Below are 117,395 nucleotides of genomic sequence, written 5' to 3'. Positions count from 1 at the left end.
ATATGCAATGTGCCAAAGATTTTTTTTTTAATTGCTACTATGTGATTGATAGGTAAACATAAAAAAATTTAGTAGTTTTGTAAACTCTTTTTTTTTTGTCAAGCCTGCATAGCATAATTTAGACATAGTCACAGCTGGGTTTTTTTTTTGCAGCAGCGGCATTGTCAACATTGAAATCTAAACAGAGGTTAAAGATTTTTAAATGTCACCAAAACTTTGAAAGTGTAAAGACTGTTTTATGAAACTTTGACATACAAGTCAGTGTTGTTGATCATTTATAGCATGAGTTGTTAACTTGTTATGTCATCTTTACAAATTTAATTGCGGAGCTCAAATTTGCCTAGGAAAGATAGCATCATCAAAACTCTGAGGTAGTTAGTACTGAAAAATGTGAAGAATGCTGGTAGTTTCATACAAAAAAAATGATTTCTAAAGTTTCAGCTTAATGTGTTGTCCTATGGTATTTCTTTGAAAATACGGTTTTCCTCACCAAATACTGATTTACAGCTTTTAAAATACTGAAATGTTCTTGTTCTGGTGGGCAGTCTGGAAGTGTGTTTATGATGAGCTTTTCAAAGCACTCATTCTGCCTTGGCTGAGGAAGCATGAAGGTACCCTAAACTTATCCAAAGGAAGATTCATTCAAAATGTCAGAGTGGCTTGATTTTTTATTTATTGGGTTATTAAGAAATGGAAACTTAAAGTGAGATTGTGCTGCTCCTTGTGGCAATTTGGGCCAGGTCTGTCTTTGATTATAAATATTGCATCCTCTCCGTATTGAAAACAAATTATTGAAAAAAAGACAGAAAGAAAGAAGAGCTCTTAAAAAAGTGTTATGTGTAATTCTTAATGTGTTGTATATGTGTACTTTTCTGAAAGGAAATTATGTGGATGAGCTAAAAGAATCATGTTTTCAATCCCCTTTGAAGTCTGTAATTCAATTTACCTATAAAAATAATGTTGATCATTCACAAATGGTAAAAAAAATCTCTTTATTTGCAGACGTGCATATATGGTTGACTAATTTGTTTTTTATTAAACTAATTGATATGTGTCCTTTATGATTCTGATATTGCCTTTTTGGAATTCAGTTGTAAAGACTAAAATATGTGATGAAATCACTGTAAGTGATTTATTGTAACAGTTTAGACCAAAGTCAAGGTGATTTTAATTTCTAAAAATTCATTCTGCGCAAGATGTTACCAGCCTTTTTCATTGCTCTATTTTATGTTCAAATGTTAAATCAATAGTTGTTTAACAATATCTGTCAACTGGCTGAATTTCTTTGAAATCCAATTGTTTATTTATCTAATAATTTCAATGTTTATTTGTCATCCTTATATTTTAAGTGCCTATTTTCATTATTAATTCATACATCTCTGCCTTTTCTGGTTCCCCCACTCTAGCCTTTTTTGTAAAGACTAAACAATGGTTAGGTTTGTAAAGCCAATTATTGATTACTGACATGTGATGTCATAAAATGGTGATTTTTTTATATTAATATGGTTTTGAACACATTCTAAGTTAATATACATTATTCTTTTGTTTAATATTTATTGAAAATATCCCAGCTTGCATTAGAAGCATTAAAGTGTCAAACCCATCGAACCATATTTACTCTCCATGTGTGATATGAATGAATAAATTACTTTATCCTTGATTTAATCAATAGAGGTCTGTATTTTGCAAAGCCTCAAGAAGTAGACAAAATATTTATAGAACGTATAATTATGGGCATTTTTTTTCAACGACTCGTCTTGTGATGAAGTTTGATAGACATGCTGACAATTTATTCTTTTTTATTTATTTATGTTCAAAAGATCATTGTCTTGATCTGTTTACAAATATTGCCATTTTAAATGGTTCATGTGATCATACTTCCATGTACTGATCCACTTCATTCTAAAGTATTGTCATTGTACAGAAATTTTAGACTTTTATCACCTTTCCATTTACCCTTTAGACTCATCTTCTAAATACCTTCTTTTCACCCTCTTACCCATTTAGTGTTCTCATTATTTTGTCTTTCCTAGTTATCTTTCCGTCATAATTTGCTATGTTTGTTGAAATCAAAAATCAAAAATCATCAATCCTGCAGCTAATTTGGTCATCATTATGAGAGATTGATTGCTTTTGTATGATTTTTTTTCTAAAGAGAATATAATCTCCAACCTTCCATTTGATTGTGATATTTAGAGGTCTTACATGTAAACAGTTTCAGTGACTATCTATTCAAGTGTGATTTTTTAATCTTCAGGATCTTTTTTCAGTGCATTACTATGTTTACGTTTCTTTAGGTGAATCAGTGCAACATTGTTTGTACTTACAAGTACATGTAGTTAAGTTTACTATTGACAAAGGTGTACATACACTGTAAATGGTGTACAGGCAAAATATATATAATAAAATCTACCATTAAAAATATATCTAGTTGTGTGTTGAAAGAGTTGCTTTTAAGAAGTTTTTATATGAGAAGTATGGAATGGTTAATGATTCACACATTTTGGCCAGTATTTTGCAGTCAGGTTTGACATATGTACCATGGTTTAACTCTGTGCTAAAATTATGGGGAGCCAAAAATTCTGTTACAATTGTATAGTTCTTATGTTTAATATTTTGCTTTCATAATGAAGAAAATACTTCATAATATCATTCCCAGAGAGTTATGAACAAATTGGGTGTCATATGAGTTAATAGATTGGATGTGAACTGTTCGGGATTTGTGCCCCAATAGGCTCTCCATAGTTAAACCACAACTTTAAACCAGGGTTTCAGTTAAACCCGAGTTCAGAATACGGGCCTTGGTGTTGTATAGAGAGATCGGGGTTCATAGACAAACAGGTTACTATCCCCTTCATGACTGGTGTGTAGGCCCACAAAATATGTCGGGGGAAACTTTCGCATTTTGGCAGCAAGATCTGAAATCAGTGTGTGATTAGCATCTTTCTTTTCATTGTTATTATAAGTAGTAGTAGTAGGAGTAGTAGAGTAGAAGTAGTAGTAGTAGTAGTAGTAGTAGTAGAAGGTAGTAGTAGTAGTAGTAGTAGTAGTAGTAGGAGTAGTAGTAGTAGTAGTAGTAGTAGTAGTAGGAGTAGTAGTAGTAGTAGTAGTAGTAGTAGTAGTAGTAGTAGTAGTAGTAGTAGTAGTAGTAGTAGTAGTAGTAGTAGAGAGTAGTAGTAGTAGTAGTAGTAGTAAGTAGTAGTAGGAGTAGTAGTAGTAGTAGTAGTAGTAGTAGTAGTAGTAGTAGTAGTAAGAACACAAAAAAGAAAAAGGAGGAAGGCTGAAAAGAGATGGTTGAGAACAAAATCCTCTCTTGATTACGAGAATTTCAAAATCGCTCGTAATAAGACCTTATTTGTTATGAATAGTGCTCGACGTACATATTACTCTGAAATGATATTGGAAAACAGTTCTAATCAAAGAAGTCTCTTTAATGTTACTAAATCTTTGCTGAATATGACCAAGCTTCATCCAGTGATACCTCCTCATATTGATAAGAGAACATTTGTTAATGATTTAGGGAATTTCTTCTGCGATAAGATCGTAAAAATTCATTCTCAAATAGAGTTAACTGTAAATAATGGAACTTTTACTCCTGATGACATATCTTTGGATAGTACAAATTTGAGATTTCACACTCTCAGTCTCAAATCTTCTCTCATTTTGAAATATTATCTGAAAGGGATATGGAGAAACTGGTCACAAATCTTAGCAAGAAATCATGTTCTTTGGATCCAATCCCAACTAATCTTCTATTGCATTGTAATGAATCGCTACTCCCAGTCTTTACGAAAATTATTAACTTGTCACTCTTAAATGGCCTTTTCCCTTCCGAATGGAAGGTTGCATTGGTGAAGCCACTTCTTAAGAAGCATGGTATGGAGCCTAGTTTTGATAATCTTAGACCAGTTAGTAATTTACAGTATATATCAAATCTTGTTGAAGGAGCTGCTACTCAGCAAATTCTAAAACATATTTCTCATAATGCATTGTTTCCATGTATGCAGTCAGCATACAGACAGTTTCATAGTACCGAAACAGCCTTAGTCAAAATAAAAAATGATCTTCTATTGGCAATGGACAATCAAAAGGTAACACTTTTGGTATTGTTGGATCTGAGTGCCGCTTTCGACACTATTGATCATAGGATAATGTTGAACATACTACATACATCTTTTGGTTTGAGCGACTGTGTCCTCACATGGATTGAATCTTGCCTTTCTAACAGACAACAAAAAATAATAGTAGATGATGTTATATCTGAGAATTTTGATGTTCCATACGGAGTGCCTCAAGGGTCACGCCTCGGCCCCCTTCTTTTTACTCTTTATACAAGTAACTTGATTACTATCATTCAAAGGCGCTTCCCTAATGTCTCTTGTCATTGCTATGCTGACGATACACAGTTATACATTTCTTTCAGCCCTGATAAGGAAAACCATAATGACAATATTTCAAACTTGGAATCATGTATAAGTTATATTCGTTTTTGGATGTCCCAACATAAGCTAATGCTTAATGATGGAAAAACAGAGTTTCTCATAGTCGGGACAGGCAGGCGAGTAGCAAAACTGAGTGTTAGCAACATAACAGTTGGAGACTCAGAAGTTAAACCATCAAACTTTGTGAAAAATCTGGGTGTATGGCTTGATTCTCGCTTAAACATGGAGAAACACATATCCAACATTAGTAGATCATCTTTTTATATGTTATACAACTTACGCCATATTCGTAGATACTTGGACCAGAAAAGCGCAGAAACCCTTATCCATGCATTTATTAGCAGTAGGCTTGATTATTGTAATGGATTATTGTTTGGTTTACTAGACTCACAAATCAACAAGCTGCAGCATGTTCAGAATGCATGTGCAAGACTTGTATCCAGTTCCTCAAAGTTTTCCCATATTACACCTGTTCTGATTCAATTACATTGGTTGCCAATAAGGCAGAGAATTGCATTTAAGATACTTTTGCTTGTTTACAAAGCACTGAATGGTCAAGCTCCGAATTACTTGTCTGAATTAATATCATTTAGGTCACATTCATATGCACATAACTTACGAAGTACACAGGATAAGCTGCTTCTAAAGCTACCTCACTTGAGAACTAAAGTATACTCTTGGGGATCGTGCTTTCAGTTGTGCTGCTCCAAAGCTTTGGAACAAATTACCCCTGGAAATGCGAAAAGCACCAACTGTTACCATCTTCAAACATTCATTGAAGACCCATCTTTTTTCAGAAGTTTTTGGTTAATTGTATTATATGCATAATTGTTTAATTTGTTTGAGCAGTAGCATTGTTGGGAGCTCTGTTACACTACAGCGCAGTAGAGTATATTTACATAGTGACTGCGCTATATAAATGGTCTAATTATTAATTATTAGTAGGAGGAGTAGGAGTAGGAAATAGTAGTAGTAGTAGTAGTAGTAGTAGTAGTAGTAGTAGTAGTAGTAGTAGTAGTAGTAGTAGTAGTAGTAGTAGTAGTAGTAGTAGTAGTAGTAGTAGTAGTAGTAGTAGTAGTAGTAGTAGTAGTAGTAGTAGTAGTAGTAGTAGAAGAAGAAGAATCAGAAGCAGCAGTAGTATTATTAGGGAGAGGTGGGCGCAAGATAAAAGCAAGAAGAGACAAGGAGATCAATCAGTTAGTAGCATAATAAATATTTGCTGCCCTCTCGGATCGTACAAGCGCTCTAAGTAAGTTCAGGGATTAGAAATAAATCTAGAGCGGCTTTTAATTACTGACCAGTCGAAAAATAGGTGTTCATAACAACTTTGTAAATTTAGATCAAGGTCTAAAAGATTTGATTTTACATCATTTGAGATATTTGTAAATCGTAAGGATTCAAAGTAAATCAAAATGGCCAGTGTTCACAACTACTCTGGACTTTAAAATCCGTGACATATTGAATACACCCATCACCTTTCTTTCTATTTTTCTATCTATCTATCTATCCATCCATCCATCCATCTATATATCTATCTCCCGCTCTCTTTCTTTCCCACTCTCTCCTTACCTGGTTCAAATTCTCTTCTTTGATTGTCTTGTTTGAAAAATTATAAACAAAACGTAGAGTAGAGTCATTTTATTCTTACCTTCCAGAAGGAACCGACGTTTTGAAAGTGACTTACCATCGACATGGATCCTATTTTATCCAATAAACGTTTTTTTTTTAATTTCCATTTCTAAGATCCGTAAACCATGCCATAAAGGCTGACAATGTCTCTAGGAGCTTTTCATGAAATTGACCTATGGGATGTTTATCAGACAGGTCTGTTCTACCCGACAGTCATGGTAACCAGAAACGGGGGGGTGGCTTTACAACCCCCCCCCCCTCAATTAAAAACGAGGGGAGAAGAAGGAGATAAAAATATGTTAGAAAATTACAGTTATATTTTTTTTCGCCGAGGACGAATTCATTATCTTAAGCGGCTTTCGTAACATGAATGAGTCTGTTGGGGTGTTGCAAGAAACGGCAAGATCAACAGCAAGTCTATCTTTCGTCCCTAAATCAATCACTTGTCTTGTAGTTTACTGCAAATTGATGATTGATTTCTAATCTGCTCCTTGAAACAAAAAGTTTAATCTGATTTGCTACAGCTAACGTTAATCTATCAGTTGTAAAATTGCAACAGAATATTTTCAAAACGGATCGCAAATATTTCTTGCAACACACCATATAAGTAATAACCATGACATCATACGTTTTGTGATAGAACTTTTTATCAAAATAAATATCATAGATAAATTAAGCTATGACAATGATGACGATTTTTTTTAGCCACATTATTCCCACTTTAGTATAGCTCATAACAGTATTAAAAACGTGACAAGGCGGATATCTGCACCCCTCTTTTTTCAACTGTGCTCTTTGCGCCCCCTAATCCTGGACCCACCACTGTTGTCATGGATGTGTGGAACACCGTGAAACATGTACTAGAATCTGGAAGTTCAATGACAGGATCCACCCAATTTCTCGAGGGTTCAATGAAACTAGGGTGACGAACGTTGCAGTCGACAGGGAAGACTATTTTCGTCAAATGTCTGAAATTAATAGAGTGATGTATTTTCTTAATGATACTTTTATTCCATCTCCAGCGTAAAATGATACTTTTATTGATAATGATATATTCTATACCCATACACAGATATACAAATGTGAGGGGCTTAAACCCACACCCTTAAAATGACTAAAACAGTGTTTATATTAAAGGGGTAGTCGAGACTAAAAATAATATGTTTGGAACAGATAAGATGAAATAAGACAAAACAAACACCGAAAATCTCATCAAAATCGAACCAGGTTTGACAAAGTTATTGCCTTATTTCAGTGTGATAGACTTCATGAATATGCATATAGTGAGCTGAAGATATCTTCTCCCTACTTATTCTTTGTATTTGTATTTTATTTTATGAAATTACAATTATCCAGTGTAGACTGCAATTATTTGCTGTTTATGCTGTATGAATGTAGAAATATTGGGCTGATTTTTAATTTGATAAGTAATCAAGATTATTAATGCTGTAATTTATTTTGTTTAAGAGGTATGTATTTATACTTACGCAAACATGTATGAATATGAAATAATTAATTAGTTATTACTTATTTTTAAAATATCACCCGCCCACCTATTGCACAATTAATGACAGCATGCCGCATAATTTGTTTTCACAAAACATGCCTAATCTTAGCAATAGATTAGTTGTTTTTTTAATCAGATTTCGACAAATTATCAGCATTTTGTCAATTAGGTTTTATCTGTTTTACTATATATACATGCATGTTATTATCGTCGGCCTGAAAACCCTTTTGTTTTAGTGCCATCATGATTTTTGAATTGAGATTTCCGTGAATATGTGAACGATTTGACTTTGTTCACTGATTTCATTTGTTTTATCACCCTTCTTTATAATTGTGAATAAATGTCTTAAAAGTATACCGAGCGAGCGCAGCGAGCGAGCACAGATTTTGACATTTTAAAAATAAAATTCAAAGTTTGTGGTAGATTTAGGAAATGACATCATAAATCTGACCTTCCTTTCTTTTCTCTTTCCTTTTCTTCTTTCTCTTTCCATTCACTTTGTCGAAGTTTTTAGCATAAGCCCCACCCCCTTCCATCTGTACGCCAGTTTGTATTTATTTATTTATCTATTTATTTATTATTTTTCTTTTAAACAACAGGAACAGATTCATTATGGTGAACTTCCGAGCATCATGCTAGCATCAAGTATGGCCACAACACATGCACATGACAGCTAACTGAAGACTTTCGCTAAGCTCGAACATCCGGGGAAAAGTGTTATGGTTTGAGCTTCGGGTGTGAGTCACACCTTGTCCCAAATCCTTTGCTTGCCTCTGTAAATCAGTCGAAGGCCTATCATCGCCTTGGTATTGGACTACCTTTCGAGGTGATCATCATAGATTAAACGTGACCGATTTGCAGAATGATTCCATTCTACAGCGTTGATTAATGCTTTATAATTTACATCTAAAACACATGCGACATAGTGCTGTTAATATCTTTCTGTGATCTTGTTTCCGATGACGAATTACTTTTCAGAGAGTGGAGTCCTCATGAAGTTTGCTTATTGAAGAGACCTAAGTGTGATGCACTTGAACTTGTCGATGTACTGCCCCTTCAGGATTCTATGTACTGCAGAAAAACTGTTGGAATAAATACTAAAACAACATTAATACTACAAGCGATAATACGCATTATTCAACATCTTAAAGTTTGGAATGTTTTGGCAGATTCAAACTTGGATTCTTTGAGCTCGTGACGAGTCCGCTGTATATTTTCATCATTCTAAGGTATGCATTTGGAGATCGTCATTCTAAGTTTTCTTGGATATTAACATTATTTCAGTTTTGTTCAGTTTGAATATTTCCTTGGAATTCCTGCTGAAACTTCATCTCGGATTTAACAAAGAAAACACATTTATCAATTTATGGATAAGTATTTGAAACGATGTCTATAAATAATGAAATAAATGTATTATGAATCAGAGGTGTCCCGGAAAAAAAATCCCCGATATATTACGGAAACGATTAACTTCAGTCCATTCTTAATTGATTGATTATTTTTCGTAAAGGAAATTATTACCAAGATGACGACATATAACCGATCACAATCACAGCCTGGATATCGATCATCATGGGTTGCTAGTCGACCAATTCGAGAATCACCCCTCTCGTCATCACACAGGCATTCAGCAGGTATTATTACATTTTCAATATTATATTATTATTTATATATGAATAAGTACTTTTTACCCGATTGTTTATTGCTAAAGACCGTGCAAACGGTATATACTCTCCGTGTTCGATCTGTATTCAAACATGAGACGTATTATTAATTTTGTTTGTTTGATTTTTTACCATGCATAACAAGAAATAAATTGACAGAATATAGTGTTACATTGATAAATGACAATAATGACAATACAAAAATAGGAACTTAGCGATTATGAGAGCTTCGAGGAGGCGCCAAGGCCTTTTGGGTAGAGGGGGTGGTATAGACAAGCTTATAGGTGACATAAATGTGACGCCATATTTCTAAATATTGAATAACGGGTAATAAAGAGTAACAAGTGACCTATAAACCTCTTTTTTGTATCATTCTTCCTCCATCTTTTTTGTCTTGTTCTCCCTTTTCCACTAAACATCATTGGCCGCATACCCTGCCCCTCGAACGCCGAGGACTCCGCCCGTGTATGATTCTTACACTTTCCCGCTGAAATACTGGTTATACTGCATGGACTTTGATAATTACCAATATAGATTTGACACATGAAAGTCAAATCATTTTAGGAGTGAATTGGACGACGAAATTCTGACCGGAGCTACTCAATTTAGATCTTTTTTTTTTTTTTGGGGGGGTTAACAAATTGATTTTTTATTTTTTTTTTTTTTTTTTAGTATTGAATGATTGGTGTACCATCCACATTATCAGATTGTATTAGCGATTATACAATATTTCTGGGCAATTCTCCTCCTAAAATCAGGCCTAGCGTATTTCATCTTTAAAAAAATATATCACGCAAAAAATTATTTTCTCCGGTGTTCTGCCGATGCTCGTATATGCAATACTATGGGTATGTCGTGCAACGAAAGGTAATGACCTTTTCCATCATTTTAATTGGCGGAAACATGATGACAATGTATGCATACTCCAGAACGTGACTATAATGTACTTTCTTCGATTCTTTCAATAACCTTTGACAAATATAAATGATAAATATGACTTACACATTGTTAGGAAGTTTACCGTACAATCTTTATTAAAATACCAAGTTGCAATGTCTATTGATGTCTATTGAGTTATATTGATATCAAACACAACTCTCCTAATGTTTTTATTCATATTTTTTCATCAACTTTCCCTTTTGAACTCATCATCAAATCCAATATTGTCTGCATGTATGCAATAGTTAACTTAAGAATGATTCAGGGATGTTTATAGATAGGCCTAAATTTGATTGAGCGTGAAGAAGGTGTTTCAAATTAATTAATTAAAGACATTCATTTAGTACTAATACTTTCGTTTAAAATTAATGTTTAGCATGGGTTATCAAAGAGATTATGTTGTGTAAGGAGTGAAGGAGCCTATATTGGTTACCGTTATAATGTACGATAGGAAGAGTTTATTGGATTTGCTGACGCATGACGCTCAAAATATCCCAAAATATCCCATGGAGTTTCGACGTAAAGCCTGTCTGTTAGTCATGACCACCTTCACAGCTGACGTGATAACCTTAGCTCATATCACTTCTCCCTGTCCTCCTGAGGTCACGATAAGCTATTGCTTTGGACAACATTATCCACGGGCACACTACCTTTCTATCTTTTTATGTTTTTTTTCTTTTATTTCGTCGCTTTTAGATTTTCTCTGATTTAATTGTCATGATCGTGTGCGATATTTTTCTTTATAATATACATTATCGCAGTGTCAAAATAAAATCCATTTCTTTTAGTATTAGATATTCATAGTCGTTGCCTCGGTGATCACACTAAGTTGAGCAAAAATATGTGAACTGTTTCACCGGAATAATTCAATTCTTTAAAATTCAATAACTTCGTTTATATTTTGTTATCCGATTTTGATCAAATTGTCAGCATGTTGCTTTGTGAATTTTACTCTGTTTATTGATAATGATATAAATATCTCCAGGCTGGACCATCCCTTTAAAGTGTGAAATAGAGGATAAAACAAAGAACATGAACCCTATTTTTCATCGAAACTTAATTATACCGGTCACTGTAATTACTCGCTCCAGGAGCTCCAAAAGGCCAGGGAACTTGAGGGTAAGAAGATGGCCGTTATTAGCTTCAAGTTTAGCAGGGTAATGAAAAAAGCCATCTTGATACCAGATGGTCAAGTACTGAATTTTCACTTTCTAGCAGATTTTTTCTTTACGTTCCACCCCCTTAACATGCTTAATTGCGAGCTTATGATATAATCATGTAATAGGTCAATGATATAATGTAAGCATGGTGACTGAATCAATACAAGCTCCGTTTAGTTGACCTCTCCATTCTCCACATCATGTCGGAAATTCTAAATAAATCTTAACTCGAATCCTATTTTCGTCTTATATATATTATGCTCTTACTTTTCTAGAAAACAAAATAAGTGCCTATGAATTAGAATAAAATATAACTGCTTACCAAGTAGGCCCTTTTGTCATATTGAAAGAAAAAAATATTTCTTTTTCATGTTAATATATAGCTGTAATCAATATTCCTACATTTTTATCGATGTGTATAAATATGGCATATCATTAGGCAGTCCCTTTAAAACTTCATTTTGGAGGAGTTTTGGGGGGAAATTATGGCTAGATTTTGATGCTGTTAAGCTCGTTATAAAAACCCCGATCGGCACTCCGGTAACCAGTAGCCCATGCACAGATGATAATTAAAACACACATAAGCAGTATGAAAGAAAATGAACACGTCTGGTTTTGGAGTTTCGGGCGCCATTTTATGAATCCAATATTACGTTTAGTGGTCCTTTATGGCGCCATTTTAGCTGAAGGTCGGTTGTATCAACGACAGAATCGAGATTTTTAAGGATTTTCCTTCTTTCGGAAGAAAAAGTTATCCAATTTCTACGTGCTTTTGCATTGGATTTCGTGAAAAGCAAAGTTTGTTAGAGACATTTGGATTTTTCAAAAGGCCTTGATGATTTTCTGTTCGTAAAGTGAACATCTCAGTAATGTCGTTTAGATTAAGTAATGACCAATCAAATGAAGGTAAGTTTTTATCATGACCCTTAAATAGGCCTTATTTGTTCATTTCTTTGTTATTAGTTTAACGTCCAATACTGACTTTTAACTATCTTGAAATACCCTTAGCCTCCCCCTTTTCTCGTAACCCTCCCCTTATAATATCCAGCTTTATCATGTTGTCTTATTGGAATATAATTTTATCATTTCACCATCATGTTTCCCTTTCTTTCAGGTTCTCTTGGTGAAAGATTAGAAGCCAGAGATCGACATGGTAGTTTAGTAAGTATATTTCTGCAAATTTACGTTTGCCCCCCCCCCCCACAAGGTGCAATCCTACTTCTTCTACATCAACCAGTTCATCTCATAACTTTTTGGTCCACTTGCCATGTTTATAACCATTTTGTCTAAATTTCATGATTTTCAATTAGGCTTTACGTATTTCCTCTAACATTTACATGTTCTGAAAATTCGTAGTCTTTTTTTTAGACATGTTAGATGAGCTGTCTAAACACTCAATTTCCATTATGGCAAAGTGCAAAATAGTATACGTAGACGCAGTAAACATGCATGAAACCATCTTAACATTATATAGACAGAATTAATGAACGGATACCAAGTGTAGACGATAGACCAAACGATACTTAGACGAAATTGATGCAAAAGAATTTAATACCCGCCATACATTTTTTAAAACAAGGATTCGAATCCTGATTACAATATAAGGAATGTAAGGATTCGAATCATGTTTACAATATAAGGATTCGAATTATGTTTACAATATAAAGGATTCGAATCTTGATTATGAATATATTGAAATAAAAAAATTGTTTCACCCCCCCAAAAAAAAAATCATAACCAAAGATACCGCAGTACAAAATGATGTTTGATTGTGATTTTAATGCACAGTCTCAAATCACACAAAGTCATTTTAATCGCAAAGACCCTTGCACAAACCCATACAGTACATCATGTACAGGCCTATCTACTGTGACCAGGTGCAGAGAAAAAAAGCAATTTATGACGATCATGGAGATCATTTTGATAGTCGATATCGTTTTCGCGCCACAGGGCGTCATTGGTTTATATCAATGATTGCATTTTGATACATGGGTTCGAGGTATATTATTAGCCCTCTTCATTATGATTTAATCCATAAAGACTAACCATACACACCCGCCATCAATGTTCTGTAGCATTATCTGTATTAGTTAGGAGTGCTGTCCTGACGAAGTCGATTTGATGTGCATTTTGCTCTGTGAATTTTACTCTATTTATTTAGACATACTAATATTTTCAGCCCGGACCATCCCTTTAAACATTATAAAGAGAGTGAATGGGAATGAGCAAACAGACGGACAGGGTGCAATGACTGACAAACATTAATGTTCAAGGCAGTATTTAGAGGTCCATGTTATCCTCATGAGCCTTAACCCCTCCAAGAACCCCTCAACTAAACATAGCAGAATTAAAAGATTTTTTATTTCAAGATTGACCCTGCTTTATGAAGGTTGACATGAAATACGTGTTTTTTAAAAAATGTCCGATTAAGAAAGCATCATAATCTCATTAAAATATCATCAACAGAAACAGCAATAACAACAAAACAGCAGCTGACACAAATTATACCCTGGCAGTGTAACATTAATGTTTTAATCTATTTTTAAATAACATGATCTGCATGATCAAGGCTAGGTCAATACTGCGTGGTGATAGAGATCCAGAACGCCCTCAGTCGGTTGAGTGAAGGTTTCGACAACTCTTTCTGTGATTTGATTTATGAATAATAATACAACCACAAAACTATTTCAAAATAATTGAATCAAGCTTTGTATGCTCATAGGTTATTAGGGGTCTTCAAAATGTACTCCAGGAGTCGCTGAATTGAAATGTCAATGATTCAGGCTATCTCAAAATAAAGTTATCGGACTATTCTATCATTATCGTTCCCGTTGCCGTTCAGGGAACAACATTGGGCTTCTAATTTTTGTTTTAGAATAGGGTCAATTTTCAAGTCAAATTATCAAAACATGTAATGACTAACAAAGAAAACGAAACGGCTTTGAATTCAATATTTAGTTCTATGACGTTACTCCCGGCCGGCGATACCCCGTGAACAACTCTCTCTCTCTTCCTTTCCTTCTCTTTCTCTGCATGTCTTTCCTTGTAATAGTAATATTTCTCTCTCACCCTCTCTTTCTTTTTCTCCTCTCCATTTAGACCCTTTTCTCGTGACAACCCTCACTTCTCTCACTCCCCTCTATCTCTCTCTCTCTCCTTTTCTCTTATTCATTCCTTCTCCCTCATTTCTTCCTCCACACCCTCCCTCACTCCCTCTTCGTTTTTCTTCAAAATGTTTCATACCCCTCTTTTCCTCCATAACACCACATCACGATCTCCGCCTTCTTCGTATTCTTTGCTCAAGTTTGAACCTAGCAGTATTCACTCACAACGACACCTATCAAACAACAATAACAAATTGGGTGGTTTTCTGCGGTATTTCTGTGGGTTGTATAGAACGCCCTTTCTTTTCGTTCCAATCATTTGTCGATATTATATTTTTCACCCATTTCTGTTGTTGTTTCCTTCATATTGCGGTGAGACATGTCAGTGTGATCCAAAGGTCAGTGGTCTTTTTTCTTCAATCATATACAATACTTCGACGAAATAATAACATGTGTCATTCATTACAAGCGATCCCTATAAACAATATTACCTGGTAGGAATGTGATATAAATTTTATATGAAATAAAAGGTGTTAGATAGACGCTGTAAATTAAAAGGGGTAGTATACTTAGAGCAGAGATACACCAACAAACTTTTATAAAAAAAAATTCTATGACTACTAAATTTAATGTCATTCATTCATAGGCAATATAGATGGAAAACCAAGTGTACGATCTTTATTCTATTTGTATATGCAATTAAAATGAGGTTGAAAATTAACTACTCGTCGTAATTTCGATTTATGTGTTAATTCATTTTTGTATAATTTGCAATTTGTACATTTCTATGATTTCTATATTTAATACAGATATAAAAAATATCAACATTCTAAAGCAGGGTCATACATAATCATATGTCTATATTTGAATAAAAATACAATATAATTTAAAGTTATATGACTTGATGAGGATTGGACAGTATTAGGCTTGATAGCTCAGTCGGTAGAGCGGGGGATTAGTATTCCGGTGACCCAGGTTCGATTCCCACTTGGTGCGCTAGTGCCCTTTGGTAAGGCATTAATCCTCAGTACCAGGTTCTTCGGAGGGGACCTTAATCCATCGGTCCTCTGGTTGCTTGTTTACAAGCATTCATGTTTTCTTAGCAATCAGGTAAAAAAAATCACCAATCAATCAATCAATATATTTCTACAGGTTTCGATTTCAAAAATATAAACAAAAAACTGCAAACAAAATAGGGAAGTAAAGAATTAAAGTGAGCATCCAGCATCGTATCATTATTGTCATTGTAAATACCATCTGAACCAGCTGCTTTTCATGCATGCCTTCCTGTACCCGATTTATAAAACGAATATTAGTCGTGTGGGTTACGACGTCATTGACCGAAAACGTATTAATGTTGTTTGCTTGGTAAACATGGCAAATTTTGCGTGAAATGAACAAGAATGTGGACGAAAAATAATATTTGATTGAATTACGAAAAGAGTAGGAAGAGAGATTATATAAAGAAATAAAGATGACGGTCTATACCATAGTAAAAAGAAAGAGAGAGAGAGGGGTGGATAGGGGATCGGAGGGGTGTGTCGGAGAAAGGGAAATGAAAAAGGATGGTATGAAGGGAGAGAGGAGAAGAGAAAAGCATGAAAAGAGATAGATAAAACGAGAAGAGAAAGAAAAAGACAGACATACAGACTGACACACCATTATGTACAGAGGGTCACTTACCGGGGCCATCTTCACACGAACAACACAAAAGCACAAGACAATAATTATTTGGACTTCGCATGACTCGTCTCTATGCAGTGTTTACTTGAAAATACCCTGTTTTGCCTTAAGTGAGTACTTAAGGGAGGGGGAAATAGCTTGTTTCGACGTTAAGTAACAATCTATTAAACTTCTCATGCACACATGCATTGAATAAAAGCATAGACCCGGGGCATAGACCGTGTTGTGCGAGTTCGACAGACATTCAATGCGAGTCAACTTGAATTTATTCACTCAGTGGACTTTACATTGGAGTAGTTGGAATATCAATGCTCTTGCACATCAACACGAAAACAGACGATAGAATCGTCCCTTCCAATCGCTGTCGCATTCAAATGTGGTTTCTTCAACTGAAAAATGAATTTTGCGGTTGCGTAGCTATTTTTCGCTCGCATGTATACATTTTGTGCCAAGTTTATGTCAATTCACACAGTTGAAAATCGGAGGACGCCAAAACTTTGCGGATGATATCGTCTCATACACTGCCTGTACTTCTGATCGGCTGTCCGAGGGGGTTCCTGCTATATTCAATTTCCGTTTGTGGGATGCATCTATTGGCAGTTTATTGAACATCTGATGTCTTTATTGAGTTTCACGTCCTGTTAGCCGTCCACTTAAGGAGGATATTGAAACTCACGCATATATTGGAATATAAATCGCTTTCTGGATATTGGCCTCGGTGTTATTCTGAGTTTTCTTCGAATATATTAAACCATGGATGTGAGTATGCATTGAACAGTGTAATAAAGTTTTATTGATAAGGGAATACCAAATAATGGTATTAGCCTATATGTCTTCTAAGGCCTCTACTAATTAGAATGTTAAAACATATTAAAAAAAATTGTCTCGGAAAAAAGAACCATGGTTTGTTGTGTATCTAGGTGGGAGGGGCAGTCCCGCCTACAAGACACATAGACGACCCTTTAATTATATCAATAAAGTATGTACCTGTGTTTAGGCTACATTGCTACATTGAATATGCTGAACCGGTGCCGCGATGTTCAAAGATATCTACCTCTGGTCAAGGGTGATGGGTTGATTATTATCAATATAATGGTCAATCGATCTCTTTCGATGACTGGTGATCTCTTCATCGAGCCTTTAATGATCACAACAAAACAAAGTTTAAACCTTGATAAAGTACAATAGAACGAGTATCTCTCATATCTCCTTAGTATGCTCTTTCTTTGGGTGTTTTGTCCGTTAAATTGGTAATTGCTTATAATTATCATTTTAACAGATAGTATGTAATAACATTTGAATATATTGTTTTAAGAGTGTTTTCACTCTTTTCCCCAGTCATATGCATCATGGATAAGCCATATGAAGAAACTGTTTTAAATCAATTCAGTTCACATGCCAAATATGTATTGTCATTGATTCTTACAATGCTTCGGATAGTGGATCTGTCTTTAGATGCCAATTCCAATTCTTAGCCCCCGAAAATAGAATCACAGCTAGACATCTTACTAGCTGAGTTGGCTCAAGACAGTTGGCTATATGCCCTTCAGAGCGGGATACTAGCCATGTCATGAATCACAAATACATTTATGGATATACCTCCTCGTGTGTCGATATTTCAAAAGCAGAAGCATTCCATTCACCATTAATTCTTCTGACCGGTCCGAGTCATAGACATTTCAAACAAACTGCGATCGATAGCAGGAGCAATCGATTTCATTAAGTGATTTAACTCCCTAGATTTCAGCTATCCATTTAGACCAACGAGATTCCAAATAATATACATGTATACACACACTCGGCAATACATTATGAACCTAGTGTTAGATCCACGGAATGACTAGACCTTATGTATAACCCAATTTATCTTAGATTAATTTCAATCTACGAAGATTAAAATGTAGTAGATTTTCTCTTTTTTATCGGTAGAACCTAGATTTAGATTTTAAATCGTACTACCTCATTCGGTCATTAACCTTTATACTTTATTCAGACATGTAGTATGATAATGTTGGACGTGATTGCTCATGTCATAGTTATATTATCAAACTTCATCATGCATGCATAGATTTTCGACTTGGTTACATTTCATTCATCGAAATAAAAGGGCCCTTCGAGCTGAGATAACCATTCTCAACAATATTCTTCTCTTCATGTGAGCATGACTGCTATTATGATGAATACATTATTCACGGGAATCGGAAAGAGCGATTATTCTGCTCGTTTCTTTCAATAATTCGGTAAAAAAAAGTGGGGGCACTGTTAACATAAGAGTTTCTTGCTCTGCATCAATGAGAATAATACATCAACAATGCGTTGTATGAGTGTCTAGTATATTTACTGACAGGGCGCTGTTTACTTAGTATTGTATTCCGTGACTATTCAACATCGTGGGATAGTTTGTATTGGAGAACAATATTACAGTATAGTAGAATAAATTGACTAAAGTTAGGTTATACAGGAAATAGAATATTGACGTTCATAGGACAAAATATAATCGGCCAATATTATCACCATTTTCATTGGCAAGTTAGATAAGCAACAATCAACATGAATGTATGTATGGTTTATGCATGCAGTATCTAAATGACATAAAATTCCATGTTTCCTAAGATTCCTAATCAATTTTCAGTATTTTAATTACTCTCGCTTCCCCGTATGATTATGATATTATCATATTTACAGAAATCTATACCTTACGGATTAGGAAGAAATTTTTCAGACAAAAAAAACACGACCACCAAATTAGTAGATTTACAATGAAATCTATTCATGCTTCAAATAATCATTGTACAAATTTTAATAACCACAACTTAGACATGTTAGAGTAGCGCATTCAGGATTTTGAAAGAGAGGGGGTGCAAACGAAAATTTTCTTAGATTTGGCTGATGTAGGTTTAGTGGGCTATTCTCAAAATATAGAGGGCTGTGCGCCCCTTACACCCCGTCTGAATCTGCCACTGACTAGTTCATGGCACATAAATGGGCTTTCTTTCAAACTTTTTTTTTCTCATCGTAATATGATAGATATTGGCATAAGACAATACATTTTAGTGACACTGTCAAAATTTCATATTTATTGTGGCAGTCCGAATCAATGCAACTTGACAGACTCATTTACATTCTCTAAAACAAGGAAAATGAATGAATAATTCACTCCTCGAAGAGAGTGAATGAAATTTCACTCAATTAAAAGTGACGTTGTTTATGGAGTGAAATTCATTTTTTTAAACTGAAATTTGTGTGAAACTTGTGTATGTTCACTTAAAATTCCCTCCAAATTGAGTGATCAGCAAGTGAAAATAACCCCCATTTTTAGAGTGAAAGGGAGGGAGAGAGTGAAATATTAAAAGAAAAATAGACGAAGGAGGTCTGACAGATTAGACAGTGATCATTGGCTTTTTGCATGCTAGAACTGTCAGAAAATGAACATTTCCTGCCTGGTTATTTTTATTTCAGGACTGCTGCATATATACTCCTCATTTTACTTTTTTTCTCAAAGTAGTGACTCATTAATGTTGTTTTCATTCAATACGACCCTATATGTCAGAAATAAGAGATCGTCCATGTTAGTATTTTGTGTTTGTACTCAGTTATTCAAGTACGGTTTCTTTCTTGTGCTATTATTAAGATTTAATTGTTTTGTCTTATAGTATAGTCAAAGAAAGTATCACATTCCACACATGTCCATGACACATGTGCCATTTGCGGGATGTATTACATGAAACACAATAGCGAATAAATTACACACATAAAATAGAAAATGTAACTTATTGAGACTTAAATTTGAATGAAGGAGAAGTATGTACTATTCAAAAGACGGGAAAAATATTTCTATGTTGTGATAAGTTATGATATGAACTGTCTTTAAGACGATAAAATAACTGTGTGCATTGAATGAAATGACATTGAATATTGTAAATGTAGAAACTGTGGCCGATTTTTAAGGATCATAGATTTTGAATATTATTTTGTCGATAGAAGTGATTGTGAATTAGACAAGAAAATTAAGGTCAAGTTTAATTTAATTCAGAAAAGAGAAGTAAAAGAATGGAGATCTCTCCTCTCGATTGCAAACATAATAGGCCGAGAATTTTTTATTCTGCTGGTAACTAACTCCTTGGTTTTATGTATCTCGGTGCATGTACACCAGTCTGTAATTGATTATTGTAGGAACGAGCATGACTGTTTTTGATTTGCTGATGCAATAAATTTTGACAAAATTTCAATAATTAAGATTCAGAAGTCATAAGTTCATTAAGGCATAATTAATCTTGTCGTAAATCACCTATGATTTTGTTTGAAATGTAAACTTTCGCAATTCGGCTTTGGCCGCAAAGAAAGGGGTTTTAATAAACATGATAAACCATTTTGAATTGAATCCCAGGTGAACTTTTTTTTCTTAACATGATACGATTAAAATGATGAATTACCTCTTGTTACAGTGCTTGGCGTTATTATTTCGCGCTATACCCAACAAGCTTTCATGTCGTCAAGAACTACCTTGAAGAAGAAGAATATTCCATATTAGTTCAATATAATATGAGCGAACTTACAGGTCTTTGGGCGACTTTACGCATGATAGCCTGCTAGCGATGGGTAAACCATAGAGCTAATATGGGTAAACGAAAGTCACCTGCATAGTACATGTTGTACTGTTAACAAAGGCCAATGACACAACTGTTTATCCAAGCTTCTTAATTGGAAAGAACTTTCAAAGTAGCTTAAAGATACTTAGTTCCCCTATTTTCCCCATTACACTTTAATTTTGTCTTGTGAAGAGGCTTATATAGAGGCCTTACTAAGTCTCCTTACCCTAAAATAACCCTTCGCTTGAATTCCTGCAGAATAAACTTAATGAAGACGAATTACTTTTGGAAGGAGAGTAGTAACGTCGCGACGTGATTTGCGTAGGTAGTCAAATGTCGTATTTGAGGCACTGCGATCTTACGCGAAAATTCAGGCGCGGATCCATGCATTTTATAAATTGCGGGGGGGGGGGATGGGGTCAGAAATAATTGATCGATTTTGGTTTCGAGGATTTTCTTGACAAGCAGAAAGCAGTTTACATGCACACACCCTCCCATCAAATGGGGGTCCTTAATGAAAGGACAATACTTAACTCCCCAAATCTCCTCAAATAGGGTTGCGGCATTATCAAAATGGGACTATACGCGTAATAGTGAAGTCACGATGTAGATTTTTTTAACCGAAAACGGGCACAAGCATTTCCCTTAGAACATGTTTGACCCCCCCCCCCCTTCTTGGATCTGCGTGAACTCATGCCTTTAGATTAAAGGATGCACGAGAGAATAGATACACAAATCCCTATAAAGACAGCTCATAAACCACAAAAGTACAGGAATAATACGAAGCCACTGATCATCGAATATAACGGCTCGTTTTGAAGTGCATACACCTGTACTAACATCAGAAAAGCATTGTAAAAATTGTTTTCGCTTGTTCATATTTGTCGGAAAACACCTGGATTTTCTTTGGTTTGAGGTACTTCTAGGTATTTTCAATGACACTGGAGGATGTATGCTTCCTAATTTCCGCTGGTGTATATATAGATGGGGTCTGAAGGGGGGGGGGCTCCAGAGTCAGTGGGGGCACTGCCCTCCACAAAGTTCAACGAACAAGTAAATCAGGGAGAAAGGGAAATAAAATAAAAGGGGAAATGGTGAAATACTGGTATGATATCATTTGTTTATAAATTTCCATATTGTGCCATTCAAAGTTTCGGGCTCAATACAATACTGCTAATTTCTCCACATCATCAAACTATTGATACTACTACTACTACTACTAATAATAATAATAATAATAATGATAATTATTATTTTTATTATCATCATCATCATCATTATTATTATCACCATTATTATTATTGGTATTACCATTATTATCATTATTGTCATCATTATTATTATTACTACTACTACTATCATTATTGTTATTTCTATCGTTTTTATTATTATCATTATTATCATTTTTATTATTGGCATCATTATTGTTGTTATTACTATTGTTTTATTATCATTATTATTATTGACCAACATGCAATGAAAACCATTACGGTTTTTATCGCTGGAGTTCACGAAGGCGATGACCAGACGAAATTATCACTTTGATACAAAGATTATGTTAGACAATGTGTGTTGTGAAAGAGGAAGAATGCAGTCAAATTAAATCGATGTTGCATGCCCTCTGCAAAGATTGATAAGAATTCAATCTGATTGCTATATAAATATTTGCCAAACGCCATGAGGGTTTTAAAGAATTGGTCGATCTATTCTGAGATGCAGATGATTTTACAAGAATTATGGAAGAAGTATTAGCCTTTTTTTAATTCTTTGTAATAATCTCATTTAAATACTCTTTTTGTTAAATCAGAAGCAATTATTCATATGTTGTCATAGTTTGGAATAGGGGGTAAGACGTTTAAGATGACTTGTTCTCATACACTCACGCCGACAAATACCATCCCAGACCGATGATCGCTAATACGTTAAAGGGATGTTCTTGGCTAAATATATTTATATCTCAATAAATAGAGTAAAATTCACAGAGCAAAATGCTGATAATTTGATCAAGATCGGATGACAAAATAACGAAGCTATTGAATTTCAAAGAATTGCAATATTCCGGTGTCTTCATGAATATTCATTAGGTTTGCTGATGATGTCATCCCCACTTGTTCTTTTGTATTTTTTGATATGAAATTAGGTTTATTAGAAATTGTTCTACCAAAAACTAAAACGATATGATTGGAACTGATTAAGTGCATTAGTTATTTATTACCGCAACTTATTTCATCATATATTCCGTTTTCACAAAATATTGATTAACTTTAAAATTCAATAACTTTGTTATTTATTATCCGATTTTGAGCATTTTGCTCTGTGAATCATGTTACTCTATTTATTTAGATGTAAATATTTTCAGCCTGGACCATCCCTTTAATGACCAAAGACATACAATCGGTCGGTATAGAATCGGTTTCGTGTTTGTGTGACTTGGTGCAACTGTATACATTATCAGTCCGATTAACATTAAATTGTTTTCTTGTTATAAGTTGCATCGTCTCCAAATTGGATATCATATATTCTAGCTGAGCTATTTACTTGCTCCAGCAAAGATTAATCACAATTTTGTATGATTTTCGACCTCGGAAATTATAGGATTTTGATTATTAATCAATTTGTAGGGAAAATATATGTATAAAAAAATACTGAATAATCTGCCATCATGAATCCTATTTAGCCTTATCTACCGGATCTACCAGCATTATTTAAATGTGACGTTGGAAAAAAAGTGGTTACTAATACTAGTACAACACCCGGAACGAAGAGTTTATTCTAAAAAAAAAAACAACGTGTTCGTGAACATCAAGATCACCTATCTTGTCTATTCTCACTTGGTCTAGCATAAAGTTACGTGATGTTGTTGTTGTCTTCGAGGTTTGTATTATTATTATTAAAGTTTGGCTAAGTAAATTTGAAATTCGACTTCCTTGTATTTGCAACATGTAATATCTCATAGAGATTTGTCATCTTTTTTTGATAATTATGTGGACTTTTAACTCGATATAACTCGACTGTAAAATGACAAATGGTAAATATTTACATTACGTTGTGTGTACATTAATTTCCGCAAAGTTTGCTGAAAATATTTATAATACAGCAATATATCTCTACATAATCGATTTAAAATAGTCATGGTCGTTCACAGCCGGGGGGGGGGGGCAGTTGCCCCCACCGCACCCGATATTCTGAAAAATTGCATTATTTTACTACAAATTTTCACAAAATTTACCTAAAGTGTGCACGAAAAAAAAATCCACTGCCGTGTAGGAAATGCATAAGTACCCTCCATGACAAACTCGGTCGCTTCGCTCTCTTGATATCTTTTGGTAATGTGTGTGACATTTTTTTTTATAAAGGTAGATTAGCAATCTCCTTGTAAGTAAAAGAAAAAAAGTGAATGTGAATAAGCAATGAATTTAAATTTGAAGACATATTCAAATGATAAGCGAGTATATATATGATTATAAGGTATTTGACAGAAACAAATGTTGTTGTTCTTCGTCTGTTAATTTTAACCACTTCATTGGAGGTTTCAATCAGTGTAAAATCCTCTCGTATTAACGTAACCGACCCCAAGCCAACCAACCTGAATTGTTCGGTTTGGAGCCATTTGCAAAAAAAAATGTGATAGTTATGATCGGTCTGGACCCCGTTGCATAAAAGTTCCCATTATGGTATCTGTGTCATCCAATGGTAACTACCATGGAAACGATGATCAACCGCCAATCAAAATCAAGGATTCCATGATAGTTACCATTGGATGGCAAAGTTACCATAATGGCAACTTATATGCAACTGGATCCTGGACTCGGTTTCATTGGTCGGACTGCGACAACACCGAAGGATATACACTGACAAGAACATGTGGGGGTAGTTGCATAAAATTTATTATTATATGAACTTTTCCGTTCGATGGTAACTTCCAAGAAATCCTTGATTTTGATTGGCTGTTGAGCACTCTTACCATGGTAGTTACCATTATATGGCAAAGTTACCATAATAGTAACTTTCAAGCGACTTGGCCCATGTCTGACAATTTATCACGCCGATGATGACACGTCACGAAAGAATAGTCGTCTATTCCTTTAAACATGATTCCTATAAAAAGTTCTCTTATTTGATTAATTTCTTAGTTCATTCACAGTATTTTTACTGTCTGTATATGATGTACTTATTAATTTTCATGAATCAAATAACTTGATCGAATTTATTTTGCTGATGGCGTTCTTGTTAAAAAAATCAATATAGGCTCGTTTGGGGTAATCAGTATTGTGCCCATTCTCTAGAATTGAGTCGCGTTGGTTATGTTGGTTCAAGGATGTTTTCCCAAAGGCATACTTCGCTAATATTCACGTCATAGTTTTATTGTCCCTGATCTATTTCACGACTGTAAAGTCCGGATGAGATCTAACCTTTCAATATTTGAGATATCCAGACCTATAGTAAAGTTCATTACCCTACGTGTTCATATATTTGTGACAAGTGACTCGTCTGACATCCCAGACATGACTGTGTGCTGCCAATATGTGAGAAGTTGTTGCTCAACTTGGGAAAGCACAGGCAACGCCCACTTTTGACTATCATGTTTTGTTAAAAACATATGATATTCAACTCGTTCATCGTGTCACTATTTCCAGGGGATCGTTTCGTAAAAGTTGTCAACACTGACTAGTTGGCATTGTCAGACCGTTGCCATAGTAACAGTCAGACACTCGTGCTTCTCAACCAATTAAAACCATGGAAAGTTGTCAGATCTTACAACCTATTTGCCCAGAATTATTGATGAACGCATCCCTGGCTATATAATAATCCAATTATTTGGGAAGTGGTTAGCGTTACACCATAAAAGGGCAACTCGAGGAAGGGGGGGGGGCTACACAGCTACCCTCAGTCATTTTGATCACGCATATACATTTAAAAACACATTAACAAAAAAACACTCGGGAACTATATCAGCGTCTTTCGAACTAAATCAACGTTCAGGAAATTTTTAATAACAAATGACTTATTTTGATCCATATGTTTATCCATAAGATTAACTATTTTTTTTAAAGATTCTCAGTCAATGTTTGGATGTATTTTCGTTTGATGGCCAGGTTTTTATTAAACAATTATAGTACTGATGACGAAATAATTGTTTAAAAAATCGAAATAAAGAGAAAAACTACAGAAAACATGCAGTACATGCAGAGGGTAAGGTATTTTGAAAGCATCAGACCGGTCAAAATATATTTAAGTACCATGAATTTGTGTATTCATAAATTTAGAAGAAAAAAACCGCTGTATCACTCCTCTTTGACCCGTTTGATTCTTCCGCTGTCCATCTTATGTCATATGAACTTCGTGCCCAGCTAATGAAGAAATCTCTATTCTGGCATGGGTGTACCTTGGGGTATTAATGCCAAATTTTGAGGTATCAACTTCAAAAGGGGGCTCATACACCCGGGTCATACATTCATACCCCTGTTGCCCCTCGTGATTTTTACTTTATTACTGTATTTTGGCATACTCTGCTGTATACAGTATATGCATAGAGCTCTATGTTATATGGACAGTCTTTTCAATCTCGCCATCCAGCTTTGCTAACGACACAACTAACGAAGTTCAGAATATCACGGTCTATTGGCTCCTGACGTGTCAGCTCCTCAAAGGGAATTGCGTTCCAATTGTCATCATCACACTTCCAAAACATGTCAACCTGAAAGGAGAGAGAAAGGAAGAGATTGGGAGTAAGAGGGAAAGAGGGGTGGCGACAAACATTCATGATATAGGGAAAGGAAAAAGTGGATGGAGGGACTAACAAAATTTAAATGGGATAGAGAGAGAAAATATAATCGGTACTGTATGCTGGCATTGTCACCTCCCTCGACGAATTCTTATCCTTTAGGCCTACACTCTAAAAATAGTTGGGCAAACAAAATGCCCAACTTTTAACCAACATTGGGCAACATACTGTCCACACAACTATTGGTTAAAATCTGCCCAAATCGCTCAATAAAAACTATTAATTGAGCAATAAATTTGCTAAATTGGATAATAATTACCCAGAATATAAATATATAGTTTTTTTACCAAAATACATTACCCGACACAGTGGACAGAATGTTGTTCAACATTTTAAGTGTGTACAATATTGCTACGATGATGAAAATAAACCAAAATATATTGAATTATTTACCATAAGTATTTACCATAAGTAAATGTCATAGAGAACGAAGAATATAGAACAATGATTGCCTGGATAGAAACGGAACACTTACATTACACTTATTCGTTTTCCTTTCAACTTCAAAATCACATGCTTTATAAATCCTTAATTTGTCTGCTATTTCAAAGTTGTTTTTTTTTCAATTTGTTTCCCCTCCACAGGGATTTTATTATTATTCAAACATAACAAGATATCTTTTCGATGACAAATCAAATTAATAACAACGAAATACAGTACAACAGTAATTGCAACAAATATAGAAATTGAACTGTCAGGTTCACACAATAGTAAAATATTTAAGGAACAAGCAAGGAGTAAATGAATAATAATCATGTGTATCATTGTACATGGAAAGGGAACTGAACAGATCACTTCATGTAAACATGGCACGTAATTGAAACCATTTCTTTGTAAACTTTACCATTTTACTTCAAATTTTATTTCAAAGTTGCCTCTGCATTGACGGTGTTTTGGGGGATTTTATAGACTGATGAGCCTTGCATTCTGAAATCGTTAGACACTTTATTCAACATACACAAAAGAAACCAGAAGAAAGCTAATGTATTAATTTGGGTATTTTGGTTTTACAGTTCGGCCAAACGAGTTGAAACCAACTAAATGCACAATGTTATAATCTCATGAGAAGGTTAAGCGATCGGTCTTTTAAACATTTGTCCTCATGAGCTACTGATTTTGGTTGGAAACCTATTAGCAGGCTATTAGCCTCTATTTTCCGAAATCCAGTTTAACAAACTCCATCGAAAAAATGTATTTAACCTTGGCCAGTGGCGTACCGTGGGTCACGGCATGGGGGGGGGGGCACCAGCAAAATTTGTTAGTCACTTACTGGCCGCGCGAAGCGCGCTCAATTGCCAGGTATACTGACCTTATAGAAGCATGTTAAGGACTGTGTCATTAAACAAATATGTATCTCACTGATTAAATAATGCGAGCACGAAGAGCGAGCTGAGAATGTTTGACATTCAGACCTAAAAAAGGGATGTAAGCAATTTTTTGTAATCATGATACGTACCTGTCTCACTAAGCAAACAATGCGAGCGCGAAGCGCGAGCTGAAATTTGTGTATATATTAACCCCAAACAGGGACAAAACCCGGACTAGTTTTTAGGAATTAATGAAGAGAATACATATCTCACCAGACACCAGTGATCTAATGCGTGGGTCAAGCTCTTGCTGATTTTGTAAGAATTACACCTAAACACAAGAAGCACTTTTTGTGCTCATTGTAATCATGAACATGATATATATCTCACTAATCAAATACTGCGAGCGCGAAGCGCGAGCTGAAATTTTTGAAATTTAGAACTGAAGAGGGGCATTCTTAGGCTTGTATGTAAAAGTTCACTATGACCATACGTATTTCACTTACTAAATGATGCGAGCGCGAAGCGCGAGCTGAAAATTTCTGATAAAGTTTTCATACCAGTAAAGGGAAAATTTTAAGGAATGTTTTCAGGAATTCATGAAGAGCAAACATATCTCACCAATCCACTAATGCAAACGTAAGCACAAACTGGGAATATTTTATATTCAGAATTTAAAAGGGGACAATCTCTTTTAAGTAGTCATGGAAGAGAAGCATATGTCACTACATAAAACAATACCTCGAAGTGCGGGGAAATACATGTATATCATGTATATGGTGTATATTGACTTGAAAACGGGATGTTTTAGTACAACATTATTATATATTTCATCAAACAGAAATTGCGAGCACCAGGAATGATGAACACAACGTCACAATTAATAAAATATTAATAATACTATTTTTTTCTTAAATAGTTTCCAGGTATAATGCCATCCCAGAAAAAAAAATCCTCGCTATGATAATATAATAACAAGAAGTTCTTTTATAAGAGACAAAAGGGGTAACGAACAAAACAACATAAATACATCATGTTTTGGCATGGAAATTAGGAGAGTGTGAGCAGTGGTCACTAATATTTCCTTAAACATCATGAACATGTTAGACGTGATTTTGAGCAAAATGTATGTATTACAATATAGCAACAGGAAAATGTCTATGTTTTAGTTTATTTTTCTTTCATTTTCCTTCCTTTATATATCCATGTATCCTTCCTTATAGGCCTAGACGAATACATTATGTAAAAAAGGTCCATGAATAGATGTTTATACGGAATTCCATTGGTCATACACAGAGAATATTATGTCAGCGTTTTCATTTTATAATATTCATATGTTATATAACGGTATAAAAGACACATTTAAACAAATCACGTATATTTATCGTTACTTAAAACAATTAAAATTGTTTGATGGCTCATTTTATTACAAAAGCTTTACCATGTTTACCATTTATACTTGCTTGCACCATTGATATAATTTCTATTCCATCAACATATATCGAGTTTAGATCTGGAGCTTGCGTTTTTTACTCGGCTACATTCATAATTTCCTTTAGCAGTTAATATAGCCACTTTTATGCGACTGGATATGAGCATGGACCTATGAGCGACTGATTTCAAACACAGTGATTAAATCTTGCTTAAAATTTGAGAGCAAACCAAATAATCGACATTTTTTTTTAAATATATTTTTATGGAGATTTTGTTAATGGGAAAGTAATACTCGTGTAAGTTACATTGATTGATATGTATTTGAATGATTTATGAAGAAAAATTGTGACTTACCCCAGTAAATTCAACTAAATCGTTAATTTACAATTACCTTCACAGGGTCACTCGAGCAGGGAGTACGTTGGGTTCGCCACCCTCCCAGAACAGATGCAGAGGAAATCAGTAAAGAGAGGGTTCGAGTTCACTCTTATGGTGGTTGGTAAGTTGAATGTACCCTACACTACCTGATGCAGAGAGTCGATGGTGAATGTGATGCGGTAAGGATGATGCTGATGATGAATAGGAAGAGGAGGAGGTGAAGGAGGAAGAGGACGATGATGGTGATGATGATTATGATGATGATAATTCTGATAATGATGATGATGACGATGATATAGATGATAATGATTCTTTTTCTGTTTATGGTAACTCCCGTAGGAATTCGGCGGGACAGCATTTTTGCTGGTAAACGCCTAGTTGGTAACAATTACCTAGGAAATATTTTTACGTCTAGGTTAATCAGTCATAGTGGCTGACCTTATAGACGACAGATATTACTCTCGGGCCTTTTTATCAAAGTGGAGAAAATTGCAGAGTGAGGATTCGAACTCACAACCTTGCGATTATGAGTCCAATGCTCTAACCACTGGACCACACGACCCGATGATGATGGTGAGGAGGAGGAGGAGGAGGATGACGATGATGATGATTGTGATGATGATGATGATGGTGATGGTGATGATGATGATGATGATGATAATGATGACGATGATGATGATGATGATGCTTGATGTTGCAGTGTGTCTGGTAGTGATATTTGAAGACTTGGTGGTGGAAGTGGTCATACCGGTAGTGATGGCGTTGTATGCTGACAGGGATGCAGTTGGTGTTGATGTTGGTAATGATGAAGTCTAAAGGATCCATAAAAACAAATTGATCATGTTTAACTTAGTGGTGATGATGACGATATGGTGGTTGGTGGTTGGGTTCATTGAGATAGTAGAGGTGATGATAGTGGCGGTAGTGCATGGTTTTATACATGTAGATGGTAGCAGCAGTGATGGTATAGGTTTGACAAGATGTTGGCAGTGGTAGTTATGATGGGAATTGTCTTTGGCACATAATCAGATGTGGGGATGGTAGTGGCAGGTGGATTTGTTGACGATGGTGAATATGCTTATGGTGATACTTGGATTTTGGTCTTGATGATTTTCAACGTATTGTCCGACAAAATTGTCATATGTGCAATGATTACTGGACAAAATATGAGCATATCGACATTGTAATATCTTCTCTGTATCCGGTATTCTCATTTCATTCCCAGCGGTTACTTTGCTTTTGGATGAAAAATCAATTCATCATTTTTTAGTCTGTTTTATATTCAAATCATAATCTTATTCGCATATAGACTTCCTCCTCCATTTGCTTGCCCTCCGACCGCCCCTTCTACCACGTCTTCTAAAGTATATAATGCTTTCGTCTTAATTGCATTCACCGTCACCATGAGATGGAGTACATCCAGGATTTAGTTAAGGAGGGGGCAAATATGAAATGGGACGATATATTCAGAATTTCCTGACAGGCCCTCAATAAAAATTTCACTCCATGAACTACTCCCAAAATAAGATTACAAACAAGCAAATATATTGGTTTTTTTAAGGGGGCCTGGCTGCCTAATTTTCGCGAAGGGGGAAGGGAACGTGCCCTAGATTGGCGCCTGTCATGCACATATTGCATATACTCAGTAGATGAGATATGATATACGTGAAGGAATCACATCACCTGCGGTACATCCATCATATTCCATCAATGTCATATATCCCAGGGTCATCATGTTAAAGATACATCGAAGACCTTCCGAGGTAGAGAGATTGAGGAGGTTATTTTAAGTTCCCTGTCCTCGCCATCGTTATGAATTTTTTTTTTGCACGTTTATCATTTTTAATCATGGTTTATCTAGGACAATGCGTGACGATTATTGGCACTTCCAAAGCAGAGGTCCGATAAATAAGCTTCTTGTGAATCTGTTATACAGGGCGCATGGCATTTATGGGTCAAATTTCGACCAAAATTAATGTATCTTGCATCTTCTGTAAGAAATACAATTGAGGCGGAGAAATATATATATTTTGACACAGTGGCATCCATCCATCCATCTATCTATTTATCTATCTATCTATCTGTCTATCCATCCATCTAACTAATTATCTATCTATCGATCTATTCATCTATCTATCTATCTAATTATCTATCTATCTATCTACCTACCTACCTATCTATCATAATGACAGAATGTACCAAATATGATTGATAAAAGGCACTGAGCCTATGAAACACTATAGTGATGAAATGGCACAGGAATTATTTTCATTATGGTTTGAATATTAATGATAATAAAAAAAGATATTGTACGGACCCTTTGACTTACCGTGAATACATATACAATATTATTATACATACATAGCATAGCAAATACAATATGACAATATACAGTTATATATATCAAACAGCTCTCGTATACTGCCTACTCTGCATTCGACGTAATTTTCAATGCATCATTAGCTATTTTCATAAATATGTTTGGCATGCCAAATTCTTTAAATTCCGCATTTGTTGGAAGAGTACAAAGAACGCCGCAAAGTAGACTAGATGATATTTGAACACTATTTACGAAGTGGGAAATATTTGTATAAAATATACACTGACCGCAAACAATATTGATTATACTTTGAAACCTTAGCTTTACCTAAAAATTATGTACACGCGTTGGCGTTGGCCATTTTGACTTAAAGTGAAATTAGATAGAACTTCGAGGATCGAACTCCTTATTTTAAGTCGTCGATGAGAATGAGATGAATACGCTTGTACTTATTTCTGGAGACGAAAGTCATACTTCAATTATTTCAGTAACGAATCCATGATGCAATGACAAATCTGTCTTCAATCACAAACTAATGATTTTTTGTTGTTGCAAAGTTGCATTGTTGACACATATCATGAAACACAGCCCATGATGTACCTCAATATGCAGTCTATTTTTTTGCTTACTTGTTATTAATAATATCCTAAAAGGGAAATACCCTTCTCTCCCCGTGAAAGTTCGTGCATTGTTTACACTAATCATGCTAATATAGTGTTAATTGGTTTGAATCCTTTTGTTTTATTATTTGACCGAATAAAGAGGTAATCGGATAATCTGGTGGACCTAACACACTATCATGGATCTCTCCATGTTCATGGCACAATACAAAGAGAGAGAGAGAGAGAGAGAGAGGGGATATTCATATGAGCAGTGTAGTCAACTCGTGATTTTGAAGGCCTTTGTGATCCACTTATCGCACATATATTCAAGTTCGATCGATGATTACTAGCTTGCTTATCCCCAAATCCGCAGAATATAAATCTTAAAAAACCTGAACTTTGTATCCAGAACCTCCCCCCCCCCCGAATTTCGTATCCAGAAGTATCATAAATCCAAGTCGCGATCCTTTCTAATAATAGACTAGAATGGTGTATAGGGGACAAGGATACACACTACATGCAATGAGGTGGGTAAAAGTTGTTATTCCGAAGATTGGTTATTCCAAAAGTTTGATAAATCCAAAATGAAGCTAGGACCGAATTGTTCATAAATTATCTATCACTAACGAGGCTTTTATTTTTCGGACTATCGAATCTTATTTCATTTTGATTTACTAATGAACCTTTGGAATAACGAACCATATATTTTTTCGGACAGCCGAGCAATTTGGAATAGGCCCTATGCAATTTGCATTAAAAAAACGAACCTTTAGAATGATTAACATTTTAAAATAATGAACTTCTCCCCAATCATGCTGCTGAGGTCATGGAAAGTTGGAGACTGTTTTGTGTATTGTAAATACACCAATGGAACTATAGTGATGTTTATTTTTTCAGATTTCAACGAACAGGGTGAATTTAATCTTGTTCTGAAGATTCTTTTAGATTCACATTTTCACGATTTGGGAAGGGAGTATTATTACAGGCCACATCTTGATGAATGAGCGATCTCTTTATTCAATGTACATGACATATCCATTTTTTATCCCTACAATTAATATCAAAACATATCCTCACGTAACAGTGATATATATTTTAAATTACAACATTACAAAGAGTATGTATTCTTAACCAGTTTCATATAGACCTTCCCCTTCTGTGTTTACGACAATATTAATGTCCAACTTCAATCATTTCGAATTAGACTTGACGTTTACAACAGCTTTATAATTATACTTGATACAATATCCCCAAATCGAAACTTAAATTGAGTTCACATCGACAAAGACTCCATTTGTATTTAATTCTAATAATCCACTCTGGGTCAAAATACCTTCCATTTGGGTATTATGGAAACCTGTCTGAAAATAGAACTGTCATTATTATTCTGATGGCTATTTACTTATGCTACACTCACATCATACCATATCGACTCCAAACCGACCGATGGTATGTCATTGGGTATGATGTAATAGGTTTGATCGATCTGGGATTTGTTTCGCCTGTGTGACTGACTCCCCAACTCTCCAATAGACCATGAAATAGTTTCAAATCAAAATTGCAGAGCAATGCACTTAATTTAAACAGTCAGTCGAACGAGATTGATCAATGTCATCGAATAAATCTTACAATCTGTGGCCCCGTTTCATGAACTTGTTATGATATCGAATTTACAATTAAAGTTCAAAGTAACTGAAATTATTCATTTTGACTGGCCGATAGTGAACTTGTAATAGAAGTTTTGCATTTGTTATTGTAACCAAGGCTTTATGAAACGGAGCCCATGGCCAACCGTCCGAATGAATTGCTCTACAAATCCAACCCGCCCCATTGTTTCAGATATGAACACCGCCTTTTGAAGTCCCCCCCCCAAAAAAAATGGAATTATAATTTTCTTTACCCCCCTCCCTCTCGTTCTCTCTCCCTCCCGTTCTCCCTCTCTACAACCCCCCTCTCTATCTCAGTTTTTCCACCTCTGTATATCAACCCCCCCCCCCTCCTTCTGTCTATTTCTCTTTCCCTCCACTTTCTTTCTCTTTAACACATTTAAAGATAAGAATCGTCATGTTCTTGTCAAATTAAAAGCTTTTATTAAAAATACACGATAGTCTTGTAATTTTTCATCAAAATAAAAAAGGACATTATTTTTACACGATTTCCCTTGTTTTCGGAATTCGAATGATGACGATATTTTAAAAGTGCAAGATGGCTTGCTGTTATTTCTGACATCTAACATGTCTAAAGAAATATGAATTTATTTCAAATTTTGTGTTCTAAATTTTCTTTGTGGGAGAGGTTGTTTTTCTTTTCACTCAGCCTGTCACTATATGAATACATCTGAACACAGGCGAATACCAGGTCCAAAATCACAATTTTCTCCACAAATGAATTGGTTCAGAAAAAAAAAAATTCTCGAGAGACTGGTCATTTCCTCTCTCATATGGGTTCTGGGTTCTTCTATGTCGACTTACTTGACCTTTAAACTTTTGAGTATGTTAATAGTATTAGTATAACATTGTCAATTATGATCGAGATGTACATGGTACAGCTTAGAAAAATATCAACAATGCTATGATGTAGAGTCATTTTTCCCGGTCCCAAACGATTGTGAAAATAAGATAAAATGTAAATACAGGGGCAATAGAATATTGGCCTAATAGAGGAAATCAAAATAATGGTCACGGTGGAGGGGAAAATTAGTGGGGGGGGGGGAAGGGGAGTCAAAGTAAGGAGAGAGAAGGGGGGGTGCGAGAGGATGTGATGTACAATTGTGTATGACTATTTCATATACGTGATGAAACTTAATATTATTCAAACAAACTCTTAACTGTAACATATTTTGACTACCAATCACACTTTCTCTCAAAAATAAACTTGTCATGACTCTATATTTTCCCTTTTCTTTTTTCACTTTGTTTTCATTTGTTTTTGTTTTTTCCTTAACTCGTAAATAGGCGAAACTGGTCTTGGTAAATCGACACTTGTCAACAGTCTTTTTCTCACTGATCTTTATAAGGATAGAGCATCGCTAAACGCAGAAGGTAAGTTTGAAATAATTTAAGTTCCTATCTCGTGTTGATTTAGATAAGGGAATAAGCTAAACATTGAACAAATATAATTATCCGTTCTTTCTTCAGGAGTGGGATTCCAACCCACGACTACTTTAGTAGAGTACGTTTTGAGCGTATCGCCTTAGACCACTCGGCCATCCTGACTTACACGCCATAATTAGATATGTTGGCTGTATTTATTTTATTTTTTCCAATCATGTGTTTCTGCAGTCATTCTCTGAAATGTTTGAATATTGTTGTGAAATACAATATCGGAACGTCTCGGATAGAGTCTTTATGTAGGTACTCTAGTCTCGGAATCACAAGCACGCCCTCTCTGTCGGGCAAGTCAGGATGACATTGCGAGCGTGTAGGCGTGGGTTCGAACCCCACTCATGACATCATTTTTTTAAAGAATAAGAATTATGTTGTTTTCTAAATCCTTAATATTTCAAAATGTTAGATTATCTTAGATAATTCATTCCATCTGAATTTGGGTATTTCACTGTTTTGAGCTGTGTCATCAATAATTTCATGGTGAACAATTTTTTTAGAGGTCCTCTTTCGCAGTATTTTTTTTTACCCACAAAATGTAAATGTTTACTCAATATAGGTCTAACAAAGTGGTATATAAGTATCGTAAACATCCACGCTCAGATTAAAAAGTTTGTCAGGAGTGGGATTCGAACCCACGCCTACAGAGTAGACTGCGACCTGAACGCAGCGCCTTAGACCACTCGGCCATCCTGACTTATCTGTCTTCAGAGAGCATGCTTTCGACCAAATTTGATAGAGTTTCGTGGCATTACATTATGGCAAAACCATTATAGCATATAGGATATAACGAAACACAAATACATAACAGAATACTTTGCAGACAATAATACTCAATTAACATAGAAATAGTGAGTATCTGTTTGAATGGGTGATTCACTAAAAAGTATATAGGTTGTATAACCTGAAACCCCTCCCTAACATTAACTGTTATTTGTCATTTTTTTTCAATTCAATTCTTTCATTTCATTTCCATTCAAAACATAATACAAAATAATATAAAGCAATACAAATCAAGTACAATTTTATAGAAGGGCATTCTTACTTCGTAAAACAGAAAAAACAGTATAATATAGAGCATAAATGGAAATGAAAATGAGGGGGATCCACTAAAAAGCAAAGCTTGTAAAGTGTGGATCCCCTTGGAAATGAAGAAATTATAGTTGACTTATTCTTATATGCATGCATGTATAACAGGAAAGAATGCCGAAGAACAAGAACAAAAAAAGACAAATAAAACAAAACAAAAAACAGTAATAACATAACACAAGAAGGCTGCTGCATAAATATAATTCTAAAATTCTAATTAATATTGAACTAAGTACAATCTTTGACCTTTGAACATGTTAATTGAACATTCATTAAAATGGTTCGTTATTCAGCATTCCGGCAATACTTTATTATGCCCCAATCTGACTCTTCCAAAGTTAAGTTGAAATGCTATGTCCTTGCTGTTCTAAAGCAGCGTTGAATGGAAAATGCCATCTATTCTTTAAAGGAAAATTATTTTACTCATATTTTGATTTTATTGGAATATTCCAAATCGTCCACCAATTTCATGCACTATTAAGTCTTCCGATTAACGAAATTAATCGAGGGTTTTAAAGAGAATGCATTTAATAGGATTATTGCAAAAATAACATCTAAACATCTAAAAAGAGAAGTATGTCGATTCTATTGTAAAACCTCCCAAATAATGATATAATTTATCAAGGATTGGTTACAATGATTTGTATCTGAATGTATAAGTCGTAAACAATGATAAAAAAAAACACATTTAAGTTGAGAAGAATAGTTTCTATCTCATGTTGATTGAGATAAGGGAATAAGCTAAAATATTAAAGAAAAAATATATCATGAAAAGTTGATGAAAAATATATGCCAGGAGTGGGATTCGAACCCACGCCTACTTTAGTAGAGTACGTTCTAAGCGTATCGCCTTAGACCACTCGGCCATCCTGACTTTCACAATAATTTTCATTTTGTGTATGTACTTCTTTTCGTATTCATGATCTTCCAGCAATCATTCATTGAAATATTTGATTATTATTGTGCAATACAACACAATCAATATGATGAATACCTTCTATCGGAGTGTATTGGAATCACAAGCACGCCCTCTCTAACAGCAAAGTCAGGATGGCCGAGCGGTCTAAGGCGCTGCGTTCAGGTCGCAGTCTACTCTGTAGGCGTGGGTTCGAATCCCACTCCTGACATCAAATATTTTAAAAATAAAAATACATCATTCCCACTGCCTTTCGTAGGTGATCGCGATTTTCCCCCCTTTTTTTTTTGGGGGGGGGCATCCAAATATATATATTTTTTTAAATCATCACGATTGTCACGACTGACCTCACGTTCTGATAAGATCTGACACGATAACTGCGTTTACTACCGCGAATTAGACTACGATTTCATTCGTGGCTCAAATCATGACAGTGGGAACCAGGTGTTACATGCCAGAATATCTGCTAAGTTTTGAGCCGTCCAAAATTTATTAATATTAATTCAAGATTTAGATCAAGGTTGCAATCGTGGCGCGGATCGTGACAGTAGGAACTGGGTGTAAGATTTTCTTCCATGGTAAACAAACATATACGTATATCCTCTTTCGAAGTATCTTTTTTCCCACAAAAGGAGATTCGTTTTGTAATTGATCTTACATAATCTGTCTACCCAATACTGGCCTAGATACATGATATAGTTGAGAAGTTTATAATCATCCATCATGTGTTCAAGATGTAAGACCAAACAAAAATGGGTGATTTTCGTTATTTTAATTCATAAAAGTGCGATGTGTCAGGAGTGGGATTCGAACCCACGCCTACAGAGTAGACTGCGACCTGAACGCAGCGCCTTAGACCACTCGGCCATCCTGACTTGCTTTGAAACGGAGAGAGTGTTCCCGATTGATTATTTTTTTCATTAATTTATATAAAATATAATGTGTCAGGAGTGGGATTCGAACCCACGCCTACAGAGTAGACTGCGACCTGAACGCAGCGCCTTAGACCGCTCGGCCATCCTGACCTACTTATCGGCTTTGGCGTGATTCCGACTAAGTTTGATAGGGCTTGATTCCTATATTTAATGATGTAAATGATAATCATAATAATAAAAACAAATACATAACAGAATACTTAACCAACAATTTTCAATACATAAAAAATTAGTGAGTATCTTTCTTAAATGGGGATTCACTAAAAAGCATAGTTCGTAAGTTGTATAACGTGAATCCTCTCCCTAACTTACCTGAAGAGATAAGGTAGAGAGAGGGGGGGGGGGGCACACGCAAACATACAATAACTGTTATTTGCCTACAGACAATTAGATCGAATGATAACAAATAACAAGAACTGATAAAAAAACAAATAGAATAAAATAAATGAAAAAGAATCAATGAAATTATGACACAAAAAAGGATGCTAAATTAATGAAATTTTAAGACGACGATGATGAACAAAGTACATTTTTTGACCTTTGATCATGTGATTTGAAGATTTATTAACATTGTTCGCTATTCAGCATTCCGGTAATATTTTATTATGTCCCAATCTGACTCTTCCAAAGTTAAATTGAAATGTTGTCCTTGCTGTTCTAAAGCAGCATCGAATGGAAAATGACGTTTATCAATTATAAAAAAAATCATTTTCCTCATATTTTGTTTGTTGGAATATTTTTCCTTCTAATTCCCAATCGTTCACCAATTTCATGCACTATTAAGTCTTCCGCTTAACAAAAGTAATCGAGGGTGTTAAAGATAATAGGATTATTGCAACAACAAAAAACCCCATCTAAGCAGAGATCATTGAAATAGAAAGAGAAGTATATCGATTTTACTGTAAAACCTCCCAAAAATGAATGATATAAATTATCAAGGATTGGAAACAATTCATTTAGAATATATAAGGTCTACGGGGAAATATGTATATGAATGTAAGTCGCAAACAATGATAAAAACATTTTAAGTTGAGAGGAAGAAGAAGGAGGAGAAAAAGAAGAAGGAGGAGGAGGAGAAGAAGAAAGAGGAGAAGGAGGAAAAGAAGAAGTAGAATAATAAGAAGAAGACGAAGTGGAAGAAGTAGTAGTAGAAGAAGAAGAAGAAGAAGAAGGGGGAGGAAGAGCAGGAGGAGAAGAAGAAGGAGGAGGAGGCGGAAGAGGAGGGGAGGAGGAGGAAGAGAACGAGGAGGGGAGAATGAGAAGAAGAAGTGTTATCGCTTTTAATTATATATCTGATTGATTGCTTGCTTGTTTATTTATTCATTTACTCTTTTTCTCATTACAGAGCGAATAGATAAAACAGTAGAGATCCAAAGATCATCAATAGACATAGAAGAACAGGGTGTGAGATTAAGACTTACAGTGGTTGATACTCCTGGGTTTGGAGATTCAGTTAACAGTGAAAACAGGTACGTTAACATGCAACCACCCTACCCCTTCCATCATCACCACTACACCGTTCCACCATCACTTTCCTACCCCTTCCACCATCACCACCACACCCTTCCACCATCACCTACCTCACCCTTCCACCATCCCCACCTCACCCTTCCACCACCACCACCTTACCCTTCCACCATCACCACCTCACACTTCTACTATCACCACTGCACCCGTCCATCATCACCACTACACCCTTCCACCATCACCACTGCACCCTTCCACCATCACCACTTCACCCTTCCACTATCACCACTGCACCCTTCCATCATCACCACTACACCCTTCCACCATCACCATTGCACCCTTCCACCATCACCACCTCACCCTTCCACCATCACCACTTCACCCTTCCACCATCACCACCTCACCCTTCCACCACCACCACCTCACCCTTCCACCATCACCACCTCACCCTTCCACCATCACCACCTCACCCTTCCACCATCACTACCTCACCCTTCCACCATCCCCACCTCACCCTTCCACCACCACCACCTTACCCTTCCACCATCACCACCTCACACTTCTACTATCACCACTGCACCCTTCCATCATCACCACTACACCCTTCCACCATCACCACTGCACCCTTCCACCATCACCACTACACCCTTCCACCATCACCACCTCACCCTTCCACCATCACCACCTCACCCTTCCACCATCACCATTGCACCCTTCCACCATCACCACCTCACCCTTCCACCATCACTACCTCAACTTCCACCATCCCCACCTCACCCTTCCACCATCACCACTACACCCTTCCACCATCACCACTACACCCTTCCACCATCACCACTACACCCTTCCACCATCACTACCTCACTCTTCCACCATCACTACCTCACCCTTCCACCATCACCACTACACCCTTCCACCATCACCACTTCACCCTTCCACCATCACCACCTCACCCTTCCACCATCACCACCTCACCCTTCCACCATCACCACCTCACCCTTCCACCATCACCACCTCACCCTTCCACCATCACTACCTCACCCTTCCATCATCACCACTACACCCTTCCACCATCACCACTTCACCCTTCCACCATCACCACCTCACCCTTCCACCATCACCACCTCACCCTTCCACCATCACCACCTTACCCTTCCACCATCACCACCTCACCCTTCCACCATCACCACTACACCATTCCACCATCACCACTACACCCTTCCACCATCACCACTACACCCTTCCACCATCACCACCTCACCCTTCCACCATCACCACTACACCCTTCCACCATTACCATTGCACCCTTTTACGATCACCACTACACCCTTCCACCATCACCACTACACCCTTCCACCATCACCACTACACCCTTCCACCATCACCACCTCACCCTTCCACCATCACTACCTCACCCTTCCACCATTACTACCTCACCCTGCCACCATCACTACCTCACCCTTCCACCATTACTACCTCACCCTGCCACCATCATCACCTCACCCTTCCACCATCCCCGCCACACACTTCCACCATCACCGTCGTATCCATTCGATATAGCCTTTCATTCCTTAATTTGTATATTTATGTATTCATGTTGATTTTTGTTCATCCTGTTTCTTATATAGTTGGGGTCCAATTATCTCTCACATAGAAAGTAAATTCGAGCAGTATTATCGAGATGAGAGCGGGCTGAACAGAAAGAATCTAATAGATGACCGAATTCATTGCTGTCTTTATTTCATATCACCGTATGGCCATGGGTAAGATCATTTCCACTCTTAATTTCTTGAATAAGATCAATGTTTAAAGTTTAGGACGAATTTAAATTCAGATTCCTAGCTTTCTGCCTTATCCCTCTTGGTGGTTTTATAGCTTAATTTATAATCTTTGATAACTATTTAGATTCAGTACCTTTACTAGCTTATGTTATAGTCATTCTAGTAACGTTTAATCGCCACGCTTTGATAGCAGGGGCGTATAACGGGGGAAGGGGAATGCATCCCCAAACTCTTCAGGTGGAGGATGTTGTGTGTATGCTTCAGTCATCCTCTCCAGTTTCAAATTAGATATACAAATGCATTATATCAAATTAATAGAAAATGATCGATAGACTTGATTAATTTATAGATTATTAAAATTATAAAGAATGAAAAAAAATCAAAGAATCTGACTTATTTATTTGAGTTCGAAATCATTATCGATGAAATTCTATTTTTTACAATTATCCAAAGTAAATCATGCAGAAGCAATTAATAAAGATTTCGTTTCATGAGAAATTAATTTATTTGTGAACAATGATCTCGATCCTTTGAGTGCCAAAGGGTGAAATCGATGTGTTTCGATTGAAGAAATTAAAATACTTATCCACTCATGAAGCAAAGTCAGGATGGCCGAGTGGTCTAAGGCGCTGCGTTCAGGTCGCAGTCTACTCTGTAGGCGTGGGTTCGAATCCCACTCCTGACACATCGCATTTTTATTAATTAAAATAACGAAAATCAATCCTCCTTTCTATTGGTCTTACATTTTGAACACATCATCGATGTTTACAATACTTCACAACTATATCATGTATATAGGCCTTTATATGGGTTAAATGGGGGGGGGGGGGGGGCTGTGTGTGGTTTCTCATCGACTGTGTGTTATATATACGTAGTCTTAAAATATACATTTTCATATATCTACTAATACTACAGAAAATACATTGACCTATATTTGTATTTTTGTAGAAAAACTAAAATGTTTTGGGAGGAAAAATAATTGTTTTGCTATTTGGTAACATTATCATTGCGGTATAAAATGTATTGAGAAGTTAATTAGCCTGTAATCATTCAAGTGGGTCTATAATGCAAGACTACACTAGAATTATGGGTCAGGAAACTGGCCAGGTATGAGTAGGTGAGGACTCGAGATGGCGCTATTGGTTCGTATCTGCTTTAAGAGATCTATAACTAATCGCATTTTGTGAAAAAAGTACCTCGAAAGAGGGCATATTTATTTACCATGAAATTATTAATTGAAATGAAAATTGAATGGAAATGAAATAAAAGAATTGAATTGAATTGAAATGACACAAAACAGTGAAATATTTAAATGGAAGAAAATTATCTTATAGCCAGTTCCCACTGTCACGGTTAAAACTGCGATCTAAATCGTAAATTAATCGGAATGATCATATTTTAGTTTACTCCAACGATTTTGCAGGACTAACCCTGTTCATCGAGCAAAGTAGAATGTCCATTAATGCTCTCCTTCAGACAAAATTAGATGCACTACTGGTTCCCATTGTCACTATTTGAGCCACGATTGAAACTTTGAGGTCAGTCGTGACAATCGTCAAAAAATATTTGGATGCCACCTCTCCCCCCCAAAAAAAAAAAATAAATCGCAATCAGCTAGCACAGGCCAATCGTCAGATCGTCACGGATCGCCCGACAATGGGAACGATGTATTTTTATTCAAAAAATATTCGATGTCAGGAGTGGGATTCGAACCCACGCCTACAGAGTAGACTGCGACCTGAACGCAGCGCCTTAGACCGCTCGGCCATCCTGACTTTGGTGTTAGAGAGGGCGTGCTTGTGATTCCGATACACTACGATAGAAGGTATTCATCATATTGATTGTCTTGTATTGCACAATAATAAGCAAATATTTCAGTGAATGATTACAGGAAGATCATGAATACGAAAAGAAATAATGCACAAAACGGAAATCATCGTGAAAGTCAGGATGGCCGAGTGGTCTAAGGCGATACGCTTAGAACGTACTCTACTAAAGTAGTCGTGGGTTCGAATCCCACTCCTGACATAATATGCTTTTCAACATCTTTTTAAAGAAGAACGAATAAAGTATATATTTTTCTTCATATTTTAGCTTTTTCCCTTATCTAAATCATAGGAACTTAACTTAATTTAATTGTTTCAAACTTACCTTCTGCGTTTAGCGATGCTCTATATTTATAAAGATCAGTGAAAAAAGACTGTTGACAAGACAGTGTCGATTTACCAAGACCAGCTTTGCCTATCAATACGTTGAACGAAAAGAAACAAAGTGTTAATGAAAAATAGAAAATTTAAAGGGTCATGTCGATTGTATCTTGAGAGAAATTTCGATTGTTAGGTGTTTGACATATGCCGCAAGTCAAAGTTTTTAACACAATCTTTATGTTTTTTTTTTAAATATATGATATTCCATGTAATCATTATGTAGTTCCCCTCCCAAATCCCATCCTCTCACCCCACCCCCTTCCTCTTATCTCTCACCGTTCTTCTTGCTTTCAACCCCCTTCCCTCCCTTCTCTCTTCTTGATCACCCCCACTCCCTTTCCCCGTATCTCTCATCTTTTTCTCTCTCTTACCATACTTATTTTATTTAATTCCCCCTCAATCATTATGTTCTACATCTCCTCTGTTATATTATATTGCCCTCTTATTCATTTTTTTTATTCCACAATCGTTGGGGACTGGGAAAGAATGACTCATCTACATTATAGCATTGTTGGTCTCTTTATAAGCTGTACCAAATCTCGATGACCATTGACCATTGTTATACTAATAACATTCAAGAGTACCTATGAAAAGTGGAATTCCAAACTTTCAAAGAATAAAATCTAGGTACATTCCCAAGTAGTGGGAATTTGATATATGCCTATTTCATGGTCAAGTTAGTCGACATAGAAGAGCCCATTGAGAGAGGAAATGACCGATCTCTCGAGGAAAATTGTTTTTCTGAACCAATTCGCCTGGACTAGATGGAGAAAATTGTAAATTTGGACCTGGTAATCACCAGTGTTCAGATGTATTCATAGTGACAGGCCGAGTGAAAAGAAAACAACCTCTCCCACAAAGAAAATTTAGAACACAAAATATGAAATAAATTCATATTTCTTTAGATGTTAGAAATAACAACAAGGTGTCTTGCACCTAAAAAAATATTGTCATAATTTGAATTCACAACACAAAGGAAATTTATGTTGAAAATGTCTTTATTTCGGCGACAGACTATTTTGTAAATGCATATTTAACATGATTATTAAACAAGAACATCAAGATATTCATCTTTAAACGTGATCAAAAGCAATTAGAGAGAAAGCGAAATAAATGGAGAGGGAGGGAGGGAGATAGATAGATAGATAGAAAAGGTGGAGAACTGTCCAGAGAGAGGGGGGCAGGGAGAGACTGACAGACAATGAGCACGAGGCAGGGGAAAGGGGAGGGGGTTAAGAAAATGATGTTTCCATTTTGGGGTTTGGGCTTCCATTCGGAACTATATTAGTGCGGGTTGGATTTGAACGGTTAGACCTGGATTCCCTTTTATAAAATTTTATGAAACACGAAACACACAATGCTGCAAGTTTACTATCTGCCAATCACAGTTGAATGATTTCAGGTACTTTGAACCTTTATTGCAAATTTGATATCATGAAAAGTGTTATGAAACGGGGCCCCCAGATTGTTAGATTTATTCGATGACATTTTTCAATCTCGTTCGACTGACAGTTCAAATTAAGTGCATTGCCCTGCAATTTTGATTTGAATCTATTTCATGGTCTAGTTGTGGAGTCAGTCACACAGGCGAAACAAATCCCAGATCGATCAAACCAATTACATCTTACCCAATGACATACCATCGGTCGGTTTGGAGTGATATCCTTGGTGTGAGTGTAGCATAAGTAAATAGCCATCAGAATAATAATGACAGTTCTATTTTCAGACAGGTTTCCATATACCCAAATGGAGGGTATTTTGACCCAGAGCGGATTATTAGAATTAAAGGGGAATGAAACCTTTGGAACAAATAGGCTTGTGTAGAAACAGAAAAATCAAAGAATAAGAATAAAGAAAGTTTGAGAAAAATCGGACAAATAATGAGAAAGTTATGAGCATTTGAATATTGCAATCACTAATGCTATATGGAGATCCTCCCATTGGCAATGCGACAAGGATGTGTGATGTCACTGATGAACAACTTTCCCTTGGTGGACTATAAAATACCCTCAAAATGTCTCTTTTTGCTTTTTCTTATGATGATACAAACTCTTTATCCATGATGTATTCTTAAAAAAATATGTATTACATGCCCTCATGTAGAAAGAACACATGATCTATGGATAGATGTGATAAAAGAGGCAATTTAAGTGAAATATATACTGAAGTAATGGGGAGAGTTGTTCACGAGTGACATCACACATCTTTGTCGCATTGCCAATTTGCTATATCCATAGCATTAGTGATCGCAATATTCAAATGCTCATAACTTTCTCATTATTTGTCCGATTTTTCTCAAACTTTTGTTGATCTGTTTCTTTGATTTTTCTGTTTTCACACAAGCTATCTTGTTCCAATTCTCCTTTAAATACAAATGGAGTCTTTGTCGATGTGAACTCAGTTAAAGTTTCGATTTGAGGATATCCTATAGAGTATAATTATAAAGTTGTTGTTAACGTCAATTCTAATTCGAAATGATTGAAGCTGGACATTATTTTATTAATTCTGAAGGGGGTAGGCCTATATGAAACTGGTTAGGAATATTCCTTGAAGTAAATTTGAAAATATTGCACTTAATTGTTTTACGGTGTGATTAATGTTATGTGAGGACGTAAATTGGTTTCATACTGATTTATGGATAAGAAATAAAGATATTTTATGTGAATCAAATAAAGAGATCGCTCATTCATTCAAAATGTTACCTGTATCATTATGCCCCCTATCCCAAATCGTGCAAATGTGAGTTGCAAAAAATCTTCAGACCAAGATTTCATGCATCATGTTCGTTGAAAACGTCACTATAGTTCCATTGATCTATTTATACACAATACGCAAAAACAGTCTCCAATTTTCCATGGTCTCACAGCAGCATGATTGGGGAGAGGTTCATTATTTTAGAATGTTCGTCATCATTCTAAAGGTTCATTATTCTGAAGGTCCGTTATTAAAAAAATGCAAATTGCATAGGGCGTTTACCAAAATGTTCTCTGTATAGGCGTGGGTTCGAATCCCACTCTTGACACGTTATATTTTATATAAATTGATTAAAATTATAATAAATAATTAATCGAATTCAATCGGAAGCACGCTTTTCGGTAAAAAGCAGGTCAGGATGGCCGAGCGGTCTAAGGCGCTGTGTTCAGGTCGCAGTCTACTCTGTAGGCGTGGGTTCGAATCCCACTCCTGACACGTTATATTTTATATAAATTGATTAAAATTATAAACAAATAATTAATCGAATTCAATCAGAAGCACGCTTTCCGGTAAAAAGCAGGTCAGGATGGCCGAGCGGTCTAAGGCGCTGCGTTCAGGTCGCAGTCTACTCTGTAGGCGTGGGTTCGAATCCCACTCCTGACACGCTATATTTTATATAAATTGATTAAAATTATAAATATAAATAATCAATCGAATTCAATCGGAAGCACGCTTTCCGGTAAAAAGCAGGTCAGGATGGCCGAGCGGTCTAAGGCGCTGCGTTCAGGTCGCAGTCTACTCTGTAGGCGTGGGTTCGAATCCCACTCCTGACACGTTATATTTTATATAAATTGATTAAAATTATGAATATAAATAATCAATCGAATTCAATCGGAAGCACACTTTTTGTTGAAAAGCAAGTCAGGATGGCCGAGCGGTCTAAGGCGCTGCGTTCAGGTCGCAGTCTACTCTGTAGGCGTGGGTTCGAATCCCACTCCTGACACGTTATATTTTATATAAATTGATTAAAATTATAAATATAAATGATCAATCGAATTCAATCGGAAGCACACTTTTTGTTGAAAAGCAAGTCAGGATGGCCGAGCGGTCTAAGGCGCTGCGTTCAGGTCGCAGTCTACTCTGTAGGCGTTGGTTCGAATCCCACTCCTGACACGTTATATTTTATATAAATTGATTAAAATTATAAATATAAATAATCAATCGAATTCAATCGGAAGCACACTTTTTGTTGAAAAGCAAGTCAGGATGGCCGAGCGGTCTAAGGCGCTGCGTTCAGGTCGCAGTCTACTCTGTAGGCGTGGGTTCGAATCCCACTCCTGACATGATAATTTTGTCCATATCCTTTGAACTATTTTTCTTTTGTTTGTTTGTCTCAGATGTTTACACTGTTCAACTGTTTTGATTTTAGAATACACACGCCTATTATACAGTACAGGTATTATGGAAATAGAAATAATTGATTCGGCCTGTCTTCTAATAATCTCGATATGTTGACGATTACGATTTTCCTAATTCATTTCAGATTAAGACCGATTGACATTGAATTCATGAAAAGGCTGCATGACAAAGTCAATATCGTGCCGATCATCGCAAAGGCAGACTGCCTCACCAAGGCTGAAGTTAAAAGAATGAAAGACAGGGTAAGAATAGAAAAAAAGTGTGAGTGATCATTGATCGTTATGTTTTTATCTTGTACGTTTGGGACCACCCTGAGAGAGAGTTTTTGCACCGCGATGCATGCAGAGCGGATTTAAGAACACAATAAATGTATTGAAAATGCCCGCCAAATGACAATGAACAGCTGGGAGGTCTTTATCGAAAATTGGTGAACCCGAACAGCAGTTTGTTCCTTGGTTTCGGAGCTGACGAGGAAAAAATGCAAATATGCCCGTTTGACCAGTGTCAAAGATGAAACCGCTGTTTTGATTCACAAAGTTTATACTTTTCAGTAGTTCTTTGCCATTCTTCTCTCCCTCCCTCTCTCTCTTTCATTCATTCGCTTTCTTTCTTTCTATATTTTCTCATTCCTGAGTTTTTTGCGTAATTTTCATATTTGATTATTTGATATTTTCTTTTAATGATGTCTCCTGTTGGCTCTCATGGTTTCTGATTTGATTTGAATATGTAAAATTTATTTCTCGTTTGTCATATTTTGAGGAGCCCACAATATACAAGCCTAGCTTTTTAGTGGGATCCTCCATTTTCACAAATTATAAATCACAATTTCTTTACGCATGATTATTTTATATGTAACTGTTTTATAACATGTCTTTCTCAAGTTGATTTTATGACATTGATATATTTTTTATGATGTTGACTTGTTATGATTGTATTTATTTGATTTATATTTTGTTGAAAATGAAATAAATGAAATGAAAATGAAATGAAAGACATTTTCAATACGTTACTGTATTCTTGAACCATCCGTACATCGCGGAGCAAAAATTCCCTAATGTCATGCACAATCCGATAAACGAGACCCAGGGCTCAAACTTCGAACCTCTAATCTATTCGTCACCACCATCGGTAACATTTTTCCGTCGAAAAAAGTAGTAAAGCAGCGACAACAATTAAAAAAGTATTAATTCATGGGGGGGGGGTGGCACACGTACATTTTGCCACCTTTATTCGCGCGTATGTGTGATGTATCAATGAGGGTCGTATCGAAATTTTAATTTTATAGTAATATTGATACTTTAGCAAAATAAAAATAATCAAGAATTATCTTCTCGATATCATCTTTCTCGTTGTCATCCCATCTTCTCTTTGCTACCAAGGTATTAAGAGAGATATCGCAACATGAGATAGGTATCTACGCATTCCCTGACTGTGAGTCGGACGAAGACGAGGATTTCAAGAAACAAGATCGAGAACTCAAGGTAGGAATCGTTTCATTGACACTGATTCTCGCTGAAGGCTGTTATAAGCTACTAAAATCCGTGCATTTGATTGGCTGAAAGTGATTTTGTCAGTGAAAATTACTGATAAGACTCTTCATCTGACGAACTTTTTATGTGTTCACTCCCTCGGGAATAAGATAATTCAAGTTCATTCCAAGCATGAAAGGGTGGAAATGGATAAAGTCACTTTGAAAGGCCGAGGAGTGACTGTGTTTTCTCTTCTTCCTCTTCTTTTTTTTCTTCTTCTTCTTTAAAAAACGCTATCTTCTCTGCCCTTTTCATCCTTTCCGTTCCCTTTCCAGTTTTTTATCCAATGAAATCAGAAATAAAGTAGGGCGATTTTCTGCCTCTAGTTATCTCAAAAGTGTTTTTTTTTTATTTTCAATCATTCTGCTCACATATTTCACTCTGTCCTGAGAGTGACTTCAAATTTAAGGATAAAAAGGGGAAGGGATCAACTGTCTATCGTTTCGTTCAAGCGGGTGGTATTAATTCATGATAGATATTGTATGATGTGAATAAAAAAATGATAAGAACAAGCCGTTTGTTTACATTCATTTAAGATTATTTTTTTATTATTTATTACCGTTCTTTAATTATATTGGTAGCTATTCTTTTATCAATTCTTATATCATTGTGAACTCATCAGACCACATTTTCACGGAGTTCCTTATCAAGTCATAAAGAGCATTTTAATCCTGCTTTGATTTTTTTAAATTCAGTTTGCAATGAAATGAGGCAATACATGTATGTGTGAAATGAATATGGTATATGACATTTATCATGAATATTGAAAAGGGAGTGTTGAATACGTTCACTCTAAATGCAAAAGATCTCATCTGGTCCCTAATCACACTCCTCTGAGAGTGAGACGAGGGAACAGTCGTTTTGGAGTGGGACTTACATCTTTTGAGAGTGGATTCACCTCTTTCTGGAGTGAAAATGTCAAAAAGTATACTTTGTTCACTCCAGAAGGAGCTATAATGCACTCTAAAAAGACGTAAATCCCATTCCAAAATGACTGGTCCCCCGTCTTACTCTGAGAGGAGTGTGAATATCTCTTTTGCATTTAGAGTATTCTTTTTAAATCTGGATCAGTGTGATGGCAAGCTTTAATTTAACTCAAATTTTTGTCATGAACTTGTTTTCCACGTAGAATCTTACGTTTTTTGTGAAGTCAGAGTGTTCTGAAATACATCAATATGTGAAAAAATGAAAAAAAAATATGTCAGAAGTGGGATTCGAACCCACGCCTACAGAGTAGACTGCGACCTGAACGCAGCGCCTTAGACCGCTCGGCCATCCTGACCTGCCTGTCAACAGAGGGCGTAATTTCAACCACATTTGAGGGCTTAATATGGCATTGCACAACAACATGGATAAATTTCAAAGATTTTCAGAACTTTGATATTAGCTTTAACAGGGATAACGTGATAAAGGAATTGTTTCAAAACAAATAATTTCATAGTGTACAAGTCAGGATGGCCGAGCGGTCTAAGGCGTCACGCTAAGAACGTGATCTACTGAAGTAGGCGTGGGTTCGAATCCCACTCCTGACATATTGTTTTTATACGCTTCTGCAATCACCACTTTTTATACATGCTACTCTCTTATTAATTTCCTCCGATATATTTTGTTTCATCCATTTGTAAATTCATAGATTTAGGCCTATATAGTATACCCCCATCAATGTTATTGCAGAAAACAGCCTTCCGAGTGAATGATTTTGTTAACCACAACACACTAAAGGCCCATTTGACACCTAAACAAAAAAGTAAAAAGTGCAGGAAGCTACAGAAATGAATTTCGTGACTTACATATCAGTATATGAGAAAAATATAAGTAGATTTACTTATAAGATCTTTTCAAGGAAGAAATATTTAGTTACCTTCTGCCTCATTCCCAGAATACTGAGTAATTACATGGAGTTCAAAATATGGAATAGATATTGACACGTAAATTATAATGCAAATTTCACTTAGTAATGACAATACTTTTTTAGATTAAATTTTCTTTTTTATTTTCAATTTTATGTTTTTATCACTTTATCTTATAACAGGCAAGCATACCATTTGCAGTCATCGGTAGCAACACAGTGGTTGAAGTTAATGGAAGAAGAGTGAGAGGAAGATTATATCCTTGGGGTATCACAGAAGGTATGTAGACCTGCTAGATATAGATATACAGTAGATAGATAGATTAGATAGATAGATAAGATAGATAGATATATAGATAGATAGATAGATAGAGATAGATAGATAAGATAGATAGATATATAGATAGATAGAGATAGATAGATAGATAGATAGATAGATAGAGAGAGAGAGAGAGATGTAAATTTTCGGAGTATTTCATTTCATGTCTATTTCGAACAATAAATTATGGATTTTCATTTTCATTTTATTTTAGAGACATAGATAGATACATAGATAGATAGGTAAATAGATAGATACATTTAGATAAATAGAGAGGAAAAAACAGTAGATAACAAAATACTATAAATATTCTGATTCTTGGTGATTTTAATAGATGTAAAAATAATACCTATTATCTTCTTAATACAGTTGAAAATCCAAAGCACTGTGATTTCGTCAAGCTCAGGAACATGCTAATCAGGTATGTGTACTTCTTTAAAGATAGAGATTTGAGATAGACCCCCGTAAAAATAATTAGAAATACAAGTTAAGTAATGAAAAAAAATAATGCATTGTAAAACTAATAATATTTCTAATGTTTTCCTTGAATATGGGGCCTGTTTGCATTTAGACATACGAGGTGTACTAAAACCATTAAAACATCTATTTAAAATATTATCACTTCACTTTTTTGTTATCTTACAATGTTCCAGAAATCTTATCCATCAATATGGCTCATGACCCATAATCCGGTGCACTATACGGGACCGGGACCGAGAATGAAATATGAACCCAGCAAACTGACTGGTTTCTAGGTCACGTCAAATACGACCAAGTTTCTGGGTCCTTTTTTCTTAATTTTTTTTTACATGTAAGGACACCTCAAAGAAGAGTTATAAGGCCAAAATTTGATGCTATATATTCAGGGGCGGATTATGAGGGAGGTACAAGTAGCGGGTATATCAAAAAAATGACAAGCTAAACGGTTCTTCCTTTGACCCAACATATAAACAAAATGATATTTAAAAAATATATATCATAGGTAATGCAAAAAGTCGTTTTTTGGAGAAAAAAAATAAGCAGAAAAGGGGAGACACGTGCCCCTATGCCCCTGTGCCCCATGGATCCATCGCTAAATACATGCTTTATGTATTTGCTTACATATAGGACACACATGCAGGATTTAAAGGATGTAACACGTGATGTTCATTATGAGAACTACCGTCTTGGCAGGATAAGAGGAGGACGAGGGACCCATCTAAACAGGGAAAGAAGGTAGGGATATATACCAGCACATGATGAAATGTTACAAGATCTCTTTAGTACCTTAAATAGACTGTTAATCTCGTTTGGTAGGGACCCGATTGGTCTACTCATCCGTTTGATCGACATCATTCGTCGACAACCGGAGACCCGTTTCATAAAACTTGTTATGTTATAAAGTTTGCAATGACAGTTAAAAGCTACTGAAATCCTTCAATGTAATTGGCTGATAGTAAATTTGTCATAGAAATTGCAAATTTGTTATAATATAACAAGTCTTTATGAAACGGTGCCCCGTTCGTCTACTATCCATTTGGTCTAATTGCCATTTAGCCAACTGTCATTTTGTCTAATTTCCATTACGGCTATGACCGCTTCGTTCAATAACCACTATGTTTCAGCGGCAGCGGATGTGTGGACTGCGGGGGCTTGAGCCCACGCACTTTTTTCCAAAACCGTGTACAAAATTTAAATATTACCATCCGATTATGATTTTTTGCATGCTGGTCAGCCCCGACTTTCAGAACCGTTTCGCGACCCCTTCGGTTAGTCTTTACAGACATGAACTAATTATGAATCAAATTTCATTTGATAATATGCAAAAAAGTAAGCTAGACGAAGTGGAAATCACACCATTTGGGAATTATGTTAAATGACATTTATATTACGTGGACATTAGACCAGTGTATTGTAGACCAAACTTGTAGTAGGCCAGATGGTTTATCCATGTGGTTTGATCTTAAGAGTATCAAGTAAATATAAACCAAATGCTTATACTTTCCTGAATGAAATCAGTGAAATAAATAAAGCTAAAGAAATCGGAAAAAACCATTTTATGGTTGTAGAAGAAGAAAACAAGGTGAACGATGTTGTTTCAAGTTGGGTGGGTTGGCGATGACACAGGCACATCTTTATATATTCTTTTGTATCTAAATAAGTTCGTTATCAGACACTTATCTTTCTGATCTTATAATGTATAACATGATTTAACTCCATATTAATAAAATGAGTGAGTTAACCTTGCTGTTTACTTATATTAATGAAAGAAATTCTTAATATAGGCCTACAGTATACTTCTGTGCAAAAACATTTAAAAGCTGCTTTGCTTGATTAATTTATCTAATACAATCTTTTTCCCAAGGTTAAGATCCTCTTTGAAATGTTATCATTCTCCCATCCCCGTCAAAAAATAGAAGAAATGAAGGTGATGGTGATGGGGGTTATAATGATGAATAAACTTATACTGTACACAAAAAACCTTCGATTATTTTTTAATCAAATATTGAAAGTATTGCTGATACAAATAAAAGAAAAGAATTAAACCTTATCTGGGTAGAGATTGTAAACACTCCAGGTAAACAGGATTGATCCGCAGAGTTTCACACCAAAAAATGGTCAAATTTGTCGACTACTTTAATAGTTGTACAACGAAATAAAGATGCAGAGCTTGATAGAGCCCACGTATGAAGCATTTTTGCTATATAAAAATAATAAAAAAATATTCTTTTCCTTGAAACTTACAAAATGGTTTCCATTTGTGTAAAATTACTGAAAACGCTAGAGAATATCAAATAGATGAATAGACGTGGCACATTTAGCTATATAGTGATATTTTATTTTATCTTTTTTCTTTGTTTCAATACAGCGAAATTGACAGGTATATCAACATCGTACATATTTTGTGATTGTATAATTCTTATTAAGATTGCCATTCATTTTGTATAACTTACTTAATAGCGCTTAGTTGTAACACCTAACACTATTTTCTGACATTTGTAGATTTGTATTATAATTCAATATTGATTTTTTGATTGTTTAATATGATTCGTAGTTAGTGAAGCTCATAACGGAGAATATAGATATGATATATAGATGCTAATGTTTTACCCAAACCAGCTAACCAATAATGTTCAATTTTCTAATATTTACAATACCACACTATTCCTCTCACTATAATTTATTTGTTATCGTTGGTTGAGATATATTATTAGGGGGGGGGGGGTTCGCAATAGCTATGCAAACGCTTTCTGGAAAGTAGAAAATATATTGTCAAAAGTCCTACATGACAATGGAGGAGTCTTTGTCGAGGATCGATAAATCGAAACAGCTGTTTCCTCGGTGACTCTGGACAAACGACATATTTGCGATTTTTTTCATCAGCTCTGAAATGTAGGACGAAACTGCTGTTCCGATGAACTGACCCTCGACAAAGGCCCCATTGATTGGTATACTTGACTTGCATTTTCAATGTATTTGCTGCGTTGAGGATTCATTCCGCGTCGTTGAGCGAAAACTCGCTATTACCTATATTCAAAACTCTTATTGACATCCTTACCATTTGAAACGTAGCAGAAGAGTATATTCTTATATTCATTTTCATGCGTGCAAAATACCCTGCAAAATAAATTTCAATCAATACCATTAAACTCAGTCTCCCCCTCCCTTTCTCTCCCTTTCTTTCTTTCTACTTTCTTTGTATCTCCTGCTTTCACTTTATCCGATCATAGACTTCCATTTACATTATATATTTTATATAAAGCTATTCTTTCTCATTATTGAATAATTTCACATCCAATTACGTTACATAACTTCATCATGTCAGCCCATATAGATGCACCATTAACTATGCACTGCTTAGTCTGTCTTTGAATGTAAAATAATATACTAACTTAACAGTTTCTTGTTCTGTTTCTCTTTTTATTTATGAAAATATTTTTGTATTACATTGTCATGAGATAGTATAGGCCCTATACCGTCCTTTTAAGTTGCCCAGTTAGTATTGTAATATGTTGAAAAGGATTTGATGTATTTCAGATAACTTGGATGGAAGTGTCACTTCCAACCCCTCATTTAGAAGACAGATGATCTTTTGAAAAAGAAATTGTGTAATTAAATATAATTCTACTGTATATTGAAGGTGGAAAATCCCCAAAGCCCCGAAACGTTATTTTTAATTTTCCTTGGAATATTTAAGCAAGATCCATTGGCTAGTTAGAAATCTGCACGCAGCACGAAGAATAAAAATGTGAATATTACCTTGCATGTTCAGCCCCTCCCCCGGCCGTCCACACTTTACAGACAGTCCTTTGGCCCTGCAAGTAACTTACAGATGTATGACTTATGTATGTGTATTATTGACCATTCTAATTTCAACTTTATCATAACGTCCATCCATTCCTTTCATCAGCAAACTCAAGCGGGACTCGGGTGTTTTCGACGAAGTCGCCGAAAAAGACCGAATGCTGGAGCAAAAGGAGGCCGAACTCAGACAAATGCAAGTCATGTTGGAGAAAATGCAACGCGAGATGGCGGTAACACGGAGAAGTTCACGAGGGGCCGACCCCCTTTACGACGACAGGCGGTCGAGCACTGTCGAAGTATGATAATTACAGTGTAATATTGTATGTAATAATAATTATCAGGGGTGGCGCCAGATTATTCTGATGGGGGAGGGGTTGAGAATCTAAGGATGACGTCATTTTAAATGAAAATACAGGGTTATAGCTCTGCGACCTATTCGTTTTTCCTACTCTTTTCTTCCCATCTTGATAATTTAGTCATAAGGGACACCCTGCCCACTTGTGGCGTCGCCCCTGGTCCGAGTCGTATCATATTGTGTAGTATCAGGAAGATTATATAGTTATATCAATATGTATATAAACGAATTTTGTAATGACTATATTATGTGTAGATAGATCTTATGTCATAGGAAGTTTATCATAGGAATGTGAATATAATTTCTGTTTCAGATATTTCCAGTATACAAATGATTTATACGGACAATGCAGAAGCCGGACTTTTGGTTTATGATTTTACTTATCGGGTATGTGCCCCATATACACCAACGATATCGACTCCAAACCGATAGATGGTATGTCATTGGTAATAACGTAATAGCCCTTGCCTGCTTGTCGGTCTGCATGGAGTCGGTTATCCGTGGTGACTGAGGCACTACTGTTATCGCTTTACTTCATTCTCTATGTTACCTCTTTTCATATTGATATTGTAAAGCATTCATGTTCAAGTGTTTTTAGACGTGGCCAAAATGACTATAAGATTGATTCATATGTTTTCAAATGCATTAATAATGATAATAATGATAATAATAATAATAGCTATTTATAATTTTTTCCCATAATGGCCTAAAGCGCTTTACAGCATATTACCCCGGTCATCGGTTCCTTGCATGCCCGCATACAATGTATGCACATTCTCCACTCCCTGGGGAGCATTCCAACAAGAGCTCCAAGACTCAATTGCTAGGCATACTTCATAGGCTTTCGTATCCTACCAGGTACCCATTTAGCATCTGGGTCGAGAGTGGCAATGTGTGGATTAACGGCTTACCAAAAGACGCTAGACCGCGGTGGGTCTAGCAATATCAAACAATGTTTATAATCCTGTACTGAATTTCGTCTTTATGATTAACCACCCTTGAAGATGATGGCTTATAGAAACAAATATCGAAAAGAAAAGCTGAATGTTTACAAAATCTCAGAAGCAACTATTTTTGGAATAGACATAATTGTCGATCAAACAATTAAAACAATGTAAAATCTTATATTCCATTATCAGGTTGAAAATAAACTCTTAAACATCTGTTTTTAAACAAAATCAGGATATAAAACAAAATAATTTTCTTGCGCACATTCCCATGTTAAGAAAGATAGTTGATTCCGAGAGCAATGGAGTCCTCCGTAAATGTCAACCAACATAATTGTGATGATATTCCAATGTTATAAAGAGAGAAATCAAAATGAACAAATCGGTAAAAAGATTGGCTAAAAAGTAATGCCAATAATAATATGTATTGTAACAAGAGTTTTATACAAATGAGGGAACAAAATGCTGTCGTAACAGACACATTTTCTTTCTTTGGTGTTTTACTTTATGTAATCTTGAATATTTTTCGTAACATGTGCCATTGTTCAACTTTTTTTTTTATATTATTTTCCAAAATGGATTTACAAACTTAATGATCTTTGCAGTGGTTTGACTCAATTAACATTTTCTGGTTCTTTTGTAATTTCAAATGATGAAGTACGCTGAAAGAGCGGTGAGCGTAATTATGCAATCGGCTCAATTATTCAAGAAAACTTGCAATGGTTGGTTTTAAGGTCTATTTTTAGTTGCATTTGACTAGAAAATATAATTTCTGACTAGAATTTAGTAGGAAATATGACCAGACAAATATCATTTGAACACAGCTGAATCTCAGACTAGCAATTGTTTGTTTACTTTCCAACGTAAATCGTAATCAACTATGATATATATTGAAGATTACGAGTATGGCGTGTTTGAAAGAATTAAATGAAAAACACTGAATATTTGGTATAATAATTTCTTGATGGTTTGATTTGTCAAAAATATCAATGAAATGTCGTAATTCAAAATGCAACCTCATATTTTCTATATTTCTGCATTTTCTTGCTGTATACAGCTTCATGGTTTTTATTTTTTTATTTTTGTTTTATCTTCACTTCAAAATTGTAAATCATATTTCTTTGCTGAAATCATATGATACAAGGAAATAGATAAAACGAATCAAAAATATTGTTTTTGATATTTTATATTAGTTTTCAAGACATGTAATAAATCTATGATATACATATTAAGACTTGCGTACGTTTATGTTGTATATAAGTGTTATAAAAATTGCGAAATTCATGACGTAGTGTAATACAATAAGCCAGTTCGTAGTTCCTTTCTGCGCATGATCAGAATATTCTACGCATGATCAGAGGAAGGTCATTTGTACTAAAGTGACATGGTGGTTTAAAATCTAATGAGATAAGCACCAACTTTGATGTCTTGATTATTCAAATATTCTTTTGAATTGTAGTTTTCATTTACATCCACAAAAAAACAGCAATGCGTCCACGAACGACTGGTATTTCACATGCTATGATCTGCATTCAAAGTAGGAATGCAACAAAAATACCTTCATAAAGTGTTCATTGGTGTGTTATTCTATAGTCACCTGGTCTATTCAATCTCTTCATCCTGCTATGTAAGGCAAGCTTACGTAATATCTTGCTTTGAAATCTGCCTATCATAATGAAAGAAATGAAAGGTCATTTGACCAAAATTGTCCATGAAGTAACTACGAACTGGTCTATTGGATCGTGGCGAATAAAATAACGCAACGCGGGAGTAATAGATTAAAACAAGAGGGTATATGAAAGGGTTGCTGCAACGGTACAAATTAATAATAAAACATTTTATCATCATTGTAACCCACGGAGTTACTTTATATTGATGATGTCGGGGTTCAGTACAGAACATGTAGAATAGGCTCGAAGCAACACGTTTCTATGGATTGATCCAAATGTTGATTCAGTCACGACAAAACGGTACTGGGAACATGCCCATCAATCATGCTCATCCCTCATACAATACGTTTCATTAAATATATTTATTGAACATGTTTGGTTTAATCGGTTTTGCTATCATGGTATTTATAATAAAAGTTGGTTAAACCGTGTGAGTTAATAAAAATGATACCTCAAAAATCTACAATGTAAGGAAAAAAATATATATGAACACAAGTCATAATTACTATATATGGCCTAGCTGACAGAGTATATCTCTCAAATAATTTGATACAATATTTATGTGGTATGTGTTGACGCTTGGGTGATCACGGGGTATTCTTTGCAGTGATGTAAATTTTGCTTTGCGTCTAAGTAAGGCACACCTAAAAATGTTGGGCAAAATACTGTCCACACAACAATTGGTTAAAACTTTATCAAATTCTGGGTTGTTTGAAATGTGTACTTTGGACGAAATCTACACAGCATTGGTTGAAAACTACCCATTTTGATGAATTTTTAACCAATTGTTGCGTGGACAGTATGTTGCCAAACATGACAGCAATGAATGAATCCAGATGTCAGTGTCATAATTCTACAAGAGTTGCATTAAAATTCATTTCACAACACCTTTTCAATAAAATAATAATTGTTTAATAGTTTTTAGTATCAATTCTCCAATTAATTTAATTGAAAAAGGAATTAGCAAATATGCGTACTAACTTCTGTATGACTTCAATGGCATCTGCATTCATTGATTTCAGTCATGCCCCATACTTGACGCAAATCAAAATTTAAATCACTACAAAGAATACCTACAAGAGTGAAGACATACCTCATAAATATGGTATCAAATTATTTGGGAAAAGATACTCTTTCCAGCCATATATAATAATTATGCGTTCATAACATATCTTTTCCTTTAATCGGGGATCTGTGAGGTGTTTTTTTTTAGACCCACACGGCATATTTTATCATATGCTTCGCAAAATATATACTAGTTAACTTGATAAATGTGAACAATAAATCCTGACTAGATGAATGGTTGAGCCGAGTGCAACTGATATAAAAGGAAAAAAAGTTAATTTGAATAGAACGGGTTTTTTTCTGACGAGAAAATATTGAAAAATAATATCAGTTGCAACCTGGTGACCATGCACTAATCCCATCATTTAACAAGTTTGTATGAAAAGTGAAGGCATTCTAAAGTGTGTTAAGATACGAATGACCCGCTATTATAATAATGGAAAGTTTGGTGTTCCTAATCATTATCAAATACACTGATATACATTTAAGAGAATAACTAAAATGTACGTTTTAATATGGCTTTCCCTCAAGTCTACGTCTTGTCACCCACACTACTCTTAATACAACATAATAAACAATAAAGTAATCATGATTTATCATTCAGGCCAGCATATTTATTTCAGACGATGTTTCGTAACACACAATGAGAAAACAAAACACAGAAAGATTGAGTAGATCAATAGAAGTCGAAGTTACACTTCTTTTAACTTACAGTATAGGGACAATACAGACAAACAATAATATCATTTCTATAAATGAACAAAAACATTAAAAGAAATAGCAAGTGATTTCACCGAATCTTGATTGAAAAATAAAATCTTTTAAAGATCAATACATTATGGGGATACTAGTTATGAAAAACGATCTCTAAAGAAATTTCTGTGAAAGTACAGGTAGCTAAACATAATTGAATTATCGTTTTAAATATATGGGACATACAAAATGCAATAAGTGAAGTTAAATTAGCAGTACTCACAAAGTTAATTTCTTTTGAGTTATGGGTGAACTAAGATTTTAAAGGTTACTATGCTTAAGATTTTTAAACATAGGGGAATATCAACGTCATTGATTTTGAATTCATTCGCTAAACAAATCTGGCAAACTAAACAAATAGGCCTACTTCTTTCTTTGAATATTATCAGGCAATAAAGGGGCATAAAATTCCAGAAGTTTAAATGGAATAACACTTTAAGGAAGAACTGAATCGTTTGTTGAGAACTGGATTGATTATAAACACTAATGAAAAAAAAGAATCTCCTAGATTTGTATTTATTCTACTTTTAAAAAATGTGGGTTATTACTCAACAAGCGACATTTTATTTTCAATATCAATAGCCAATAAGGGGCATATTATAATCTAGTTGATCTAAAAACTTTAAATATATGAAAGGTACAGAAGTATTGTTTCTTGAGAAGTTGGTTAAAAATATAATTTTTAAACAAATGTTCTCACTTAAACAAAGGGAATATATATCTCTTTAATCTACATTGATATTGTATTTGCTCCAAAAGTTAACTTCTTACTTTTTAAATATCAACAAGTAGCAACGGCAGAGGCCCGTAATTGATTGTATTAAAATGGGCAGCCGTTGCCAAATTATAAAAACATTATACTTAAAGGTTGATAAGGTAATTAGTTAATTGATTAATTATCTATTTCATCAGTCAACTGATTGTTTATACTGCTATATTTTCATATAATCTTAAGATTATGACGTGTCTTCTAAACATCTCTTTTATATATTTTTTACAGGGAACCCACGACGTGGAAAATCATGAAAATGGATACACATACATGTATCTTTTTAATAAAAAAAGAGGTGAAAAATATATACTGAAAATGATAACACAACTGCAAAGTAATGAAGTATAGAGTAACATCAAGACAAATGGTAAATATATAGGACCATATACAACATAATGAATCTACATGTACAGTACGACAATAAAATAAACATAAAACAAAATACGATCAATTAATACGTCATTGTCTTTCCAATCCGCCTTGGGGAAATTTCTTTGCTACGATAAACACATCTCCATAAATCTGTATTTCAATATTTTATGTACATTTTATACAAATTAATATAATCAAATCATTACATCGCCAATTATGCGTTCTATTGCCTCAAAATATAGATTTAAAAAATCTGCAGTTCAAAAGACAGAGTTCAACATAATTTTATTTTCACCAAAAATAATGTGTCGCATCAATATTTTAGCAACCGTAATTGGATGTGATGTCAGTACATGTACGTTTCAGCCAAAATATATAAAGGAGCAAAATGTATGGAAGTAAAAAGGGAAGTCAAAATGATCATTACAAAAAACCCAAAAGGAAAAGAATTACAAAGCCAACTAAAAAGCAATAGCAGGCACTTTCGTCATCCTTTTGTACACAATTGCATAGACTTAAAACATCGCTACATAATAATGATTTTAAGATAAATAGAATAACGGGGATACTGTGAGCGGAATGTCAAGGATTGAAATGATGCATACGAATTGATACTAGAGCGCCGATATCAGATGTTGGACTAGGACATCATTTTTTCCCCTAGATACGCCACTACTCACAGGAGAATGCAACATCATTACTTAGAGACTCTACAGATGTAACAATTCCGATAGCTATAGGACTTTTGCACAAGTTCATAATGACATCATAAATGTAAGGGTTAAAATTTTTGACAAGAATGGTATGCAGCATCATTTAGATGTTTTTGATGAATCTACAATCTTTACATTTTGGACTAAACCACAGATTCACTATTTTCCCACCACTTTTGTCTACTTACGCAATGCACTATTACTTTTTATACCTACACGTATATAAAAAAAAAACATAACCGACATCTTTAACATCAGAAGAACAAACTTCATTTGTTCAAAATGTTTATTTCACAACTTATAAAGCGATTGTCGACTTTGAATTATTTATATATTTTTTTACTTTCACAGTTATCTTTGCAAATTTTTTTATACATGTATCTTGGCTTAATCTACAGTGATTAACTTTCCATTCACGGTAATATGTAACCAAACACTATGATCAATAATGACGTCATATCCTTATCCTCATATTTATCGTAATATCTTGCATATCGCACAAAACATTCAAGATTTCATTAAAAAGTACTTGACACTATTGTTTCTTTCGCTTTATTCTCAAACTTTTCAGATATACCTTGGACTTTTACTAGCCTAGGTTCTAATCTCTTTTCTTTACACCGGGACATTATCATATCATTACGTCATGCCTCAAGATTTAGAATCAAGGCACAAACGAGGGAATAATGGCGGGACTTTTCTTCACGAGCAAGCTTTCTCTTCTACATGATTCACGCACATCCACAAACTCACTTCTTATGACCACTAGGAAAGCTCATTTACATATTCCAACAACATGACAGTACATAATAACAAGTATACATTATTACATATTGGATCAAAATAAATAATAGTCTTTTATCTATACAATAATCTTTATCTTTAAAGCTATGGCATGAAAGCTTTACAAACGCACTACGACCAATGCAACAATTTACAACATGGTTAGCGCTGGCATGATGACCCAAGTAACCCGCTTGCAACAAGAGCCTTATCATCAGAAAGGATTACTTTAAATTGGTGAATGCTCTTGGTCTACTTAATCAACTATCAGTGGAATCAATAGAAGGAAGGACAGGGTGATGGTTGCCGATATTTGGTGAGAACTTGAGGATAGCATTGTCCTCATAACCTGAGTCATGGTTGAGGTCTGGTGCGGTCCGCACAGAGGATGTCGGTGAGATGGAATCACCTTCACTACTTCGACAGGGTGACATGTCAAAAGTATCCATGTTCTGAAGCTCTTGAGTGCTGTTCTGAACAGACTGCCAAGCCTCAAGAAGATCCGCAAGGATGTTTGGGAGTGAGTTGGATCGGGATCTGCTCTGGGTTTCCAGGAGGCGCTTGTGACTAGAGGGTAAAGGGATTTTTGTGGGACGACTATCACGACGGCTGTCTGACCTCACCGATGTCATGGTAGAGTGGTCAAGTTTAAGGTGTGACGGAATGGCTGTGGGCGGTCTTAGTCGTGACCTAGATGTTGTTGGTGGTGCACTTGCACTTGCTCCACCAACAGGTGAGCTGGCACCACTACTGATTGATCCGTCATCCCACGAGTCAGGTCGTAGAAAGTTGGATTTGAGTGGAATGTCTGATCTTCTGCGGCGGACAGGACTACCCCGTGCTGACGAGCTCCTCGAGAGAGGATGCTGCGACTTGTTGCTGCTTGTCTTGGGGTGTCGCAAACTATTTGTTTGCCAATCACGGGACAGCGACCTTGATCTCGGTTGGACATTTTCTGAACGTACCTTGTGGATCTGTAGAGATGGTCGTTCTACCGAAGGTTTTCGATGACCACTGTTTGAACGTTCAAGAGATTTTTTACGATCACTGTGTGTACGATCACTGCGTGAACGATCATTGTGTGTTCGCTCGAACAAACTCCTCCTACGATCACTAGCAGCACCAAATTTATCAGAGTTATTATTGGATCTGTCTACAGATATACTTCTATGCCTGTTCTTATTTGGGTTGGATTCAGAGAGTCTTCTCGTGGGGATTCCACTAAGGCTTCTTGAGCCAGATTTAACACTACTATCGTTAGATTCACAGCTGCTGGTGCTGTCCACCCTATGTCTTCCACCGTCATCCCGTTTGATCATCAAAACAGGTTCCTCTGAGCTATACAGACGCTTTTTGTCTAATTCCCTACTCGTCTTCGCAGACTGAGGGCGTGACTTTCGTGATATATTTCCTGGAGTTGAACTCCTTCTACTTAAACTAGGACTCATGCTATAATCTCTAACGGGTACCTTGGAATCGGATGTTGTCTTAACAGTTTTTCCACGAGATTCCCGTCCACTTCCATTTTCCACTCGCCGTTCTTCCGCTGCACCTACTGCAGCCCGCCTAACCAAGTCGCGTGGCCTGCTTGCTGATCTCATACTGGTGCTCAGAGGGTTACCACGTCTCCTAGTCGGGCTGGTGGGCGCACTCTGGACGCATGATTCACGTTCAAGCTTACAGTCTGCTTCTTGCATCGACTGGACTCGAGCCTGCTGCCTCTTACGCCTCATAAACTCTTCTGTTGCTGTTTGCGATGTCCTGTTGCTATTTGATGATGATTGCTTCGATGCATTTCTTCTTCGGACAGGGCTACCGATGCTCATAGGAACTGACTCGCTACAAGCAGTACTATCGGAATCGGGTGTGATCTTACGTGCGTTTGAACGGCTATGATTCCGTTTCAAGGTAGAGGAGTCCTTTGTTGGGGTGACATTACCACCAAGGTCAGGGTTACTGTAAGTGTCACTAGAGTCCGGAGATGTCACAAACCTTGGTGATGAATCAAAACTATTTCCTCTGCGCAACGGACGTGGGCTATTCCTGACACTAAGATTTAGGCTATTTGGACGGTAAGTGTCTCCGGTGCTCTGTCGTCTCGTCGGCGACATGATCGCGCTTCGAGGACGGACATCTGGCTTTATCCCATGATTGATTGAGTTGGTTGGCGAGTTGGATCGTGTGGTTCCACTCTCTGTGGGAGAAGTAGTGCCTTCTGAACTATGGTTGAGAGCGTGGTAGACATCAGAAGCCTTCACTGAACTCCTAAAATGATCAATAGAAGCAGCATAAAGATAATTACTATTTGCTTAATAAAATACCTAAGTCATATTAAAAGATTCAATATATTGCATGGGTTGGAGGAGCAAATAAGAGATATTCTTTTAACAATGATGAAGACTTATATTATGATATAGAGAGTTAGTTCATCAACTCACTTTCTTTTGGGGCTTCTTGGTCCAAAGTCTGCTCCAGCTGTACTTCGTCTCTGATTCTTCTTGTGCACTGCATGATGATAAACACAAATAAAATTGAAAAATATATTAAAAACATAAAACATACAAGGCAATCATAAATAGGAAAACTATTTTAACATTATATTTCATCCAACCAATTAAGAGTGATAAATGACTGACATTATGACTAGTTTTCCTGCAGAAGGTTCATGATATTGTACAGTTTCGCAAAAGTATCTGCAAAATATAGTTATGAACCATCTGGTAACGAATATGCATTTTCCTTAATTATTTTGATTGCTCTCGATCTGTTTCTTATCATCAGTTCTGCCTTGCGAACATCAATTATCTAATGACTACTGCACGGAAGTACGTCTCTTGGCAAGAATGCGACATAATGCACTGTGTTTCCAAATACTGATTTCATTCCTTTTCTCCTTCAAATAATGTTTAATACATTTACGTGATATATTAATGGGCCTAACTTTGATTTGAACCCTTGACCACTGTATGAAGTAAGGTTACAAACCTGTACACCTGCAGGGATCGTGTTTATCAAGGTAGTGAGTCAGGGTATCCCAGCCGCCGCCAACCCGAACCATGACGTGCTTACGAAGAATCTGCAGAGATCGGAAGACAAACGGGGAGAAGAGAAAAAAAGTCACAATTATGTCTGTCAATATCGAGATTTTCAATTCTTATATCCCATTCCAACATACCATAAAACATAGGAAGAAAATGTAAAAAAAAATACCCCTAAGTCAGCGGTTGTCAAGTAATCCACAAGAAAGAAGACTTCGGTTACAGAAGAAAAAAACGTCAGTCGATGCTTATAAATATTACTGAACAAGCAAGTTCGGCCTTATCATTTTGTAGGACAAACGGTCTTGGGACCAACTTTTTAATATTACGGGGCATGGGAATCGGATCTCGCCGACAAAGGGCAAGTTTGTCACACCAATCATCAGGGGGTCGCAGTCATAGAGGGATTTACTATAAGAGGAGGTAATGGACAAGGTCGATCAGAAGACAGTATCCTAATCAGATGGTCCTAACCTAAGTCTCTTAATCAGTGAGTAATGTGAAACTTTATTGAGTTCATTAGGCTGAAATGCGTCAGTTCACTTAGTCCAGATAAGAAATTAGTAAGACCTCTTGAGAGGTTGTGTAACGCTGCAGTTTATAGCTAACTTGCTAGGGCAGTCTGTACCAAGGGTCAAATTACCCCTCCCCTCGAAAACCCCATGCAGAACGGGTTGATGATCTCAGCGGGCTACCTTTACCTAAAAGTTCGAAAAGTGCGACGATCTTTTATAAAAGATCAAAGTGTAAAAATAGAAACCATGGATGACCAGGGATCTTAGCAAACACCACCGCATATCGCATGGGGTGAAGGTAGGAAGAGAGGTACATGATCTTTATACGGAAATTAGTTCAACCTCCGACAACCCCTAAAGACAATTTCCATGTCTTTCTCATAATAGAAATGACCATGGATGACAATATCAAGGCGACAAATGAGTCAGTAATGCCGAAACAAAGGGCGTCTCCAGCTCTTTGACATTACCCTTCATCGCTCTTAAATCCAGACTAATTGGTCGAGAAGCATGAGAAGTGTAAAGATGATGAGAGTGGCCTTAGCGTGTTGCCTTTCAATACGATGAGTAAACCTTTCACGGAGAGTTACCTTATACCTACGTCAATATAATGTCTAAATATGAACATTAAAGTCTTCAAATAGGTATGTCATGGATTTGTCAGACTTCTCAAAAACTAAAATGGGAAATCTACATTGACGAGAGGAAGTAATTTAAAAAAACATGGCATGTGCAATATAGTGAGTGAAGTAGTGCCGGGTCTGTTGGAAAGCAATAAACATGCTAGGGTCATGGAGGAGTGAATGGACAAACTGTAAGTAGGGACCAAACTGAACACATAAAAAGTAATTTTAGTCCCCCTGTGAATATAATTTGATAAATGAGGTTGCTATCCATCCAATCCGTTCAAGAACCCCTAACAGACAAATATTTTGTTGATACTTGGATATAAATAATTTTGTCCAAGATTTTTATGTGGAAAAGACAACGCTGCCAGGATGATGAAGAGCGCGTCAGAGGAGTATTTCATCAACATTTTCATCATACAACTTTTCTTTATTTTGATTAGCTGATATGGAAACTGTCGCGTAGAAGAGAACTTGTCGCATAAACCGTCCGACAAGTCCTTTAATGAAACTGATTCCCCAGATGTACCAGTTCAGAGCCACTCACAGAGGTGGACTGTGCCGATGATAGCAAGCGCGCCATCTTTGTCCAACGTCGGCCAATACATCAAAGACAAGGCTATCGTTCGGCAAAGGAAATGAAATTAAGAGACAATAATGAAATAAATTCAAAAGCACTGTCAGCATCACGAACCAAAGTAACCATCAAACAGAGATCCCTTATAAATGAAGCTAATTGGAGTTAATCACCATCTCAAGTCCCCCATCACTAAGATGAACCTGTGGTGAAACAAAAAGCCCGAACGAATTCATTTTTAAAGTAAAATAATCAAATGAAATGGTCAATCAGTCATATACGAGTCATCAAGACCTTCTATTTGTTGTAATACAGCCCAGACGACAAGTTCCTAGGGTTACACTAAAATCTTTAATTGCACGAATGATTTGCGGTGCCTTGGATTTACTGGCCCGCGATGTGATCTGATCGAGTTTGATGTATTTGGGATTAAGAGATCAATTGAGGTAATGCAATTACTTTCTTGGTGTAAGTGAGTAAGCACCGCTTATCAACACCTCGGAGTCATATATTGCACATTTGGTTAAGATTGAAGTCAATAACAGATTTAATCATGGTCAAACGCGGTCAAATCTTGGCACTGACGCACGAGTTTTTCCTAAAGAGCGCAGGTTCTGATTTTCTCCAATGATTTTCCCCCTAAAGACTCCTGAAGATGACACAAGAAAGTACGCATAGTCATCAGCTGTCGCGAACAAACTTTGCTTTAACGGACCTACATGTATCCACCATCTTATAAAAATGTAATACATCAAAAGTAGAGTTAATTAGAAGAACAAGTTATCATCGTATATGTGAAGACTCACAAAACTGAGTTATAGAGAGCGAAAGAGGGAGTAAGCATTGATGAACTTACAAAATAAAATCAGACTCTTTGTGCCATTGTCATGATTGTAATAAAGTTTTGATGTTCTTTCCTTTCTCATCAGCGCATCAGAGGGTTACAAATACAATATACACAAAGAAAAATAACCATCATCAACATGAGCAAGGCTACGTTCAATGAATGCATAACACACGAGTACATTTATTTTAGCCGCATTGTTTTCAACATTATCATAATTAATTAGAAAGAATTGGATACTTTCTTGTATCTATAAAATCATGTTTTCATAACCCCTCCCTCCAATCCGCTGATTGTATGCTACCCGTCTCGCAACATCCACTTCCTTTTAATATTTGTAACAATATACTAGCTATGACCGATGACAATGATGAATTGATTCTTCCCTAAATTGGACAGCTTTGATTCGAGGCGTATTCGTGCTGCCTCGATATCTCGTAAAGGCAAGTAGAAGATGCATATTGCGTTGTTTTATACAAAACATAATCATGAGGATCTCGATCAACTCCCTGCCGACGTTTGGCAAGTTAAGTTGCGTTTGTGTTTTGCTGGAGTGTAGAAGCAGGTTAAGATCCAGGATATATCAAGGCGGAGGGGGGGGGGGGGATCAGCATCGAATTCGAAAACACAGCCCCGTAAAAATAGCCCTCCAAATAGGGGACATTTGCCCTCTTTTACCACCCCAAACCCCCGGATAATATCCTATGAGACTTGCCCTACTCAAGAGACGGAGAGCCCACTACCGGAATAACGTTCTCTAAAATAATGTTAATGAGGGAATCTTATCCGGAGGAGATGTCATCCCAGGGATTTGGGTGTCTTGTTATACGAAGCTGGCCAATGCACATGCAAAAATGCTTTCAGTTAATCTATGACTGGAATAAAGTCGGTTCCTCCCAGCCAATTTAAAAAAAAAAGTGCTCAAATTTGTGGAGGGATGAAGAACAACATTGATCGCGTCTTCGATCAAATGTTATACAAGGTTGTCGACAGGTTTAACGGAAGAACACAGAGAAGTATGCTAGACATGTGGTCCCACATATTGAACTAAATCGGTGGGTGAATAACGAATGTGACGGGAAATATTGATTAGAGAAGACAACGAATGGCTTCCGTTGCTTTCCTCGGGTTACGAAATGATAACAGAGAGGCACTGCTTAGGGCAAGAAGATGGATAATCAAACACGATGCAGACAAGAAGAGGAAACGATATAAAATGATGGCGAGATGGAGGGGACGTGTCTGCTAATAAAAAATAAAGACGCGGGAAAAGCGAGGGGGTAGAAAATACATGGATGCACATGACAGACTTGAAGGGGAAATGACATCAGTCTTAAGACTTGATAGACACGATAATGAATGAAAGTTACTAGGTATTTCGATTAGAAGTGGGTTAAGGAAGTGCCCATCGTCATCCGCTTTTTTCTTGTCCATTTTTCCTTCTTCCTTGATAAAATAGAGTTTAAACAAACATTCCTCAAATATGCACAAAATGATCCAAGTGCTTTATTGGGGATTGACCCTTTTTTTTTGCTCATTCTACATCACAACTGACTACATGAAAGAATCTCGCGGAAAGGCCGGGGTACACCCGATGCCTACTGAAGGATAATGGGATGTAACACTTTCACAATGTTTTGTAAGAAAATGTCGAATGAAGCGGGAACATTAAGTGTTTGTACCTGAATATGGTTTTATAGTTTCACAGGCTTACAGTTCAGAATTATAATTATCTTACTTACTATTACCCCTGACAGGCACATTTCTTTTCGTGAAAATCATATTTCAGTATCCCTACAAGGGGTCTTGGTCTGGAAGATTAAGTAGCACACCTATGTTGGAACAGAGAAGCCGCCACCAGACCAACACCATCCCAACTCCTCCATTGAAGTCTCCTATCCTGTAGCCCCCCCCCCGCCCTCACCCGGGTGTAAAACCCACTTACCCTAACAAAGATGAGTGTATTGGAGTCTCCTATCCTGTAGCCCCCCCCCCTCACCCTGGTGTAAAAAACCCTCTTACCCTAACAAAGATGAGTGTAATCTCCTATCCTGTAGCCCTCCCTCACCCCTTCTGTCCCTGGTGTAAAACCCACTTACCCTAACAAAGATGAGTGTATTGGAGTCTCCTATCCTGTATTTTCCCTCTGCTTCTCGAATCATTGGGAACTGCATCGGACAGGAGCATCTATTCACCTCATCCCGAACCTGGAGAAAATGAAACATAAGAAGGGAAAATAGAAGAATGATAAAGATAGGTCCAGAATAATGTGTCCGTACAGCAATGTAATCAATGCGATATTACTTTTACACCAGCGAAACCGACTCAAGACCGACGACAACTTTTACTTAATTTCAAATGGCAAACACTCGGTCTGTTTGGAGTCAGGTTCTTCAGTGTGACTGTAGCATGAGTGAATACACAATTGCATTGGGTTTAAACTTCATGGTTGTAATAAAACGAAACACATGTAGGCCCTACATGAATACTGTGGTATTCGAGACTTGAACAATGAATAAAAGTTAAAAGTCAATGAAAAGTCGACCCCTGATATACTTAATAATTAGTATTAGTAATACTGAAAGGGGAATGAAACCTTTGGAACAAATAGGCTTGTGTAAAAACAGAAAAAATCAAAGAATAAGAATAAAGAAAGTTTGAGAAAAATCGGACAAATAATAAGAAAGTTATGAGCATTTGAATATTGCAATCACTAATGCCATGGAGATCCTCCTATTGGCAATGCGACAAGTATGTGTGATGTCACTGATGAACAACTTTCCCTTTGGTGGACTATAAAATACCCTCAAAATGTCTCTTTTTGCTATTTCTTATGATGATAGAAACTATCTATCCACGATGTATTCTAAAAAAAAATATGTATCACATGCCCTCATGTAGAAAGAACACATGATCTATGGATAGATGTGATAAAAGAGGCAATTTAAGTGAAATATATACTAAAGTAATGGAAGAGTTGTTCACAAGTGACATCACACATCTTTGTCGCATTGCCAATTTGATATCTCCATAGCATTAGTGATCGCAATATTCAAATGCTCATAACTTTCTCATTATATTTGTCCGATTTTTCTCAAACTTTTGTTGATCTGTTTCTTTGATTTTTCTGTTTTCACACAAGCTATCTTGTTCCAATGGTTTCATTCTCCTTAAGGTAAAACCATCTGTCGGAAGAAGAGAGAACTCCTCTCCCCAGCAAAAAATGTGGTGGTATACACAGAGGACCACATCAGTTATTTTACACCGGTGTTACATTGACAGAGTTAGTTTAACACCTATAGGCGTTCTTACAACACCCTTGGTTGTTACATTTACACTCTTTGGGGATATGTTCAATCTCTAGGGTGTAATTTTAACACCTCGGGGTGTGGGCCTCTATTAACACCAACTGGTGTCAGTTTTAACACCACAGTTTTTACAGTGTACTAGCCTGACAGAGAGGTGTTCCTATTATTATTTATATGAATTTACTTTTCGTCGTGCATATAGACTCTGGTAGAGGACACTAGATTTCATTCTACATGTTCTATTGGCAGTCAGATATATTCATAGATATAATATAATAAACATGACAGACTTACACCATGAATTACACGAACAATAATAATTCCCTTTCTTTAAAACATCAAAATTCAAAAGTAGCCTTGATATTTACACTCCGAGATGGAGATTAAGGACTATAATGGCTTACATAATAAAGTACGATGAAATTGAAGTGTAATATATTGAACAATAACCGTTGTGCTAACCTCTAAAGTTCATATGACACCATTGTTTCATACGTCCATGTACTTTTACTTTAATGCTTTCATTTTTCTGTTTATCATCATGATTACTTCACTCATTTGGTCATTGCAACACATAATATACCGGCACCCATTATCACTAAAGTAATTATATATTTCCTCATAACCGGCGACCGAATAGGCCAGCATTACGTAATAATTATACGATTGCACTCTGCGCCGTAAGTCCTTGGTATATAGTTCATAACATTGGTCAAAATTAGATTGGATAAGAGGCAATCAATTCTTCTATTCATGAATCAATATACGGTGTACTAACCCATTAAAAGCGATCAACACTGATCGTGCGTGACAGCTATAGAGAAACAAATTGACAAACGTGATGGTGCCAAAGTTATCATATGATTGATAAAGACATAAATTGTTCAAATATGTAATTTATGACTCAGGATAGGTTATCTTATAAAAAGGTGATAATTTTTCATAGACAACGGTCCGCTGGGATATGCAAGAATGTGTATCTCCCATACAAATTATTTTGACGATGTAGTATTTGTATAAGCTAATGATTGTAGGTTGATTAATTGTCATGATTATTATGGTAGGCCTATCATAAATCCATGGATGATTTTGTTATCGATATCCATCATTTTTACGCATTGAAAGATATCGCTATATGTCGTGCTTGGGCGCCTCCTATAGTGAGTGACTTTGGAAGAGGTGTTTGCTGTCAAATATTGAATATTTGAATATTAGGCCAGTAATTCCCAGAGGAGCTTTACAAATCCCATGAGAGAGGTTTGCTCAAATCTTGAGTCAACATCAGTTCCACCTTTCCACAAGAAAATTATCTTGGGAGATTGTCAGTGAACTCCCAAGAGAACTGCCCTTTTGCACATCTTTCTCGTTACCCCCTTTCGTTACATGGCCATCCTATACAAGCATGAACTGAACATATAACCTAGCTTTTCAGCAAGAAAAGGGTTAAAGTACTTGATGATAATTGTAGGTGATTTTGACACTGGACATGAATCTGCACTTTTCCTTTTGATTTTTTTTCTTCTCGTAAAAAAGTACATCTTTTGAGCAATTTATATTTTGTTAACTGAATCAATTTTTATTCATCCAGTAATATCATATCAAACAAATCTGACGCAGTAAAACACCATTCGGGACTACAATCATTCGATTACAAGTGTTGCAATTTTTATAAAGTGCGCAAACAGTGATGTAGCAAATTTCAAATAGTAAAGGAAAGTCTGTCAATAGTTATGTGAGAGGCTCGGGGCGTATTACCCTTATTTCTCTCTTGGCACCGGGCTTTTTTTCTTATAAATATTCATATTATAATTGGATAAAGGTTGACTCTAATCAATTATACGACATCCTTGGGCAAATCTTGAAAGTGTGTTTCCAATCAAATATTGGCACAATTTGAAGGGGACCTTTTCGCTGTTTTCTTTTCTCTCAAGCACTTTCCTTAATTCTCTTTCTCCATCTTCGCTCTTGCCTCATTCGTTTGAGTTTACAGTTCCCATCCCTGTTTTATATCATTAATCTAGAGTCTTCTTATCTGGACAACCTCCTGTCATAATTTTGAACAACTACTCACTTTTCTTTCCTCCCAGTTCTCATTACCTCCCTTCATTCCTTCACTTTGGGCCTTTCTCTTGACCACGTCTATATTTTACAGTCTTATCTAACGGGTTAACCCCAGCCATTCTAGCAAAGGCATTTACCGCCCTTACCACCCCCACTCCCGCGCAAAGAAATACAAAAAAATGTAATAAAATATCAAGTTATACCATCTTATTAAAATCCTCCCATGAATACTCCCTCGGACAGGTGTATAAAGAAACCTTGCCCTCATTAAGCCCTTATTAATCCTTAATTTCATAATCAAAATGATTTCTGCTGAATCATAAATGAACGGCCCAGTCATTTATCTTTCAAAAGGGAAATTGATCGCGGCTCGCGCGACCATTCAATGACGTAATCACGTCACGTGATCAACAGGCCAACTTCGACTTTTTTTCGGAGATAGTCGCTTATCTTGCCATCAGAATTCGATGTAATTGAAAGCTACATAAACTGATGATTCCCAACTAAAGTGTCTCTGAAAACCAAAATATAAACTCATTTCTCCTGGAAACTTATTAAAGTTTGTCTAGGTTTTCAGCACAAATTAGATCGAGAAGGGGCCATGTAGAGCACATCGGTTCCTGCATATGGACACACTATTGGCTTTGAAATTGGGGCAAACTAATTTTATGATCATTCCATACTTTCTTGACCTACCTTCCACAATCTACAACTGAACTGCTGGATTAAAACATCCTTTCATACTGGAGCAGGATATTCGACAGGACGATATACGATAATCCGATTCATATTACCGCTATATCTTCAATCCGTCTCGTAAGTGAGTTAATGCCTTTTGACATGAACCCTACCGTGAACTAGTTCCTCACCCAAGGAGATAGTGAGGTGGAACAGTCCATCTTAAACCAAACTCGAGTTAAAACCGTTGCAAGATGGTTGAAAAGGGATGTGAAACATGATTGAAAATAAATTCATAATTTAGGATGTGTAGCCACTTGGCAATTCCATTTTGTCTATTTGGTCTAATTCAATGTTAGCCAAATTAATTTTTCATCTCCTGTTAATGTATTTCGAGTATATGGCTTTTGCCCATTACGTTATATACCAACTTGGTGTAACAAACGTTGCATGTCTGATATCAAGAAGACGAAATTGGCAAGCTAAGAAGACAAGGTGGCAAAAAGAGTTGGATCATTTAGTAAGAATCTATAATCAACCCAACTGATTGGACCAAATGTGAATTTGACCACCCAATAGTAGACCAAACGGGTAAACCAAACTTTCAACAACAACGACGGCGACAGATGAAAAAAAGAAAAACGAAGGCTTCTGTGTAACATAATGTAGGGATGCAAGGAAGGGAAAGGGATGTTCTGAAGGGATTTTTTATGGCAGCATGATGGTCAGTCGTATCTGTGGGAATGACGAATATCTTATTTAGACATCGTGGGTATGATCCCAATTTGGAAGTCTTTGGACTCTGAAGTGATCACAACCATATGGTATTGGAACTATCCTCATCTTATAGGTAGAAGTCCCCCGTGCCATCTTGAATCGGTTATATCAGGGAGTCATTACACAAAACGCGGCTTCGGAGTATTAAATTGCGACTTGATTATTTGACCAACACGACACGCGTATTATAGATGTAAGTTTGATTGTAAAGAATTGCCATCAAATGCGAGTTTGGTGCATCTGGCCTATAGTCCGAGTCCCTTTCGGAAAGCACAAGAGTGTTTCTGATAGGCAAGTCAACTTTAAGAAATGAGCTCCAGGTTTAATCTGACATCTCTCTCCTGGGCCATCTCGAATATACCCAGTCGATGACAAACATGTTATTAAGAAGATAACTCCAGACGCGAAGCGGCTCGCATCACTGAGGAGGAAGTGGCGAGAGAGAGAGAGAGTCAGAGGGAGATATACAGATGAAGGCGGACATATGGGGAGGGGGGGGGGGGGCTGAAATAGAGAGAAAGGTTGATGAGGCAAGTTTGTTCACTGAATCAGTCGGACAAGTTCATGGTTCACATAGCTTGTATTTTTGGTTCTCATGCGAACCATGATTGAAAAGTCAATCCATAGGTTTTGTCATGTGAATGCCCCCCCCCAACGTCGATGCTGCATTTCATTACACACTGTTTCAATGCCCCCCCCCTCCAATTTGTGTTTTCCTCACCTGTTAAGAACATATTGCACAGTGCTATCTACGGTAGATATAGAAATGTTTAAACAATAAACAATATAGGCCTACTTTCTGGATTATGAGGGAAGGAATTGCATCTTGTAGCTCAAAAAGGAAAGACAAAAATTTCAGACCAGAACTATTACATACGGCTATGGGACAAGCCCTGGTCTTGAGTCTGTACTCCAACAGACAGATGAAGCAGACGACATAAGTAGTTAATTTCATAAATCGTGACGTCACTGAGAACTCTCTCATCCCCAGGAATTCCATTGCGAGGACTCAGGATCCCGGCTATGCATGTACAGCAATTAGATCTATATTTATATCCATGGATAAACATCGTGGCATAACTTAATGTACATTGACGACGTGTGAGAGACGGGGAATATTAACGATTGCAGACTTTAGGATCTTTCACTTCGAGATACCATAATCGTTGTGAAGCGAAAAGAAAGGGAAAAATACTAGTCTTTGGATTTTTTAATATAGCTCTAAAAAACAAAATGGTCATGAAGGAGAAAGATTATACGGACTTATATACATGAATATCTTAATAAAGGCAATAATCTACCCAAAGATGTCAAAAGCAATTTATATCATTCCCTGAATTGGTTTATATTACTGATGTCACTTGACATAGCGTCAATGATATGCACAAGTAGACCTAAATGTAAAATAAGTTATTGAATTATGTTTAGTTGAATCCCGGACGAGTGATTCACATTGAAAAAGTAAATCATTATCAGTCAACCCCGCCCTGAATGCGACGGACAATAAAAGGGAAAAACCAGAAAGTCACTGCCCCTACTCGCAATCCTGACCCCTACTCATCAAACTTGGAGAGAAATGACAAGTCATTTCATATCAGCTAGTCTTTTAATCCAGTAATCCGCGAGCAAGGACGACATAAGATAATATTACACCAAACATTATCAAGATGAGACCGCGATGCGATGCGAGATAAGCTTCCGTTTTGAAATTTGAAAATAAATCATTGTCTAGGTCTTAATCCACCATCTCGTGTTTCGAGACACAAAAGTACATTATTTTTCTTATTATTTACTTCAACATGTTCTGTTGAAAATGGGATTTGATCACAGGAGTAGGGGTATTACCTAACTAATTTAACAGACAAAACATTGAATTAGAAACTCTAAATCTGTATTGTAAAACAGATTATCAATGTAAGTCTGTTGTTTTCTCCGTCATTTTGCTTTTTTTCATCGCATGATAATGTAGTATACCATGTATGCGATGGGATAAGTTGAATGTCATGCGGTCTTTTAAACACAGGTCATTGTGACCCAGTGGTTGCAGCATTGGACTCATACTCGCTAGGTGCTAGGTTGCGAGTTCAAATCCCCACTCTGCCATTGTCTCCACTTTGATAAAAAGACCCGAGAGTAATATCTGTCGTCTATGAGGTCAGCCACCATGTCTGATTAAACTAGACGTAAAATGTTTCTAGGCAATTGGTTATATATACCAGCTTGGCGTTTACCAGCAAAATGCTGTCCTGTCGAGTTCCTACGGGAGTTACCATAAAGTGAAACTAAAACTGAAAATATGGAGAGAAAAATGACCTCTTGAAACTCAACGAAACGGGTTCTTCAATCCTCGACAAAACTCGGTGATTTTTTTTTTTACATCAAAATAGAGGAATTTGAGGAAATATATCAACAGTGCCATAGTTTTTAACTCGGACGATTAGAAAGTATGAAAATTAAGGAACCGAATACAATAATCAAATATGGCTACGCTACAAAGTCATATATAGAGGAAATAATTATAATCAAGATCTTACATAAACCAAATATTTGACAACAAAATGAGTCAGCGAGTTTGTATCTTACATCAATCAAAATTTAATCAACTTGTTTTCACAAATAGACACATTTCTCTAAAAGGATTTCAGACTCACAAATTAGAAGGCGCATCAAGCCTGAATTCAATTTTATCGCATTTACTCCCGAATTCGGATTCCTGTATATGTTGGATATTAATCAGCTTTTACGGAGGCTACAGTAAATATAATCCGGATAAATATATAGATGGTGTTCCTAAAATCTTGATGCCCCGCGGGGGTTCTCTCTCTACCACATTTGTTAATCGTAATATCTCTTAAAAATTTGAACATATGGCACTCTGCGATAACTTGTAAAATAGAGGCTTTCGCCGAATCTGTTTATTACAATGTGAGTCATTCATACACAGCTTGGTGCGTTCGCTTTATTTGGCGGGTTAATTTTTCGCTCAAAAATTGGAACACATTTCTCGCTAACACTTTTCACCAGACGTGATACACTAGTGTCATAATTTCTTTCCTGAACGACAATATGCAGGCAGAATTCTATTCAAGTATCATATTCTAAAAGGATATATACGATAAATGAGTAGTTAGTGTTTTTTTTTTAATATGACGTGACGAATTTCACATAACAAAATCATCCATATCCCCAAGTCGAGACAAATTAGGCTAATGTTCGGAAATCAATCGTGAAATGTGTTTGAAATGGTGTCAAACTCCTGAATGTACCACTGACTCAATTCAAGAACACATTACTCAACATCAAAAAAGAAGGATGTAGAAATTAACCATAATTTTCTCACTTCTTATCCAGGGATAATTTCAGTGAGCACTATGAACTCTGTGATCCAGATTTTGTTCCATTTTGAAGCAGGTGCACAATTATGTTGAAAATGTTAAAAAGTGGCGACTCCTTGCATGTATCTCTTGTAAACCAGGAATTTACTGACTGACAAAACGAGGTATTTAAGCGTTGTCGTAACTATCTACAAGATTAGTTTAAACTCGACATTTATCTATATATCTAAACGAGTTTCTAGTTTTGTGTATGGAACCGCCATAGCCATCATCTGTGGCAGCAAGCAAGGTCCATAAGGAATGGAGAAAGTTTACTGCAAAGTAAGGTTTTATATGGTATTTGATGATTGGGATTAACATGTGTCCTAAGAGCATTGAACATGTCTGGGACTCAAGACCAAATGCTATTTGCAAACAAAATAAATGTGATATTTTTTTAAAGAAGTAAAACGAAGATCATAATGCGTTTAGTCTCATTTGTAGCAGCGTAAAGAGCATTCGCACCCAATTCACTCGGCGTATGTCGACCAAGGTATGCAAACCCTTTTTATCATCAAATAATATTCCTTACTATCAAATATGCAATTCTTGATAGAATTGCCATTAGTTAACAGAATAGAATGATTTATATATGTATCTATCGGGAAAATAACTTTTCATCAAGAATTCGATTTCTTGATATTAAGAAATAAACGGTTTGCCGTTTGGTAAATTGGCATTAACTCTTGCTAAAATGTCCGGGGCCCCGTAACACAAAGGTTAGCGATTGATCGTACGATTGATTTTTTACGGTTAAATGTACATTGTGGTCAATGCAATCAATCGTAACGATACTTAAGGGACCTGATAATTCGAAAAGGGAAAGAAAATCGGCAAAAATGAGTAATGTGGTCTATAACGGCACACATGACCACTAACGACATACATGGCTAAACCCGAGTAGAAATGCCCTCTATAGACATAATGGATAATGAAACTTGATAGTGACTCTTCTCGATGGCTCTGGTCTACTAGCCAGCCTTCAAGGGATTAACTAGCTATGCTCCCGCCCTATTGTCTTAAGCCTTTAATTGGGAGAGCGTACCTCATCCATCATCAGTTACCGTGACAACCACGACACCGTGACAATCTGGGATGCGATCACCGAATCGAGATGGACAATGTAGAACGGTATCTTCCTTGCAAGCTAGGGATGGCCTTCTGAATCTTCATGATCTTTGTTATCCACACCTTGGCCATTGTAAAACAAAGCTGAGCTCCTGATGGTGGGATAGATTTCGAACGATCGATTGTATTGACAAACATGTGCAATCAATCTTAATGTAAATCGTAGATATCATTCGTAAGATAAATCGATGCACGTGGCATGCAGGCCACCAGGGCTCTATAAGATATACCCAGTTCCTAAACACTTCAACTTTTAATTGATTATATAACAGACATGGCGTATGTTTTTAAGACGCCACGAAAGAGACGGGGGGGGGGTCAAGGGGTACCCCATATTTTTTGCATGAATCTACCATACATGGCATATGTACCTTGTTATTTTCTTCACATGGTCCTGGTTGGTGATGAGGTGACGGCAATTGCTAAGGTATTCTGTTACTCAGGTCCACACAGCCAGACGCGCTTCTCTTGATTTATGCATCAATATTCTCGATGAGAACAGAGCGACAAACACCCCTAAACAAAGAAGATCATCTTCCCCAAGATAGAGACGATCCTGCTGAATGGGATAGGGGTGTCATCCCGATGTCTGTCTGGGACGATGGAGGATGAACAGATGTTGTTTGTATACACTAATTCCGGCGCGCTATCTCCCTCTTCAACGATGTGATGATTAGGTGACGGAATGGGAGTCGGTATGGTCAATGGGCTAGCTATTGCTGAACGAAGATCCAGACTGTCTAGTCCGACCAGGATGACATGGTCAGATAAGCTCCATTATGATTGACCCGCTCGTTCTGTGTACCAGCCATGAAAAAATAATGTACGATCAATATTTCATTAATGTGAAATTAGTTTGTTTCACAAACCTGAACCAGACACAGGCAGAGAGTGTCTCTTGCAAGAGTAATCATGGTAATGTATGTTTCCCGTTGTCATCATGGTCATAGAAATGGAAATGCACAGTGAATATTTGTGTTACTTCCGATTGTACAAAACCCATCTATTTCAATTTGTCAATTAAAAACAAAAGTACCGAACGTTCTGCACTTTTTCCACCCATCTCAAGAGCATCTTCTGTATCTATAACTTTCATAATTAGTACAACGTATAAACTGATTGTACTCCTTCGTCATAATCAGAGGAAATGGTAAATTTGACTGGTCGACCATTTCATTTTGGTCAATGTAAAGTAATCAATCCTCAAATTGTATTAAAACCTGTCACAGACAATTATTCACATGTCTGCAGCGGAATCTAGAAAGAAATTTCAAACTCTTAAGTATTTTTGAAACTGGTCAATCATTTCAAACAGAGCGTTCCCCTAAACTAATATCATCTAATAGCGATTGGATTAGTAAGAGAAAGCAGAAGAAAACTGGAACAAAGCGTTTGTTATTCGTTGCACGGGTGACATTGATGCACGGTGGGATGCGTGACTTTGGAAAATAAACGGCGGTACCAATTTTCAGTCGGAATTGTTTTTTTGGTGGAGTGAGGAGAGATACAGAAGGGATCCCGTTGCATTGTTGAGATCATATTATTTTGCTAAACCAATCTAATCCTATACGAGTTTGTGATCGATGCATGTATGTGATACCCGTGTGAGATGACATCTGATACAGAATGCGATATGTAATGGAAACAAACAGAGGATTCGGGTTTGGGGGCATGATGCATGTATCAGAATTTGTGTGCCTTTTATGGGGGTTGAATAGGGGTAAGGAGGGAGGGGGGGTGTGGCACATCAACTTCAATCCTTTAAACAAAAGTCATGTCTTTCTATTTGTTTTTTTTATTCGTCTCATCGCATACGTCAATAATGACTGTTTCTGAATAATATTTATTGTGGAAAATTTTAGATCTAAACCTACAGCATGGTGAAAACATGGTTCAGCGTTGCCATGGTTGCCATAAAAAGATAAATACAGATGATTTGTTTTTTACTCGAAACAACCAGCTCTCATTTTATTCTGAATAACAGATTAGCAGAGGAGAACAGACAACCTGTATACAACTAAAGGTAGAAAGGGGCGGCCGAATCGACAACATTTTTTCATACCATGGATCGACGGCGCCCTCTACGCCGCATCCCGTGGGAATCCAGTCATCTTCGCCGAGAACTAAAAATACAAGCGGTATGATAAGAATGTCGGTATATGACAAGGGCTAGGCGATAATAGAGATGACTTGTCACTGTTTATAAGTAAACCCAACGGCTAGTTGAAGTTTCGTTCACTCATTTGTCAGCTGTCATTGGGTGAATGATGTCGTTAACAGGCGTGTCCAGAGAAGTATCGAACATGACGTTGATAATCAAAAGGATTGTCGGCCCGCCAACGGCGTTTAAGTGCACCAATATGCTCTTGTATGAGATGCACGAATACTGGGATATTTAGAGCATTGGTCAGTCAGGGTTTGCATGAAAGGTAGGCTATACCATAAGAAGTTTTAAAATACCCACAACGAATGATCTTATTGTACATTTGGTTAGATGGCTACTAATGACGAAAGAAACCAAACAATCGGTCTGGTAAATTTGCGAACATTTTCGGTTTGACTTCGCTTTTTCTAGTATAGCCAATCTTGCATGCTGTACTGAAAGACTATTTCATTCTTTATATTCGATAGGAACTATTTAAAGTCATACTCATTGTAAAACAAAAGATTTTTAGTATATTCCCTGAAGGAACACTAAAGGATGTCCTTTTTATTCTCAAAAGAAGACGAAAGAAAAATACGAACACACACACATCACAAACAACGTGTCATGTACGTTGCTGCCAAAACAAGATTAACACCCACCATTGCAAATAATTCGATTTCATTTCCGTTTGTATAACGAGATTTACACCCTATGAATACAGCGAGAGCATTACAATTCCTCTGTACAATTCTCATTCCTATTTCTTCAATCTTGTTGAAACAGTGACGCGCGTGGGCTCGACTATTTACCCGTTGGTCACTCGCACAATTATTATTATGTTGATGGACTCTTGTCAGTCTCCCCTTTCACCATTTAAGCAAACTTTATATCAGGGATTCTGTGATGGCACGTCACGAATTGCAAGCTCTAAAGACAAATAAGGTTCCTAATAAAATCATAAAAACATTTCATTTATTTTTGTCCCCATGAGGCCAGTCAAAATCGTGTTTATTACGATAATTTATGCCGAGATATCTAAATATAGCATGAACAACCTGTCAATCTATTTCGTCATGTAAAATGAGTTTCGTCTTGTAATTTGCTCCCAGGTTTTCTACAGAACTAAAAAAAAAATACCATGAATACCATAGGCGAAATTATCACGAAACAATCGAAATATTGAGTGTGTTTTCTAAATTTCGTCAGAAGTATCTAATAGGAGTTGTACTCGTATCTTAATTGTTACAATAGAAACTATAGTCTTTTGGATGTCTTACATTAGCGGCATCAATATTAATCATTTCAAGTACTTTAAACCAAGATGATTAAGGTCATAAGGTCAAGTGACTACATCCTGATCTGAAAGGCGTATCGATATCTTGTTAATGAAAGAATGGCTAATAAGGTATCAGTTTCTATCATATAATCGTTTTGAGACAACAGGCGACACAAAAATTATGACGAGTTTCCATCATTTATTCAGAGCGTGCTTGTCAAATCTGAAATATTTTTCATTACTCAAATTAAACCACGTGACTTCATTTTACGATTGTTGCTTGACAGTTTGAATTGACGATCACCATGGTCATCCCAGACAATTGTGTCAATAATTTGTCATGAAATAATGGCGTTGTGAAACTCAACTTCATGACCAAATGTTAATATTTTCGTGAACTGAAACTACGCACATTCGGTCAGAAATCTAACACTAATCACGTTAAAATGTCTAGCAGATTTTGCCCCATGTAACAAACATCAAAACAATTGAAAGTGACAGCTTCAGCACGACACGAATTGTTTAATGCCGAAAACAGAACCTATCGAGCATCTCATTAGGTCAAATCCGATTCATCATCCGATTCATCCCAAGTTTCTTTCATGTCTTTCGTTTCTGTCAAATAATAATACCTAGTGCGAACGTGAAGGCATAAACAATTAAGAACGTATTATCGATTTACTCAGTATTTTGAGGTACAGCAATGAGATTTATATTTTTCTGCAGTCTTTGATACAGCACATTGGTGAGGAAATGGGTGTCTGGACGACATAATTTTAAGACCACCCTACCCTGCTTAATATTACCGACATCACGATTAAAAGCAAATATAGTGCTAATAGTAGAAGCATGACTCAATTCCCTAGATGGTATAAACTTCTTCCTCTTTTGAGAGATAGAAATCATAGACTGCATTATATTTTCCTGCAATAGACAGCCACATTTCGCAATGGAAATATTCACTATCAAAAGAAATCATATCGACCTGTCTCGAATTCTTTTCATTTGACACCATATAATGAATCTTCTGAGGGGCCCCAAAAAGTGGGAGATTCCGTCTTGAACATGTTGAATGTAACCCCTCCCCACAAACAACACATCTGCAACCCTAACTAACTCACAGAACATAGGCAGAAAATCTCTATCCCTCGCGGCACAGACTGCTGAAAATACAGGAGTCGAGTGTGGGGCTTTATATATGAAGGCTTTCATGCCCGGTTTAAATGCCCTCTCAACGGATTATTTTCATGTACCCAGGCACTGGGTACACTGCAGGAAAGTGAGCATGAAAAATGTGTGAAATTCAACATTACAAGGGTTGGCAGTTGATGGGAGTTGGATGTACTGAAGCTTAGTTTGGCGGGAGGGTAAGAGGTGCATTTCAGGGGGGAGGCAACTGTGATGACATGACATGATCCTCTAATCTCAGAACACACTAAACGATCATTTTGTCAATTAGGCTGTCCGTAAGGACGGTTACCACGGGACGCTTTTCTTGAAAGCGAATGCGTCGCAGGCATGTGTGGAGTTACCCCGCCCCCATCAATCTTAATCGCAATCGAAATATGGGGTTCTCCTATTGTACCTTTGTTGCCCCCCCCCCCCCCCCCCTCCCGAGTTAGAGCTTGGTCCATAAAACATCACCTAAGCCTAACACGTACATGACGCACGTCTAGTGCTTTAAATCCATAACTTCACGGTAAACGGTCCGCTATGGTGCCCGGCAGCTCGAAACATTTCAAACTGAAGGGAGCCGGAAGATTTAGGGAGTTGGAACATTCTGATCCTCCAAACACAACATTCCTTTCCCCCCAAACGCCATTGAAAACCGGTACATATAAGGATGACGAGACAGTTCTACTTATATTTGGCACGCGAGTTGATCGAAGTAAACATGGCAAAGACCATCCCGCTAAAGCCAATAATTTCCTGTTTATACCCTTGGGTATATAGACAAGTTCAAAACATCTTCCCTGCTGACTCTACCCTATTTCTATCCGTCAAAAATACTTGATATTTTTCTTCAAATTGTTATTGCCGTTTGAATTAACCGAACTGTTGGGTAGCTTTAAGACGGCAAAATGATTGTTGTTTAAAATCAATCACTGAGGAAATGGGACAATTCATCGCTCTGTCTTTCATATCATAATTTCAAAACGATATGAATACGGGATGAGAAAGAAAACGGACCGTGTGCACTTTACGCACGCATGAGTGTGTGCGTTGTGCGAGAGTGTGTGTGCGTATGTGCGTGTGCGCGAGGGAGTGAACAAGACAAGTGTGTGATGTGTAAGTGCGTGCGTGCACGTTGTAGAGAAGGGAAAGGGCGGATGACATCGGGGATGACGGAAGCATATTTCTTCAGTATTTCTTCTACCTTTCTTAAACATGTTAAAGGGGCAGGAATTCACGCCTTATTCATTTCCCCGAAAGCCTTCACTAATATCTTTATTATTACGTTTATCAAGCTCAATTTAGACATGATGAACTACTGAACTTCCCCTTTAATATCACATGCGCCAGATAACTCGGGCTAGTGTCTATGGAAATAGACCGAAATAAAATCGTGATCACCGAGCTGATTTTCCTATTGAAAAGCACATGAAAAGGACATTAAACTCTCCTGGGTTTTGAGAAATAAATCGATAAAAGCCTAAATTATTTTATGTCCGTCTTCTTGGCTACATTCACTCATCACTAAGATCGTCACATCTTCACGATAGTTATATTTAACAGTGTGGCCCCAATCATTAACTCTCTTCGCTAATACAGTGTTTGTCCTCACACAATCAACCCATGAATCTTTCTTTCGTTTTTCCTCTATCTCTCTAGGAAGATGTCAGCTCCCCAAGAGACCTGAATCGGTACTGTGAAGCCCAGATCTCATTGGCTATGAGTCATGTAGAATACCCCAAACAGAACGGCCCTCGAAATCTTGTCACGGCATGGGTGCGAACGGAACACCAATCAGACCAAGGAAAGGCCTCTGAAACAACGTTATGTCGCGTTGTATCATGGCTTCACGCCTCACGCAGCGCGCGCACCCGTCCCGTAATTACGGCCCGCCGCGCACGAACGCACATCTGTAATTTGGACCCAAATTACACCTAAATCAACCGGCAATGATGTGAATTTCGATGGTAAATCATTCTAATGAGTGGGAATTGGGGGAAGGACTGTAGTCAAACAAAGGCCATCACAAAAACCATCGGCCTCCCGCTGAATTTAGTCGATTATCGAATGGTCCCTCGTGCATGCTATTATCACATCCTTTCCGTCTATTCTCAAAATCTATTACACACGTTATTAAGGTTAACCGAGGTCGTCATAAATGAAAATCAATGCACTTTAGTATAACATGGTCGCTCGTATAGAAGCAGATATGTGCATGGATCTATCCACGTGATTTTACAGAGTTCTTCATACGACCTCCTGAATCTATAGGGCATGTAGGCCTACTAATTGATCAATCCCCTTACCACAAACGTGACCCCCCTCCCCGTCCCCCATTCCAAAAATGGCATTAAAGAGCCATATTTTGGCCATACAGCCTCGATAGGTCCATGATAGAACCCTTTAACATGTTTTTCCCAATTACTATGTCTACATCTACTACTGATAACAATTAATCTTATACGAGCAATTATCAAAGGGACTATTAACAAAATTCGATCAGAGTATTTCAGATATACTGTAGAAATGTAGTGAATGTGAATGAATTATACGAACAATCAACTGCATTTAACCACTGATAGACATATTACCGAAACAAAGTTTGATGCAAATTCGCAATAAACATTGTATGCACAATATATAAAGACGACTGCTGGATATGAAGTCCCAGTTTAACTCCATCCTGTCTGCTGAGACCAAACCTTGAAAATACCATGAAAACATAGACACATCACTCCATCAAACGGCGCCGTGGTCGACTGAAAGTAATGCTTAAAGGAAATGATCCTTCCACCAGGGAACGTAATGAAGAGTAAGGGATGCGGTAATAATCTCAAAAGAACATTAAACCAAAAAGTTTGTGACACAGTCAAAATCAATAGTAGATTCATTCTTTATTTTATCCCACATAATTAGAAATAAAGCACAGTTTTAAAAATGTTGGGATACTTCCATGGATTTATTTTAAACTGCAATGAACCGTTTTGTTTAGCATTTTTGGGGCGAACAGAAGTAAGGTTGAAATCAATGAAAAAAAGAACAGAACTTCGCCCTTATTTCTTTAAAGAATTTATTGACAATCAAATACAGTCCATTGCCCGTATTCTGAAGTCGGATTTAATTTATAAACTCTGGTTTAAAGTTGTGGTTTAAGTATGGATAGCTGATTGTTACATAAATCACTACAGTAGAGATGACATATTTCAGCTCATTTGGCTCTCATATCATTTATAATTGTCTAGGAAGTGTATTGATTGTCTTCACCATCTATGAATCAGAAAAGAGCACAGTAAACATAAGAAACATACAACTTAATAACATATTTTGACACTTTTGGCTTCCCATAATTTTAGCACAGGGTTAAACCATGGTCTATAAAGTTAAACCTGACTTCAGAATACGCGCTCATGAGTCCAGCATACAATTAGAATTCAGTCCCAATCTATCAGCAGGGTAATAAAGAGACAATTTTGAAAAAGAACGCAAAAAAAAATTGTTAGATAACCCGACAATTAAGCACATCCACTAGAAGATTTTTGGTAACCATGGCAACCAAAACCTACACTTACACGAGGTGATGCGAACCAAGTTAATAATAAAAATATTATAGCTTGACATTGAGAGGAAGTCATCAAAGCTTTTGAAAGAAGAAATGATAGTCTCATCCCATTCCTATTTGCTATCCCTCCAGAACGTGAATTCTGAACGAGACACCTCCATTCGAGCACTAATAAACGGTTCTTCCACAATGTCAAGAGAGAAAAATTGAAGCATTCATGTCTTCGGTTGCGATGCATTTAACTCTTATTAGCATCATTATAGACATGACTCAATTTCCGAACCGAGATGATAATGAAGGGGGCGACTCGGTTTAAAAGGGTAAAACGAAAACACGAATTCGTTGACTGCATGGTACCTCTCAAGAATATCAAAATCGTGTCTATATCACCACCAATATTGTTGCATCATTGTTATGTCCTAGGACATTAACAATGAAGAGAGTGGGGGTACAAAATCGTTTATTGAAACATGTTATCAATATAATGTTAATAAAGTTAACAAATTGATAATTCAAACCATATTAACAAGGTTAAAATAATGATAATTTAAATTCCTTCTTTCTTGATATTGGGGAATACAACAGACATGAACATGAATTATGTATAATTCGTCTTTGCAAGCATTCTGACAAAAGTTGGCAGGCATATCATATTTGCAAGGTATACTACTTGATATTTCATTTCTTCTAAATTTCATCTTTCCTCCGGCCATCTTGTCTGGGAGTGAATTGACAACAGATTGTATTTTAACCCTTCAACGCCTTGATCCTAGTCTCCATGGGCCAATGTGATATTGGTTGGGTTTCTAGCTAACACCCTCCTAAGAACATTCACACTGACAGTTACTTGTAGGGTGATACGTTAAGACAAAAATCGACCCTTGGTATTAAAACCTCTAGAAATGTATCCAAGGAAGGGGCTGTGCACACCAAAACATGTCGTTGAAGGACTTCGTTGATCAAGTGGGAACGCACGACTGCACGACCAAATCAATAGTAGTTTACTGCGTTCATCAATGAGTGCGTTCGCATAGACAAAATAGCTGTTCCCTCAAGTGTCGTTTGTAAACCAAAGTTCCAGTGTCCAGAATGGGGACAGAATATGTATGATGGCGCTGCACATTGCACTGAATAAAAAAATATTTCTTGTGAACATGGTCAATGTGAATGGCCCTACGATTCACCAATACAAACCCGAGTGTGAAGCAAAACACCCAAGCGTCTGATGATCACTGTCCCCGGAAAGGCCACTATAACAGTGTTTCGCGCTAAACACTAACTAAGCTACGAATCCAATTATACCAATCCACATTATGCACGGAGATGCATGCATACATGACTCCGAGCCAGAACGTGAACTCATGAGAAATCTGGCCACATTACCATATATCCGCTGATATCCTCAGGCGATTAAGGAAAAGCGAAGATGGATAATGTTTCTTTCATTCTTACTGGTCTATATTAATATCTACGGTAGATCTGGATCTGCATACCTGATCCCTCAAACGCTTTCAAATGATTATTCATCACTACATAATATAAACAATACCCATATTGATTATATAATGCTTATCATGTATCGGTGTGTTTGCTCAGTTGGTAGAGCGTCCATCTCACAACCGGGAGGTCGGGAGTTCAAACCCCGGCCGCGCCAGACCAAAAGACGTTAAAAGATGGGAAATGCTGCTAACCTGTTTGGCGTTGAACGATTAAAGGGACAGAGCCTCGTCGATCTGGCGCTGCCGGGCCATTGGGCAAAGCAAATTTTCGGAGTATTTCATGTTTATTTCGAACAATGAAAATATGGATTGGATGTTTTGAAATTGATATAAAAGCATCATAGTATAATTAGTCACTATAGTCAGGATAGTAAAGATAAATCAAATGGCAATTTGTTTCCATCTACCAGTACTAACTTAAGTACTGGTAGTCTTAAGTTATGCGGCCGTCTTTGCAGACAGTATCTCTAGGAAATGGTGATTGTGCCTCCTAAAGATTGAACGAACAAGACTATGCCACCAGTGTAGGTTGTTGTTTCCAATCTTGTCTGACTTTCCCCGTATAGATCATCATCGTTCACTATTATTACTTTGCTTCTCGCCAGCTAACAGGGAAACATAAATCTCCTTGAAGTGCACGAGATTCCAATTTCGCGATATTACATTCTGAGCAACATCAACCTGTAATAACCACCAAGCGAAATGTCAATTGGTGCATTAATGTCACGACAAAATAAAGACAGATTCGATTCAAAGGCAATAAATGTCGGTTGCTCCTCTCGATCAGGGTCTTGTTTAATGGAACATGTTAAAATTACAAACTTATGACAACTGTTCAAAGCTACTGAAATGGCTTCTTCTGATTGGCTGATAGAGAAGTTGCGAAACAAAATGTGCAATTGGAATAATACCACGTTTTCATTAAACGTAGCCCATGATTGATGGAAGAGCAAACAAGCTCGGTTGACATTTACTAATACTTGTTGTGATCATGGTGATTGTTGTAAATAAGTAAATGCGGCTGTTACGCAATGCTATGACAATTCTGAGCACTAAGTAGCCCTAAGATGACCCGGTAAAAATACTTCCTTTAGCGGTTATTCTTACCTTATGTAACAACAAGAACATTCATAAGTTCCATGTATTATGTAAATTATACAGCATATACCATGTATACTTTTCTTTCTGGACATACATGAGTTGATAAGTGAAGAGTCATGGTTGTATCGCATATCGGAGTGCCTCTATGCCACTTCTCATATTCTATATCCGGACAGCCTCCCATCTTGTGGATTTACATAACGAGTAGCTCCCCCGGAGGCTAGATGGCACTCGATGAAGATTAATAAATGAAAGCCAAAAGTACGCCACGAGTCATCCAGCTCTTGAGCCCCATCCGGTCTTACGGCAATGTTCTTTATCATGTTTTATACGGTACGATGGAGAGGATGGAAGGGGGGGGGTGAGATCCTCACTAATCGTAAAGTTCTCTTGACCGTAGAGAAATCAAGGTAATATTCATTCCCCATGTAACAGAATAAAGATCATGGTTAAGTCGGATTTTGTCAGTCATCATTGTTTGGACCTTCATCCTTTCTTTGAAGAGGAAAAGAACAATTAAATGTCTCCAGAATCACCCTGACATTCAAATTAAATGTATTAGGTGAAACATCGACTTCATGGACGAACGAAACCAGACAAAAATAGACACGTCTGGTTGACATCAATGTGACCAGAATAGAATATATTGAACTGACTTTTAATAGCCTAAAGACGACGTCGACATTGGTTACTTTTCCGTCTGCGATATGTCATTTGCGTCCATCCTGAAACTATCTGCTTGCGGAAAAGCAGACAGACAATATCACATTCTTTTGCAATTGGCTTCACCGCCTTTCGGCTCCATAAACAATCATGAAAATTCACTTTTATTCTTTTCCACAACTCAACGAGAGTGCAAATAGTATTTTGCAGACGGAAGGGTCTGGTCATAATTCATTACTTTTAAAGTAAGGTAAGCAACCATGAAACCATTAAAGGTTGCAAGTTGACGCTGATATTCATGTTCGTCATGCCCGTTGCTTTTTAACCGAAGTTGTTTTCGGGAAGAGCAGTGGCAATGAGCTGCAAATAGGACATGGTCGATAACTCTAAATGGACTGTGGAGGAGAGACATGGTAAATAAGGTGTGTTATCGTCTCCGAGTCGCACACTATGTTGTCGTCTTACCTGTACATTGCAAACATACCAGGTTATTAATTAGGGGCTCGGAGATTGACCTCGGTTGGTCTTTGGTAGACAAAGGGGGTTCGGAAACCTCATTAAGGTTAGGCATAGGTGTCCAATTAGTCGATAGAGACAGGTGTAGTAGATAAGGTGGATACGATCATAATGGAGATGTACATAAATCAGAGGTGGAGCAAGAGGTGTAGAGAAAAAGAGATATATTAATGAAAGAACGACATATAAAGAGACCAAATTGGCAACACAATCAAATAGTGTGCGTGTAAGGAGGGGATATACCTATTGTTAAAGACACTAAAATGGTGTAGAGAAAGGAGAAAAGGAAGACTGAGATGTCAAAATACAAACGCAGAGACATGATTTTTGGATTTGGATAGATACCGATCACCTCAGTACAGATCATGCAATTTGAAAATGTCATATATCTGTTTTAACATCATTGTTTTATGGTTATAACGATCAAAGTCTTTGATGGTACACTTGTTTTTGTACTTAGTTGAACGGTCAGGAGCAGCCACACCATTGGACGTAACTTAAAACTATCTATTATGTAGCCAAGTCTACCCAGAACCATTTAAATGCCATTCAATAATACGATTGGTATCAGTTTCATATAGCTTTGAGAATGTCAAAGATGACATCTGATAATTATGAATGGCTAAATTTAGAGTCAACCAGTAATGGTCTCAACTGAAACCGTGTAATAAAATTTATAATGACGTGCGATATTTAGTCCCATATTATTCTCATCTGCTCGTTTGGGTACATTGCAAACTTGTGTGAATTTCTCTCATTTGGTGGCATCAGCTCGTAGAAAAGAAGCCAGCGTAACTTTCGACTTCACCATCATCTCTTCTGCCGTTTCCCCTAAAAATAAACCGTAACTAAATGCATCTGTGCTGGAGGGAACAAAACATCTCGTATTTGTCAAATCTCTGCGACTCAAAAGAAATCTATCAATATGGTGAGACAAGCGTTTGGGTCGTAAGTCTTGCCCTTTGGCTAAGAACATCATCGGATGGGGTCGGGAGTTGGGGGTTAGGTACACTTTACGTTCAGCCAGGTTCAAGGGTGGATACTCTGGAATGGTATTGAGTTGAGAGTAGGCCGTCCGGGTATTGTGCTTTATGGCTCGTAATCCGAAGCACGCGATCGCTAGGAGCTCTTTAAGATGAGAATTAAAGGGGGAGGACAAATTCTGAATTGAGTAAAAAATTCAGGCATTTAACCTTTCCTATGAACTTAAGATATTGACGCAGACCACTGGCTAAGATGATTTCTCCCGACATATTACAGCGGGAATGGATGGAAATAGGCATGATACATTAATATTCTTTGCAACAGGAGTTATCGATTTGTTCCCGTACGTGTGAGGGTGTGTGTGTGTGTGTGTGTGTGTGTGAAAGAGAGAGAGAGTGGAATGAAGAATAGGCGTAGATGGAGAGGGGTTGAAAGGAAGGAAGAAGAGAGAGAGAGTGGGGTTGAGAAGAGATATTTGAGATAAAAGATGGGATTCATCTAAAATCGCGAACAAAGGCTTATGTACCAATGCACCTGCTAACATTCACTCAAATAGGATTATTACGCCATCTTGTAAATGGTATACCATTTCATTTTCATACAGAATCTCGTCATATCCTTCGACTTTTCGAACACAATCAATTATTCACCAATAACTTTTGAGCCAATGGATAAGAGAAATAAACCCAAGATGTCGTCAGCTTTTCTAAAAATATACATTTCCGTAGAAGGATCATTGGTTTCAATGATGATAATGCATTAATGTATAAAGTGCAACGATGTCGTCATAGTTCATTCACGAAACTTTTTCCCCTCTCTCTCTCCCCTGTTACTCCACACTATAAAACAAAGGAATATATGTTTGAAATATGGCATACTCGACCTCAGCCATCATTGTCAAGAGCTTCACGGAGTTCTAGATTCGGATATGACGAGTTTATGACACCCTGGTGCTGAAACGATGACATGAATAAGACTATTTAAATGTCATGGCCCTTTGGATATTATAAACAAAAACATTGCCCCGATTCCACGGTTGAATCATCGGTAAAGATTGTCTGGGTTTAGGTTGGGATTGGAGAACACGGAAACGACTGTAGATGCAGAGGGAATCAAAATCAGTTCTTGTTCATAATTCATTCATTTAATTTAATGGCTGAAAACCATATCAAATTGCCCCAGTAATAATTTAGCATCCTTTTTACATGACCTATTCATTCAGTCATTTATTCAAGATACAATCGCAGACTCGACAATCTGGTAATATTCTTTGTTCTCTTGAAATCCAGCGAAAGGAGGGAGATGGTACAGGAAGGTAAAATAATCACATTGCATGGAAAGTGGGGTTGTTGTATCGTATAGGCTTGCGTTTTTATTATCATGATCATAATATTTTTTTAAAGAAAAACTACATAAATGAAGAATAAAATCACTTATAGAAACAAATTTTAATTTGCACTTAATAATACATTGAATTGTATTTTACTCATTATTTATCCTTACAGGGATGCAGAAAAATAGATTATAAATCATCTACGAAACTTTCTCATCTCTCTCTTTTCCTCTCTCTCTCTCTCTCATTCTCTATCACTAACCCAACCGCTATTGTATGAGGGGCAACTTTGAATGATGATTTAAGAAAATATTATCAATAAGATAAGTCAGCTAATCCATAAATATAAATGGATTATGATATTTAGTTCGAATTTGTATTGTTCCTGATTAATGTTGACCTAATTTGAAAATGGAATCGGACTGTATGGACGTATGGATATGGGTCTGAAAGATGGCAAAACAGTAGATGAATGTAATTTGTGTTAACAAAACATCCCAGGAAATCTTGATCAAATCTCATATTATACTAAATCGCCAATTTCCATCTTCGTCGAATCTTCAAAGCAAAGACAAAAGTACAACTCTAATAACCACAATAGAATGACGTCGACTTTGAGTTTTCACTTTTACGCTACCGTACACCGCTTAATGACCATGACAAAGCTAGCACCGTTAATGAATCTCCGTCCCATTTCAGGATGCATGTCAACAAGATCAGAACATGTGTTTTAGTACACAGCCAAGGGGCGATGAAGAACGATGCTACTAAGTAAATGAAGACATGTTACTATCTCATCCCAGGGACTAATGGATTTAAAGACCCTCTGACTCACCATCAGAGGGTTCATTTCTTGTCATGTTGGTCCATAATTATCAGAAAGGGTTTCCCCTTCTGCTATTCTATTTACCGACGGGACGGGGTAAAATTTATTCTGGTTAGCAGAAGCAAAGAAGACACATGGTCCCGGCATTAATTGGGAGAGCGGGCCAGTGTTTCCATTGGTTGTCTCTGAGATTATAACAAGCGGGCAATATAACTCATGAAACTGACATCTTGGAAAAAAAATGCACGCAAATGATGTCATTTGTCATAAATAGCGGGTAATATTGGGATGATATTTCCCCGCCAATTTTGGATGTTCCTTCCGGAGTTGGTGAGACAAAGGAGGTTTATCCAGAGACAAATGATTTTGATGACTGATCAACGTTTTAAAGCTGAAATCAAGTATAGTTGCAGCATGCTAATAATATCCACATCCGCTGGCTGAAAAAACATAAAGATGCACTACGTTGAAAATATTTATATAAATACATATTGGATAGAGGCCCGCTTAAATTCATGCTGATTTTGCACTATATTTTTCCAAATGTTGACCAATTCTTCTGTCAAAACAATTTGGCCAGCGTTTTAAATATTCCTTTATATACATCTGGATGACCATGTGATTTGTCTCCCTCATATTATTTGTGATCATTAAGAAAAAAACACGAAATTACCTTTTAATGGACTGCTTCGATCAGTACAGAGATGTTAAAGGTCAAGTCCACCTCAGAAAAATGTTGATTTGAATCAATAGAGAAAAATCAGACAAGCACAATGCTAAAAATATCAAAATCGGATGTAAAATAAGAAAGTTATGAGTTTTCAAAGTTCGCTTATTTTTAACAAAATAGTTATATGAAAGAGCCAGTTACATCCAAATGAGAGAGTCGATGATGTTACTAACTCACTATTTCTTTTGTTTTTTATTGTTTGAATCATACAATATTTCAATTTTTACGAATTTGATGATTAGGACCTCCTTGCCTGAAGCACAAAATGTTAAAATAATGGAATTCCACGTGTTCAGGGGGAATGAAACTTCATTTCACATGACAATGACGAGAAAATAAAAATATTTCATGTAATAAAATACAAAAGAAATAGTGAGTGAGTGATGTCATCAGTTCCCTCATTTGCATACCGACCGAGATGTGCATATAACTGTTCTGTGAAATGAAGTGAAACTTTAAAATGTCATAACTTTCTTATTTTACATCCGATTTTTATGAAATTTTCAGCGTTAAGCTTGAATTTTTCTCTTTTTATTCAAATCAAGTTTTTGTTGGGGGTGGACTTGTCCTTTACAGGCACCTGATACGATTTGGGTTGATTCACTATATAGCCTGCTAAAAACACGAATGAAGATAAAACATTTAGAGGACCTAGATTCTCCAAGGGATTTGATAAATATTAATATATTTTAGGCCTACATAAATGTACTACATGTACATACACTTGGTTTCGGACATTTTTGCCTATATCCTCTGGCAAATTGGCATCACCTTGTAATCCCTTTAATTATATTTCACGTATGGTGTCAAACAATAGTCCCTTTCAAGCCTACATCACCTGGCTATGCAATTGAACCCCGTGTTAATGACACGAGCAGGCCAGGACCCTCACCCTGGCGCCTTATTATGAGTGTGAATGGAGAAACCAGTCTGTGGGGTGAAAAGCACCAAGATCATTACCGTTTGACCAGCCCTATAAGCTCGACCGCATGTCCTGCATATGAGAAATGTATGGATACCTACATCCGTGACTGTAGCATGTCTTTGTGCCAAGATGTGGAAATCGATTACAAGCTGCACCATTATTGTCTTGATATTTTAATAACTTAATAAAACATCATCGATTCTATTAGAATTTTCTCATGAATAATTTGTGTCCCATTAACAAACCGACCCACTATCCATTACCTGATTACCAAATTAATACAGTATCAATCCGCGGCATGCACAACACACTATAGTCCTATTCTTCACTATGAACGAATTAACTTTTTAAGCACATCAGTAGTTTAGGTGACTCCAAAATATTGATTGAGGCAATACATCTATCTCTATAATTATAGCTTCATTATCTATACATACTTTGAACCCTGCATGTATATAGGCATAAGTTCGGTGCTTTTTAACACTACACGTGATTGGGGTAGGTCACATTTCATCATCGTCAATATACAGATACAGACAAGACGTAGTATGAATGATAGATGCAGGTACCATTAGCGTTCATTCAGAAAGCGTTACGGTCCCATAAACGATAATCTTTCATAATATGCTGGTATGTTCCATAGTCTAGTGACTAAGTATACTCATTGTATTCTGGTGTATATGACAAGAAGATGAAATATATATTTCCTAATAATAGACCGGCATACGATATTTGAACCAGTAAAAAAAATGCATAAATAGCTCACGTGATATTCAATAGTGCCATCTATAATATCACTGTAAGCATGGTAGGTGTCACATCCCCCCCCCCTTTGAGGTGAGGGATCAAAAGAAAGTCCATTTTAAAAGTGATTTTATTATTTCATTTTTGCTTGTTAACGATAGAAAAAAAATCATCTGTACCCCCCCCCCCCGTTATGAGAAGCTGGGCCCACCCCTGCTTCTCTGCCCCTTCCTCTCAGTCTCACCATGAACCCCAATGACCATAAGGGGTACTCCTGTAACTGAATTACCCGAACATGACTCTTGCTTTTTATCCCACAACTTCAACCATACACACCCGTTCATTGCTGCTCATTAAGGCTTCTAATGTAATTTAAAGTTGTAATCAGCGCACTGAGCTTTGCGCAGACTGCACACAGAAACCGGTGATTTTGTCCTCATAAGGTTACACGATCGATAAATAAGGTGCACCACTTGAAAGACGATATCTTCAGCAGCATGAATTGAGTCACCGTGGTTAAACATGACCAAGATAATAGGCCTATAGACTCAATGCACCGATATGACAGACAAATATGGCTACTGCCCATTTCCGCCGATTATACAACAAATAGAAACACGAAATTTAATGTCAGTCATCAAAATATACAGAAATGACGCAGTTCCGAGAAAATTGACGCTTATAAAGTGAAACTGAATTAAAAATGTACGGATGCAGAGCCGCAGACTCCATGTTATCTAATAATATTGATCAAAAATACCATTACGGTATGGAGGTGAATGCGTTTTTGAATAGGTTAATGTATAACCGCAAAATCAAACCTTATAAAAATTCTCAGAGATAGTTCTTCGAAAACTGAAGATATCACCTCCCAGCATGAAGAGGCGATCCTACCATCACTAAAGTAGGGGGGGGGCTGCTCGCTCCTTATGACTTTTCAAAATGGTGAGGGAAAGAAAGAACGGAAGAAATAAAGAAGAAAAAAAAAACTCTCAGAGTATGGAGAAGAGATGGCTCAGTCAAAATAAGCATTCAATATCCATTATCTTTTTTCCATTTTTTACATACCGTATTATGCCCGCTAACCCGAATCTAAGAAATCGCCCCTGTAAAAAAGTAATATGCCAATATACAATGCACACATAAAAAGCCAATATCCCACTGGCATTTATTTTGCATTTATATTGGCTTAATACTACTGTTTCACCGATTCCACAATGTGGATGAACATGAACGAGACTCTAAACAGAAATTGAAAAGCATTTTCCATTCTCCCGTTTCCATGGCGACACAATTTACCTATCTATTTACAATGGGATGCAGAAACAGAATGGTTCGATAAGGAGAGTAGACAGAAATGGAAATAGATATGGGATCGGGGGAAGCTTTTAAGGATTGAACGTGAGCATTAAGGTATGAAGACGACTTCTGCATTATATCTGGTATTATGTTCAGAATAAAAAAGAATGTAATACTGTAGTCCATGCAAATCGAAGATGGAGAGAAAGAAAGGAAGAAAGAAGAAAGAAAGAAAGAAAGAAAGAATGAAAGAAAGAATGAAAGAAAGAAAGAAAGAAAGAAAGAAACAGAAATCTGAATATATGTTCAAAGAATACAAGATGGTAAAAGGGAAAGAAATGACAGGGAAATACAAACAAGAATGCGAATCTGCTGTTGAAGAAAGTGAGAGAGAGAGAGAGGTGGGGTAAGGAGGAGGGGAGGGTTAAAAAGGGAATCAGAGAAAGGCGCTCGAATGGATATGAATGTGCAATCGGGGGGGGGGGTGTATACGACGGCAATATGGAAGGAGGTTGGAGGTTACCGTGTGTGCCTCTAGGAATAGAACGTGATGAGTGAAAGTCTGGTCCATCCAAGCTAGACGAACATGAGGAACCTGGCGAGTAATGGCAGGAGAATTCCTCCACATTCTCCTCCAGTGAACAACATCCCGTCTTTTCCTCCAGGCCAACCCATCTCACAAGCGTCTGCATCGCATCAAACCACGCTTAACATAATCAGTCTGACATTTATGTTCCTTTTGGTATTCCTTTCCAGCCACTTGGGTTTCATGCATAGCCTGTATATTCATAGGGGTACACCTTTACCTGGGCGGATTTACCTGTATGTCAGTATAAAGGCTTACACGGAGATGCATGGTGCAGGTATATTAAAGGTGCATGGACACGCCCACCCCTTGTGATGAAGTGTCATATCACTTAAAAACATAATAGTGAAGAGAGAGGGGGGTGGGAGAGACATTGAAGAGAGGGGAAGAGAGGAATACAGAAAAATGCAAGTATAAAAAACCTACGAGAAATAGGAAGGTTTACTGACGTTTAGTTAAAAAAAGAATAAAGCATTATGCATGTTACGTAATAACAAACGGAACCCGCGTAAAGTTTACCCAATGTTATGCGAAATACTAACCGTGAAACATGATTTTATAAATATTCAACCCACCCAATGCAGTAAACGCGCATGGTCACTTTTAAAAGTATAGGAGTAGGGAAATAATGTTACATCAACAGAAACCTATAATTACTCTACATTAACAGCACCGTAACTGTACATTTCTGAGATGCATTCGTCTTTTAGAAATAAAGCCGTGACTTGATTTTACCAAGCAGCAAGCGCCCTATTTAAATCTAACGATGCACTAAAATATATTTTACATTCATACCATGTCTCTATAATGCATGACTGTTGAAAAGATGAATCCAGTCAAATCAAATCTGACTGTCATCTTAGGAAGATGTAAACATGTTATTAGAGGGTGAACAGAGTCCCGTTATTCCTTGACCCTAAATGACTGGTATCATGTGGTATGGTATAAACTAGTTTCGAGAAGGACGTTAATGAACCCCATTATACGCGACCCCATGTCGAGAATAATAGTCATTAAGTTTGATGATAGGTCTCGATTCCTGGTAGTGTTTATGCACAGTGAGCCTGTTTCATAAAACTTGTTTATCGATGGAAATAATAAGCTCCTGATTCTGCAATAAGCTACTAAATGGAATGACGGGATTGGTCAAGAGCAAGCTATCGTACAATTTCAGATAGATAGATAGATAAATAGATAGATAGTTAAGTCATGTGTATTACAACAAGTACAAAAGTTTGCCCCGTTGTAACCCCCCCCCCCCTCAACGAACTCGTTCACACCTTCGCTATAAATCATTAATCATTGCATTCTACGCATACTGAATTTATACTTGTCCGATCAAATCGATTGCATCCACCTCTAATGTAAGAACACACTCTAATCACCGCGCACGAACTCTACATCTACCTACGACGTAGCTACGTATAGTGACGTCACTTTGAACGAACTGGCCGGGTTTTTATGCATGTTAACTCTATGAAACACCAAGTCTGGCTGAGCTGGCCTCCCACGTCACGTCGTGACATTTCCATAGCCGCAGCTCACGGCAGGTGAGTCATACCAGAGACCTAAGGGGTGCTCCTCCATATGTAATTTCATTCCTATCAATAATAATATTACAAATGCAAGTTATAAAACAAAAAACCCAACAAGACATTTTCTGTTCAATTTTTAGTGACATATTTGACTATAGGGGGTATCATCAACTTATATTACACTGTTAAGAAACAGAAGATTTTACAAAAGAACAATAGAAAAACGGATTTTACAGAAAGAAATAAGTAAATTATTCTGTAAATTGTTATAACAGGGAAGATTTTCTACATTTTTTCTATAATTTTACAGGTCTGTTTTAAATAAGGGGGAAAGTTTTATTACAATAAATTTGTAAGGTTACATACATCAAATACCAATTCTACACAAATGCATGTAAGATTATACAGTGCAGTAAGTGTTCTCGAGACTCTGCTGCAGAAATTATAGGGGGGGGTAGTAGAAATTTTCTAACAGTTAGGCATATACCGTAACACACTGCTCATCATCAGGATGAGTTAGGCCCTACAAATCTAATACAGCATTAACGATTACAGAAGCACTTTCTTTGGGGTTCAATTGTTCATGATATAAAGTTTCGCTCTTGATGTATTTGTTTCTACTGTCCCTTAAAATATGGCACAAGGCCTGTGAATATGATTACGTAATACAAAGTATATGGGCATATTTGGATTTTCATTAGATCCTGAACTGGTGAAATCGATGACAATTCCCATTTTGGTAAAAAGCAATAATCAAGACGCTTCATTAGTGACACTGATACTATTCCACTTGTAAAGACACCGACAAAAATTACACACATACACTTTGCAAACTCTATTTACTATGACGACAATAATTTAGGTGTAATGGCACGTCAAAGGAGCTATACGCTTTGATTTTAGCGATCAATAACCCGCCATAAATGCAGGTGTAAAATAAAATTGATCGATCGTCTGGCATGTTTCAAGGTAAAAGCTATCGGATAGCACGCACGTTCATCCATTACAGCATATTAAATGATGAAGTAACTACTCTTCTACTGATAGATCTGATGTCCATAGACCTCTTGTGCAAATGGGCTGCTGGAAATTACACTGACATGCCATACTGAGACGGTTATAGAAGTAAAGAGCGAGTGAAAAAAAAGGGCATATCAGGGGAAACACGCAAATGGAAAATTTAAAAGCTGATCGTATATGCAACATGCAGCAATAATGTTGGGATATTGTCTCTTTTTGGGGGGGGGGGGTGAGTGTTCATAATTATTAACCATGCAGTGGGAAAAACAGTCTAGTTGTTTTTGATGTTGATGTTGATGGTATGCGCTAAAAGCTGCAGAGATATTATATGAATAGCTGTAATCATGGTTCCTACAAAAAAAGAAATTTCTATATTTCAGAACTGTTTCCTTTATTTAAGTTTAAGGCAGTATTTATAGAAATCATACACTTCTGAAAAATGTTCTCAATGTGATTCGTAACGTCTAACGAAAGCTTGCAAAATATTGCTGCAGGGGACTACTTGCAAGGATGCGGTATAATTATTATTTCTCCTCGAAAATATTAATTAACACAAAGCAAAGTAAAAACAAAAACATGTCTCCTCACACATTCAGAAAAAGTTTGGCAAAAACAGCAACGGTGACTGACGAGTTTGGGGTGACGAAGATTTTATATATAACCGTTACGTCATAATAGTATTTTGGCTCCCACTCCTACCTGAAATAGCAAACAAGTCATTGCGAGCATGGCTTGATCAGTGCTTGGATGATGAGTACAAGTTGAGGTCAAGTTGGCAATAGAATAGATGGCAAATTGATGACTCCCGTAGCCATTACAGAAAGTACCCAACCAAAAATGCTTTCACACGAGACATGTGATGCCTGTATGGTGATGTCTATATTGTGATATTTTGCATTCCTGCCATTCATTTATAATATTGATTCACTTTTTAAAAGATGCCCCTTAACAAAAAAAGACTGTATGTTTCATGTTAATCGTTACAACCTAACGTACCTCGTAACTATAGATCATTTTCGATAAAGATTGGCAAAACAATATAGGAAGGGAATTTCCCATTGGTCAATAAACACATTATTAAAGGTCAAGTCCACCTCAGAATAATGTTGATTTGAATCAATAGAGAAAAATCAGACAAGCACAATGCTGAAGATTTCATCAAAATCGGATGTAAAATAAGAAAGTTATGACATTTCAAAGTTTCGCTTATTTTTAACAAAATAGTTATATGAACGAGCCAGTTACATCCAAATGAGAGAGTTGATGATGTCACTCACTCACTATTTCTTTTGTTTTTTTATTGTTTGAATTATACAATATTTCAATTTTTAGGAATTTGACGATTAGGACCTCCTTGCCTGAAGCACAAAATGTTAAAATAATGGAATTCCACGTGTTCAGGGAGGAATGAAACTTCATTTCACATGACAATGACGAGAAAATAAAAATATTTCATATTTCAAACAATAAAAAACAAAAGAAATAGTGAGTGAATGACATCATCGACTCTCACATTTGGATGTAGCTGGCTCGTTCATATAACTGTTTTTGTGAAATGAAGCGAAATTTTGAAATGTCATAACTTTCTTATTTTACATCCGATTTTGATGAAATTTTCAGTGTTATGCTTGTTGAATTTTTCTCTTTTTATTCAAATCAAGTTTTTGTTCGGGTGGACTTGTCCTTTAAGTGCAGCTTATTCTAATCTACGGTCTTATTCCGAATTGGTGGTTTTGTCTTCGGTGTTTACTTTGACATTAAGAAAGGTCATCAAGATGAATCACACTGAACACTATTTCAGGTTCAATGTTATTCGCATGCATACAAACTATTCTAGAATTTCTTTGCATAGAAAGAAATCACTGACAACGAGATGATCGCATGAAAAAATACCGAGTGTTGAGTTAAAAAAAGACGGTCTGACACTTAAATCCAGGGGTTACGCTATAAATAGTCATAAAGTTATACGACAGACCATTATAATAGCAATACTTTACACGCATGTGAACCTGATATGATTTATAGCATGATACTTTGTGATTAATGGCACATTATATTTGGATGTTACAAATAACTGAAAGCAGTGGGCGTTTCGACTTTAAAACAGGTTGACAATGGGATAAGCCTTCATGATACCATGTGAAAAAAGTATACTATTAACTAATTTTGAAGATAATGGGTAGGGAGGGGGCTTTACAGTTTAACCTGATTATATAGTTATAGTATTATAGTTTGACTAAATCATAGAGATTTGGCAAAACAGTTTCTCTCGTAGAGTATATAGACTTTATATCAGGGAGTACATGATCCATGCATTACCAACCCCCTACCGATGATCTGCAACCAATAATGCCCCTAATTATCCATAAACATGAACTTTGTGAATATTTATCTACACGTGGGGGGTTTAAACGGATTGATATATAACTAGCATGCAAATACTGAGGATCAATAACCAGGAGCTAGTCTTACGAACAGACCCGATATCGATAACTATTGAAATTTCATTCGTTCTTGATCTGAGCCTTGATCTCTCCTCTAAGGCATTGAAAGAAAATGATCTTCACTTCCAAAGTAAGCGTTATGTCCAAAAAATCAAGCTCAAGTCCTTTGATAAGATGCAAATTTTTAAATGATTCGCGTTTAACTTTTCTTGCAAACCGATGTTTGATCTGCAATAATTGAACATAGGTTTCTTATAACATGCATTACGCACCACTTGCGTATGTTGCGTCAGATCATGGTCCATGGTTAGATTGAGAGAAATCAAAGAGATATACTGTGAGGTTTATTAGAGTTTTAAAAAGGAAAAATAAACTTGAACCAATAAGGTCTTGTACCTACAACTATACAGGTGATCTAGCCGAGCCGAACAAACATCATGAATGTCATGAATACAGTCAAAATACCGAGATAATGTTCCTGATTAGAAGCAGATCGGTAACTACTTACACGCAATGTATATCAGCCAATAAAGCCCCTTGACATTGCAAACAAGGTTCATGATTGAAGAGGAATTTAGACAAGGTAATATCGACGAAAGAATGTCAAGGACTTAATGGCCCAGGAACTGAAGAATATACCAAATAACCCGAAAAGAGGCTATTGAAATATAGAGAGTTATCTTGACCATACCGATTGTGTTGAAAGTCTATGCAACAAGGCTGATAATATTATATCAAACATGGACACTGAGGTTTACCATAATTATGGCATATCAAAATATAACTCCATTATGTTGCCAATGAATATAGCATGGAATGATTTTATTCGAATCCAAATTTCGTCAATTAATAATTTCAAAGACAACGACATTTCATGAACTTTTGGGTTTAAACTTCATGGTTGTAATAAAAAGAAACACATGTAGGCCCTACATGAATACTGTGGTATTCGAGACTTGAACAATGAATAAAAGTTAAAAGTCAATGAAAAGTCGACCCCTGATATACTTGTAAATAAATGGCTGCTAAAATACGTGCAGTATGATGTGCGTGGAATAGATTTGCATAAGGTTCTGCGTTTCCTCTCATATTTTAGAGAAAATTCAAAGTTAAATTCCTGCACTATGAATTCAGGGGGTGAAAAAAATCCAATAACATTAACCATCCCCATTATAAAGACAATACGTCTATTCCTTCACCGAGCATGAAACCTTTCAACGTGTTATTGTCGAGTTTCCTTCACTGCCCATGCATATCCCCTCACTACCGTTGCTATGGGTAACGACTATGTTTTCGTTAAATTCTTCTTACTTTCAAGGTAGGTTTGCTCAAACGTATTTTCTTTTGTCACCGTTATGTACACATTAAATTTTTGCGGTTTCACGTTATGCTATATGTAGACGGTCACACGGATAAACCGACTCCAGACCGATCAACTCTATTACGTTTATTACCAATGACATACCATCGATCGGTTTGGAGTCAGTTTAATAGGTGTGACTGTATAGCAACGAACATGGTTGAATAAAGACAGAGTTGTATGGTACGTTTGAAAAATAATGTGACGAAAAAGTACTTCAAAAGTTCATCGGTATATCTTAATCCATGAAAAACTCTAGCTTCTAAACTAAAAAAAATCACAGGAATAAAAACATATTTTCATTTAGGATCTATCACTAAGAGGGCGTTACGGTTTTAAGCACTGCAATATAAGTTTTACTTTTTAATTCAAAAAAATAGAATTTGAAGTTTATTTCTGAAATCAGACTAATTTCATCTTAGGTCAATATATTTTCTTTTTATTTCAGGGAGGAATAACCCCACTACACACCAAATTTCAAATACCAACGCACGAAGTACTGAAAGCACGTCTACATCGGATTAGTTCGAGTATTAGGGGGGTGGAATCGTGTCATGTACACGCTATTTCGTCTAAAATATTGAAAGATGTATTAGCAGGAGTATAAAGCTGCCAAATCATTCTTCCCCTTCCTCCACAAATGAGTGACTCTGCACTGAGAGCATCTGATTCATAATGCCCAAACATGTGCATCAAATTACAAATAATATGCTCAAATTGATTTGACCGTGCTCCGAAAGTTCTGACAAAAGGATAATAAGTTAAATACGTATGGCTTGGATGGGCAATGGGCATAGAAGCAAAGTGATCTTAATCACTCATCACAACATCGACAAAGTTGCTTGAAAACTCCCTTCTCTGCTGGGCGTATACCATTTTCCGGGGAATACACAACAAGGCGTTATCGGAACTGACGCGGCAATGTCTTCATCATGGACAAGGCGGAGGACATCTTGAATGACAGTAGTATCCCAAGAAAAAAAGAGGGAAGTGGAACGTTATAAGTTAAAATAAGGAAGTAATTAGAAGAGGGTGAAAAGGAATTAGGGAAAGGATTACAAAAGGACGGCCATTATCATCTACCCTTTCGGTCTCACAAACAATAGTTTGTTCTGCGTCTGCACGATGATCTTGCAGTATAGACGTTGCTCCTTACGGATGAGGAAGCGCCAAATAAAATTCACTTGAGGAGACTTTGCTTTGTTTCAGTAGTTATGTCTGACACATCTTCCCGTATGCGACTTCCACCTTGAGCCTATATCCGCGGTCGTATGCCAACGATCCAAACAAAAGATATTACTCTCTAAAAAGATCGAGGAAAATGAGGATGCTTTGTTTGGAAGATTACTGTGATATGTGAGATATATACATGATGTATATAAAAAAAGTTATATGTCTTACGAAATAATAGAGTTTTTATTTAAAAAACATGTGTGTGATGGTCGCTCTTAATATCGAAGGGGATGTTTTATCAACTGAAACCATGCAATATCAATTTTTTTAAAGATTTATGACCCCCCCCCACCGGTTTTTTTTTATTCATGAAAGACGAATGAAATACACGTGCGTACATTCAGATTCGTACTCATCTTTTTGGTGTGTTTGTAGAATTTTGTTTGGACAGGTTGGATTATGAATCAGCCACGATAAGTTCGAGAAAGATCGTGAACTCATTTTACTGCATGGTGATCGAACGACATTCAGAGAATAAACCAGAGTTTTAGAGGAATAGCGGACAACGGAATTACATATTAGGAAAACAAGGAAGATGAAAAGGATATGGTTTAATGTGACTCAAAGTCAATGACATTTACTTATAGTTGTTTCATCAGCGCGTATATTCATTATTTAATCATATCAGATATTTTGTTTTGCTGCTGAAATATCACTTAATTGGAACGAGCACTGAAGAGTGCAAGATATCGAGATAAGAAAAATCATTCATCATAATATGATTTTGAATATACTAAGATGGTATAATGTTTAACCTTGCCCCGGAGTGAATACAGGTGACGAAATATTTTTTAACAATACTTTTCATTTTCCTTTTACTGTAACTTTATATTATGAACCCCCTCGACCCAAATTGCAAGGGTTTTCTTTCCACAATCTATGGCAAAGAAAATGGCAGACGAAAGATGTAAGAGACAACGAAAAGGTAGACTCTGACATATTCCACTTCTCATGTCGTATTATACAAGATATCGAGATGGTAAAATGCAGGTGCCTTTACTGTTATTTATCTGTGGCGCCTCAGGGAGCTACCGATCGGAGCAAAAAACGCACCCACGCATAATCTTCTTCTTCACCCCCCCCATCCGCACCTTACTATTACTTATTCTCTTAACTATCTACCATGTCAGCGTGAAAAATTCACGACATGCATGAAAGTTTCAACCCGCCGATGGATGAATAATTAACACTACATATTCGCCCATTCAGCAATATCAAGCATGGAGATGGCAAGAGAGTGCATTAGCTCAAAATAGCAAAACCGAGCATCAGTTCCAAGCTCTCGTTCGCACATCTCCGTGCATAATCTATGAACTGAAAGGGGCCACAGGCGGGGGGTCCCGGATTAGCAAATGGCGTTTTTCTCGCATTGTACGCCGGTTATTGGATTTCCGAGTCCTGATTTGAGGTTTTCCGCCCGTTCGCTGTAATGATTGGCAGGTTTAATGAATTATATCATTTTCATGTAATAGTACACAACGTTCAACTAAACTACGACCATCCTGTTTGTTTAGAGGCTATATATGTATACAAATTTACAGATCGCTTCATTCATATTGTTTTTGTCGATAAATTCATTATTCCAAAGAAACACTGAACAAACAAAAAGAAATCCAGATATACTCAACAATAAAAGATACTTTTAATCGCCATTAATTTTGTATTTTAGAAAAAAAATATTTACAGATAAAAAACCTAATATTCATCTGCGTACCAATTTAAAGGTCATGTGGTTTGTCAAATCAGAACTCTCTGGCCAATTTCGGTTATATTTTCATTAACACTAACACGGTCTTAAAATGAAAACAATTTCCCACTTTTTTTTACAAAAGCATTAACAAGCACAAAAAATCATGTACAACTCTTCATAACATAGACTGCTCTCTCACCTAAATTCCCAGGCAATTAGCGTAATGCATCGAATTCCAATGTCATTAACACTTATCAACAATCTCACATTTCATCACAGGCTGATAATTCAATTACTGCGAGTTTCCCACTCTCTCCAAGTAAGCGATACTCATACTTAAATATACACCAGAGGGAAGTAACGGAAATATCAATTATTATCATACGCTATTATTGTCTATGCATAGCCTAAAGCAAAAGGGAATTATTGAAATGAACGTTATAGGATGTTCGTTCTCATAATGTTGTAGGCAATTATGATAATGCATCGATTCTATAACAGGTGTATACATACAGTCATGACACTGACAATGAAAGAGAGGCTATTCGACGTATATACTTTTACTTGGTATTCTTTGTGTAGCCTTTCCATAATCATAATTTGTAACCGAGAAATTGTACATAATTGTACATAATTTTCTCTTTGACCAGTAATACTTCGAAATTCAATGAAATTTTACAAGCTTAAATCGTATATAAGTAAACTGATGAAGCTTCGTGTTCAGTACTGGACTGACAGTAGCCATTGAATTGTTGATGCTGTTTGTGAGCAGAAAACGAAACTACACATTGTTTATAAGCCAGATACTTTCGATTGCGTTGCTATGGTCACCTCATTTGTTATGTACCAAGTGGAACTTGGAAATAATTTGTTTGAAGCTATCCATAAACATGAATATTACTATGTACAAAAGACAATGTTTATTACCCCCCTTCCCGAGTATGGGTAGTGTTGGGGCTGCCGCCTGCCTGCACCCCTCCCCCTGACAAAAAAATAGAGAGAAATTAATATGATTCTTTTTAATATGAATTTCAATTTGAATGATTTTTCATCAAATATCGAGGATTTAAAGAAAAAACATTTTTACATGGCAGAACATCGAACATGTTTTGCTTGCTTGCTTTGCTCCCTCGCAGCGATAAGCAGTGAATCGTATCCAAAACTTCACCGTTTCCATATTTGGCCTCACTGCACCATTGTATAATATAGGCCTACTTAATTTTCACATGAAAAAAAAAATATATGGAATTCCCAGGGCTGTCACCATGGTCACTGGAAGAAAAGATTCAATACACTTGTAATGTGAGCTCATAAAAACGTCTTGTTGCTAAGTCTCGAAGCAAAACTTTGAACAAGGAAATGATAAATAAAAAGTGCATTCTTTCATTCAAGTTTCTCTTGATCTTTCTCGTGTGTTCAAAGGTCAACGATATAAGAAAACCTGTAATTATGTTGTATAGGCCTATACAATCGTAGCCATGTTTGCTCCTATCATATTCCTTACACGCACTTCGACTCCAAAACCGAAACTTTGATGCATATACCGCAACCCCCTTATGATAACGGAGTCATAATTTATGTCTTGCTTTTACAATCAAGGTGATTTGTTATCAAGTTATAATAGATCTCGACCTAGTTTTGTAAATATTGTGAAAATTGAAAAGGAAATCGGGGTAGACTTAAAATCATCCACACAGATAAGCACAGGTGGGAACGCTAACTGGGGGGGGGGGTGTCGTATTCCGATTCCATACAATTTCCCTTTCATTTTTTCTCATTTTTGGCATTTTTAAGATTAAGTGCCCCAAAAGCGCCCCATCATACGACAATGGTTATTCTGTTGTGTTGTGATCATTATTATACGCAAACGTTACACTCAGCGGATTAAGGTTGTATCTCGACCGTGAGGGATTAACCTACAAGAACTGTCATTTTAACCTGACCGATTTCTAACTTTCAAAATAACAATCGTCGATTCATATATCATCCCCATATCCTTCCGGACGGGATAATAAACATGCCCTTGTCGTGACCCGACGTGACCTTTGACCCCCAACTTGACCTACCTCGCATATCCCTATATTCTGTGTTTCTGAGGCGTGGGAATAACTATTGCGATCCTATCTGGTTATCCGAGGATACATCATCATTCATAAACTCAATGTATCTAACAGCCTTCGAACAACCCATTGAACAAAAGAGAGAATAGGAAATCGGAAACATTTATCGGGCACTGTGAGCTTCGATCTGACACGACAGTGATTAAAAACAATGAGTTTTGATGATAAATTTGGAATAATGGATTTATAATGCATGGGGATCAAGTACATCACCGGTTAGAATAAAGAAATAAGACAGGAAATTGTCTTCGATGCCTATGTGTTATACTTTCGGACTATTGACATGATTGATAACCTCCTTTAATTAGTTCAAATACATAAAGATAAAATGAACGAGGATCTATTCTCGTACTGTGTGAGATAAATATGGAATATGTTCTGGTTCATATCCTATTTTGTAATGAAAAATAACTAATGCATAAGTGTAGGACTGTTTCGTACATGTGTACTTCAAGCTATATGCAAGCTAAAATATCCTATTTTAAAGACATATTCGAGTAACCCTGTACGGCCGAAAAGTGGCTTTAAATGTTCATTTTTTTGTCTCTCTCTTGACGGAAGACAATGGCTGTGAGTGTGAAGCATCTTGAAGCAATAGAAACATAAGCACAGAGGGAAGTAACCACTCAACACTGACATCCGGGAATTTCTTATCTAAACATGCCATCTCTTTAAACCACGATGCCAACACTGTGGATGAGCACAAAGTAATTAAAGCATTGCGTCCGACGCTCACCCATCCCGTTAACTTTTATTTTAGGCAGAAGAAAAACAGTGACACCGGATGTCACCATTCCTATTTGATAAATCAACACCAGATAGATCATCTGTTAGTATTGCCAAAGTGAAGCGTTTACGTAAATTGCATATCAGAATCAATACATGAAAAATTATGTTTTGTTCTCATGAAATAAGGCAAAGATCGATGACGTCACTCCCAGGTTCCTACCATCCCCGGTGTTGATACAGTACACAGAGGTGTATTTATCATCCAGATTGCTTTCAAGCACTTCAGAGGCCGGTTCCCCGCCCACTAAACCAACCTCGCGCAGGACAGTGAAAAGACCTCCAGACGACACATGAGTGTGAAAAGACAACAGAGGTTTTCCCATTTTCTTCTTTTCTCTCATTTGTCAGGGAGAATCGTCTGCAAATAAGTACATAACCGGTGGCACTAATGTACTTTGATAGGTTAATAGAAGGTTCAAGTCAACTCATAATTCGTAAAGATCTTCTTTATCTAAAAGTTCATTAATAATACTCAATGACCTTTACAGAAATGACATATGCTGACCTTATTCTTTGTTTTGTATGTCCCTCATTACACCGTACTGGGCCCGCTATAGCACTGAGAAATGAATGTCAGTATGAATGCACGCAGGTGGTCAGAGCGAGGGTGCGTGTGTGTGGGTGTGAGTGGAAGAGAAAGGTGCAAGAGGGTGGGTGATGAAGCCTGTGTCATTAAAGCCCTTCTCGCTCTCAGTTTTCATTCTCATTGCATCTTGTTCACCCCATGAGATGTATGTATCAATATCATTAAAATGGAGCAGGTTATATGGGTCATTTCCGATTTTATTGGCATGGTTCGGAAACCAATAATTATAGAATAACGTTAAACAAAAATCTGTTCTTTACACGGGTATCAACCTGTTTGTCTCGTTTTTGATCGGTGTGTCGACGATGTCGAGTAAATAGCTGTCAAGAAAATGGGGGGGGGGGGCACCAGCACATCGAAACAATAAAATATTTTTTGATGTATTTTTTATGAAATACCATGAATTCGACTCGATCAACCATATCCCTTCTCGCAGTCAAGCGATTCGACTAATTCTCTCCACTTGAACGCTCAATAATGGAAGAAATGTGAAAACTTTGCAGCATGAGAACAAACAAAAAATCTGATAGGCATAAAGGTATTCATCTTCCTCAACCACCCTATCAATGCGAAGGTCAGGCCCGGATACTCGAAGTTTTGTAATAATTATTAAACATCGATTCTAATTCAAATTGGCAATTCTTAAGATTTCCGAATCAATCATGATCAATTAACTTTCGTGATACTTGGCCCTGAACATCGTCCGACCAACAGATGGTGAAGTATCCAGTCTCCGTTTCTTAAAAATTGTTATCAGTGACAAAATGCCATTTACATTACAAATTCTCTCTTAACCAATCAAACTGCACCATTTTAGTAGCTCTTTACAACTTCTATATAAATTAAGCTGGCCTTAGTTTTTTTTTCGGAAGCTGAATCATGATCAGACCTTGGCAGGAGGACTTCCAGCAAGGACCATGAATCAAATCCGATCCTTCACTGAGGATTTCTGACATAGCATCCGACAAGTCAATGAAATTCAGGTGAAGACATCATACGATGTTCTTTCGGGTAATCAAAGTTGAAAATTTTCAGCAGATGGGCTTAATTCATGATGGGGTTGAAGATTAGAGGATTAATTTAGATTGACTTTGGATGACCAATTCGTGAGGCCACCGACACGCAAAAGCTGTTCGTAACGGACTGAATTTACGTAAGATTTTAAATGTAGCAAGCGAAATGCTATCCCCAATCATATTTTACCGTCAATAAACATGTAAACTCATGTTGTAATTCGTAGCGATTAGTTTTTATACAACTCATGTTTATGAAAAAATAATTTTTAATGCATTTGTTATTTACTCTCGACTCACTGTCACACTTTGCACTTCCATCATGTCCATTGTCGTTTATAACTTCTACGCAGTAACGAATAAAAGTAAAATATGCTCATAAATTAGCTCTCGATCGCACGACTGAAACAGTTATAATTGATGATTAATCGAAAGTGAACGTGCGTTGTTACATGTATATATTGACTGAAAATGAAAGTGTTCCAATATGCCTGTGAAGTTTGCAAACATCAAGTTATTTTATAGATCCGTTGATTCCGTTCATACAAATATAATATATAGGCTACATTATACATGTTGTATAGGCTCTCGATTTTTTGCAACTATTTGGAAATTACAAATTATTCTGTATAAAATATTGAGAAGTTTTTTTTTCCATTATACCTTATCATATGAAACAAACGTGACTCAAAATGCGACTTAAAGAATACAAGAATATCCGTTTAAGCAGGTTTTGTGTATCTAATTCAGATTGACCATTACTGCTAGTTTTTTGTGCGGGAATATGTTGAATATGCAATATCAGTACGAGTTTTAACATGCCAACACTGGCACAGATATTCTGCAGTCTTAATATCCTGTTAGTTTAACCTATAACAACATAATTACTGGTCATGGTTAAGACTTAAATATATGAAAACTAAAAACATGCGGTCAAACTTCAGAGCGCCGACAGTAATTGTTGGGCGATCGTGGTGATAAATTTAAAGGGGAAGTTCACCCTGACAAAAACTTTATTGTAAAAATAGCAGAAAAAATAATAAAAAATATTGCCGAAGGTTTGAGAAAAATTCATCAAATAATTAAAAAGTTATTAGAATTTCAATTATTTGATTTGTGACGTCATATGCGAGCAGCATTCCTACATAGCGAATGGTAAAAAATCAATGAAATGTCATTTTCTCAGAAAATTGAAAATGGTTTTCACTGCCTTTTGTATATCAATAGACAAATCATTTCACACCCGATCATGAATAGAAAACAAAATTAAATCATCAGGAACCATGCAAAATTTGAAATTCATACATTTTATATTACATAACACATGGGGCAGCTGCTCGTTTATGACGTCACAAATCCAAAACTTTGAACTCTAATAACTTTCTTACTCTTTAACGGATTTTCCTCAAACCTTAACCAATATTTTTTACTATTTTTTCTGCTATTTTTGCAACAAAGTTTTCTTCAGGGTGAACTTCCCCTTTAAGGGATATAACTTTTGGCACTTAAAACGAAAACGGAATAAAAACGAACGAATCGAACAAACCTGGAAATAGTCAAACGTTCTGCTCGATAAATTAACCACTTAATTCAAATTACAAAAAATAAGGTTGTAACGAAAATAAAAACATTATCGATAATCAAAATAAATGATGTGGCGAAATTCCACCATACTATGAACAGATTCACAGAAACTTTACTTTTTCAGACTCGATAACTATTGATTGGCCATTATTTTTATTTAAAATATTTCTCATATGGGCAAGGGCAGACTGCCCTCTCATTCGAGTGCTAAACCCACCAATACTCAGAGCTACCCCTCCCTCTCGCCCTGTCAAATGTCAGGTACCCCGATGCTACAAACTCCTCTAGAACAAGAACTTCGAAGTTTGGTTTTTACAAATTCGATCTGTTTCACAGGCAATCTCCTCCGTCTCAATCAGCTGGTAACCAGATTGTCTGTACACTTGTCAGTCACTATTGGGAATGAACTTCTGACCTGACTTAAACAGACTGACATTGTTTTCTCTCGAGAAATGACTTTTCCATTCGTAATTTCTGCCTTCGTTGTATACCTCCACCCTCTCCTTCCGGATGTATATACATTATGGACTATTATATTCAGCGATTGTTAGGAGAAAAACATGTTGGTATGTTTTTTCCGCATTGTTTTTCATAAGACTGTAAGTTTATCTATTTATAACAGATATAAATAATGATAATAGTCCTCAAGCTTATACAAAATCGCTCAAATATTTTGATTAACCACGCAAAAAAGAGTCCTCACAGAAATAGGCATTTCGAATGAAACACGTTGAAATAAGCAAGTTAAAAACCCAATCAACATGCACGCGCCAGACATCACATCATGCACTTCATAGGAAAATGAACTACTGCACTTTTCCAATGCCATGCATTATAATCGGCTATTCACTTGGTGTCTTCAATCCATAAACTACAGGCCTTTGGAAGCCAGAGATATATATAGCCACGACGATATAGGCTTGAAATTTATTGGCAAACTATTCTGTTGATATACTTGACTGGTTGCGTGTATGAATATTTTCCCCTTTTACCTCGGCCTATTGCCAGTCTGTGCAGCTTATGAATAATGTCCACATCTTTGTATGCACTTCTTTGAATTTGGTCCCACGACTGGTACTGGCTATGGAATTCAGATATGGAAAATATAGAAACATTTCCAATCGCACTGGTATTGTCATGTAGGCCTATGATGTATAAGAAAACAAGATAACTTCATGAAAATTAAATATTTTTTTCACCATCCAGTTTTACAGCTCAAGATTATCATTGTGTAAAATTTGATTGGTCCCACGATTCTGCATGAAAAGGCCTATACATCTACACGCGGCAAGCGCAACTATAAGCACATCTTGAAAGCCACTCGAAGAGTAACAATTTTCGATTGTAAAAAATATTAAAGTTTTCTGTTTCTGTCTTGCTGGATCAAAGGCGACTTTGCCTCTTCGATTCATTTATGGGAGGGGCAGTTAGTGACCATGACTGAACCACAATTTCAAGCAGGTGAAATATTACAGCTATCAGATCAGGTGATGGCCAGTTGGCTATTGGCTCAGGTATACAGGAAATGAACCTAGCCAAGATATTTCTACTTTCCTGTTTCCGAGTGCTCGATAGGCCTACAACAATTTGATAAAAGCCTGGTTAGACCATGAAGTTATACCCTATGATGATTATGAATAATGGACCAGGGAACTATCTCAACAGTTTATAATACTAGAAAATACATGGGGTCTAATTATAATATTTCGCATATGAGCACAATTTTAAACATTATTGTAACCAAAATGTCTAATGGAAATTGACAAATACCACATATATGCCTACATGTATACAAAACCTCTCAGCACCGGTATTTATTGACAGAAACTACTGGTCTGGATGACAACTTAAATATATCCATCTTCCATTGAAAATTTGCGGAGAAATCAAATAGATATGTTGGAAAAGATACTATGAATGATGGTTAATTTTGAAAACTAGCCATCTGCAGACTAAAATATTCAATTCTGAAGGGGTCTCCGAGACTTGGCAGTTCAAGATTATTGTAAACAACTGCCTCAAACTGTACATCAGGAATTCACGAAAGGTTAATATTCTACACATGGTAAATAAGTAGCCTATAGATGATTTAGTATATAGAAAACGATAGGTAGAAAGTTTCTACTTCACAAACGAATGAAACAATAACGTAAACACAATGAAATCGGA

At 36.6% G+C, this 117,395-nt stretch overlaps 2 protein-coding genes and 16 non-coding genes across 21 annotated transcripts; 11 read left to right on the top strand and 7 right to left on the bottom strand.

Moving 5' to 3' along the window:
* The first annotated feature begins 8,269 nt into the window (after window positions 1-8,269).
* On the top strand, window positions 8,270-56,952 carry LOC121408171 (septin-5-like). 4 transcript variants are annotated; one of them, XM_041599525.1, is made up of 14 exons: window positions 8,270-8,807; window positions 9,089-9,212; window positions 12,456-12,502; window positions 29,643-29,742; window positions 35,498-35,584; window positions 39,933-40,056; window positions 41,683-41,817; window positions 48,280-48,397; window positions 49,535-49,636; window positions 51,717-51,813; window positions 52,222-52,273; window positions 52,960-53,067; window positions 54,701-54,712; window positions 56,243-56,952. In XM_041599525.1, the coding sequence occupies exons 2-14, from the start codon at window positions 9,104-9,106 to the stop codon at window positions 56,436-56,438; spliced, it is 1,287 nt and encodes a 428-aa protein (XP_041455459.1). In that variant the 5' UTR covers window positions 8,270-8,807; window positions 9,089-9,103; the 3' UTR covers window positions 56,439-56,952. The 4 variants fall into 4 exon arrangements, with proteins under 4 accessions (XP_041455459.1, XP_041455458.1, XP_041455460.1 ...); XM_041599524.1 differs by having other exon boundaries at window positions 8,270-9,212; XM_041599526.1 differs by lacking the exon at window positions 54,701-54,712 and having other exon boundaries at window positions 8,274-9,212.
* TRNAL-CAG lies at window positions 36,262-36,344 on the bottom strand. The gene has a single exon. It is a non-coding gene; the product is annotated as a tRNA-Leu (tRNA).
* TRNAL-UAG lies at window positions 37,527-37,610 on the bottom strand. Its single transcript has one exon. It is a non-coding gene; the product is annotated as a tRNA-Leu (tRNA).
* TRNAL-CAG lies at window positions 37,781-37,863 on the top strand. Its single transcript has one exon. It is a non-coding gene; the product is annotated as a tRNA-Leu (tRNA).
* TRNAL-CAG lies at window positions 38,445-38,527 on the bottom strand. Its single transcript has one exon. It is a non-coding gene; the product is annotated as a tRNA-Leu (tRNA).
* TRNAL-CAG lies at window positions 38,595-38,677 on the bottom strand. Its single transcript has one exon. It is a non-coding gene; the product is annotated as a tRNA-Leu (tRNA).
* TRNAL-CAG lies at window positions 42,438-42,520 on the top strand. Its single transcript has one exon. It is a non-coding gene; the product is annotated as a tRNA-Leu (tRNA).
* TRNAL-CAG lies at window positions 43,528-43,610 on the bottom strand. The gene has a single exon. It is a non-coding gene; the product is annotated as a tRNA-Leu (tRNA).
* On the top strand, window positions 43,780-43,863 carry TRNAL-UAG. The gene has a single exon. It is a non-coding gene; the product is annotated as a tRNA-Leu (tRNA).
* Window positions 47,149-47,231, top strand: TRNAL-CAG. Its single transcript has one exon. It is a non-coding gene; the product is annotated as a tRNA-Leu (tRNA).
* TRNAL-CAG lies at window positions 47,317-47,399 on the top strand. Its single transcript has one exon. It is a non-coding gene; the product is annotated as a tRNA-Leu (tRNA).
* On the top strand, window positions 47,487-47,569 carry TRNAL-CAG. The gene has a single exon. It is a non-coding gene; the product is annotated as a tRNA-Leu (tRNA).
* TRNAL-CAG lies at window positions 47,657-47,739 on the top strand. Its single transcript has one exon. It is a non-coding gene; the product is annotated as a tRNA-Leu (tRNA).
* Window positions 47,827-47,909, top strand: TRNAL-CAG. The gene has a single exon. It is a non-coding gene; the product is annotated as a tRNA-Leu (tRNA).
* TRNAL-CAG lies at window positions 47,997-48,079 on the top strand. The gene has a single exon. It is a non-coding gene; the product is annotated as a tRNA-Leu (tRNA).
* On the bottom strand, window positions 50,884-50,966 carry TRNAL-CAG. The gene has a single exon. It is a non-coding gene; the product is annotated as a tRNA-Leu (tRNA).
* On the top strand, window positions 51,133-51,216 carry TRNAL-AAG. The gene has a single exon. It is a non-coding gene; the product is annotated as a tRNA-Leu (tRNA).
* Window positions 56,953-60,765: 3,813 nt separating the features above from the next.
* Window positions 60,766-71,398, bottom strand: LOC121408170 (GAS2-like protein 2A). Its single transcript, XM_041599523.1, has 4 exons — window positions 71,266-71,398; window positions 66,552-66,642; window positions 66,005-66,071; window positions 60,766-65,831 (listed from the first exon to the last, which is right to left on the bottom strand). The coding sequence occupies exons 1-4, from the start codon at window positions 71,389-71,391 to the stop codon at window positions 63,827-63,829; spliced, it is 2,289 nt and encodes a 762-aa protein (XP_041455457.1). The 5' UTR covers window positions 71,392-71,398; the 3' UTR covers window positions 60,766-63,826.
* Window positions 71,399-117,395: the final 45,997 nt, after the last annotated feature.

The sequence above is a fragment of the Lytechinus variegatus genome, chromosome 2 (genome assembly GCF_018143015.1).
Source record: "Lytechinus variegatus isolate NC3 chromosome 2, Lvar_3.0, whole genome shotgun sequence".
NCBI classification, from domain to species: domain Eukaryota; kingdom Metazoa; phylum Echinodermata; class Echinoidea; order Temnopleuroida; family Toxopneustidae; genus Lytechinus; species Lytechinus variegatus.
The sequence above is the reverse complement of the archived record's forward strand: the minus strand, read 5'-3'. Positions and strand labels throughout refer to the sequence as shown.

What these genes read in the sequence shown, in the direction of transcription:
- LOC121408170 (XM_041599523.1), bottom strand. Translation starts at nt 71,391, where the DNA reads ATGTTTCATTTTCTCCAGGTTCGGGATGAGGTGAATAGATGCTCCTGT. An exon ending in CGATCCCTGCAGGTGTACAG is followed by an intron (nt 66,072 to 66,551) that starts GTTTGTAACCTT and finishes ATCATCATGCAG; the next exon opens with TGCACAAGAAGAATCAGAGA. An exon ending in CCAAGAAGCCCCAAAAGAAA is followed by an intron (nt 65,832 to 66,004) that starts GTGAGTTGATGA and finishes TGATCATTTTAG; the next exon opens with GAGTTCAGTGAAGGCTTCTG.
- LOC121408171 (XM_041599525.1), top strand. Translation starts at nt 9,104, where the DNA reads ATGACGACATATAACCGATCACAATCACAGCCTGGATATCGATCATCA. An exon ending in GTTCACTCTTATGGTGGTTG is followed by an intron (nt 29,743 to 35,497) that starts GTAAGTTGAATG and finishes ACTCGTAAATAG; the next exon opens with GCGAAACTGGTCTTGGTAAA. An exon ending in CTCAGGAACATGCTAATCAG is followed by an intron (nt 52,274 to 52,959) that starts GTATGTGTACTT and finishes GCTTACATATAG; the next exon opens with GACACACATGCAGGATTTAA.